The 142,527-nt window shown below is 48.2% G+C and overlaps 6 protein-coding genes and 2 pseudogenes across 6 annotated transcripts; 4 read left to right on the top strand and 4 right to left on the bottom strand.

Annotated features, from left to right (window-relative positions):
• Positions 1-17,500: 17,500 nt before the first annotated feature.
• On the bottom strand, positions 17,501-18,779 carry LOC136996484 (olfactory receptor 4E1-like). Its single transcript, XM_067317406.1, has 2 exons — positions 18,768-18,779; positions 17,501-18,424 (listed from the first exon to the last, which is right to left on the bottom strand). The coding sequence occupies exons 1-2, from the start codon at positions 18,777-18,779 to the stop codon at positions 17,501-17,503; spliced, it is 936 nt and encodes a 311-aa protein (XP_067173507.1).
• A 13,407-nt stretch (positions 18,780-32,186) lies between these two features.
• LOC136996462 (olfactory receptor 12D1-like) lies at positions 32,187-33,152 on the bottom strand. Its single transcript, XM_067317382.1, has one exon. The coding sequence runs from the start codon at positions 33,150-33,152 to the stop codon at positions 32,187-32,189; it is 966 nt and encodes a 321-aa protein (XP_067173483.1).
• Positions 33,153-34,318: 1,166 nt separating this feature from the next.
• Positions 34,319-62,095, top strand: LOC136996461 (guanylate-binding protein 1-like; annotated as a pseudogene).
• Positions 62,096-66,877: 4,782 nt separating this feature from the next.
• LOC136996520 (olfactory receptor 10K2-like) lies at positions 66,878-67,931 on the top strand. Its single transcript, XM_067317442.1, has one exon. It carries the CDS (start codon positions 66,878-66,880, stop codon positions 67,826-67,828), a length of 951 nt encoding a protein of 316 aa, XP_067173543.1. The 3' UTR covers positions 67,829-67,931.
• Positions 67,932-69,972: 2,041 nt separating this feature from the next.
• LOC136996460 (uncharacterized) lies at positions 69,973-75,138 on the bottom strand. The gene is given in 4 exon segments (XM_067317380.1): positions 69,973-70,375; positions 70,377-70,462; positions 74,305-74,711; positions 75,087-75,138. Coding segments are annotated over 4 exon segments (948 nt in total).
• Positions 75,139-76,839: 1,701 nt separating this feature from the next.
• LOC136996519 (uncharacterized) lies at positions 76,840-82,058 on the bottom strand (annotated as a pseudogene).
• Positions 82,059-117,776: 35,718 nt separating this feature from the next.
• LOC136996514 (SUN domain-containing protein 3-like) lies at positions 117,777-119,785 on the top strand. The gene is made up of 5 exons (XM_067317438.1): positions 117,777-117,856; positions 118,434-118,549; positions 118,660-118,827; positions 119,312-119,404; positions 119,534-119,785. Exons 1-5 carry the CDS (start codon positions 117,829-117,831, stop codon positions 119,693-119,695), a joined length of 567 nt encoding a protein of 188 aa, XP_067173539.1. The 5' UTR covers positions 117,777-117,828; the 3' UTR covers positions 119,696-119,785.
• Positions 119,786-128,760: 8,975 nt separating this feature from the next.
• On the top strand, positions 128,761-133,244 carry LOC136996459 (olfactory receptor 12D1-like). The gene is made up of 2 exons (XM_067317379.1): positions 128,761-129,010; positions 132,274-133,244. The coding sequence occupies exons 1-2, from the start codon at positions 128,761-128,763 to the stop codon at positions 133,242-133,244; spliced, it is 1,221 nt and encodes a 406-aa protein (XP_067173480.1).
• Positions 133,245-142,527: the final 9,283 nt, after the last annotated feature.

Genomic DNA, 142,527 nt, shown 5'->3' with positions numbered 1-142,527 from the left:
CTTCACTACTTCTCTCTCCAGAGATGATTTGGTGTTAGGTGAGTGCAGAGTCCAAGCAGCTGGCCAGATGGGATTTTGTTTCGTCTCTTTATCCAACTCAGTCCTCCACCAATGCTCCAGAAGGCATCATAACTCAATTACACTCATGCTGTGACTTACTGAGCCTGAACATTCAACCATTTTTTTTCAGCCTACTTATCCACCCATTTAGATGGTAAGGACCTTCTATGGGTACAAGAATATTGTGGCAGATGGTGTTAAAAGCCTTACTAAAGTCAAGGTAGTTGACATCTACTGTTCTTCTCTCATCCAGAAATCCAGTCATTTCGTCATAGAAGGCAATCACAGAATCACAGAATCACAGAATCACAGAATGGTTGAGGCTGGAAGCAGGGTCACCTAGAACACATTGTACAGGATTGAGTCCAGATGAGTTTGGAATATCTCCACAGAAGGAGACTCCACAACCTCTCTGGGAAACCTGGTCAGGTGCTCGGTTACCCTCACAGTCAGGAAGTTTCTCCTCATATTGAGATGGAACTGTCTGTGTTTCAGTTTGTGCCCGTTGCCTCGCGTCCTGTCTCTGGGCACTACTGAAAACAGTCTGGCTCCATCCTCTCTACACCCTCCCTTTAGATACCTGTATACATTGATAAGATCCCCTCTCAGCCTTCTCTTCTCCAGGCTAAACAGGCCCAGCTCTCTCAGCCTTTCCTCATAAGAGAGATGCTCCAGTCCCCTAATCATCCTTGCAGCCTTTCGCTGGACTCTCTCCAGTAGTGCCATGTCTCTCTTGTATTGGGCAGCCCAGAACTGGACACAGTACTCCAGATGTGAATGAGGTTGGTTGAGCATGATCTACCCCAGGTAAATCCATGCTGTCTGTTCCCAGTCACTTTCTCCTTTGTGTACTCTCAAATGTGATTCAACAGGACATGCTCTATGACAAACTCCTCACCAAAGTGCGGTTAAAGAGGCTTTAGTTCCCTTGATCATTCTTTTGGGCCTTTTTGAAGATGAATGACACATGCTCTTTTGGCCACTTGTCAGGTACTCCCCCCCAATCTCCATGACCTTTCAAAGGTGATACAGAGCATCCTCACTATGATTTCGGCCTATTCTCTCAGCACCCTTGGAAGCAACCTCTTTTTCCCATGGACTCCTCAGGGCTAAGTTCACTCAGTCAGCCTCTGACTTGATCATCATCCACTGCTGGTTATTTTCTTCCTCTCTTCCTTGCTTGCCTCTGCACCCAACCTCTAACAAACACCCCAAATGCGACTAAGTCCCATTAGAACTGAGTAGACCTCATGACCGTTCCAAAGGCGGACCTGTGCACTGTGACTTCCCACAGCCTTCTGGAGTCAGGTAGGCCAGCTTACCATTCAAAATCCTGAAGCTGTGTAGACCAGCAGGCTGCTATGAAGATGGCCTCCTGGCCCTGGGTAGACCTGCTCACCACTCTGAGGAAAGTCTCCCAGAGCTGGGGAGATCTGCTCACTACACTGAAATCCTGGAGCCAGGTGTGACACGCCACTAGAGGGGCATCCGGGTTTCACCTGGATTCCAGGGTTAGTTGTGCTGAACTCGAGAGATCATCATTTGTCAAGTGTGAGAATTTATTAAAGATAAGAGGCTATAACAAAGACAAAAGTATAGTAAAGCTGAAACTATAACAGAACTAAAAATATATATACACATGAGCTTTACAGTTCAATCATGGATGCATGATACAATGATGACTCTCACCATTTCCTCGAGGGCCACCCCTCTGGTATAGTTTTCTCCAGATTCTCTAACAATGGGTGCACAGTACAGTGACTGCTCTCACACCTTATGGGCACCCTTCTGGTCTAATTTTCCACGGTTTCTCTTCACCACGCTGTTGACATCAGGGGTATTCCCATTGATGGGTGGGTCCTCAGGTCCACGGGCCAGCTGACAGTGGGTCCCAGTCCACAACAAACATATGTGGCTTCCTCTCTTTTATAGCCAGTGTCGCGGGCGGGGGAGGTTATTAGTATTCTATTCTTACCGCTCCAACGGTTTCTTGTCAGAGGTTCTCTTAACTCCAGAAGAGTAACCTTGAGAGACGTCCCAACTCAAGAAGAGATTCACCACCGTGCAGCCTGCTGCCGTGCAGGAGAGCTCAACGGGTTTTAGCCTGCAGCGCTATTTATGGGCACAGAGTTTGACTAATGTTCATACAATATTTGGTGTGGAGATGTACTTTTTTTGCTGACCTCATGCCGTGTTGGGGAAAATATACCCTTTTTTGCTGATCTCATGCCCACTTCTGGCCTCACCAGTTGCAACCAGTATCACCTAGTTCCTCCTGGTCAGCCCTGGGTGCTGTCAGTTATTTGCGGTCAGCTGGGGCCTGAGATGGATGGGGTGGGGGGGCAGAATAGTTGTGCTCCACCACACTTTGGGCCCCAGATGGGGTGGGGGGAGGTAGTTGCGCTCCACCACAGCCAGTCAAAACAATGCCAGCCCATAGGTATACAAAAGTAGTATACTAATAACAGTGTGCATCTCAACAGGTAGCCTCCTGCTCAGCCCACAACACTGCTCAGTGGGTAACAATGCGCCCATTAACAGGTCGTTCTGAGGGGAATGGCTCCACAGCACTGAGATGTTTTTGGTGTGGGTCTGCCCTGTCACTTCTCCTTTGCCTGGATTTGTCAATCATGGGGTCACTAGAAGGTGTGCATCCAGGCTGCAGCAACCCCACAGTGTTGTGGCTCCAGTCATGGTGCACCTGGGGTTCATTGACTCTTGGGGAACACCCCAGAGCAAACCCCTCTTCTAGGGGCTGCACCATCCAGAGTCCCATGCTTGCTTGTGTGGCGCCTGTCACCCAGTAGATTTGATGACTATTTCTAATTGCCAGAGCTCTGTAGACTAGCTGACTGCTCCAGAAAACCAAGCTGGGTAGACTTTCTGGCTGCCCTGAAGATGGCCTCCTGAAGCTGGGTAGATCAGCTGACTGTTCCAAAGTCCTGGAGCTGGATAGACCAATTGGCTGCTCTGCAGGCAGCCTCCCAGAGCCGGTTAGACTGCCTGCCTGCTCCAACAAAAGCCTCCTGGACCTGGATAGAGTGTCTGGCTGCTGCAAGGCAAACACAGCAGGCTGGCCACTCCCAGGGAGTTCCCCAACCATTTTTTGTTTCCTTGGAGGATTTTATTTTCTCTCTTCCCCTTTTCTTGCTTTCTTTGTTCTTTTCTTTTCTTTTCTTTTCTTTTCTTTTCTTTTTTCTTTTCTTTTCTTTTCTTTTCTTTTCTTTTCTCTCTTCTCTTCTCTTCTCCTTGGTTTCATTTTGCCTCCCCCCAGCCCTCCCCTTTCTCCTGCCCCAAGCTCACTGGGAGACCCACTTATTGCTTCACAAACAAAACAACACACTGTCCTACAGAAGGGAAAGGTGCTGTTTATTAATCTACGCTCTTTCTCTAATTGGTCAGTGTTTTTATTTTATTTATTTTATGTTATGTTATTCTATTTTATTTTATTTTATTTAAATTAATATTCTCTGTTGCTGTTCCTTCACTTTGGGGCCCAGATGTCACTTGGGGCTGAGGAAGAATCCCTGACCTCAGGCTGCCTGGCACCCCAAGGCAGCAGGGGGCCCAGGCAAGCCCTCACCACCCCACAGCCCTTCTCTCACTGCACAGGAGGAAGGCAGCTGTGGCTGCATGGGGCTGATCAGGTGTGGCTCACCAGGATCTGTGAGCTTTCCAGGGAAGGAGATTCCATGCACGTCATCTGTCTCTGTCTCCCCTATACACCCTCCAGCCATCAAGCACTCTGGGAGACGCGCTTATTACCAAGCCCAGAATGTGTGGGAAGGAAAGAAAAGATAAAAGAGAGTGGTACTTGACCCCAATGCCTCCCCTTTGCTCAGTATTCTCCCAAACCACCACAGGAGTAGGGTAGCACCAGGCCCAGGGGTGGGGCAGGTGGGTTGGCATCAAGACAAGTTCTACCCAGCTCATGAATCTTAAGCATCAGGGGCCAGGCCCACCCGCCTGCTGAAACTGTGTGGAAATGGCTGTCTGGCTGCCACCCATGCTCGCCCATCTGCCATGGCAGAGCCAGTAGAGTGATGCCAGGTCTACCCCACACCCTGCAGAGGGTGAGGGGCATGCTGGAGCTGGACCCAGTGACCTAGGGGAGGCTGAGGGTGGCAGCTGACTTTTCAAGCTCTCAGGTCAACTAGCTCCTGAGCAGGGGAGGTAAAGAATAAAAACAAGATGGGAGCTGGACCCCTCCTGACGCAAGAAGGGGCCTCCTGCTTGCACCCTCCCCCTCCACCACTGCAGCCCTCACCACCAGTGGTGGCAGGGAGGATTGGCACTGCAGGAACTGAAGGGAAGGCCACCCAGCTACCCAGCATGTGCTGGGGGCCAAACCCCCACCCTGCCTCGGATGACCAGCAAAATCTTGTGTCAAGGACCAACTCTGCTATGTACAAAACCCTGACCCAGAATCAGGTCATCTATGAATGATTTAGAAGTGGATTCTCCACTAACATGTGGATCACAATGAGTGAAAGATCATGCCACATCTGTCTGCACTCCGGTCCCAACAATGAGCAGCACATCACACTGAGAAGTGGCTATCCTTCCTTGCTCAGCACTCATTAGACCACACCTAGATACAGCATTCAGTTTTGTGCCTTCAATAAAAGAAAGACATCAATAAACCAGAGTGAGTTCAGCAGAGGGCCATCAAGACAGTAGGGAGCTGGAGCACCTGCCCTCTGAGAAGAGGTTAGGGAGCTGGGCCTGGCTAGGCTCCACCTGGAGAAGGGAAGGCTTCAGGGGCATGTCATAGCATTCCTCCATTACAAGCTTACCATGAATAAAGAGCCAGGCTCCTCACAGTGATACATGGCAGAAGAATGAGAGAGAATGGCCATAAGCTCAACCAAGAACTGAACAAAGCTGTGGAGCAAGGGCCAAGAGAGCATGTGCTATCTCTTACTCTGCTGGTTTTCCAGATCCAACTGGACAAAGGTCTGAGAAACTTGGTGTGGATTCAGTGTTGACTTAGCATTGAGCAGAAGGTTGGACTAAAGCCCTCCCAAGGTCCCTTCTGACCTGAAGGACTCTGTGATTCTCTGATCTCTGGTGGTAGCTATTGCAGTTCCTATACGCATGAATTTCTCCTCTGCATCTGGGAGGAAGAAGTTTAATTCCAAATGACTTTTTTTCTTCAGAATGGGCCCATCAGATTAAGAAGACTTCCTCGCAGCCCTCAACACCATGCCAAATGAGTGTGATGAGAAACCAAATGAGAAAGTCATGGCATGAGTGTAATTGAGTTATGATGCCTTCTGGAGCATTGGTGGAGGACTGAGTTGGATAAAGAGACGAAACAAAATCCCATCTGGCCAGCTGCTTGGACTCTGCACTCACCTAACACCAAATCATCTCTGGAGAGAGAAGTAGTGAAGTGACAAAATCATTCCCAGCACAGTCTAGAACCCTTGCAGTGTGGATGGTCAGGAAAACTGGACTCCGGAGCAAAACAGGGAATGATCCATAGTGACAAATTAAACATATCCGTACATTCTAGCATGCCTAAGATCTTTTGCAGATCCAATAAAATCCAGAAGTATTTAAAGACCATTAAGGGTTAAGTAGGTTAATTACATCACTAGACATGATTTTTTTTTTTCCTTACTGAAATCAATAAAAGAAAGATGAATGGAGATTTACAGGAAGAAGTACTTCTCTTTGGCACCTGAAAAATGCTGTGTGCCTAGAGGTGCTTACATTTTCTGCTGAATGTAGTGCTGAGTCTGGTGTTAGGTGTGTTAAAGCATACTTCAGCAAGGACAAATGCAAAGTCCTGACCTTGGGAAGGAAGAATGCCTCCCACAATACAGGCATGAGACTGCCTGTCTGGGGAGCTGCTCTGCAGAAAAGGGACGGGGGGATCCTGGCCAAGCGTGAGCTGAACATGAGCCTGCAGCGTACTCTGGCAGCAAAGAAGGCCAACAGCATGCGGGCTGTATTAACAGAAGCACAGCCAGGAGACCAAGGGAAGTGATTATCCACCTCTATTCAGTACTTGCTAGTCTGTATCTAGATACTGCATCCAGTTTTGCTCACACACACACCCCTCCATACATGGGAGCTGTGGAGAAACTTGGACGAGTTCAGTGGAGGGCTACCCAGATGGTCCAGGGCTGAAGCACTTATCCTATGAGGAGACGCTGAGGAGTCTGGGATTGTTCAGCCTGGAGAAGGGAAGGCTTCAGGGGGACCTGACAGCAGCCTTTGAATGCTTACCAAGAGGTCACCAAGAAGACAGAGCCACACTCTTTGTCACGGTGCATGGTGGAGGATGAGATACAATGGGTAGAAGCCACTTTTGAGCTCCTTGCTGGTGGGAGGGGCTGCTGTTCTTCAGCTCTCCAGACCCCTTGGACATAGCTGTACGTCCATAGGCCAGAGGGTAATCAACTGCTGCGTTCCAAAGCAGCATCCCCAGGTGCCTCCAGCACAGGTGGCTGGCTCATGAGAAAAGGGTAGGGCAGCTCCCAAGGGCAGGTAGGAGCAGCTCCTAAACTGGTTCTTTTGAAAACCTTTTTTCTTTCCCGTTTGGTGCAGGAGTCTCCCAGTAGCTCTCTGGCAGCTCCACAAGTCTCTGCCAGGTATCAGGAACCATGGAGACCCAGAGCCAGTGGCAGGCTCCAGCAGCTGTTGCCCACTTGCAAGAGGGTTAAGCTGGACACTGCAGCATGGGAAGGCCCAATGCCAGTTCTGGTTTGTGCCATTTGAATGCAGATGGTTGGTAGTGCCCTGTGCACCTCCACCAGCTACCAAAGGCTTCAAGGACCTTGAATGCAGCCAGGGAAGTGCGCATGGGATGTGGCTATGGAGGACCCTCTTTTAGCCCTCCTGGGAAACCTGCATGCTCGATCACCTCCCTGAAATGCCTGTACACCAATGCACGCAGCTTGGGGAACAAACAGGAAGAACTAGAGATATCTGTGCAGTCGCAGGGCCATGATCTCATTGCCATTACAGAGACATGGTGGGATAGCTCGCATGACTGGAGTGCTGTCATGGATGGCTAGTGCTTTTTAGGAAAGACAGGCCAGGAAAGCGAGGTGGTGGAGTTGCTCTTTATGTGAGAGAGCAACTGGAATGTATTGAGCTGTGCCTAGGGGTGGATGAAGAGCGAGTCGAGAGCTTATGGGTAAGGATCAAAGGGCAGGCTAATAGAGGTGACACTGTTGTGGGTGTTTACTACAGGCCACCTGATCAGGATGAGGAAGTTGATGAGGCCTTCTACAGACAGCTGGAAGTAGCCTCACGATCCCAGGCCCTGGTTCTCATGGGGGACTTCAACCACCCCGATATCTGCTGGAAAGACAACACAGCTAGGCACAAACAGTCCTGGAGATTCCTGCAGAGCATTGGTGACAACTTCTTGACCCAGGTGGTGGAGGAGCCAACAAGGAGAGGTGTGCTGCTGGACCTCGTACTAACAAACAAAGAAGGACTGGTGGAAGATGTGAAGGTTGGGGGCTGCCTTGGCTGCAGTGACCATGAGATGGTGGAGTTCAGGATCCTGCGAGGAGGCAGCAGGGCACCAAGTAGGATCGCAACCCTGGACTTGAGGAGAGCAAACTTTGGCCTCTTCAGGGACCTACTTGGAGGAATCCCATGGGTGAGGGCCCTGGAAGGAAGGAGTGTTCAAGAGAGTTGGTTAATATTCAAATATCACTTCCTCCAGGCTCAAGAGCGGTGCATCCCTATGAGTAGGAAGTCAAGCAAAGGAGGTAGGAGACCTGCATGGATGAGCAAGGAGCTCCTGGCAAAACTCAACCAGAAGAAGGAAGTATACAGAAAGTGGAAAGGGGGACAGGACACTTGGGATGAATATAGGAATGTTGTCAGAGTATGCAGGGATGTGACGAGGAAGGCTAAGGCCCGTTTGGAATTAAATCTGGCTAGAGATGTCAAGGACAACAAGAAGGGCTTCTTCAAATACATCGGCAGCAAGAGGAAGACTAGGGAAAATGTGGGCCCTTTGCTGAATGGGGTGGGTGCCCTGGTGACGAAGGATGCAGAGAAGGCAGAGTTACTGAATGCCTTCTTTGCTTCAGTCTTTACTGCTCAGGCCAGCCCTCAGGAACCCCAGACCCTGGAGGCAAGAGAGAAAGTCTGGAGAGAGGAAGACTTTCCCTTGGTGGAGGAGGAGTGGGTTAGAGATCATTTAAGCAAACTTGACACCCACAAATCCATGGGCCCTGATGGGATGCACCCACGAGTGCTGAGGGAGCTGGCGGACATTATTGCTAAGCCACTCTCCATCATCTTTGCAAGGTCATGGAGAACAGGAGAGGTGCCCGAGGACTGGAAGAAAGCCAATGTCACCCCAGTCTTCAAAAAGGGCAAGAAGGAGGACCCAGGCAACTACAGGCCAGTCAGCCTCACCTCCATCCCTGGAAAGGTGATGGAGCAGCTCATCCTGGAAGCCATCTCCATGCATGTGGAGGAAAAGAAGGTGATCAGGAGTAGTCAGCATGGCTTCACCAAGGGGAAATCATGCCTAACCAATCTGATAGCCTTCTATGATGGAATGACTGGCTGGGTAGATGAGGGGAGAGCAGTGGATGTTGTCTACCTAGACTTCAGAAAGGCTTTTGACAATGTTTCCCATAGCATCCTCATAGACAAGCTCAGGAAGTGTGGGTTAGATGAGTGGACAGTGAGGTGGATTGAGAACTGGCTGAATGGCAGAGCTCAGAGAGTTGTGATCAGTGGCACAGAGTCTAGTTGGAGGCCTGTAGCTAGCGGTGTCCCCCAGGGGTCAGTCCTGGGTCCAGTCTTGTTCAACTTCTTCATCAGTGACCTGGATGAAGGAACAGAGTGCACCCTCAGCAAGTTTGCTGACGATACAAAACTGGGAGGAGTGGCCGATACGCCAGAGGGCTGTGCTGCCATTCAAAGAGACTTGGACAGGCTGGAGAGGTGGGCAGAGAGGAACCTCATGAAATTCAACAAAGGGAAGTGCAGGGTCCTGCACCTGGGGAGGAATAACCCCATGCAGCAGTACAGGTTGGGGGTTGACCTGCTGGAAAGCAGCTCTGCTGAGAAGGACCTGGGAGTGCTGGTGGACACCAAGTTGACCATGAGGCAGCAGTGTGCCCTTGTGGCCAAGAAGGCCAATGGTATCCTGGGCTGCATCAGGAAGAGTGTTGCCAGCAGGTCGAGGGAGGTGATTCTCCCCCTCTACTCAGCCCTGGTGAGGCCACATCTGGAGTACTGCGTCCAGTTCTGGGCTCCCCAGTACAAGAGGGATGTGGCACTACTGGAGCAAGTCCAGCGAAGGGCCACAAAGATGATTAGGGGACTGGAGCATCTCTCTTATGAGGAAAGACTGAGAGAGCTTGGCCTGTTTAGCTTGGAGAAGAGAAGGCTGAGAGGAGATCTTATCAATGTGTACAAGTATCTGAAGGGAGGGTGTCGAGAGGATGGGGCCAGACTCTTTTCAGTGGTGCCGAGCGACAGGACATGAGGCAATGGGCACAAACTGAAACACAGACGCTTCCATCTTAACATGAGGAAAAACTTTTTCACTGTGAGGGTGACAGAGCACTGGAACAGGTTGCCCCGAGAGGTGGTGGAGTCTCCTTCTCTGGAGATATTCAAAATGCGCCTGGATGCAATCCTGTGCAATGTGCTCTAGGTGACCCTGCTTGAGCAGGGGGGTTGGACTAGATGATCTCCAGAGGTCCCTTCCAACCTCAGTGATTCTGTGATTCTGTGATTCTGTGTGACTGGTTCCCTGTCACAGGGAACGTGGCAGTGCTGGTGCTGAGGCCAGAGACGTAACCTCTCCTGCATGCCAATCTATACCCACACACACAGTCTGCTGAGGTGTTCTGGGAGCCCTCTGGCAGGTCGGTGCTTCTCTGCTCCCCATCGTGGGAGTGTAGGGGTGCCAATGTTCGCACTGTAGTGGACACTCTCTTGGAGATGCTGACCCACATCCATATGCAGTGCCTGCTGCTGGTCCCTCCTCAGTAGCTATGCTGGCCACCTGAGCTGGCTCATGACTTGAATGTTTGTTTTCCCCAATCGATGAGGCCACTTGGGTTGTGTCAGAGAGGGCTGCCAGCAGGTCAGCTCTTCTTTGCTCACCGTCCTAGAGGGCTTGGGGCTGTGGAGTGTTCAGGTAGGGTGGTGTCCTCTCCAGTTGGATTCCTGTCATATTCGAGGTGCTACCCACTGGAGCAAGGGTGGGCAGGCATGTGCCCTCCCGCTTTCCTCAGGCTTTGTCACTGAATCAAGCTTTCTGATTCTGGAGGGAGATCCACTGAACCTGCACCAGGCAGTAGCCAGGTTTCTAAGCAGGGCTTTCCACTTCCCCCTCAGCAGATGACCACGTCCCTCTATTCAACATATATAAAGCTGAAAATCCCAGGCTAGGAAGCACATTTGAGTGACGCAAAGACCTCCCTTAGGCACCTCTGCACTCTCTGAATCCAAATGTTTCTGTAAGGCTTGGGGTGGAGTTCATCTGGGGCCCACATTTGTATTATAGACACTTGGCTAATGCCATCATCAAGCAGGAAGTGAGAGATTTGGTTCCAGGAAATGTTCTGCTGGAGGGAGTTGCAGCTCACAGATGCAGTGTCTCAAAAGAGTGACACATGGAGGGGGTGTTTGATAAATAGCCACATAAACAGAAATCATTAAATTTGGTTGACCTAATCCCACTCTTAAAATTAGGCAGGATGAATTCCAACCATGGAAAAGATCTAAAATAAGCCAATGGGAAGCCACTCTGAGCTACCTCACCTTCTCTTGGCACGGTTATCCTCAGAAAGTCTGAGCCCTCAGAGCCCTGCCTGTAGAAGCATTGTAGGAATATGCCTGTGACTTGTGCCTCTGTGTGGTGGTGGGGGTAAGGCACTTGGAGTGCCATAGCGTTATGCCAGTGTACATCAAACAAAGATTTGGGGGGGGGGAGGGAAAGTGCTGTTCTGAAAACCTTATGTAAGAAAGAGGTTAAATATTGAGAAGTTGCAGCTAACTTGTGAAATAAGAGACTGACAGGAATAAAATTAAAGAATTTTAGTTTATCATCATCGTCAAGAAGAAGAAGAAAAAAAAAAAAGAATTCTATTAGAACACTGTGCTGTTCATGTAGTGGTAGTAGCACTAATTCCAAGACTTCCTTGAGAGCTTCTGAATCTTCCTTTGACTCCAAACTTCATCCTGCTTAGATCCTGAAAGGACTACCTCAAACCTCTACAACCTCCTCTCCACCAAGCTCCTTTTCCCCAGGACACTTCCTCATCACTTTATCACCCTGTCTACCCTTCATTTTTAAGTTGACTAAAGTTACAGTACTCTCTCAAAAAGTCTTCTCTGCAGAAGTCTTCTCTACGTGCTGATCTGATTTGTATCACCTCATATTATGTGCAGCTCCATCCTCCTTCCATGGAGCTCCATTGGATGTTTCTTTCATGTCCATTTGCCTTCACAGCCTTTTTGTATTGCAAGCATACTGAATGCCTTCTGAAGCAAACCGTGTACCCCACAACTTCACCCCTTTCCAAGTGCAGGGTGTGATTCTTCCATTCTTGGTCGAGAAAATGTGTAAAGCTTCCCAGAATCACAGAATGGTTGAGGTTGGAAGGGACCTCTGGAGATGGTCTAGTCCAACCCCCCTGCTCAAGCAGGGTCACCTACAGCACATTGCACTGGATCGCATCCAGGCGTGTTTTGAATATCTCCAGAGAAGGAGACTCCACAACCTCTCTGGGCAACCTCTTCCAGTGCTCTGTCACCCTAACAATAAAAGATTTTTTCCTCATGTTCAGATGGAACTGTCTGTGTTTCAGGTTGTGCCCGTTGCCTCGCGTCCTGTTGCTGGGCACCACTGAAAAGAGTCTGGCCCCATTCTCTTGACACCCTACCTTCAGATACTAATACACACTGATAAGATTCCCCTCTCAGCCTTCTCTTCTCCAGGCTAAACAGGCCCAGCTCTCTCAGTCTTTCCTCATATGAGAGATGCTCCACTCCCCTAATCATCTTAGTAGCCCTTTGCTGGAGTTCTTCCAGTTGCCCTATGTCTCTCTTGTATAGGGGAGCCCAGAACAGGACACAGTACTCCAGCTGTGGCCTCAGCAGGGCTGAGTAGAGGGGGAGGATCACCTCGCTCCACCTGCTGGCAACGTTACCTGCTGCTATGATGCTCAGGATACCATTGCCACCTTTGCCACCAGGCACATTGCTGGTTCACGGTCCACCAGCACTCCCAGGTCCTTCTCGGCAGAGCTGCTTTCCAGCAGGTCAGCCCCCAACCTGTCCTGGTACATGGGGTTATTCCTCCCTAGTTGCAGGACCCTGCACTTGCCTTTGTTGAACTTCACGAGGTTCCTCTCCGCCCACCTCTCCAGCCTGTCAAGGTCCCTCTGAATGGTAGTGCGGCACCTTGAGTAGGCAATGCCAATGTTATCAGCATGACCAATACGAGGCATGGTTCCCCATCCTGAAGTACATATCTAAAATGGGTCAGAAGAAGGGTGATCTCAGAACTCAAAACCCACCCCTTGAGTCCTCAGATGACATGGACACTGCTGATTTCCCTCTCTAGAGAGTGTCAGAGGCTGGGTCTGCTTCTGTGGAGAGAAGTCTTGCCCTGAAGCCTCAGGCCTGTGGATATCTCAGATAGTTCTTCTTGGCAGCCAACTCAGTGCCTGTTTTAGTATATTTCATGCTTTTCCATGACTATTCCCCCCCACCCCCCAAATCATGAAAATGCAAGCATTTCATAAAAGGTAGTCGTAAAGAACCTTAGTAGAACCAATAGCAAACTGTCCCCTCCTAAGATCTCTGGAGGAAGCCAGAAAGGTTGTAATAAGCACCAGGAAATGCCAGGAAGCCCAAGGCTTCTTCCGAAAGGCCAATGGGTCACAGCTGAGAGGCAGTGTTTGCCACTGTGTAGGGCTGGGATAGGAGTGCAGGAAAAGAGCTGTGTGCATGTAGGAATGTGGCTGGTACAGGCAGGATGGAGAACACAGAGCATGCGGTGGTCATGTTTAAGAAGAAGGATGTGCAGTTCACTGCTGGGATATAGTATGAATTTGAGGACACAAGCAAGTTTGGGACTGGAACATCTTAGGTGACTGAGGAGCATTAGCAGCATTTTGAAAGAAGCCAAATGGCTTGTTGGGGAGCTCAGACATCAGCAAATTGCAGAAGCCCATAGCTTTGTTTTTCAAGCAACACCCAATGGGCATGGAGGCAGTGCTGTAAAGTGAGGGAGACCTGGAGTGAAAAAAGTCAAAGTAAGGTGAGCAACTGGGACAATCGCCTTGGTCATCCATACTGGCTCACCAATCTCATTCTTGTCCTTCCTGTGTTTAGGAATGACTTCCATGAACATTTGCTCCAAAACCTTCCCAGGAACCGAGGTAAGGCTGGCAGGCCTAGAGTTCCCTGGATCTCCCTTGATGCCCTTCTTTCAAATGGGGATGACATGGGCCTTTTAGCAAGCATCAGGAACCTTCCTGATCACTCTTGTCTTTCCAAGATGATTGAGGGTGGGCTTGCAATGACATCAGCCAGCTGTCCAGCACACACAGAGCCATCACGTCTGGTCCCATGGGATTGGCACATATGCCTCCTTTCACAATCCCCTTGGCTCTTTCATTGTCCCAGGATGCTACATCAAGGGGAAAGAAGATAGACAAGCAGAGAGTTATGCAACAGATTCCCAGATCAAGTCACTAACAAGCAGCTAACTTCATCCATCTGCACAGCCCTCCCTTTCATGCTCTCCCAGCTGCCTCCCCTGCCTCCTTCCCTATACCATAAGGAGTTTGGAGCTCCCCAGTGCCCATATCCACCCCCACACAGCCAGCTGTTCCCCAAAGCCTTCCCCTGCAGCGGTCAGTAGAGAAGAAACACCAAGCCAGAAAGGGAAAGGCTTGGGGACTTTCCTCCTTCTGTGGCCTTCCAGACATTGGCACATAGTCCTCATTCAGCATCCTGCTCTCACTGGCTTCCACAGGAAAAAAAAAAAAAAAAAACAAACAACAAAGAGGCAATGGTCACGTTACCATTCTGTGATTGAACATAAGGCTTCATTTGGAAGGCTTTCTTCCCTTCTTGTCATACTCATATTCCATACTCATACTGTCTGGTCTGTGGTCTCAACTGTGAGGACTCCTGATGGAGTCCTGGAGGGATTTTCTTGTGGGAATTCCTTTTCTACCTGAAAGAAAATAAAGGTGTGTGTGTGTGGCAGGACTGCAAAGCAAACTTCTCCCAGGCCACTTGCAGCATCATTACATTCTCTCCCCAAGACCCACTACTCCCTCCTCCACCTCACAGCACCCCACTCTAGCTCCTTCAGCAGCCTTTCAGCAGCCTTTCAGCAGTGAACTGATGTGTCCCTGCTGAATATGACAACAATGACAGCTGTGACATCCCGGTGCACCTGCTGCAGGGCTGCAGCTGGACACAGCCAACCCTGACAGCACTAGCTCAGAGCCACCCCAAAGGCCATCAGTGCCAAAGGAAGCAAGGACCAGAAGATGTTTTGGAGCTATGCCCATAAGGGATCACTGATATCTCTCATCAGAGCCCATGGGATTGTGGGTGTTGAACATCTGGCCCAATGAACTATCGGAAGCCAACACCGCTTCATTGAAACTGTTTCCAGAAAATGAATTGTCCCAAGCTTGAAAACAGGTATGCAGGCTGCCTGACAAGCTCAGAGGACTTTTCATCTTGTTGAGGTTTGGCCCCCTTCTCCATCTGAAGCAAGGTAGGGGCATTTGGCTTTTTGAAGCACAGTTTCCCAAGACCGCTCTTTCTGGTATTTCAGTGGATGTTCTGGATGGCCTGGGAATCTTACATGGACAAAGGAATGAAATATATGGGAAGGAAAGAAAGAGGAAGGAAACTGTGTTCCCAGAAAGCAGGACTTTGTCATAAATATGCACTCCAGATTAGAACACCTCTTTCTTGCAGAGCTCAAGCTTAATGCCGCCTTCTTAGTACATGGGAAATCAAATGTTTCCCGTTCCTATCAAGAGGCTCTAAACACAGCCGCATTTCACAGCTAGAAGGAGCCACTGGAGGTTTCTGCCACAGCTGCCCTTGGAGCAGAAGGAAAGAATCACTGGGGACATGTAGAACTGGCATCTTAGCCACTAACGCTGACACACAGAACCTGTACATAAACAATTGGAAATCAGTGCTGGATCAAATTAACAATGATAATGAGGTGAACCTGGTCCTCTTCTCTGGTTCACAAACCTGAAACCTCTGAATTGCAGAAATGAGAAGGAATTAACCTTAAGTGTGGAAATGTACCTTAACTGCAAGGGCCCTCATCTGCTGTAGTGCTTTGTTTGCCACCACTCAGATGAGCACTTAACACTTTCAGTGTGGTGATCCTGGAGAAAATCAAAACCTGTGCACTGGCAACCAAAGACTGTGCTTTGAAAAAGGCAAAGGACCACCATAGGAACATTCATCCCCATCAGCTGCTCTACACCACCCTACAGTAGGATTTTGTATGTCAAACGTGGACCACTCCAAGCAACCCAAATTGCTTCAAAGGGAGAAATTAACACCCTTCCTAGAGCCCTACCTACAAAGAACTCCAGGAAAGTGCTGGAGGCTGTGATCAGCTTCCCAGACTATGGCATTCCCAGCTTGGCATCTCCGTCAAACCTCACACACAGCAGTGCCCTTGTGGCTGCCTCTGCACCCCTGAAGTGCTGCAGCATTGGGAATCAGAACAGAGAGCTGAGCCAACACTGAAGAGCCCTGCCAGGACTGAATCAGAGATGCCAGAGCAGGGCCCCAGCCTGGAGCACAGCATCCCCCCTCTGCCATGGAATGCCCTCTGGGCTGGCTGGATGTGAGGGCATAAGTACAAGTAGACTGTGAACGTATAAGTAGACTGTGAGCTCTTTGAAAGTATGGGGTCAGCACAGCTGGCTCATGAATTGCTCCAGCTCTCGGGTGAGGTGGTGTAGACTTACAGCAGTACCAGAGCAAGGGAAATCTCTCACTCACATACAAAGTGCTTTAATGTGCTACAAGAAATACAGCTGAGAAGGGCTGGGAGCAGGCAGAAGCTAGTCTGGCCTCCAAAGTACCTTTGCACACTGTAAAAGCATCTGTGCTGGAGCTTTGTTCTTGATCAAGAGACAAAAAACCCCTTTACCTCCTTCAGCATAACCCAAGAGGTTCTCAGGAGCCCTCTAAACGTGCAGCACTGCATAAAGATCTGGCTGCGGGAGGATATAATGCCCCATTCTCTTTCGGTATTTTCTTTAGCCTACCACAATTTAGGAGCATTGGGAGGCTGCTGAACTTTAATCATTTGTCCATCAGACAGGTTCTCTTCCTGCTGATTTCCTGTGGATAGCAAAAGAAGGCCGCTGGTTGTGAGGGCAGTATTCTTTGTTTTCTTATGTCTCTTGATGAAGGAGGCTGTTTTGCAAGAGCTAAGCATTAACATTGGTCAGCTACCTCAGTCTAAAAGCATGCAAGCAAAACCCCACTATGGTCCTTGGCAATTTGTCACAGGAGGAATCTGTGTCATGCTTTTGCCCCAGAGAGGAGTATGCCTGTGGCCCAGAGGACAAGGACTGTGAGCTTCCTCAGCTGATGCTACTGTACCATCATCTATCTACATAGCATGTGTCTATCTGCTCTTTTTCCTGATGGCAGTGGAGACTTGGGAGTGTCTATCTCTCCTCGCTCCTTGTTTCAAATCATAAGCTGCACCCAAAGTCGTGCTAGCACATTTGCGCAGCCATATGGAAAATAGATAAGTAGATGTATCTAAGCGAAAAGTATCATTTGATTCAGACACCCTGCTGAAAATGGGCAAAGAGCTCAAACCTGCCTTCACCTGCTTATTTAGCAACATCCTGCGTAAAGAAAAGATCTGTCCTGCTGCATACAGGGAAAGAGAGGCAGTAGGGTTTGGGCTAAAAATAGCTGTCTGCACAAAACCCGTACATCCATGAAATCCTTATCTGAATGTGGACAAGTTGAAACCCTCAAATTCAGGCTAACCACACGGGCCAGAAGAGGAAACTGAATAAGCAGTCTTGTGTTTGCTAAAGCATTAACTTCTTCTAGTAGCACATAGGGTGAAGGGATAATTTTCCTTTGAATGGAAGAAGTGTTCCTGCAAAATACACTTAGGCTGCTTAGATGAAGAGCCCAAAGGAGCTGGGTCCTTAGAGCATAGCAATCTAGAATATCCTTGGCATTTCTATTTCAAAACTTGTCCTCTGATAAATGAGCTTAAAGCATCCCTCAAAGAACTTGCTGTGGATGAGAGCCAGTGCCATTGTTTGATTTCACCTCAGTGCTAAGGGTGCAGAGAAGTCAAAAGCTGAAGATACATGCCCAGAGAACACCCTGGAGGGAGGGGATAGGGACAGACAGTACACAGGGATTGGCAGCCTTCCGTTCACTCCCAACAGTGTCACTTGTCTTGGGAATCAATCTGCCGCCTGCATAGCTTTCTCAAAGCATTTTTCATGTCCTCATTCCTAAAGGTATAGATAATGGGGTTCATCAGAGGGGTAATGGCCGTGAAGAAAACTGACACGACTTTGTCTGCAGCTAAACTCTTGGCTGGCCTGAGATAGATGAAAATGCAGTGTCCCAGGAAAAGTGTCACCACTGTCAGGTGAGCAGCACAGGTAGATAATGCCTTGTGTTGCCCTTCCGAGAGATGGTTCCTTAGTGAGACCAAAATGACCACATAGGAAGTCACCAGCACCAGGAAGCAGACCACAGAGACGAGGCCTGAGGTGGCGACAAGGAGCATTTCTAAGACATGGGTGTTTGTGCAGGCCAACTTAATGATCAAAGGGGCATCACAAAAGAAGTTGTCAATGGCACTGGGACCACAGTATGGGAGACTGAGGGTCAGGGCAGTGAGGGACACAGAATGCATCAGCCCTCCCATCCGCAGGACTGTGGCCAGCTGGAGGCACATCTTCCAGCTCATGATGGTGCCATAATGCATGGGGTTGCAGATGGCTATGCAGCGATCATAGGCCATGATGGTGAGGAGAAAGATCTCTGTGCAGGCAAAGAGGTGGAGGAAGAACATCTGTGCCTCACACCCCTCAGAGGAGATGCTCTTCTTGTCCACCAGGAAGTCAGCCAACATCTTGGGCATCACCACTGAGGAGGGGCAGATGTCAATGACAGAGAGGTTGCTGAGGAAGAAGTACATGGGACTGTGCAGACGCTGGTCATGTGCAATCGTGAAGATGATGAGAATGTTGCCCAAAATAATCAGCACGTAGATGACCACGAAGAAGGTGAAGAGGGCCAGCTCTACAGCATGGTTGGTGGTGAGGCCCAAGAGGAAGAACTCACTCACTCTAGTGTGATTCTGCCACACCATGTTTACTGCTGCGTTGCACCCAGGAGAAAGAACACGGAGAAAGGAGAATTAAATTTATGGTATGAGAGGACAGAACATGATGACAATCATACAAACTTGAGCTGTATGGAGGAATAAAGACAGAACAGCCTAACAGTTTCACCCAAAAGGTGATGCCTAATATTAGCAGAAGTATTCAAGTTTGAAGGACAAGCGAGTACTGGAACAGGTTTCCAAAGGAGACTGTGGGCTTTCTTCAGTTTCCAGACAATGCAATGCAAGCTGACTTACTTCTCTGACTTACTCAGGAGCTATCATGTTGCAGGAAGATTTGCCTCCTGGCAGAATGTACCTCAGGATCCATCTTTCCTGATTCTAGGTGTCTCGTTTAAGCTACCTGTCTGCAATTGTCAGACATAAAATGGATGAATCTGTGCCTGCAGTTATTCCTCTTCCTTCACTGTAGAGGAAACCAAATGATTAGTGGAAGACTTCTGTGTTGGGCATTGCAGTTTAGTGAGATGACATCTGAATAGACTTCAGGGAAGTCACTGCTAACTTCTTCATAGATCTCATAGACTGGGGATTTAGGCTTTCACTAAAAGATCATTTTTAAGACCCTAGATACTTGTTGCTGCTGTTTGCTGAGTCTTGCCTGGTTTTCTAACCTCCTCCCAAAAGTAAGAATAGCCAGCACAGTCTCCAAATGTGGTATGACACCACCTTTTCCTGCTAGGTAGCTGTCTGCAAATTCATTTGAGTGTGGCATTTACTTCCCCAGCTGCAACCTTGCTTGGGGAGAACAGATTCACCTGCTTTTCAGTCAGAAGCCAGTCAGAAACCTCAGCTGCTTGATAGCTGATGTATTTATGAGGGATCAAGCAATGCAACACCTGCAGTCACAAATTCAGTGACCTTGAATAGCTCTGCCCATTCCATATTCCAGTGTTCCTGTGATTTTATTTTCATTTTGAAATGAAAATCTAAAAATTTTGGCAAAATAATCAAAAGTACACATACACAAACACAAAATCTTGTCTTTGGAACAGGAGTGAGATGAGAGGACATTGAATAGGAACCCTGTCCAACAAAGGAGAAAGCTTGTTTACAGCGCATGGTTCAAGGCGGTCATACAACAGAAATAATGATGTGGGAAACGGCAGGACTTCTCAGAGTTCCCCACTTTGCTAAAATGAAACCATCTCTGAGTATGAACCCAGGGTTCTTGTATTTGGAAATCAATGTCACTGTGGTTTCCTTGCTGCTGATACGCTGAGCTTCTGAGAACAGGGCTAACCAAGCACCTGAACGATAGCTACATTTCTAACAGCGTGTGGACGCTCCAGAAATGGCTGAATACCCCAATAGTGGTCTGCAGCTGTTACAAGTGGAGCCACAAGCCTGTAAAATGTACATTTACATTAGTATTTTCACCTGTTACAGCTCCCACGACTAACATTTTCATAGGGCTCTAAAGTTGCCAAGGACCCGCACAGAGGCTCCTGTCTTCATTTGGAGTCTGCTGAGAGACAGATACTGATGTCTCCAAAGACACCTGGTAGAATCAGATGCCTGATTTCCTCCTGTACTCAAGGTCTTGCATAAAGGACTGAAAAGCAACCAAACAGAAGTGTTGTTCTCCTTCCAGTCAACGTCTCAGCCCCTTCTCCCTGCAACAAACCCAAAAGGAGACAGAGCAGGGAGGAAAAACCGAGCTTACTTATGTAGTTTCCAGTGGTGTCCAGAAAAAGAATGATTGTGAGTTGAATTCCAGTGTTTTTTCTCCATAAAAGAAAAAGCAATTTTTGGTCTAAAAAATGGAGATGGATAAACAAATGTCTTCCTTTTGATTGGCATCCATAAATTCCTCTAGCCAGAGGTATTGATAGTTCCTGCAACTGAACAGGCAGGGTTTGCTTTGGTTTGGATTTTTTTTTTTCTGGGGGGGGGGGGGAGGGTGTTCCTCTAATATATTCAAGTTATCTTGTGCAGATGGTCCCCTCATACTGGAAGATCGTCCTGATATTTAACTAGTTCAAGCCTTTACTTAATAAACAAACAAACAAAGAAGCAAATAAATAAAATAAATCTTGATTGGTTACTTCATGAACAATGCAAAAATCAAAATAGAAACTGAACTTCCTGCCTACTTACAAAGCATTCCTGCCAATACGAAGAAGACCTGCCCCCAAATCAGAAGTTGAAGCTCAACACTGACAGCATAAACAGGGATGCAGAGGTGACTTACACCTTCAACCCTTCCCCGTAACAGCTAGTTCTGGAGAGCAAGAGCATGCGGTACTCAATTACTCTGAACACCAAATACAGAACCTTTTGTGCTGTGATGAAGTCATAGAGAACTGATAAAGCTTGGGCTGTGTGCTTGTCTGAAAGACAGATTTGGGACTCAAGAAATGTTAAATTCACGCCTTACTAGAGAGTCACAAAGGGATTTGTTAAATCATCTTAGGTTGTTGACAGTATAAGCTTTGGCAGAGATTTAATAAGTCCCTTGGGAGTAGAGCTGTGGGTCCAGTTAGTCACCCAGAAAACCTGTGTGGCTATAGTAGCTCACACAACTGTTCAAAGTCCATTTCAATGGCCTCTGGAGACAAAGAACAAATGTTCACCCATGCCACATAACTCGCTTTGCCTTCTTAAAGGTGTTCTTGGTGAACTAACACCAAGTTTACGCACTGGGAGAGCAGAATACAGCCCATGAGCTCTGCCCAAATGACTTGGACTTAGGAAAGGGATCACAAACTCAGTGTGGAAGAAGGCTCTGAATAAGAGCTGCCATGCTGAAAATCTGCACACTGCAACGAGTGCAAACTGAGTGATCAAAAGCGCCGATGGAGAACTGACAAAGGATTGCAGCTTCAGGCGTTCATCTTAAGGGATTTTCCTTAAAAAGAGAGAAATATTAATAAACGATATGCCTAAGGAATGGCATTCAAGCATTATGTTTCTTATCTCCTTGCAACAGTGACAAAAGGTCAAGTATGGGCAGGATTATTTTCTCTGGTTCTTCATTTGCATCTTTAGCTGCTCTGTCAGTAAGAACTATGGATGTTTAAAACAGCTTGAGAACAGTGTGGGGAAAAAAGGGAAAATCAAGCAAAGGAATTAACCAAGCCTCAGCTTCCTAAAATCTTACCTCAAAATGAGAACTTGCACATTGCTCTGAAAACACTTCCAAAAAAAAAAAGGATAGAAAGTGACATCTTTTGTATGGTAACTTAATCTTGGAAGGAACCCCTTTTTTTTACGTTTCCCGGTGAGGCAAGAGTTCAAACACAGGCTGATAAGCATGGCCTAAAAGTTACAAAGTGAGGTACCAGGATTATCCACAGATAGAGGTTAGAGGCTGATTTGTCACAATGAAATTTGCCTACTGCTGATAAAGCTGAAAAAAACAGCAGCTGACCCTGGAAAGTGCAGCTGCTTTTGCTCTAGCTTTTATTTCTCTTCTGTGGCTACTTTTCTCCCAATTAGCTTGGGGAGTGCCCACCTCATGTACTCATTTCCCAGGATGCAGATTATGGGATTTAGCAGGAGGTGAAGGCTGTGTTAGGAAGACTGATATCACAGTGTCCTCAGTGAAGCTGGTGCAAGGGCAGGAGTAAATGAAGATGCAGTATCCCAGGAAGAGCATTACAACCATGAGCCCGATGGCAGAAGCACTGAGGGCCTTGTGCACACCTTTGCACGGATGTTTCTGTAGCAAGACTAGGAGGATGCCATAAGAGGCCAGTGGCACCATGAAGCAAGCCTAGAGGAGCCCAGAGCTGGAGATTTTCAGCATCTCAGTAACGTAGGCATTCGTGCAAGCCGCCTTGATCACTGGCAGCACATCACAGACCAAGCTGTCAAATTCTGTGAAGTAGGGCAGCTTGATCATAATTCCAGTCAGGCCACAGGGGATCCCTGTCCCCACGCACACAGCCCCAGCCAGCTGTAGGCGTACTCTCGCATGAGTGTGAGATGATAGTGCATGGGGTTGCAGATGGCCCTGCAGCAGTCATAGGCTGTTACAGCGAGGAGGCAGGTCTCTGTACAGACAGAGATGAAGGAAGAACATCTGGGCCACACATCTTTCCAAAGAGATGATCTTCTCTGCACAGAAGAGGTCACCCAACATTTCAGGCTCTGTAACAGACGAATGGTGGATCTGGAGGAAAAAAGGGTTGCTGAGGAAGAGGCATGTGGCTATGAGAAAGTATCAGTCGTGATCAGTAGACAGCAATATAAGGAGGTTGCCAGGCAGAGTCACGAGATGGAGGGGCAGAAACACCACAGAGAGGATCATTTGTGCCTCTAAGCTGGAGGGCAGTCCCCGACGGATGAACTCTCTCACTGTGGTCTGCTTCAGTGTCACTTCTGCCATGCTTTTGGTCATGACAGAGGGAAGGAAATTTTTCACAGAAACATCTTTTCTTTTTTCTTTCTTTTTTTTTTCTTTTTTCAGGGGATGGGGTGAGGGTGTTAGTCCTTGAGATCTATTTTGATCCTCTCATATTGCTACCAGAAATTAGAAAATAAAGGGATGGAGAGACCTGCTGAGTGGGATTTATGCCTCCCAATTTATACCTCTCTGTAGACTCACTAACTGTGAAAAGACACTGAGATCGTTAGCTGAAGTAACCAGCACATTTATATTGGCTCTTAAAGCCCAGCCTTTTTACTTTCCTTTACCCTGCACATGCTGAGTCCTTCTTGGAACCCTGCTACATTTTTGGTCATAGAGCTGTCTTGTGTTAGTGAACTCCATAACTCTATAGCAAAGGCTATTAATTCGAGAGCAAGGTTTAGTTGTCAGTGTTGTTTTGTAGCCTACTACATAAGAAACCCTTACTCTTTTCCACATAAAAGCCCGAAGTTATAAAATAAAGAGTTACATTTCTTATAGTAAGCTTTCCTTTTTGATAGGACATACCTGCTAGTAAGACCTAAGGAAATAAATTTAGGTATTTTCATTTATTTATTTATTTATTTATTATCACTGAAAAAAAGTATAGGAATAGGTTGATCAAAGCCTCTAATTGCCTTCAGGGAGACCAGGAGGCTTTTTGATGTAGCAAGGGTATTCACCTGGTCAGTGAGGCAGCAGTGGTTACAGAGAATTTTCAATAGAATAATTGTCAGCTGCAGTAGTTTACAAAAGGCAGTGATGGATAATCCATCACTGAGAAATAACACAAGAAAATAACAACAACAACAACAACAATAACAATAAAGAAACCCAAACCACAGGACTGAATGTTCTTCTTGAAAAACCTGCTTGATTTGCAATACAAGTTGAATTCAGCCCTGTGTTCACTAGAAGATCAAAGCAGGTGACACATTTATAATGAAACCAGCTAAGAGTCAGTATTCTATTAAGAAAGTGGGATATTTGCAATCTTGTTGGTGGTGTTAGGCTGAATTACACTGGGCTGACAGGTGGAATAGTAAAATTGAAAAAATACACTGCATCAGTTTTCCTTTATAAAAATTCCTGTGAAAACAGCACCCAAAGAATATTTGAAATTCTCTCTACAAATGCATCTAGCTACATATGAGTTTTCTCTGGGAAGAGCATGAAAAATAATTCAGTACTCCTACTAATTCCGCCCTGCTTTGGAGTTCTGGAATCTCTTCTCTTTGTTACTTCTTATGCAGTGAGCAATTGTTGACCTGGATTAAGAGACTGTCAATACAGAGCTTTCAGGCCAGACTCTAGCAAATGCAAACTCAAGATGTTGTGTAAATGGTGTTATGAGTAGTGAATTCAGCCAGATATTCTTCTCGCAAGTAATTAAGCCAGACTTCCCGCCATAGAGAAGCATAAGAAAAATCTTGGCTGTCTTTCTTTCTTTTAGAGTTGCAGTCCTGTGTTCCTTTCCAAATGCATAAGTTCTTGTTTCAGCCTAAGTGCAATCACTCAGAACAGTGGGAACTGGGGCTTTTAAACTGAAGCACAGAGACCATTACTGAGATATTCAAGTTCTTACAGACACAGGTACACATCCTGTGACAGTCCCTCCAACACCTGAGTGACTGCTTGGGAGAGTTACTAAAGTCACGGGTTCTTTTCTAAGAAGATGTCAGAAAGCAGCAAGTGGGACTACTTCACAAGCAAAGGGGAACTGGGAGCCAGGGTGGCCATAGCATGGACAGCACCTGCAGCAATAGGGCACAGACCCACAACACCCAAGCAGGTTTCGGTTGGGGATAGCAGTGGGTTCTGTCAGCAGTCCAATAATCATCAGACCAGGCAAGGTGATGAGTCAGGTCCAAGCTCAGCACAGGAAGCTGTGGGAGATGACCTTGAATTTCAATACATGCAAGATCATATTGCCTGTGGTTGGTGATTTGCGCACAAGTGGAAACATTAGCACTCAGCAATGGCCAAAAGAGCCACAGTGAGAATGACAGCCAGCCAGAAACAGAGTAGCTGCAGCTGGAGATGTCCCACCTGTGACAAAGGAACAACTGCTCCAGAATGACTCACTGATAATAAAACCTCCAACTGCAAAATCTGTGTGGGAGAGGACTGAAAGGTACTTGACTGTTGCTCAGCCCTCCTGGCTGACTTCCAAACTGCTGCAAGACATTGCAGTGGAGCTTCCACACCCATGCCAGAAAGCTGCAATGTGTGAATACTCTCTGGTCATATGCTTTTAATACATAGACAGTAGGAACAGGCTGATCAGTACTGTCAAACTGCTATTGCGTGTTGAATGTATAAATGTTTGTAGCTTCGCAGTTACTGCCATATACTGAGTGTATCTTAAAAAGTGCTTATACTGTGGTAGTCATTTAAGTTACATAGTAGCATTTTTTATTTTTTTTTACAATTAAACTGTAGATGTGTAATTTACAAGTTTAGGAGTGTATGTATTGCTTCCCATATCCTGAGATTGAACCACAGCTCAGCTGGTCTGGGCCATTTGCTTCAGCTACATTATCACATTAATTGCCATAGTCAGAATGATACAGACTTAGCAATGGATACACTGATTGAATAGGCTTTACCTATGGAATGATTAGAAAAGGCCACTCACTTTTCCTGACCCTAGATGCCATGAGACCTGAGCAGCTGCTAACTGGCAGAAACTGAACGAAATTCAAAAGCAAGTAGAGACCTCTGAGGATTGTTAATAGGTCTGGGGTGAGGAGCAGGGGGTGCCAGTTCTTCACCATGATATTGTTAAGCCTCTTGTAATCTATACAGGGCCGTAGTCTTCCTCCCCTCCTCCGGCATGAGGAGCCAGTAGGAGAGGTAGATAAACCACTGTGCCAGATTGTCCTTGAGGTATTCTTTGAAGGCTGCTAATTCAGGGTGGCAAGGCACCTCCTTTCTTGGGATCAGGTCCACGTGGCAGTCATATGTGTCATAGGTCATATTGTAGCGTTTCTTCTCCTTTCTTCTCAAAGACATCTGTAAAGTCACTCATAGTGTTTTGGAGGGAGTAGGGCAGAGACTGAGGCAGAGGCAGAGTTACAGTCCTGGGGCCTGGGTGATTCAGGGTGGCAGGCTGTGGGGCTTGGCAGAGCTCTGGTGCTGCAGGGATCTTGGTTCTGAGGCTGTGTGTGGTGAGAACAGAGCCATGGTCTGTAGGTGTCATACTTGGCCCAGTTAGTGTGCAATTATGTTCCTTGTTTTTTGTCTCCCAGGGGGGTGTTGTAGGACTCTTGGCACCAATCAAGTCCACGGCAACCAAGCATTCAGGAAACTGCTCACAGAGTGCAGAGCCAGGGATGTAGGAATCTCTGGACGACTCACATAGGTGCTGTGGTGGGGGACACAGTCATAACAATCCTATATGTCACACTATGAAGGTTCAATAGTAACAACTGAGACAGTAACATAATAAAAAATATGTTTATTTTCTCACACAACCTCTTGGATTAGTAACATCCATTAAAATAATGCGATTACTGATTTAGAAAGAATAACCCCAAACCATCAGTTACTGTGCTATTAATTGGAAACACTGCTTACCCCAACTTGAAAGCTAGCTTGTTCACTCTCCTAGTGAGAGGACTCTCAACCTCCAGGAGTTACCTTAACCCAGTGTCCCAGGAAAAGGGGAGGGGGGGGGACACTCACGGTGCAGCTGGAGAGGATGATCAGGTCACGTTCCCATCCCCTGCTCAAACTCTCTTAGCTTCCAAGTCTCTTTTTACATGGCTGGGGCTCTGGGCAAACACTGCTTTTGCTGACCTTTGTGAGTTCCACAATCACGGGACTGTTTGTTTTTCTGCTTGGAAAGACCCAGCTAGTGAGGCAAGACCACAATACCTCCATATCGCTTCTTCCCTCCCTGGGGGTCCCTGCAGTTTTGATTCCCTGGACTTATCAGGTGGCACACTTCTTTAGTCCTGTCTATTCTTCTATTCCACAGCCTTGCGCATATCACTCCTTGCACATATCAGTTGACAAACTTCTTTAGTCCTGTTAACTCTTTGCTTGCTCGTCATTACAGCAGGAGAAAGCCTCACAGTCAGAGTCCCTGGTATACTCACGGGTGATTCGAACCCCCCTGATGTCTGCTGGAAGGGCAGTGCAGCTGGGCACAAGGAATTGTGCAGATTTCTGGAATTCACAGAAGATAATTTCTTGGTGAAGGTGACTGATGAACTGACTAGGAGAGATGCTTTGTTGGACCTGATACACTGGAGGGCATGGCTGCTATTCAGAGGGACATTGACAGGCTGGAGAAATGGGCTAACAGGAACCTCCTGAAATGAAGGAAAAGCAAATGCTATGGCTTGAATCTGGGTGGAATAACCCCATGCAACAGTGCAGGCTGTGTCCCACTATCTAGCAAGCAGGTCTGCAGAGAAAGATCTGGGGATTCTGAAAAACAAGAGCTTGAAAACGAGCCTTCAGTGTGTCACTGCAACAAATGAAGGCCAACCACACCTTGGGTGTATTAGTAAGAGTGCAGCCAGCAGGCCCGGAGGGAAGTGATCCTTACCCTCTCTTTAGTACTTGTGAGAATACCTCTAAGCATTGTGTCCAGTTTTGGACTCCCCAGTCCATGAAGGACATTGACATACTGGAGCAAGTCCAGTGGAGGCTCTCAAGATGCTCAGGGGACTTGAGCACATGATGTACAAGGAGATGGTGAGGAAACTGGGCTTGGTCAGCCTTAGGAGGAGAAGGCTAATGCGACACCTTTTTGCTCTCTACAACTACCTGATCAGCGGATACAGAGAAGACAAAGCCAGGCTCATCTCAGATCTGCACGGTGATAGCACAAGAGGTAAGGGACACAAGCTGGAACATGGGAAATTCTTATTAGATATATATGTTTTTATTTAATTTGTTATTATTGTTACTATTATTATTTACCATGAGAGTGGTCAAGTACTGGAAGAAGTTCCCCAGAAAGGTCACGGAATCTCCATCCTCGGAGGTGTTCAGGACTTAACCAGACAAATCCCTAACAATTTCATCTGCTTACACCTGCTTTGAGGAGGGGTTTAGACTAGATGACCTCTGGGGGTCTCTTCCAATTCTTCTATGATTCCAAGATTACAAATGCTTTGAATCAAGAACATCCTCTTCTACTATTTTGTGTGTAGAACACCAAAGTGTTAACACTGCTGTAATGTAAGTTACGTGGTAGCTAAATGCTCAAAAAGAAGAAGGTATTTATTTTCTGCAGTCTCAGATGGGAGATTCATCCACCCAAAATCAGATTTCTAGCGTATAGATATCTATACCAAAACTTGTATTGCCTTTGCGCAGGTAATGGATGGAATTGGTCATATCTCAGGTGTGATTCATCTCCTGAGGTAGGGGTGGGCTTAAAAACAGGTTCACCTATCTGCATTTATGTGTCTACAGGATATGTGCACACATGTGAGCTATCCCTCCAAAGCTCCTGTTACAGTACACGGAAATCTATGGCTCAATTTATTTGTCCACACATAGGAAACTTGTACTATCAGGGAGGCCCCAGGTTTTCTGTCTGACCTCCAGTTTCTGCTCCACAAGCCAAGGGTCTGCCTTGTGTTGTACTTACCAGCCCCTGGAGGTATTGTATGGCATCTCAGGTGTCACAAGAAAAGTGTGTCTAGGCAGGCGGCAAGTCCTCTTTCATTTGTAAAATGAACCTGAAACAACAACACCAGCTGTGGATGTCCGTACTGGAGATGTCTGTAGGTAAGGGAGATGGATCCTTCAGGAGTCAGTCTCCTGACTCCTGCTGGAGTGAGGGTCTGCTCTTCTGAACCTAAATCATAAAAACCCTTCCTGCAGTAAGTGCAAAAGGAGAAACACCTTGAGGACAATTCACACTCTTCCATCACCCCCATCAAATACCTCTTTTAAAATGAGTCTTAAAAGAGGGCAGAAATTTTTCCTCTTTAGTTTTGATCTTCACTGAATGAAACACACTACAGTGTGTTTCAAATACAGAATACATGTAGAACTACTCCCATTAATGCTTTTTACCTGACTTTTAATCTGTTTTTCATTTTTCTAGGTGCAATTCGTAACAAAAAATGAATGAGGACATTACAACCAGGTCAGGGAAAATCATCCTACTGGCATTTGGAAACCTTTACAAATGTCAATACCTCTCTTTCTAGTGTTCCTCATGATTTACATTGTGACCATGTCTGGGAACATCCTCATCACTGTGCTGTTTGTGGCTGATTAGCACTTCCATAACCCATGTACTTCTGCTTGGGAAATCTGCCAGTGTTCCACCGTCATGCCCAAGACGCTGGCCAGTTTCCAGAGTGGAGAAGAAATAAATCAATGTTTTTGGCTCAGAATTATATATTTTTTAGTTTTCTAATGGGTGCAAAATCTTATTGCCTGTTGGCAAGGTCTTTGTGATTAGGATTAGCAAATAGGCAAAGGATTTTACTATGAAGCTTGCATGAGTGAACAATGTTGCTTCAACTAGTAACTGTGCCTTGGCCATGTGGTTCTTTAGATATTGACATAATGGTATCTCCAATGCACTAGTCAACTTTCTGTGCCCCACCCCCTTACAAAATTGTAATTTTGTTGCTGGATGTTATAAATTCGCTGCCTCCAGCAGGCCCTGGGACCCAAGGATTCCTGTCTGGGCACTGGAGCCCAGCCTGGTGCACTGAGGGGAGGCCTCTCCAGCCCAAGCACAGCTGCTGCTCTCCTCTTTGCAAATTCAACCAGTAGTGAGGCTGAGTGTTTATCTCAGACACACACACACACACACACACACGCGCGCGCGCATACCAGGTTAGGGGAAAATACAAACACTTTGTCCCCCTCCCCCTGCAGCTATTGCCAAGGTACACGGGCACTATGACCTGTGATCCCTGCTCCAGCTGCTGACACTGAGACCCTCACTCCACTCACCCTGGCCACCCTCAGTAGCTGATATTTGAGTACACTGGCCCAACAACCCATGGTCCTGCTCCGGTGACTGATGCTAGGACCCTCTCTTCCCCAGTTACTGGCACCACAGACACAGGAACCATTATCACCTGAGGTCTGACTCCAGTTTCTGGGCCCTATCCACTCACCCTTGTCTCTTCACCTAGATCTTACAGCACTCACAAATGGGATATGAAGCCTCGAGCTGCAAGAAAGAACATGAGTCCTGGTTAAGGTGGATTGGAAAAGCACCATTAAAACCACTGCAGAAGGTCAATATCTTGAAGTGTTAAACAATCACAAAGTCAATCTATCTCATGCACCATGGTGTACCTCCACAGGCTTGACCTGAGTATTCAGTCAGCAGCTAAAGGCTCGTTACATCTTCCTGCCTGTACCTGTGATTCTACGTTCTACCCAAATACTAAAGACAGTGTCTTGGGGATCACTCAGCTGGCTGGTTTGATCCCAGATGTGCAGGCTGGTAGGCTGCATAGAATTACCTACTCCCAATACAGAATTATTTGATCTGCAGAGCTAAAGGAAGGTATTGATAAAGATTTTGAGAGACTGTTGGTGGCAGCTGAGTGCAGCAAACATGAGAGACCATCAGTTTTGGATAAAACAGTGATCAGAGTGATCCCAGTCACACGTGAAGAGGGCGAGGTGGTCTTAGAATGGGAGATCCCGCTCTAAAAGTTATCTTCCCAAGTCTACAGAACTGGAGGAAGGAGGAATTTGTGAAATGGACCAAGCTACATTGTCAAGGTTGTTGTCACGCTGTCATGCTATGAAGGTTCGATAGCAACGACTGAGACAGTAATATAATAATAATAAAAAAGATGTTTATTTCCTCACCCAAGTTCTTGGATTAGTAACATCCATTAAAATAATGCGATTACTAATTTAGAAAGGAAAACCATCAGTTACTAATTTAGAAAGGATAACCTGAAACCATCAATTACTGTGTTATTAATTGGAAGGACTGCTTATCCCTACTTGAAAGCTTTCTTGTTCACTTTCCTAGTGAGAGGGCTCTCAACCTCGAGGAGTTACCTTAACCCAGCGTCCCAGGAAAAGGGGAGGGGGGGGAATACTCACGGTCCAGCCGGAGAGGATGATCAGGTTACGTTCCCGTCCCTGCTCAAACTCTCCTAGCTGCCAAGTCTCTTTTTACATGGCTGGGGCTCTGGGCAAACACTGCTTTTGCTGACTTTTTGCGAGTTTCACAATCACAGGACTGTTTGTTTGTCTGCTTGGGAGGACCCTGCTAGCGAGGCAAGACCACAATATCTCCGTATTGTTTCTTCCCTCCCTGGGGGTCTGTGCAGATTCCAGGTGGCAGACTTCACATCTCCAGTCTTGTTAATCATTCTGCAGCCTTGCACATATCAGTCCTTGCGCATATCGGTTGGTAGACGACTTTAGTCCTGTTAAGTCCTCTGTTCAGCAGCTTTGTGCAAGGTCAGCTCTTGTGCTATCAGTTCTTCTGCATATCAATTGACAAACTTCAGTCCTGTTAACTCTTCACTCGCCTGTCAGTTGTGGTATTTCAAACTTTGGAAATGACACTATCAGTAATTCTGGGCAGTAAAGTTATAGAGGCATTCCCCATAGGAAGCTTGTAACTGTGTTGCAACTATGAGCCAGTGTAAATGCTACCAGGGAATTCCTGGCTAGAGGGAGAGGGGAGACCCTAAAAAAGATCGGCAGGCATTGTTTGGTGGAGAGCAAAACTTGCTCCCATATTGTTGCCATGCTGTACAGAATGCCCATATTAAGAGACACAACGTATTATGCGAGTTATTGGCAAATGAAGTTGCCTATGCAAAGGTGTCTAGTACCATTTTAGAGGTCCTAGGACATCTGACATCCATACAGGGCTGGTAGATCTGGCATAGCGCCTATGAGAGACCTATGCCTTTCTGGAGCAGCAGAGAGACACCAGCTGAGATACCTAGAGTATTTCAAGCGGCATGACATACATGTCTGTATGTGGCCAACTGAATGAATTCCTCCCTGTCTGTCGGCTCTAGGATAAGATGAATCATGCCCTGACTTCTCTTGACAGCTCTGACTGGGGGTGGGATTCAGCTGCCTAAAAGAAAAAGAAAAAAAAAAGAAAAATCAAGTGACTTTGCAGGTAAATCACTCTAATAAAGGTGTTTTTATTGAAGTATCACTCTCTGGAGCGTCTTCTCTTTTCCAGCTAGATGAATGGGAATGGCTATTCCACCAATATATGTTCATTTTTAGTACTGCTACTGCCCAAAGTAGGAGAGATGAGACCATATCCAGTAGGTAGGGCGTTTCTGAAGGGACCCAAGGTGTTGGGAGTGAAAAGCGGATTTCTGCACAACACATTCTTGAGCCAAAAGCTCCTCTCATTGCATTGTCCATTGCCTACTACCCCACACAAGCTGCAAGGCAGAACATTTTCTGTGCTAGAAACTCTCTGGAGAAAAGTCTTCTCTTTAGAGCACGCTTCACTTCCACATTCCTCAGGGTGTAGATCAAAGGATTGAGGACTGATGTGACAATATTATACATAAGGGTGGCTATCATGTCCCGCCTGGCTGAATTCCCTGTGGAAGGTGGCACATAGTTAAAAATAACAGGGACATAGAGTAAGGCCACTACTGTGAGATGGGAGATGCAAGTGGAGAAGGCTTTCCTCCTTCCCTCCTTGGACTGGACTTTCAGTCGGAGGAAGGAAAAAATGTATAGGTAAGAAAAGAGTGTGAAGACAAAGGGGCCTATTGCAAGACTCCCTGTGATGATGCTAAGGCCCAGGTTGAGCTGGCTGCTATTGCAGGCCAGTCTCACCAGGGGTTTGATGTCACAGAAGAAGTGTTGGATGTGGTTGGGGCCACAGAAATGGAGCCGGGAGGTCATGACTGTGTGCATCAGAGCATGAAGGAAGCCAGTAGTCCAAGTGGCTGCAGCCAGCTGCAGGCAGGCCCGTGGGCTCATGATCAGGGTGTAGCGCAGGGGGTTGCAGATGGCCACATAGCGGTCATAGGCCATGACAGCCAGAAGCAAAGCTTCACTGCTACCCAGGAAGTGGAAGAAGTGGAGCTGGCTTAGGCAGCCAGTGTAAGAAATGTCCTGGTGCCCTGAGAGGAACCCAGCCAGCATCTTGGGCATGGTAACTGTGGAGTAAAAAATATCCAGGCAGGAGAGGTTGAAGAGGAAAAAGTACATGGGGGTGTGTAGCCGGGGTTCACGTACCACTACAATCATGATTGCCATATTCCCCAGTAGGCTAGACAGGTACAGCAGTAAAAATAGTATGAACAGGAATTTCTGTAGCCCTTGGACATTGCTTAGGCAAAGGAGAATGAACTTCCTCACCTCTGTCTGGTTATCCATCCCTGCAGGGAAAGAGAGAATAACTTAGCAGTAAATTCCTATCTTTCTATCCTGAGCTGCCGCATCCATTTCCCAGAATCCTCTTCCATAAGATGCATCATCAGCTGATGCTGCCTCATAAATGGAAGAGATCAGATACTGAGTCTGGAAAGGGACACAAAAGAATTCCTTGATTTTCCACCCCAACTGTTTCAACAAATACTAGAAACTGTTGTAACGTAGATGGCCAATACTGATGCCGGAACTGCCACCTGTGTACCAGCCCACTGAAAGGAATGGCATGTTTGAGAATAGTGAGAAAAGAAAATTATGCGGAAGTAAGTAAGTAAGGAAGGAAGGAAGGAATGGAGGGAGGGAGGGAGGGAGGGAAGTTGGTTACCTGATTTGTAAGTGAGGATCATTCTGAAATCCTGTGTGTTTTCTTATTCAGAAAAGGGTTTTCTAATAAGTTTTGTTCATTCCAAATCCTAGCTGAATATACTGTATCTTTAGCAAAGCTGAAGTGTTATAGTAGTCTAGTGGCTCACATATAATACAGTGGTTTCAAAGAGGATTAATTCTGGCTGTTCAGCGGTGTCAGGAAACCTTTATATAGTCCTCCCTGTCACTGAAACAACCACATTTGTTTCCAGCAAAGGAAAATTTCCATCTCTTTGATAACTCCTCTTGGGATCAAGCCTCTGAACCTTATGGGACTTCAGTTCAGAAAACATCAAGGCATAGCACCTCAGGCACGCAGAAAGCTAATGATGTTGTGGGGAGGTGAACTGATTGCTGATTATTTGCACAGCAAGCGCTCATAAGCACGAGGAAGCTGTAGAACCAAAAGCCATTTATTGAAATATGCAAGGTTATAGCACATAATTCTCAGGAAGACTAACAGTTTTCATGGGGAATTTGCCCAGAAGTTTTTTACATGTTGTTGTAATTCCCAAGCACAATGCATTGAATAAGTATCATGGCTTCATTGGACCTGCTACAATTACACAGCTGAACTCTGCCTCTGACTTGACATCTTTTGCTCCCTTTGTAGTCCATGAAGATCTTAAAATGCTTTTTGTTTTCTTTTAACTTCTAAAGATGGAGAAAACAAACTATGATGAATGTTTTAAGGCCTCAAATACCTGTCTCCCTGTCCCCTCCTCAAGCTGTGTTTGTCATGAGCAATGGCATCTGAAATCTGCATAGAAGTGCCCATCTGCCTGATTGAGACCACACAGAGGCAGGTGCTGGTGGTGCAGCAGAAGACCCTGCAGGTGCTGTCATAGTTCATGTAGCCTGTGGTGGTGGTGGCCATCACAGGGCTGCACTGCGCTGGCAAGTCCCACCTCATGAACAGGCTGGCTCATGAGCAAACAGGTGAGAGAGGTGGTGAGCTGCACAGGTCCCAGCCCCTGGCAGACAAGATACCTTGGTTTTTCCTGCTCTCTATCTAACACTGCTGAGCCCCTTGCATCCTCTCCACAGGTTTCTCCCTGGGCTTCACCATGCAGGCCCATACCAAAGGTATCTGGATGTGGTGTGTGCCTCAGCCCTGCTGGCCTGGACACACTCTGGTGCTACCGAACACTGAAGGGTGGGGGGATGTGGAGAAGGTGTGGGAGAAGTAGAGACTTCCTTTTGTGGCAACAGAGCACTTTGTGGAAGCTCTCAAGGGCCCAGCCATGTGGCAGGACTCAAGGTGTTCTCATTGCCTGCACTGGTGTGCCAGGAAGAGACAGAGGCTGTGGGGAAGGAGGCTAGTGCAGAGCTAACTGGGTAAAGTCTTCTGGCTGATGAAGTCCTGCCTGGCATCCTTCACCTCTGCCTTTGACTGTCAGAGGCCTCGTTCTGCCTGGCATCCTGGCTGTCTGCAGGCTACTGGAACCAGTCTGTGGCTGGGTCCATGCTGGTTGGTGGAACACCGCCTCTTCCCTCATTCTGGATCATTCATTTCTCTTCCTCTCCTTCTGGATCTTTGATTATTCAGCAGCCATTAGGCTGGTGGGCCCTTTGAACTCTAGTGCCTTGCAGGGATCCCCAGTCTTTTGAACTGGAGCTGTCTCTGTGGTGCTGACAGCCATAGGAGCTAGGAGAAGGTTCATGGGGTTGGCAAGTTGCCAAATTCCTCAGCACTTCCTGGTAGACTTCAGCAGACCAGGAATGGGGAGCTCAGGGAGAACTTTAATAATCAGAAGCTGTGCAACTCGGAGAGTTAAGAGTTGAAGATAAGAGAGCTATAGGAAGACATGGTGATGTCATGTGTGTGGGTGTCTCCACAAAGCTGACCCTGCCATGGCCATGGTTAGGCATTCAGGGCGTGGGCATTTGGGGCTTTGCTCACTCTTAGGGAGCCTTGCACAGAGTTTCTTGGTACGAGCCAAGATTGATCCAGGGCAACACCAAGAATGACGCATGGATCTTTGTGCTAGCTGTACTGCTGTCCAGCACTCTGGTCTATAACAGCAAGGGCACCATTGACCAGCAAGACAAGGACCAGCTGCAGTGTCCTCAGTGGGGCAGCAGCAACAGGGAGGCCCCATCTCCCTGAGCAGTAGCTTAGGGGTTCACACGTCCCAGGTCCTCAAATGGCTGCTTTTTATGGGGAGATCAGAACCTCCTGGTGGTGCCCAGTGACCAGGCTCTGGCTCCTCAGGGATCCTGTGCTCCAGACCTCAGGGCTGAGGCTTTGAGCTCTACTCCTGCTGGTGACTCCAGGCTGTTCTCTGTCCCTGCAGAATCTCCCCTTCTCCTCATTAAATGCTGATGGCTGGGGAGGGTGGCGTTAGGGTTAGGGTTAACCCCTCCCTGCATGAGGATCCAGGGTCTCTGTTTCCTTAGCCAGCACCCCAGCTATGTGACGAAGCTGACGGAGAATGTAAAGGTGAAAGCAACACCTGGGGAGAGTGGAGATGAACTGGAGGATTCCGACAAAGTTTTCTAGTTCTTCCTGACCTTTGTCTGGGCCGTGTGGGACTTCACATTGCAACTGAAGGTGGATGGGAAGGAAATCTCTGAGGATGAGTACCTGGAGAATGCGCTGAAGTTAAAGCCTGGTAGGAGAATGGTGCTGCGCTCAGTGCTGTGCTTCAGGAAGGACAGGATGCATCCAGCTCTGGACACCTGCATTTCAGCGTAAGGCAACAAAAACCCAAACCCTGTGAGCTCGCTCTCTGTCCTATCTCTGCAGGTAGCAGCCAGGAAGCCCATCTCTATAAGCATCCCAGGAATGCATCTGCCACTTCTTCCCAGACGAGAAGTGCTTTGTTTTTGAGCAGACAGCCAGCAAGAGGGACCTGCCACCCTTGGAGGAGTTTCATGACAGTGAGATTCAGCCTGAATTCCAAGAGCAGGTGGTGACATTCTGCAGCCACATCTGGGAGACTTCCACATCCAAAACCATCCCTGGTGGCCACACAGTAGTAATGGGGAACTGTGAGCGTCAGGGTCCAGAGGGTCAGAGCTGGCCGGTGGCTCTTGGGCCTGTGTCTGCAGAAGGTTCAAATGCACGGCCAAATGATGCAGGTGGGAAATGGAAGAGCTTTTCCACTGGCTGCTCTACATGCCTCTTGATGTAGAGCCACATGTCTCCCATTTCCTCTCCCTAGTCTTGCTGCTGTGCCCCTTGGCTGCTGTTGCACACTGAGCATTGTGGCTTCACCCCTCCCAGGTGATCAGAGCTGAGGATGGTCTTTGGGGCACCTTCACTCCTCAGGAAAGGCACTGCGTGAGGGTGGTATGGGGACCAGCATGTGACTGAGTCGCACCTCACAGAGACTAGAGAGTGACAGAGAGCTCCTCATCTACTAGTGACAAACTGCTAGAAAGGCCTCAGCACCACAGGAGTCTGCTACCATGTCCTGGGACCTCTTACCCCTCCCAGAGGATCTGGGTCAGGAGGGACATCTGGAGACTGATACTCACACTTGCTCTGAGCATGGCTAACTTCCCAGTTAGATCATGTTGGTCAGCACTTTGTCCAGACAAGTTCTGAAAGTTTCTGGGCCCCTGCACCACTGCTGCTCCACTCTCATGCTGACAGTTTTTTCCCTAATGCCCAGCTGAAATTTCCCTTGCTGCTACTTGTGCCCTTGTGCCTATTGCACCTTCTCCTTCTGTTCCCCTGGCCTGCTCTGAGCACCTACTTTAGAGTGAGCAGAGATAGGCACTGCTCGTTCCTACCGGGGGTCAGAGGAGGGCACATGGAGACTCAGCTTTACCCAGTGCGGAGGGACTGTGGCAGTGCCCATGGGCTGACAAAAGAGCAGAGCAGGACTGAGGGGAAGTGAGAAGATCTCTGACAGCTCCTCCCCAAACCCCACGTAGGGAATACCTCACTGGAAATCAGTCCTGAAAGAAGACTATGAAGTAGAAGGGAAGGCACTGGTGAGCTGCCCGCTCTTGCACACCTGGACTCTGCCTTTGATCTAGGAGCACTCTAAATAGCGATGCCTGTGGTTTCAGCTCTAGGCACATCCTAGACACCTGCAAGGTTGCCATGAGCTCTCTCCGTCCCAGGAGCCTGGCCCAGCTCAGGAGCAGAGGCACAACCAAAGGTGTGACTTCTTTACCCCACAGGCTTCCTCGAGATGTCCCTGGGGTCTCCAGGGCTGACAGCTCCTGAAAGGCAGTAGAGTTCCTCCTGGGGAATGCACTTTGAAGTAGGCTAAAGTAATCACCTATCTTCCCTCTCTAAACTGTGGAGAGAGCAGTGGAGTCCAGCAGTGTGATTTCTCCTATCAGAGCATTGTTGTCTAAGAGAGAGGAAACTGTCCTCCTCTGGAAATCCCTATTCCTCCCCAGTTATCAGGCAGGACATGCAGAAAGTGATAGGGAGGGGGTTGTTTTCCCATGTAGGGCAGTGATTCAGATGAGTCAACGCAGGTGTCTCTTTTTTGGTTAGAGGCTTTGGGGCAATTCATCTCCCTCCTGTGCATGCCACAGACCCAGAGGAGGTGGGATTCCTCTTCCCTCAGTTAAGGTGCACACAGAATTTGTGTCTGTGTGGGAGCTCCTTGATTAAGCTCCCATTCTAATCCATGGAGATGGAGGGGAGGAATCAGTTGCTCACACACAAAGAGCTGGTGACATCTGAGGTGCCAGAGGTGATCCAAGACATGTTCAAATGTCTTCAAGCTCCTATGGAGCAATTCTAAAAGACCCACATCCTTCTGGAGCATCAGCTATGGCCTAGGAGGGCTGGAGAAGAACTATCCTTGGTGACCTGAAATGACACCAGAGGTGTACATTCAGGACATCTGAGCCTGCTTTAATCAACCAGTCCCTGGCAGCCTGCAGACCTACTCAGCTGACCAAACAGAGGAGCTCACCATAAGGAGAGCGAGGTCTCTCTCTAGGCTCCAACCAACTTGAGCCCAGGTTACTACAAAGCTAAGATGAGTGCCCATCTTTGCATTGCAGAGTCCTAAGCTAACTCAGGGCTCTCATTCGAATGAATAAAAAAGGTCTCTAGTGCTGTGTCAGGGGACTGGGGTGCCCAGCACAACCACAGGAAAATACAGCACAGGAGCTACAGGAAAGCCATGCTCTTTTGGATGGGTGCTGGACAGATTCCCCAGGACATCTCAGAGGGGTGAGATGCCTGTATGCCAGCAACTGAACGCCAACACCATGGTACTGAGGCAAGAATCATCCCATCTGCGTCTGAGGGTGCTGCAGGAATGGGAGAAGCTTCACACCAGCATCTCCACTCGTGCGCCCATGTTCTCAAATCCTGATGGTTCTCCTCTCCCTGAACCTCACTCACCTACCTGATGATGGAAACAGGGAACATGCTAACAGTGATCACAGTGTAGTTGGATTGCTGCCTGTCCACTCTCAGGGATGTTCTCAGCAGGACCTACTCCTTCCTGGAGATTGGCTTCACTTCCATCACAGGCCTCACAGTGCCACTGAGACAGCTCAGGCAGAAAACTCCTCTCCTGGCATGGTTGCACAGCCAAGCCCTGTTTCTGCCTGGCTTTGGGGACTGCAGGGTTTGCTCTCTTAGTGGGAACCTCATTTCATCATGGCATGGTGATCTGCCATTAAGGTCAGCATGTCTCTGCTCTGAAATGGGGCCTTAGCATACACGGGGTCCTTGGCTGTGAGCAACAGTTTTCACCGTGGTAATTCTGTGTTCGGCCCTGGTGCCACAACTAAGGTTCTGCAGCCCACATGTACCCAACTGCACTCAGCCTGGAGCACAGGCAGGAGGAGCTGCAGCTGTGTGTGTGGTCACAGAAGTGCTGGCATTGTGGGAATGACTGATTTGTGATAAGACCACTCACACAGCTTGGGCTGCTTCAGTGGAGGATAGAAGCTCTTCAGGAAAGACAGACAGGAAAGAGGAGGAGGGGAATTGCCCTCTGTGTGAAGGAGCAGCTCAGATGTGTGGAGCTCCTCTATGGGAGAGATGGCAGGCTGGGTGAACACTTGTGGGTGAGGATCAGAGGAGAGGCCAGTAAGGGTGACATTGTGGTAGCAGTTATAAACCACTCCAACAGGGTGAAGAAGTGGACAAAGTGTTCTTTAAGCCACTTCAGTAAGTCTCTGGAACAGTGACCCTGGTTCTTATGGGGGACTTTAATCTCCTTGGCATTCCCTGGAAGGGCAACACAGCAGGGCGCAGACAGTCCAGGAGGTCCCTGGAGGATAGCAGGACAATTTCTTAGCCCAGCTACCATTATGAGTCACCTGGATCTGTACTTGCAAACTCAGAAGAACTGCCTGGAGATGTGACACTCAGTGGCAGCCTTGGCTGCAGTCACCATGAAAACAGTACAGTCTCGGATCCTGAGGGGAATTTAGGATGGAGAGTAGCAGGGTACAGACCATGGACATCAGACAGGCAGACTTCGACTTATTCAGGGCACAGGAATCCTGTGGGAATCCTGTGGGAAGCAGCTCTGACCAGAAAAGGAGCTCAGGCAAGCTGGCAGGTCTTTGAGGAGAGCATCCTTCAAGCACTGTAATGGTCCACTCTGATACTCGGGAAAACAAGCATTCATCTCAGGAGATGGCTTGGCAACACAGGCAGCTCAAGACTGAGCTCCAATGCAAACAAGCAGTACACAGGAGGTGGAAGCAGGGACAGGTTACAGTGGAAGAAATTTAGGGATGCTGTCTGGACATGGCTTTAGGAAAGCCAAACCTCCCCTAGAGCTGACAGTTGCAAGGGACATCACAGGCACCAAGATGAGCTGGTACTGCTTCATTAACAGTAGAAGAATAAACAAGGAAAAAGTGGTCCCGCTTCTGAATGGAGCAGAGAATTTAGTAAGAGTAGATGCAGACAGGTCTGAGCTACTGAATGTCTTCTTTGCCTCACTCTTTGCTGGCAGAGCTTCCCAGGCCTTTGTGCCTAGAGAAAGGACTCAAGGAAGAAAACAACATCCGTTAGTGGATGAGGATCAAGTCAGGGGTTACCTGAGTGAACTCAGCCCTGAAGAGTCCATGGGACCTGAGGGGCTGCATCCAAGGATGCTGAGAGAACAGGCCAAAGTCACAGTGAGGCCACTCTGTATCATCTTTGAAAGGTTGTGGGGATCCTGAGACTGAGGAAAAGCAAAAGTTGTATGCATCTTCAAAAAGGCCGAAAGGAGGAGCCAGGGCTTAGTTCTCCTGTTTAACCTCACTTTCATGAGGACATCCTGTGTGGGCAGTGTCAATGTACTCAACATGATCAATACAAGGCATGGTTCCCCATCCTGAAGTACACATCTAGAATGGGCCAGGTGAAAGGTGGTCTCACCAGAACTCACCCCTTTAGTCCTCAGATGGCATGGACACTGCTGATTTCCCTCTCTAGAGAGTGGATGAGGCTGGATCCACTTCTATGGTGAGAAGCCTTGCCCTGCAGCCACAGGCCTGGGGATATCTCAGATGGTTCTTCTTGGCAGTCCACTGGGTGCCTGCTTTGGTATATTTGGTGCTTTTCCATGACTATTGCTCCCCCCCTCCACACACAGGAGTCATAAAAATGCAAGCATTTCCTAAAAGCTGGTCATAAAGGCCCCTATTAGAGCCAATAGCACATTGTCCCATCCTAAGATCTCTGGAGGGAGTCAGAAAGGTTGTAACAAGCACCAGGAAAATCCAGGAAGCCCTTCTGAAAGGCCAATGGGTCACAGCTGAGAGGCAGCACTAGCCAATGGGACAGAGGGTTGAGGAGAAGGCAGTGAGAAAGGCACTCAGTACAGCTTCAGTAAATCTTCACACACATGTTTGAGCCCAGACAATTAAAGGAGGTGATGTGTGTGGGCAGAGGGGGAGGAGCTGAGTGCTGGGTGCATGGCAGGGCTGAAGGCTCTCACCATATCAGGGATGATAGAGACATTTCCATTTTGTGTGTATGCCTTAGCCTGGGAGATGGGGAATGCATGCTGCTGGGGCACGGGTGGACAGAGCTCAATCATGACCACAGAGCTGACCCTTCTCTGGAGGATGTGTGAATCTCCTGGAGTGAGGTCCCTCTATGGCAGGCAGAGCAGGAACATTACTGGACACATAGGAGTGCAGGGAAAGAGCTGTGTGCGTGTAGGAGTGTGGCTGATGCAGGCAGGATGGAGAACACAGAGAGCATGCCATGGTCATGTTTAACGGAAACGCAGCTGGGATTTTAGGCCAGCACAAGAACAAGGATGTGCAATTCACTGCACAGGACGCAAGCACGTTTGGGAGTGGGATATCTTAGGTGAGTGAGGAGCTCTAGCAGGTCTTTGAAAGAAGCCAGGTGGCTTGCTGGGCACCTCAGGCATCAGCAAAATCACAGGAGCCCATAGCTTTGCTTTTCAAGCAACACCCAGTGAGTATGGAGAGACATGAGTGGAACTAGGGAGAGTGAAGCAGGTCAAAGCAAGGTGGGGAAACAGAGAGTGTAGGGAGGGAGAAGGTGGCTAAGGTCTGCAGGCAAAGAGGAGCAGGCATGGGACAGTGGAGGATGTCTGACGGGGACGGTCAGGACTGGTGGCAAGGCTGAAAGTCCCTGACAGAGCTGAGGTCTTTGTCACCTTGCCTATGGCTGCTGTCTCTGCCAGCGAGGCCTACGAGAAGACACCGTTTCCTTACAGCACCAGGGCCTTGTTGCCTGCTCACCCCTCAGGGAGCCCGGGAGGTGTTGTACCGTTGTCCTACACTTGGCATCACCCCTCCTACCCACCCCAGGAAGAGCCCTGAGCAACGTGTGAGGGAAAGGATCACCCTTCTGCAGGGCTGGACTTTTGTGCTTGACCGTTTTTGCTTGATAAAACACATCAAGAGCTTATTTGGAATTGAGGCCTCCTGTACATTCCTTTGACTAACTGTAACTGGTGCCTCTGATTTTCTACGCTAACCAGCCCCCAGGGAAGGGCACCTCAACTTGTGGTTCCCATTAACAGCTTTGTTGGTAATGGCCCTCTGTGGGACCCATTAACGCGCTAAGAAACCTTTGAGTTTGCTTCTGGCTTTAACTTCTTGAGACATTGGTTCAATCTCCTTTCAGTGTCTGCACGAATGCACCAGAGGGCTCATTAAACACAAAAAGTACCCTAAGGAGCAGTGTTTCTTCCCATAACTCTCTTCAAGTTTTCAAGCATCATGTGGCTAACTGGAGAGATTTCAGGAATGTAGCTGAAAAAGGACGGTTTCAATGAGCACCTAATAAAAAAGAATCCTTGTTTATTTTTTTCTTTTTTAAATTGTCTTCATTTTTCAGCTTAGCAAAAAAGTTTTATCAACATTCTATACCTGATGTTGATTCAGATTGTCTCCTAATGAAGTTCAGGCATGTAGGAAAAGGAGGATACTTGTGGTCAGACGCTGCACAGACAATCTTCTCCCCCACACCCCCAGCCCCACCATTTCTCTTCTCAGCCACCTGGGACTCACATAACTCTTTTTCATATCTAACCTTTTTCCACTGAAGCCTGTAGCTGAATGTTACAGCTCATATTCATCAATTCCCACCTGCTTTATTTAGAGAACTACCTACAAACAGACATGGAAAGATTTGTCTTGACTGTGAAAAAGAGAAAACATGACACAGTTTAATTAAAAAAAAATACATTCCTCAACTGTACATTAAGACCAAGTTGTCTCCACTGGAGGCCACTTTCCACAGGGAATAACCTTGCTGGAAGTATTTCAGATAAAGAGATAGAAAAGGATAGCTATAGACACAGGTAAGGAGTTGGCTAATGAGACAATTAAACAAACTACTGAAAGAGGAGGCAAGCTTTAAAATCCTTGTAGTTCAAAGCAGCAGCTGGGTAGCTGATAGGTGTCTGAATGAACAAGGAATAACGGGAGGAGGAAAACTGAATGGACAATACGTAATGGGTATGTCCAGGTAGTCTTCTGAAGAGATGACTTCAGAAATGGTTGATTTAATAAGGATGTGCAGAAATACAGGAAAGATTCTTGAGATTAAATACACAATAGAATAGACAGAGCAGTAGTAACGCAAGTCCTGGGGAAGATGAATATCTCTTCTCCTGAGGTTAACATGCTTCTTCCTGGAAATTCCCAGTTTGGCACTATAGGAAAACATTAACATTTTATTAAAATTATTCAAGGATTTCAGGTACTAAAATGTGTCTTTTTTTTTTTTTAATGTTGAAGCATATTCTTCAACTTTCCAGGCAGAGCTCAGTTTCCTAAACATTAAGCATCTAGTGTCAATTTTAGAGGCGCCTGTGTTTCTGAGGTGTTTCCCTGGGACTGGCAGCTATCACGCAGGACCTAGGGGAGACCAGAGCCCCTCTGGAGCTGAAGCTGGAGGCTGGCAGAGGGTACCAGGGTGTCTATAGTGGCACCAAGATGTCTCTGTTTCTGTAACTGAATCCCACCCCAATTTTGAAAATCGTTTTCCTTTACAAACAAAAACATTACAATGCCCCAAAGTCCAACATATTAAAACAGAACAAAAGGAGGATGATAAGAACACATGCAAAAAATATTTAAAAGGGAAAGTATAATAAAACGTCTTGTTTGCATCATATTTTTTTTCTTAATTTCTTTGCTGTTTCATTTTTTATTGCCATTTTCTATACATCTGGCCTACACCATTGCAAACCTGTTTTTGCATCATGCATAGAGCCCGGCTGCTGTCTGGGAAGATCCAGGTGGGGATCAAAGAATGCAGAACGATATTAATACCAAAGTCCGCAGATCCAGTGAAACATCTGTATATTAATAATTGGTGACCCATTGCCATCAGGCTGATTATCTTGAGGCTCTTTTCAAGACTCCTAACAGCCCAACTGAGGAGTGTATGTATGATTAATAGCCGCCAGAGGGGCTTTATATCAGCGTCAGGTTGTTCGGAAGATCTGGAAGTGCTCCAGATCCTGATAAAGTATGCAAAAAGAGAACATAAAGCCCTGGGGGTGGTCTTTGTGGATCTGACAAAGGCCATCGATTCAGTTAGACATATTTTCATGCTCTGAAACAAAGAGGCATTGATGGTCATGTAACAGGCATCATCGCTGATATGCGTGATAACACCACAACTCAGCTGGAGGAGAGGGGAAAGCAGTCAGAGATGATAGAGGTCCTCACTGCAGTGGAGCAAGGAGATCCAGTGTCCTCAGCGTTCTTCAATTTATCAGTAGCCCCGCTGTTATGTAGGTTGGAGAAGATCAGGAATGGATTTAAGCATGGCAGAAAAAGTGTTACATTGTTGGTGTTTGCAGATGATCTAGTCGTATTGAGTGACTCTTGTGATGGGATGCAGGGAAATATGGTGGGATTCTGCCAACTGACAGGGCTGAGGTTGCAGGCTGAGAAATGTCACGGGTTCTTTATAAGGCCCACAGAAGATTCTGTTACCATCAATGGCTGTGACCCATGGAAGGTGAATGGCTCTAATCTAAATATGATGGAGCCGGGCAGCTCTCAGAGATATTTGGGCCTGGGGCTGGACCCATGGATTGGTCCTTCCAAGCCAGAGCTGCAAGAGGAGCTTGATAAGCTTTGAAACCACTGCAGAGTGATGAAGTCCTGAAGAGGCATGCCATCCTGAGGCTGTTATATGCAGCAGATCATCCTGGTGCAAATGCCTCATACCCCCAATCCTTTGACTGGGACATAAGAACGGTGGTGAAGAGCTGGCTTCATCTACCTTCCAGCATGCGTGCCTCTATTCTTTAATCCAGCATGAGAGAGAGCGGCTTGGGGATGGCACCCTGGCGAGCCAGATTCTGAATATACAGGCTCATTGGTTGCATTGTATCACCCACTCCCAAGATGACATTATCAGAATAATTGTTCCAGAAGAAGGTATTCAGAGAGAATTTTGTGTCTGTGGATTGCCGCGGGAGGTCGAGTAGATAAATATGATCAACAACAAATAGATTAGCTGTTAGAGTAATCCTGGCCACATTGGAAGAGGGGGAGGTAGCATGCAAATGGGAGACGTCTGTTCCAAAGGTCATCTTCCCTAACCTGAATAGGTGGAGAAAACACAGATTTGAAAATTGGATAAATCTGCACAGTCAAGGCCATGGTGTCAAGAATTCTGTCAACGACAACATCAGTAATGATTGGTTGGTGCATTATAGGTGAATTCCTCACAGGAAAATTTTGATGGTGTTACTAGTCCAGGCCAATGTCTACCCAGCTAGGGAGTGCTTGGCCAGAGCTTTAGGGGAAGGGTCCAGGAGAAGATGCAGGCATTGTCCTGTTGAATGGGAAACGTGCTCCCATAGTATTGGTTACTGTCCTGCAGTCCAAGATGCCCAGATCAAGAGGCAGAACATCTTGTACAGGATGATGTCTAATGAGGCTAAGAGGACAGGTTGGGTGGTGTTTCTGGAACCTAACGTGAGGGATAAAAATGATGAGCTCTTTAAGGCAAGTTTGGTAATGGTAAAAGGGTCTTGGACATGGGCAGTGGATGTATCAGTCCATTTTGAAAGTATTTTGTCATCTTTAGGGGATGCAGCGATGGAAAAAGTGTGGAAATATCAGCACTTGAAGGAGCAGGTGATGGAACTCACCAGTGCCATTGATGTTGGATTCCTGGGATTCCCGGTTAGTGCTCGAGGAAAGTGGTATAAATGTAGTTTGGGTTCTCCAATGGCCAACAAAAGAGGATTGCAAGGTTCTTCAGCAGAAGGGCTTTCCTTTCCTCAGTAGATGTTATCCACAGTTTTGCCAGCCTAGGTAAGGCTGACAACATAGAATTGGGCAAATATCATAAAAGTGACGTTCTTTAGAAGTTCTTCTCTCCGAAGGCAACAGTAAAATGCTTCACACAGATGACGTGTCTGCTCAGCCTTCTGGAATCCCAGGTTCTGTTTTGCCTTGACTCTGGTGGTGGATCAAGGAGCTAGTGGGGCATAAAATCTTGTCCCAGATGACGAGTTTGCCAGAGTTGCCTTTGGTGGACGAGTTGCCTTTAAGTTCAATTTGAAAAAGGTACCACTTTGGTTGCTGTTCAGTAAATAGCCAAATGCCTTGTCGTCTACTTAGTGACATGCATGAATGGATGAATGAGATTCCCACTGTCCCTACCTACTCTCTAGTGAAACCACAGCCAAGGGAAAGAGCTTGATGGAATCAGTGGGGAAAGAAGACCTGGTTGAGCTTGACTCTAGTCTGGCGCTGCGAAGAAACATGAGAGATACAGAATAAGTGGAAGGCCCTGTACATGCACGCGACCCATGACACGACCCAGCTGCTGGTGAAATACCTCTACTCTGATAGTTTTTTTCACTTCCCTAGTGAGTTGGGGAGTGGGGGGAGTGAGCCCTGTCAGGTTCTCACTTCTGGCACCAAGTGCCCAGTGCATGCTGGGCATGACCTGCTCCAGGGACCGGAAAAAAGCTCGTGGGTCTGGGTGGGCCAACTGGCCCCATGGGGGTGCCTTGGGCTGCCGATCAGCCTGGGGTCAGGGATTCTTCCTCAGTCCCAAGTGACACACAGATCCCAAAGTGAAGGAAGAACTGGTTGACCAGCTTCAAGCTGGACTTGGAAGACAGCTCGAAGGCTCTGGGGTTTGAAGGAGGCAGGTGGGTCTTAGGGTTGTAGGGATTCCTCTTATTGCTTAGTCTTCAGGTATCAGGTGAGGCTTTCTGATTTGCAGTTAGCGCTCAGGTTAGCCTCTCCCCTCTCCCCTCATCTGCACAGGCTTGACCTCCAAAGGGGTGTAGGTTTCTGAGGTCTTCTTGGGTGTAATCATTAGAACATTCCCTTACTGCTTCTTGAGCTTCCTTCAAAAGATGAAGTTGTGCTGTGTTTCAATGTAGTCTTCACTTCTGCTGTCTCATGAAACGCATCCAAAGCCCTTCCTTGGCCTTGTTCATCACAGAAATGTGACTGCTAGGCTCTGCTGAGAGAGGAAATGATTCCTTCTAGCTTGCTGACCACTGAGCTCCTTGGCCATAGTCAGCTCTGGAGGCTGTGTTTTGGGGAACAGCCTCATGTCTCTGCTGTATTGCTCTGCAAAGGTCTCTCTTCCTTTGCTGAAAGCCAACCCTCTGAAGCGTGGGACTCCCATTTCTTCAGATGGCATCAGGAGAAAGGAGTGTGGCCAGTGTCCACAGCAGCAATGTGCAGAAGAGGCAGAGGCTGGAGTTGCCATCTGAAGAGTGAGCACACAGGTAAGAGGAAACTTGTCCTGAGCTGATGGTTGTGGATCCAAATGGGAACCTGGGTGTACAGGGGCTGGAGAGGGGCGAGGCTGTGGGGTCAAAGACATAGAGTGTGAGAGATTTGTCACTGCTGTTGACACACCCTTCTGCATTCACACAGACGTATGCACACCCACACATACAAACACAGACAAGGAAATGTGTGAGTGTGCTCACAACTGCACGCACACAGACACTCCTGTAAAGACATGCTATCACATACACATGCACACACTTGCACAAACACTGATGCCCCCACAAGAAATGGGTACACACATGCAGACATGTATGCAGGTTTGAGTGCATGAATGTGCACAGACTCATGCACATGGAGGTGCATGCATTTGCTCAAACACATGCAAGCCCTCCACACTGTGTGTACAGGCATACACATTCCCCTACCCGCCCCCCCCCATGCATGTACAGAGCTGTGTCTATGAGTGCAAGCATGTGTACTGGTGTGCACACACTCAGATATACCTGCCAGCCAGATACACACGCCTGCACTCAGCATATGCACAAACTCCCCAACTCATTTGTGGGCACCAATACGCACATGAAGCCAGATGTGATCTCACATGAAGGCAAGCGTATACACGCATGCACACCTGTGCCTGCAGGCATGCACAAATAAACATCATAGCCAAAACACAGCAACATGCATGGATTCTTCACCACCTGTCCATGTCCTAAAGCCCCTTGGCCAGGAGGATCATAAAACAGAGTGATTAGTAAAAGAGGGGTTGAGAAGCAGACTTTGCAGGACTCCATCAGACTATCTCGGTCTGGGGGGCTTCTTCCTCTTTTTTTTTGTTTAATTAATTAATTTATAAATTTATTTATTTGTTTGTTTTCATGCAGGAAATTTTGCCCATTTGGTGTCTTTGAAATCCATTTCAGAGCACTTCCTGAGCTTCTGTACACACCACAGTTCCTCCAAGCCCTGCTCTTGGGCAGACTTTTATCAGGTTGCTTGTGGTCTCACCAGGTGCCCTTCCAAATGTTCTGTTTGCTCTGAAAATTGCATTTCCAAGCAGCTTGGAGAGAGGATGTCACTGGATGTCTCTCAGCATCCTGGCTGTTGTCTTTGCTCGGTGCCTCTTGCATCGCCTGAGACCTGTGACCCTTTAAACCGCATGAAGGATGTTTCCAAAACGACTCCCTAAGTTTTAGCTGGTTTGCTTTTCAGTGCCTTGAAGGAAGGTGAAAGACCAGTCCTACCACTTGTCTTTGCTATAATGCTTCTCATAGCCCCGGATGAACAGTTCCTAAATACCGGCTCTGTTGGTGCCACCACTTTAGATGCTCTTGCCTAAGTCCTTCTATCCCTCTCAAACTGTCAGTGCATGAAATAGGATAACGCTTGCTCACCCTCATGCACGGAAGATTAGTTAAGTTCATTCCATGTTTGGGAAGGGATTAAACTTCTGGCTGTTGGAAGGATTCCCACTCTGACCCAGACCCGAAGGTCTTGCTTTGTAGTCTTCAGTTTCATAATCATTCCTGCCATGAAATCATCCTCTTAGAAAGTGTTACCAGTAATTATTTCCAGGCCTTTCTCCAATTCCTAAGTTTCATAGGGTTGTTCTAGGTAATACGTAGACAAAAGAGAATCCTCTTTTGGGGTACTAAATTGTACCTAATGGATGTTTTGTTGTGCTATGACCATTGTGAGGTCACAACATCAGTCAGCAAAGCTGTTCGGCAGCTAGACCAGCTTTGGGGTAGAAGGAGATGCAAGCAGTAACAGCCGTCTGGCCGGGCTGTTCATAATGAGGCCTCTGCTGTCTCAGCAACTGTTGTGCCAAGAGCAATCTTATGGGGTGCTGACTGGGAGCTCGCTTTTGTCTCAGGGCTGCTGTGCCAGCAGTCTGCAAGCAGGTGTGCAGGCTTCGTGGGCTTAGTCAGAGGTGCCACCCAATAGAGAAGACAACTTCACCTTAGGCGAGAGGACGATACAGGTTGCCATATGGCAGATGTGTGGATCCTGAGTCTGCAGACTGAGGCGTTGTGAGGTCACCACTGCTGATGAAACCTATGCCAGAAAATCAACATTACCACGTCAATTCTTTGTCAGCAGCTGACTGGCCCTCACCTGACACATTGCTGTGAAGGTCCCTGTGAGGTCACTTGTGCCTGAACAGCAGATGGGCCAGCAAAAGGCGTGTGATTTGGGAGCTTCTGGTGAGGTCACTTCTGCCTCAGAGCTGATATGCCAGCAGCAGGTGCATGGATGGGTAATTGATTGTGAGGTCTTTCCTATCTGAGCAGCTGATAGGCTAGCAGAAGGCCCATGGCTTGAGAGCTCATTGTGAGGTCACTTCTCTTTCAGCACCTTATAGGCCAGAAGGTGACCATGCCTAGGAAGTTTACTTTGAGCTCACTTCTGTCCCATCATCTGATAGGCCGGCAGTGGCAAATGGCTGTGGCATCTATTGTGAGGTCACCTCTTTCTAAGCAGGTGCTAGGCCAGCAGCAGGCACGTGGCTGGGGGGCTCCTTCTGAGGTCAGTTCTGTCTCTGCAGCTGGAAGCCAGAAGCAGACAGACAGCTGGGAAGGTGGTTGGGAAGGTGCTTGTATCTGAACAGCTGATAGGCCAACAGCAGGCACATGGCTTGGAAAGTGAGCATGACATCATTCATTTCTCAGCAGCTGATAGGCCAGAGGCATGCCTATGTGGTTGGAAACCTGAAGGCAAGGTCACTATGTTAACATCCTGTATTAGACCAGCGGATACAAGGTGGCTTGGGAGCATATGTTCAGGTTCTGCCTCAGCAGCTGATGGGCAAGCTGCAGGCACATGGCTGAGAAGGTGATTGTGAAGTCACTTCTCTCTGAGCAGCTGGTGGGCCAGTCAGCAGGCAGATGGCTGGGGAGCTTATTGTGATGTCACTTCTGTCTCACCAAGTGATAGGTGGCAGAAGTCAGATGGGGGGGGGGACTTATTTTGAGGTCACTCCTGTCTCAGCAGCTGATGGGTCAGCAGCAGGTACGTAGTTTGGAAGTGGATTGTGAGGTCGCTTCTGGCTGGGCAGCTGGAAGGTCACCTTTGTCTCAGCAGTTGACAGGGTAGCAGGAGGCAAGTGGCTGAGGAGACGGTTTTGAGGTCACTTCTGCCTCAGCAGTTGACAGGTGAGCAGCAGGCACATAGCTGGGATGCTGCAAGGGGCGAGTGGAGGAGATCGTAGAGAGAGATGAGAAAGGAGGGAGGGGGATATAAGGAGAATAAGGAAGGAAAGGGAGGAGAGACTGCATGAGAGAAGGATGCAGTGGAAGGGACAAGAGAAGGAGATATAAGACAAGGAAGAAAAGCAAGGAGGAGAAAAAAGGAGTAGGAGAGGAGAAAAACTGACCTTTTTCCTGAAGGAAGCATAAAGGGGACCAGAGAGGCAACACTTTCCCCCTGCAACCTCCTTCCTGCCAGCCTGGGCTGGGTGAGAGCAGTGGGGTGGAGCTGCCCCCAGAGCCAGGGCATTAGGGAGCAAGATCTCGGGACACCCTGACAGTGCTATTAATCATTCTGAATTATTTGCTATGCAGTTTCTACACTTAGTAAGAAGGGCCTAGTGTGAAGGGAATTTTGGAGAAGAGTTCAGAGAGGCACCTTCATCTTTTAGCAGTAGAAAGCTTTGCTGACTTTGTGAGCAATGAGATAATTTCTTTGGAATCATCTCACACGTCTCTCTCACTGCCACAGAGCCCAGAGACAAGCAATTCAGTCATATCAAATGGAAAAAAAAAAAACAAAAAAAAACCACACTTTTTTTTTTCAGATCCGTTCTTGCAATGGCGTCATGTTTCCAATGTGAGTATGTTTTCCTCTGTAGCACTCAGCTGACTAAGATACCAGCTTCTCAGCTTGTGTTTGTTAGCACTGTCTTGCCAGGCGTTGTCTACCTGCGGAGTTCTTTTTGAAAATAAGTATTCAAGCAAATGGTTCCCCCTTAATTCCGCATTTGCTCTTCCTTATTTTGGACTCTGTGTGTCTTTCCATGGTGTAATGTGGAAGAATCGCTGTGTTTTACATTCCCAGCCTACCCTCCCTCGAATTAGACAGAGCTGATTTAAGTATAAAGGACTGAAGCTCTCATCCTCTGTAAAGTTCCACTTGCTTCTCTTTCTTTTGGGTGAGATAGCAAAAAATAAAAATCAGAATGTGAGAATTGCTGATGTTTCCTTTGTGCTGTAACGTACAAGGAAAGCCTCTCTCAGAAGGTAGACCAAAGGTCACGTCCTACAAGTCATCAGGTTTTGACATTTCCGTGTCTTTTGTGAGGCTCCAATAAATAAAATGCCTCCTAAAGGCCTCCTTCCTCTGTCAAAGTTGCACAGAAGGAGACAAAATGGATTTCTGTGTTGAGTAGATTCTGCAGAGCTCGGTCTGGAGTCCGGTAATGCTGAATAATTCCATTAATGGCCTAAGGGATGGAGCTGATGTTTCACATATGTACTGACACTAATGTGGAAGAGTCTGAAAATGAGCTGGAGGGCAAGACCAGAATTCAGAATGATCTCGACAAGCTGGCAAAAAGTGATTTTGGCAAAGAAAAAAGACTGGTCCATTCTCCATGGACACTATGAGTGAGAGATGAGAGATGGCCTTAAACGGCAGCGAGGAGGATTTGTGTTGCAAAAAAACTTCCTCACAGGAAGGATGGCAGAGAACTGGGACAGGCTGATGAAAACTCTTCTGCCTCTGCAGGTGCTGACGTTGTTTAATGTGTAACTTGGTTTCCTGATGTAATGCTTGAGGATGCTGCATGTTCTGCTTGTGAAAACAGTGGAAACTTCCAAATAAACTTTTTCAAGCCTTTTTTTATGGAAACTTTCATAAACGATAGAATTTCCAGAAGCTGTAAAATGTCACTGTGTCCAATTATTCCTGCAAACTGCAGAGGGAAGATGGTGCCCTTTATTCAGACTCTGTCTTCTTGTTCTCAGGTTAGAGCCTGAGACACCACCTAGAAACCCAGTCAAAAAAATCTGTGACTTTCTTTATAAAGCCTCAACAAGAAAAGAAATTTGGACAAAAGATCGATGAGTTCCTGAACAGAAAAGGTAATGTAACTGCTGACTCCTGACAGAGGTTTCTATGCATTTTTTTTGTCCTTACTGCTAAGTGATGAGAGCCAAGTTTAAAATGTGATGTCTGGGATAGTAGGCTGCACCTCTTATGTCTCTATTTCCCCTTTGTGGCATCTCGAGTGACTGGTTATGGAGCAAGATCTCGGGCACCCTGACACTCCAAATTGCAGTTGAGACCTCTGGGCTGTAGCTTGCCGCTGGACTCCGCTACCTGGTGTCCGTTGCAGACTGCTCTTTCATTTTATGAATTTGTGCAACGGGGTATAGCAGCACTCTGAATATCAAATTCTGCCTGGAGTTGTATGCACTGGATGGGTTTGCATAGCTCTGTTTCAATTTGAATAGAAAAATTCCTAGAGATGATGGTGAGAAGACCTCGGACATTTGCCAAATGTCATTTCTTTTAGAAAGTTGGGAATTCTGACCCTTCTTTCTTAAGTACTCATAACCATCTCAAAAATAACGCCATTGAGTGGAAGGTGCCAAAATAGCAAATGTGTGTGTATGAGACCACTGGAGAGATCCAAGAATCTCTTCCCTTCCTGTGAAATTATTCCCCAAACAGAAACTCTTCCAGGGCACTGACATCTCCCTACCAGCCCCTCTTTTCAGCACACAGACTAGATAAAGCAGCAAGGGAAAAAGTACTGTAGGGGATAACATTGCAGAAATTCAGAGTTGGACAAGATCCAGTATGAGAAAGGGCCTAGGACCTGGAAAACAGGATGCAAAGTGAATGCAGTTTCCTGCCTCAGATGTGGTTATCATGTAACCGAGCACAGGTGCAGGTCATTCTTGCTGAATCTGTCACAAAGATGCTGGTGTGAAGAATCCTCTTGCTTCATCCCTGCAGGAAATCCTCCTGCCAAGCATCTCCTTGGGCATGAGAGATATTTTTCCAAGCAGATTTGCTGGGGCCAAGCTGGAGGAAGTGATGGGGCAGAAATGCAAGGAAAAGGAGCCTCCTGCCAGGTGAGGCTTGCAGAGAAATGGGTGAGGGTGACACTGTGCTCTAGTAAATGCTGAGTGAGATGTTTCCTTTGGAGCCAGTGTCTGTATTAGCTCTGAAAGGTTATTTCCGCATGTCCCAGTGACCGATGTGTCCGTTGTGCTTTTCTCCTGACATGACTTCCTCCTTCTCTGACATTGTCCCTCAGTACTAACCCACTTCCCTTCCCGAGTGCAGCAAACAGATGCAGCAGTTTGTGCAGAAGGGCATGCAGAAATGGGCCAGAGACCTTCCTGAAGAAAGCAAGGGGCTGCTCAGCAGTGGTGAGCACTGACTGGAGCAATTACTCCATATATCAGAGGTTTGGGGCTTCAGGAGTGCTGGCGCCTGTCCCCAGTGCCAGGGCAGGTGGAAGCAGTGTCCTTGCCTGCAGGAAGTGTGTGCTGGTTGAGGAGCTATGTCGCCAAGCTGTGTTATGGAAGGAGATGAGCAGCCTGCACAGCTTCTGGGAAGATGCAAAAGTGACTGAAAGGTCTTCTCCAAGACCTTTCCGAGACAAGAGCCTGAACTCTCAGCTGTGGAGCAGGAGGGGAAGCCAGAGGCTGTGCTCAGCAGGGTGGCAAATGGAGATTCCCAAGATGGGGAAGGCTGAAAGCTTGTGACTTCTGGCACCAGGAGGACGGCTCCTTCTCCACCTGCAAGTCTGCAACTGCAGAATAAGTTTGGTGCTCTGGAAGCAGAATAGGGGCTGGGAGCTCTTTCTGAGGAAGCATCAGAGCCAGCTGAGCCTGAAGCACACATCCACACCAAGAAGAAGCAGCAAGTGGAAAACTCCCTCCTACTGGAGACAGAGACCCCATCTGCAAGCTGACCTGCTAACTAGGGAAGTTTGCTGCTTGCCATGGGCTTGGATATGTGGTGTTGCAGAGAGGCTGCTGAGGATCAAGGCTACAGTGAAGGACTTTGGTGTAGTGACCATGAAACAGTGGTGTCCAAGATCCTGAGGGGAGTGAGGAAAGGGAGTAGCAGATTGCAAGTGAGCAGATGGTACCTTATTCAGGAAACTGATAGGTGGGATCCCATGGGAGGCAGCTCTGAAGGGCAAAGGGGTTCAGGGAAGCTGCCAAGTCCTCCAGGACAACCTCCTCCAAGCACAAGAACAGTCCATCCCAGTACTCAGGAAGACAAGCAGAAGCATCAGGAGACCAGGTGGGCAAAACAGGGAACCCATGACTGAACTCCAATGGCAAAAAACAAAACAAAACAAAACAAAACAAACAAAAAAACAGTATATAGGTGGAAGCAGGGTCAGGCTACAAAGGAGGAATTTAGAAACGTTGCCCAGGCATGTAGGAATGGAGCCGCTCAGCTGGTGTTGAGGCTTGCAAGGGATGTCGAGGGCAACAAGAAGCGTTTCTACCTCTACGTTAGTGGTAAAAGGCTGAACAAGGAAAATGTGGGACCGGCGCTGAAAGGGATGGGTGAGCTAGTGAAAATGGACAAGGCTAAGACTGAGGAACTCAATGCCTTCTTTGTCTCAGTCTTCCCTGACCGACCTGGTTGCCATCTGTGATAATATTCGGGGATAAAGAGAGAGCAGTGAATATCATTGACCTCAACTTAGCACGGTGTGATGGTGTGCTCCTCCGCCCCCCGCCACCACTGATGTGCTCTCTCCCCCTCAACCTGACCTCCCTGTAAACAGCACATATGTAGGGGCAAGTAGAGCATGCGCCAACTAAGGCCCATCTAGTATGCAAATGTGACTATGAGTCAATCATCTCCCTCCCATAAATAGGGGGTAGCCCAGAGCCCACTGAGCTTTCCTGCACAGCAGTGGGCTGCACTGCAGAACCTCCTCTTGAGCAGGAATGCCTCTCAAGGTTACTCCTCAAGGTTGAGAGAGATTCCTTACCTGTGACAGATCCTTGGTAAGTGATTAATAGCATGCTGAACTTTTGCAAACTTCGCAAAACTTTCCTGAGTTATAGCTCTGACTAATTGTGCACGTAATTCCTTAGACATAAACAGTTGACCAAGTCTGAGACTAAGACTGGATTCAGCCGCACCTAGGCTCCTCTCTGAAGGAGTTTAGAAAGCAAGGGGATCCAGTCTGAACCTCATGACTCAACGGGAGGGTTCCCTTCACGCTCACCCCTTTAGACATAAACCGTTGACCAAGTCTGGGACTAGGACTGGATCCAGCCGCACCTAGGCTCCTCTGCGAAGGAGTTTAGAAAGCAAGGGGGTCCAGTCTGAACCTCGTGACTCAATGGGAGGGTATTCCATCGTTCATGCATCTGACCCTGTCCTTCATGCAGTAAATAACTGAGTGAGCCTTGCCAGTCAAACCTTGTTAAATCGTTCTTATTCACAACTGAACTTTCTTAAGTTGCTTACTGCAATAAACATAGTGCTGCTTCCCTCTTACAAGCGAAGTGCATCACCCCTTTCGCAACAGGAGCATCACCTCCCTTGACCTGCTGGCAGCACTCTTCCTCATTCACCCCAGGATACCGTTGGCCGCCTTGGCCACAAGGGCATGTTACTGGCTCATGGTTAACTTGTTGTCCATGAGCACTCCCAGGTCCTCCTCTGCAGAGCTGCTTTCCAGCAGGTCAACCCCCAACCTGTACTGGTGCAAGGGGTTATTCTTCCCCAGGTGCATTTGCCTTTGTTGAACTTCATGAGGTTCCTCTCTGCCAAACTCTCCAGCTTGTCCAGGTCTCTCTGAATGGCAGCACAGCCTTCTGGTGTATCAGGAACTGCTCCCAGTTTTGGATCATCAGCCAACTTGCTGAGGGTTCACTCTGTCCCTTCATCCAGGTCATTGATGAAGAAGTTGAACAAGACTGGATCCAGTCCTGACCCCTGGGGGACACTGCTAGCTACAGGCCTCCAACTAGACTCTGCGCCGCTGATCACAACCCTCTGAGCTCTGCCTTTCAGCCAGTTCTCAATCCACCTCACTGTCCACTCATCTAACCCACACTTCCTGAGCTTCCCTATGAGGATGTTATGGGAAACAGTGTCAAAAGCCTTGCTGAAGTCAAGGAAGACAACATCCACTGCTCTCCCCTCATCTACCCAGCCAGTCATTCCATCATAGAAGGCTATCAGATTGGTTAAGCATGATTTCCCCTTTTGGTGAAGCCATGCTGACTACTCCTGATCACCTTCTTTTCCTCCACATGCTTGGAGATGACATCCAGGATGAGCTGCTCCATCACCTTTCCAGGGATGCAGGTGAGGCTGACTGGCCTGTAGTTGCCTGGGTCCTCCTTCTTGCCCTTTTTGAAGACTGGGGTGACATTGGCTTTCTTCCAGTCCTCAGGCACCTCTCCTGTTCTCCATGACCTTTCAAAGATGGTGGAGAGCAGCCTAGCAATGACATCCGCCAGCTCCCTCAGCACTCGTGGGTGCATCCCATCAGGGCCCATGGATTTGTGGGTGTCAAGTTTGCTTAAATGATCTCTAACCCACTCCTCCTCCACCAAGGGAAAGTCTTCCTCTCTCCAGACTTTCTCTCTTGCCTCCAGGGTCTGGGGTTCCTGAGGGCTGGCCCGACCAGTAAAGACTGAAGCAAAGAAGGCATTCAGTAACTCTGCCTTCTCTGCATCCTTTGTCACCAGGGCACCCACCCCATTCAGCAAAGGGCCCACATTTTCCCTAGTCTTCCTCTTGCTACTGATGTATTTGAAGAAGCCCTTCTTGTTCTCCTTGACATCTCTACCAGATTTAATTCCAAATGGGCCTTAGCCTTCCTCGTTGCATCCCTGCATACTCAGACAATGTTCCTATATTCCTCCCAAGTGGCCTGTCCCCCTTTCCACTTTCTGTATACTTCCTCCTTCTGTTTCAGTTTTGCCAGGAGCTCCTTGCTCATCCATGCAGGTCTCCTGCCTCCTTTGCTTGACTTCCTACTCCTAGGGATGCACCGCTCTTGATCTTAGAGGAAGTGATGCTTGACTATTAACCAGCTCTCTTGAACACCCCTTCCTTCTAGGGCCCTAACCCATGGCATTCCTCCAAGTAGGTCCCTGAAGAGGCCAAAGTTTGCTCTCCTGAAGTCCAGGGTTGCGATCCTACCTAGTGCCCTGCTTTCTCCTCGCAGGATCCTGAACTCCACCATCTCATGGTCACTGCAGCCAAGGCTGCCCCCCAACCTTCACATCTTCCACCAGTCCTTCTTTGTTTGTTAGGATAAAGTCCAGCAGCACACACCTCTCCTTGTTGGCTCCTCCACCACCTGTGTCAAGAACTTATCCTCACTGCTCTGCAGGAACCTCCAGGACTGTTTGAGCCTAACTATGTTGTCTCTCCAGCAGATATCAGGGTGGTTGAAGTCCCCCATGAGGACCAGGGCCTGGGATTGTGAAGCTACTTCCGGTTGTGTGTAGAAGGCCACATCAACTTCTTCTTCCTGATCAGGTGGCCTGTAACAAACACCCACGACAGGGTCACCCATGCTAGCCTGCCCTTTAATCCTTACCCATAAGCTCTCAACTCGCTCTTCATCCGCCTCTAGGCACAGCTCAATACATTGCAGTTGCTCTCTCACATAAAGAGCAACTCCACCACCTCACCTTCCTGGCCTGTCTTTCCTAAAAAGCACGTAGCCATCCATGACAGCATTCCAGTCATGCAAGCTATCCCACCATGTCTCTGTAATTGCAATGAGATCATGGCCCTGAAACCACACACAGATCTCTAGTTCTTCCTATTCCCCATGTCACGAGGACCCCACACGTCATGTGGAAACTTCCACCTCTCCTGTTTTCTCTGGCAAGGGAATTCATTCTTTGAATTTCAGAATGCAGTCACATGCTTTAGGACCTTTTTATCACCATTCAAGGACAAGGCAACTTGTTTAGCCAGATGTCCCTCTGGAGTCCCACAGCAATTATGCTGAATTTCAAATTTCAAAATTGGCACGAAGCTTTCTTTGATGGGGAGGGGAATTGGCAATGAGCTGCCCGGGAGCTTTGGCGAGGCAGGGAAAGGACAGCCCCGGAGACAGGGGGTGCATCTTAGTCCCTGATCCCAAGGCAGCTCTCTCCCACAGCTGTGCCATAGCTGTCTGGCTGCAGCTGTGGGCATTGCATCCCAAAGGCGGAGGGGATGTGTGTCTGTGTGAGAGCTCCCACTGTCCCCCCTTTAGAGCACTGCAGGCCTTAGGAAGGGAGGAGGTGCCTTTCCTCATGCTAAAATCCACCTACAAATGGAAAACAAAGATGGTCGGTGACTGGTCAGAGCTGGAGTGGCCAGCCTCTGCCTTGCAATGGGTTTCTCTGCAGGCAGAATGAAGGAAGATGTGTTAAAACTGCCGTGTGCTATCCCACAGTTATTTGCATGGACATAATGGATGAATCTTTCTGTCCAAAACACCATTCATCTCTGTTAGGAAGCTCTGGTGTGAGCAGTGTTGGGATGCTCATGCAGAACTGCCTCATGACAGGCCTTGTGCATTGGGGACCTCTGCAAGGGAAGTCTCTGCTTGAGGTTTCCAAGCCAATTCTTAGTGGAAAGTGGCCAAGCTCTGGAGTGCAACCACCTGGGCACAGAGACAGATAAGCCAATGCGGCCAGAGCTCCTCTCACACCACCCCATGTGTCAACCTCTGTGAGACGCCGTCAACCTCTGTGCAATGCCATCAACCCCTGTGAGATGCCCCCATTGGAAAGGCCAAGGGAAGCCCTGTCCTGCAGGCCTGAGCTCAATGGGGGTCTTGTACCCTCTTGCTGGAGCATCTGGGACTTTTTTAAACTGAATCCAGCAGGATTTGCACAAAACCTGCTGAGCTTTCCGGGGCAGTGCTGGGACTGTCACTCCGGTAGTGCATCCTTGCCCAAAGCTCCTTGTAGCCTGGCTATGCTCACAGCCTGCATCTAGCAGGCTAGTTGGGTAGATCTTCTCTCACCCTCATTCTTCTTTCCTCTTTTCTGAACACCTTTTATTACTGGCCCACCAACCTCTCTTCTTCCAGTGCCTCCAGTCAATACAATAAACTTCCTTTACTGACAATTTTTTGTTGCCCCCAATACCTATAGTCTTTTTTTTTTTAACTTTTTAGGACTATCTATGGCTGTCATGGGAAGTACTCCATTATCCTACTTAAAACACCGTGTAAGTAGTGACAGTTAGTAAGCCAAGCCTCTCCATACCTCTCTAGCACAAGGGGAAACCTACTCTGGTCTCTTTGCTGGGAGCAGCTGCTCCCTGCCAGGGCTCAGCAGCGGCAGAGGAGAGCCAGAGCCCACCACGCGGAGCTGCAGCTGGGCTGGAAATGGTGATGATGCCAGACAGCATGTCGATGGAGCATCACACTTCACCGCCTGGAAGTCCATCAGCTCAGAAGCATCTCAAGTTATAGCTCTTGTGCCACATGCAGCACATGGTGCATGAGTCTTGCAGTAGCAGCTTGGGCAATAGAATTAATGTGATTTTGTTATATGCAAAAGGGGACAGAGTGTGTTTTGCCATGGCTCCAGCTGCCGTGGATCTAGCAAGCCACATTGAGTCAGTGCAATTCCCTCCTCTAAGAAGTGGTGAAGGAGGAACCGAAAGAGGAAGGCAGAGCCGCATCTTCAAATGAAACTTTATTGTCTTATGTATCCATTATTCTGTGTCTCTACAAATGGACATGGGCAGGGCAGGTGCTTTAGTCTGCGAGGGACCCTAGTGGCCACAAGGACTAGATCACTGAGCGTGAAGGGAGACTAAGGCCCTTCACTTGGATGTAGGCTCTGACACTGCAGATTCCCACACCTGGAAAAGTCAGATGCATCTCATCTAGCTGTGCAGGAGACAAAGTCACCTTTCTGTTGTTGATTACATCGAAGTTCTGTCGAGATCTGTAGCAACACCATAAATTGGCACTAGACTTGCTCTAGACTGCCTCTTTTTAGCCTTTTCCAGCAGTTTTTGCATCCTGAGGCAGACTTCAGTGTGATCACACACTGTGAGAAAAACAGCCCCCTTTTGAGGTCTGCGAGGTTGAGGGTTCCCGTGCACTTACAGGATAAAATGGGTAGACAAGAGCTGCCACACAACTTTCCTGAGATCCTTTTGTGTGTGGGTGTGTGGTTTTTTGTTTGTTTGTTTTCCTTTTTGGTATATCATCATCATCATGGTCTCTGTGAAATCAGTGTAGTTGTCTCACATCCTGGATATTAAACCCTAGAAATTTTACCGTTCTGCAAGCTATAGGTGGAATAATAGAAGATCAATGACCTTCACCCAAGATCTGTTTCTTTGTCAGCTGAAAGCACATCTGAATGGCCTCTTCCCTATTGCACTAAAAGCTGTGCGTAAGCATGCCACGTGAGAAGACTAGCCAGTGTGCCTACAGCAGGGCAAGTGTTTTGCACCAGTTCTCAGCCTGATTCACCCGCTGTTCCTCAAGCAGCTGCCCATGCCTCCTCCTTCAGGGCACAGGAGCCCCTGAGACAGCTGAGAGCTGCAGTTGCTCTTGCCTCTGCATGATGCTGAATTTACAGCACGAGAAGTTAAACCAAAACACATCACTGCCAGCACAAGCCAGCTGGAGAATGGGGGACAGGTGGCAGAAGAAATGGTCGATGCAGTGGGACCAGCAGAAGGGTAACTGGAACACAGCGCCGGCCACCAGCAGCGCCAGGAAACCTCCTCCCCCCCCACGAGGCAGCCACTAGCCGAGTACATACTCAGGAGGTCATGACAGTGCTGTAACGCAAGCGGTGACAGATAGCCCATTGCCGTCAGGAGGAAAGAATGCATGAAGCCAAACATAAAGGAGAAATGCATAGCAGCATAAAAAGAGCATAACAGCAACAACATTTTAACAGCACCATCAGATCAGCTTTCAGCAGAGAAAACAGCATCTACATCAGACATAAATTCCTGCCTTTTATCTCCCGCAGGAAATATTGTGAAAACTGATGCTCATTTCTCTAACATTTTTTTATTGGCACAACAATATCACATTTCAGCACCTTGCTGTTGCCTAGGATCTGCAGCCACTGTAGCTGCTCATGAGGCTTTCTGGAGAGGACATGGGTGGGGACACTATTTATTCTGGGAGAGGGGGGGAAATCCACCTCACCTAATTCTGGATGTCCACCATTTATGTGTCTCTACCTGAGCTGTGTCTCTTCTTCTCCTTCTAGAGGGGAACAAGCATTTCGCATGGTGATTCCTCTGATCCCGTCAGTCATTTACCTTCAGAGGAGGTGACTTACATTCCAGGAGTTCCTCTCCCCTTCACTGTCAAAGAGGAGCCCTACATCACCAGATGTGGGGGGATGTCTATGGACAGCGGGGGTGCTGGAAATTAGAGGAGATGCAGTTTGAGGTCATCGTCCCAGCACTGCAGGAATTGCTTCCCTGCACTGTGTTGCCTCATGCCACTCTCCTACATGGACCACACATAAGGGGTGATCTGGATCTCACTGCAAGCAATGAGACTCTAACCCTGGCTGCTCTCGGAGAAAACTCCGGCCCAGGCATCCTCACCTTAAAAAAAAAAAAAAAAAAAAAAAAATCAGGCCTTTACGCAGGGCCTCACCTGACATACAGCATTATCAACTTATGGCTCTGCACCATGAGCTGGAAAGAGTTTGTACTGCTTGACTTTTAATGGCAATCATCACCACAAGCCCGTACAATCCCTGATCAGATAAGAGGGAGCCAAAGGGTGAGAAAAATACCTTTAAAACTCTGCCTGTTTCTTCTGCTACTGCTTCTGCCCTCCAGGCTTCAGAAGGGGAAGGCAGCGATGATGAAGTGGCGAGCACTTGCTCTTCCAGGAAGACCCACCACCCCCAGCCACGTCAGCCCCATGACAATCCCATGCTCCTTTCCTCTCCATCTCCAGCATGCCCACAGGCATGGCTTGTACAGAAGGATTTAAATAGCTTTCATCCCTCCCCGGGGTGGGGGGAGGCACTGCACTGAGCCCTGTTATCCGAGGCCAGATGCTGCCTGGCTTTTACATCAGTAGTTCCAAAGATTGGAGCGCAGGTGCCCAGCCCACAGTGGGGACTACCTATCTGATGCTCCCTTCCCCTTGCAAGCAGCCTGGCACAGAAGTACAGGGAGGCACTGGAGTCCTGCCCACAGCCCGGCCCCTCCATGAGCCTGACACCAGGGCTTGAAGGAAGTGTCCATGGGGAGCTGCGATACGAGGCTCCCTCCTCGAGGTCTCCGGAGGCCAGGCATCCCGTGTGGGACCGTTTGCAAAACAAGCAGCTCGTTGCATATCCAAATGGGAGGTCCCTGCACGGTCCCTGGCTTCAGCAGCTCTCCCCCAGGTTTCCCTGGCACAGCGTCACCTTCCTTGTGCGCCACGCTGGCAAGTCAGCTCTCCTCGCAGAGTGGAGCTCAGGACCGTGCTCCAATAGCCCAGGCAGGAGGGGCCATCCCCCAGCAAGCTCCTGGCCATCATCCCAGTGCCCCATCACACACAACAAAGGGCTTTTTGGGGTACCATAGGGCCTCTCTTTGGGCCTGAGGTAGTGCAATACTGTATTTTAAGCCTTTTTCTGAAAAATACAATAATGAACCCAAAATAACAAGGCGGGGGGTGGGAGGGCTTTCTCATAGCCTTTCGAGGGTCATGCTCTGGGCAGCCCAGGACTCCAGTGGAAACCCATGGGTGGGCAGGTAGATCTCGCTCCTTTGGCTTCCTATTCTACATGTCAGGCTAGGATTCAGTTCACCTAACTCCAAAGTCCCAAGTGGAAGTATCTCTACCTGAGCTGGTTCACTGGACTCCTCAGGTGGCCAGGGAAGAGCTTGGCCATGCAGTCCGGGCACAATTCACCTCCCAGGCACAGGTGCCCACTTTCAGGATGTGGTGGGTCTTCTGCTACAGTCCATCCTGCACTGACAACCCAGACAGCCCAGGGGATCAGCTCCAAAGCAGATCTTTAATGCCCTCAATAAGACTCTAGTCAGAGGGTCTCCCCACGGATTTCTCAGTGTGACTATCTGATCAAGCTCTCTGGGATTGTACCTAGCTAGCTGGTGCTCTGCCAGGTATATGACATCCTGAGTGCTTGGCAAAGATTGTCTTAGCATGTGCACGAGTAGGAGGAGAGAACAACTTACTTCAGCACCTTCTCACCAAGATCCAGATTCCCCAGTTTCCCCGTCAATGCATGGCTCATACGGAGCTGCCTGAATGCAGAGAGAAATGCGAAGCCTCCTCTGAGACAACTTCATGCCAATGCACACCCTCAGTCTCCATCTCCTTCAAAGGCAAGTCAGGACAGCCAAGAGCATCCCAGCAACTAGCCCACTCCAGGGTCTGGCATTACTGCGTCCTGGCATTAGCCAGTCTGGAGAGGTCTGGGGACATGGGACAAGAGTCCTTGGGAGAACTGGTTCCCCTCCCAAGGGAACCAGAACTGCTGGGTGCCCAGAACTGCTCCAGGTGCATGTTGAACCCCTTCCCTCAGGTGGCTGGAAAAGCAGGCGGCCAGACATGGAAGTCAAAAGCAGCAGCACGTGCCAGCCATACCCTTGCCAAACCTTGCACAGACTCTCTGAGTATGCATGACGGCAGTGTGTGTGTCCAGTTCAGCTTCAGCTCCAGCACGGGAGACAGTTCTGGGCAGCCCAGCTCCAAACTGATCCACCTCTCCTGCCCACCTCAACTCAGAGGAGGACAACAAAGATGCCTGCAGGCCTAGGAGAGGTCCTTGAAGGAAGACGCTCTCAGGAAACTGAGAGCACTCTGGAAGCCAAGACCATGCAGGCCAAGTTGGCCTGGAGGGTCCCAGGACACCCTGGCACAGATGAGGCATCCCAAGCAGCAGCAGCAGCAGCAAGGGAGCATGCTGGGTCTGCCCACAGTCAGGCCAGGTTGTATCACATTGCCAGTGGAGCTGAGAGCATCAAGCCCCCGACCAAGGGTGGGTGTCCTCTTTCCACCAGCTGCACTGACCTCCTTTCATATCTGGTGAAATCTCTGCTGCAGGCTCCACTCAAGACAGGCCAGGGTGACCCACTCAGTGTAGGGGCCTATGCTGTGGACATCCACATCTCAGCAGATGGTCCTCCCCCACCCCTCCATGACCAAGGGCTTGAGAGCTTGGGGGGGCTAGCGGTGAGTTGGTGCAACACCCCCTTGTCTGCACCTAGGTGACATTCTCAAGTGTGGAGAACAGAGACCCAAGAGCCAATGATCTGCTCAGCCAGTGGTTGCTCCACCTCCAACGGGCACATGGAGGCATCCTTCCTGTGGAATGCAAGCTCTTGCTTCACCTTCCTCCTCCTCTCCAGCAGTGTCTCGTAGCCCCAAGCAAGCACCTGGCATGGGCTGCTGTGTGCTCAGCCATGGTTTCTTGGTAACACGCATGGTTTCATCTCCCCTCACCGCAGCACGGACATTTATACTTGACCCAGCAGAGAGAAATGGGCTCTTGCAAGAAGTGAGCCCCTGGCCTGCGTTTGGCACCTCTCTCAGGAGAAGAGCTGTGCCCCAGAGCTGTGCATTTCATACGAGTCAAGATGAGGACAGACGGCTCTCACCGAGGGTTGGGCAGTGCTACTTCTTGAACACACTCCTGCTGCTCTCCCATCACACCTTGGTCCTCACTGAATCCCAGTATACACCCCAGGCAACTGTGCCAGTGCAGTGGAGAGGTGGTGGGCTGCGACGGGGTGGAAAGGAGCAATGAAGGGCAAGGCCACTATTGCCAAAGAAACTTTTATTTTTGCCCAATTTCATCAAGAAAGAAAGGACTAAAAGTGCCTGCTTGATCCTAGCTATTACTTAGGAAAAGGCCTTGTGTCTTGAGACCAGCACACATTCGTTGCTGAGAGCTGCTGAGGGTATTGCCAGGATGCCTCACAGAGGTCGATCCTTAATTATGCCCATTGCAACCAACTAATGACATCTGTCCCCAGGTGAGGACATAGCAGTCCTTAATGAGCACGTACCTCGGTCTCCTGGAAGAGCTCAAAGCTACTGCCACCCTACCCACAAGGACAGGACAGGGTCTCTCAGAGAGGCTGGGGCTGCCTCCAGCTACAAGTGCGCAGAGGGCTGCAAGCCTGCTCCATGCCTGAACTTCCTTCTGGACAGTGCAGGTAGGGCTCTGGGCTCATCTTTCCCCTGGCTCCACAGTTTTCCTTTCTGCAGCCTTACTCTTCACAAGGGAGGGGAGGGAGAGGACCTGTAGCAGAGCCTTGATTAGACCCCACCACCTGGGTGTGAATCAACCCCATGCTGAAGGAAGAGAGGCTCTGAGCCTCCTTCACACAAGATCCCCCTTTGTGCTGTTGCCCTTCGGGTGTGAAAGGGAACATCCCAACGTGCCACCGCTAGCCCAAGGCAACCAGGAGCCTGCATGTGCATGCAGACAATGCACACAGCCCATGGCTTGAGCCAGTCTGGGCAGATCAGCAGCGGGAGCCGGCTGCACTGCTCAAACCCCCTGCCTTTCCCTGCTCTGCTCCTCCAGCTGCTCAGGGCAGCATCGCTCAGGGCAGCTTGGACGCTTCAGCGTTCACAGCTCTGCACGTGTCCCCGAGAGCTCGCACAGCCCTTTTGTGCGTGAGAGGCTCTGAACTGGCATTTTCTGTCTTGCAACTCCACAGCTGACAAGAAAGCCTTTCGCAAACCCTCCTCCTCTCCCCACTGTTCAGGCTGCAGCTTTCATGCCCTTGCTGAGAGTGATTGCCTGCAGCACATGTGCACATTGGTAGGCAATCCCGCTTTCTGCACTGCAAAGATGAGAAATGGCTCTTCCCCTTTGGGCTTTCTTGGAGAGCTTCAGTCAGCACACTGCCGCAGCTCACAGCTGCCCCCCAGCACACGAGAGAAGGCACCAGGCATCCCCGCACCAACCTGGCTTGCTGCACCCACCAGCTTGCTCTCAGGAGGGCAAGGTGCTGCCCACCGCACCCTCCTTCTGCTGTGCATCCCCAACCAAAGCACAGTAGCCCATATGCACCAGGAGGGCAACCAGCATGGGGAGGGAGAGGCCAGGAAAGGGCTTTTGAGGAGGGACACTAGCAGATTCTCTTTGTCACTACAGCTCCTTGCACCTTTGGTGAGACGGGTGCTGCTTTTCTTCCTGCCCAGCATTCAGAGAAAGCCTTTCGCTTCCATGGAAAATGACAGCCAAACCCTGGCCACAGACTTCATCTTCCTGGGGTTCTCCAACCTGGCAGAGCTGCAGAAGCTGCTCTTTGTGGTCTTTTTGCTGCTCTACCTGGTCACTCTGAGCACAAACGCCACTATCATGACCATCATAAGGCTTGATCTGAGCCTGCACACGCCCATGTACTTCTTCCTCTCTGTCTTGTCGTTTTCGGAGACTTGCTACACCTTTGTCATTGTCCCCAAGATGCTGGTAGACTTGCTGGCAGAGAGGAAAGCCATTTCCTTCCTGGGCTGTGCTGTGCAGATGTACTTCTTCCTCTTCTTGGGGTGTTCCCACTCCTTCCTCCTGGCCACCATGGGCTACGATCGCTTCGTGGCCATCTGCCACCCCCTGCACTACAACAACATCATGACTCGGCAAGTGTGTGTTCAGCTGGTGGTTGCTTCTGCTCTCAGTGGCTTGCTGGTTGCCCAGACTGTTACCACCTTGGTATTTTGCTTGCCCTTCCAGGCCTCCAGGAAACTCAACCATTTCTTCTGTGACATCGCCCCGGTCCTCGGAGTGGCCTTCGCTCACACCAATCTCAGCAAAGTTGTTGTCTTCACACTGGCCATCTTTGTCCTTCTGATCCCACTGACACTGCTCCTTATTTCATACCTCTTCATCCTCTTTGCCATCCTGCAGATCCCCTCAGCTGCAGGCAAGCGCAAAGCCTTCTCCACCTGCAGCGCTCACCTGACGGTGGTGGTCGTGCACTATGGCTGTGCCTGCTCCATCTGCCTGAGACCCAATGCCAGCTACTCATCGGATCAGGATGCGGTGATCTCAGTTGCCTACACCATTCTCACCCTGCTGCTCAACCCCATGATTTACAGCCTCCGGAACAAAGATGTCAAAACAGCACTTCGAAAAGCCCTCAGAAAAAACAGACTTTCTCAGAAAGATTTCCAGTGAAGAGGTTATTCCCCTTGTGTATATTCAGCCAACATCTTCCACTTCCAAGAAAACATCACCCCTTTTCCATGCATCCTCTCTTACTCACAAAGAAGCTTCTCGGAATGACACAGCAGCTCACTGGGGCTGGCAAGGCCCTGACATAAAAACCTCATAAATTCAAGTCATGGTGAAGGTGCAAAAACGGACCTTGAAGAAAGGTACCCCCTTCTGGAAGGGCTCAACAGCTTTGGGAACCCACATGCACACATTTCTATTTCGGGGATAGGAAAGGCTCTTTGGTGACATTTTTTCACCTGACCCAGGTAGTAAAGAAGAAAGGTAGGTGTTGAAATCATTTCAGGGTGAAATGCTTATTTTTTAAGGAGATTGCAAACTCAGAACTGTGCTCCTTTTGCGCATCAAGATGCCCCTGAGCTCCGGCATTCATCTGTCTGCATGTTATTTTAGCACCCATTAGCAGAACCTGCAAAGCAAGTGAGCTGCATCAGGTTGCATCAGCTTGCCTTTGCCATGGGCTAAGTGTGAACCTGGACACAGACCCGAGTCCTGAGACAGCTGGAAAGTTCAGGTCCACTGACCGGTGAGACCAAGAACGTGAGTCCAGATGGACCTACAGAAGAGCTCCTTGGGAAGACCTGCTCTAGAAAAACAAATTAATAAGATCTCTCCCTGTGAGCACACTTCTCCTCCCGCATCATGCTGCTTTCACAAAAAGCAGTGGAGCCAGCTGTGAAGCTGGAATTAGCAAAACCAGGAAGGGCAACTCCTTCAAGGGGGGAAAAGACTCTTCCTGCGGCACCATTCTGCAGAAGTGAACATTTGTAAAATGAATTTCTGCCCACTGCAGCCAAGCACATCCTTTGTTTGAACAGCGGGACCTCTTGAGATGTGTATGAGCAAAGGGCTGGCTGAGCTCTCTTTTTCCAAACCGGGGCACCAAGCAGAACACAAGCAATGCCCAGCCCTCAGCCAACAAGGATCTCTCCAGCAGAGTCCTCAAGCACTAAATAAAGAAATAGGCTTTGCTTTCTGGAAAAAGTGAAAAGGTAGAAGGAGACAGAGAAGAAAAAAACAAAAGACACTTATTTTTTCCCTCAATTTCTAGGGTTTCTCACAATGTCAGAGGTACAGCCATGTGTCCTCCACAGCTTTGTATATCGCCTTGCAATTGCCAAGGCAGAGGATGGGCGAGAGGATGTTGTAAAAGCAAAAGACATTGCTGGACTTTTGAAAGGATTGTGGAGGTGCTTTATGCGTTGCATAGTGCATATTCAGGTTTTATCAAGAGTGACTTGAGACTGAACCAGGACAGAAAAGGGACAACAAAAAAGAAGTGTCTGAAAAAATGGTCCAAGTGAGATGTGAAGAAGACATATTTCACCAGGGTCGCTACAACCCAGTGGGAGCAAAACCTTCTCCCTTTGGTTAATCTGAATTAAAGCAGAGGATTTCCCTCGTGCATTATCTCATTTATGGCATTCTCCTTTGATTACCTGTATTATGCTGCTAATTATTTCATCTATATATCATATATTATATTGGTCACATATTATTTTGCTGCCAGTGCCCTGAAAGGACCCCAGGTGCTGCACCCGCTGTTGCCTGCCCTGTGGCATAGTTGGCAGGATGGCAAGTAGTATCACCAATCATTTACAGAGGCATGGAGTGAACTCGAGTCCCAACTTCTCAGGAGAATGGGCTCGTGACAATTAGCATAATTGGGAAATTGTTGAAAAATACCTAAAAAAAAAAAAAGAAAAGAAAGAAATAAAAGGTAGAAGTATCACTGAAATCAGGAGAAAAACTCCTTAACACCAATGTAGCATTAAGAAGCAGGCATTCTCTTTATTACGGCACCGGGTACACGGGGGATAGCTCCACCCAACGTGCACACCGTGTGCCGCATCATCTAAAGTTTATATTGCTCTATCATATACATATGCATTAAATGTCCAGAAATGATTATACATATTCATTCTATTTCTTAGAACTAATTATTACATTTACATAATCATTACACATGTGGTCTGAGTCTCTGGGGGTCTCTGGTGGTCCCTAGTGGTTAAGATCACAGAATCACTGAGGTTGGAAGGGACCTCTGGAGATCATCTAGTCCAACCCCCCTGCTCAAGCAGGGTCACCTAGAGCACATTGCACAGGATTGCATCCAGGCGCATTTTGAATATCTCCAGAGAAGGAGACTCCACCACCTCTTGGGGCAACCTGTTCCAGTGCTCTGTCACCCTCACAGTGAAAAAGTTTTTCCTCATGTTAAGATGGAAGTGTCTGTGTTTCAGTTTGTGCCCATTGCCTCGCGTCCTGTCGCTTGGCACCACTGAAAAGAGTCTGGCCCCATCCTCTCGACACCCTCCCTTCAGATACTTGTACACATTGATAAGATCTCCTCTCAGCCTTCTCTTCTCCAAACTAAACAGGCCAAGCTCTCTCAGCCTTTCCTCATAAGAGAGATGCTCCAGTCCCCTAATCATCTTTGTGGCCCTTCGCTGGACTTGCTCCAGTAGTGCCACATCCCTCTTGTACTGGGGAGCCCAGAACTGGACGCAGTACTCCAGATGTGGCCTCACCAGGGCTGAGTAGAGGGGGAGAATCACCTCCCTCGACCTGCTGGCAACACTCTTTCTGATGCAGCCCAGGATATCATTGGCCTTCTTGGCCACAAGGGCACATTGCTGCCTCATACTTAACTTGGTGTCCACCAGCACTCCCAGGTCCTTCTCAGCACAGCTGCTTTCCAGCAGGTCAACCCCCAACCTGTACTGCTGCATGGGGTTATTCCTCCCCAGGTGCAGGACCCTGCACTTCCCTTTGTTGAATTTCATGAGGTTCCTCTCCGCCCACCTCTCCAGCCTGTCCAAGTCTCTTTGAATGGCAGCACAGCCCTCTGGCGTATCGGCCACTCCTCCCAGTTTTGTATCGTCAGCAAACTTGCTGAGGGTTCACTCTGTCCCTTCATCCAGGTCACTGATGAAGAAGTTGAACAAGACTGGACCCAGGACTGACCCCTGGGGGACACCGCTAGCTACAGGCCTCCAACTAGACTCTGTGCCACTGAGCACAACTCTCTGAGCTCTGCCATTCAGCCAGTTCTCAATCCACCTCACTGTCCACTCATCTAACCCACACTTCTTGAGCTTGTCTATGAGGATGTTATGGGAGACAGTGTCAAAAGCCTTTCTGAAGTCTAGGTAGACAACATCCACTGCTCTCCCCTCATCTACCCAGCCAGTCATTCCATCATAGAAGGCTATCAGATTGGTTAGGCATGATTTCCCCTTGGTGAAGCCATGCTGACTACTCCTGATCACCTTCTTTTCCTCCACATGCGTGGAGATGGCTTCCAGGATGAGCTGCTCCATCACCTTTCCAGGGATGGAGGTGAGGCTGACTGGTCTGTAGTTCCCTGGGTCCTCCTTCTTGCCCTTTTTGAAGACTGGGGTGACATTGGCTTTCTTCCAGTCCTCGGGCACCTCTCCTGTTCTCCATGACCTTGCAAAGATGATGGAGAGTGGCTTAGCAATAATGTCCGCCAGCTCCCTCAGCACTCGTGGGTGCATCCCATCAGGGCCCATGGATTTGTGGGTGTCAAGTTTGCTTAAATGATCTCTAACCCACTCCTCCTCCACCAAGGGAAAGTCTTCCTCTCTCCAGACTTTCTCTCTTGCCTCCAGGGTCTGGGGTTCCTGAGGGCTGGCCTGACCAGTAAAGACTGAAGCAAAGAAGGCATTCAGTAACTCTGCCTTCTCTGCATCCTTCGTCACCAGGGCACCCACCCCATTCAGCAAAGGGCCCACATTTTCCCTAGTCTTCCTCTTGCTGCTGATGTATTTGAAGAAGCCCTTCTTGTTGTCCTTGACATCTCTAGCCAGATTTAATTCCAAACGGGCCTTAGCCTTCCTCAGCACATCCCTGCATACTCTGACAACATTCCTATATTCCTCCCAAGTGGCCTGTCCCCCTTTCCACTTTCTGTAGACTTCCTTCTTCTGGTTGAGTTTTGCCAGGAGCTCCTTGCTAGTGGTGTCAGAAGAGGTGTCACTCAACATCTTGCCATGAACTTTGCTCTACTTTTCCATACATGGTCTCAACTTGGCCTGCTTCCTTGTCTGAGAAAAGCTGTCTTGGTCCTAATCTTGGCTCCAACTGGCTTCTGCTGGTTTATCTGTACTTTCTCAGGATGTATCAGTCCCAGCTGCACCTGTGTCCTTGGCTATGTTTGTCTGAAGCTCCTGTTGAGAATCCTTCCTGTCCAAGCTGGTAACAGGTCCCCCATTCCCCCCTCCTTTGAGACTCTTTCTTGTCTGGGGCCTTTTGGTAACAGTCCCCCCCTTTGAGACTTCCAAAGTAAGATCTCAACATCTCTTTGGGAGTCTCACCTAGACTGCATAATTCTGATAATACTTTCGACCTTCAGGTACACACAATTGGGTACAACATAACATAATTAAAGGTAAATATTGGATCATAATACAGCACAAAATGCATACCACAACTATGGCTATAATTATTACAAACAATTCTTTTAACCAGGTTGGGTTTGGTAGCCATGAAGTGAACCAATTCCACCCTGAGGAAGAGGACTCCTTTTGTTTTTCCCACTCCTCTACTGCTTTTTCGATTGAGGTTAGTACAATAGTCTGACTATCCTAGAGGGGTGCTTTTAAAAGGAAATCCTGTTCCCCTCCCAACATTACCTGTGAACATATCCAGCAGTCTGACACATGCAACTTCTTTGCCATTCGTATTTTTGCCTCCTCGTAAAGATTTTCATGGTTTGTTCCCTGATTGACTGAACAGTCAGTTAACGTCATGGCTATCCCAATTAAAATACTAATAATCTGTTGATTAGTTCTCATGTTTGATTAATCAATTAACTCTTAACTTTCTAATGTAAAAGCAAGCAAAAACTACAAACAATTCAGCAATACTTCCAGGTCCCGAAACAAGCAAAACTACAAATAATTCAATAACATTCCCAGGTCCTGGGCTTCAAATTATTTTCTGCATTCTTATTTGAAGAGGATTCTTATCTGATGGAATGACCTTCCATTGAGGTTCTTTCAGCAAAGATGCTGGCTTAACTCGAGTGTAATGAACCCAAGGTTTGATCCCTTCTACCTTGAGTGCAGTGTAAGTAGTTAGGAGTACCTGGAAAGGTCCTTCCTACCTCTCTTATAAAGGTTCGGAGTTCCACGTTTTTACGTATACGAAATCTCCGGGTTCATACTGATGGACACGAGTGTCCAACATGAGCAGTCCTGTCAAAACAATATGCCGTCAGAGAGCCGCAAGGACTTTCCCTAAAGAAATCAGATATAACACTAAATCTGTTGTTCCCTTTACATGTATCTCCCCTGGAATCAACGGCGCTTGGTATGGTTTTCCATATAATACCCCATAAGGACTAATCTTACTTTTTGATCTTGGCTGTATTCTGATTCTTAAAAGAGCCAGTGGAAGGGCCTGCGGCCATCTTAAAGAAGTTTCCTGACATATCTTACTGAGTTGTTGCTTTAAAGTTTGAGTCATTCTTTCTACCCTCCCGCTCGATTGTGGTCTCCATGGGCTATGCAAATCCCACTTGATACCAAGAATTTTGCTTAGCCGTTGGACTATATCTGCCACAAAATGCGGCCCCGATCAGAGGACATTCCTATCGGTACCCTGAATCATGGTATTATTTCTTTGAGCAATATTTTAGTTACTTCCCTAGCTTTATTGGTGCGACAGGAAAAAGCTTCTGGCCATCCTGAGAAGGTGTCAACTAATACCTTAAGATATCTATAACCGTCTTGCCTTGGTAATTCAGAGAAATCAATTTGCCAATAATCTCCAGGGGAACTTCCTTGCTTAGTGGTCCCCGGGGCTGGTCTTTTCCTGTTCATAGGATTAATTTTTAAACAAACAGGGCACTTTGCCATTACAGATTTCACTATTCCAGTCATTCCCACACATATAATCGAATTTTGAAGACTAGAAATCATAGCTTCACTACCCCAGTGTGTTTCTTCGTGTCTCTTTTTTACAATTTCAGTCATTATCTCCTGTGGAACAATGACTTGTTTTGTAGGAGTTACTAACCAACCCTCTCCCTTTGGGGTTGCTTTTAACAGTGATGCTAATTGTTGATCTGCCTCACTGTAATTAGGTTTCAGATTTGGGAGCTTCACCTGTTTTACTGGTACCAATGCAAGGATGCCTTGTCCAGCCACCTCTTTGGCTGTTTTATCAGCTAATTGATTACCCACATTTACTGTGGTTTGTCCAAATTGATGTGCTTTACAATGCATTATTGCCACTTCCTTAGGTTTTTGAATATTCTGTAGAAGCTGGAGAATTTCTTCCTTGTATTTAATAGGTGATCCTTGAGCCGTCAGCAATCCTCTTTCCTTCCAGATAGCCCCATGTGCATGGACTACCCCAAATGCATACTTTGAGTCAGTCCATATATTTACCTTTTTCCCTTCAGCTATTTTCAGGGCTTGCTTCAATGCTATCAATTCCGCCTTCTGGGCTGACGTGTTAATGGGTAGGGCCCCAGCCTCTATTACCTGTGTCGTGGTGACCGCTGCATATCTGGCCATCCGTTTCCCATCTCGCACAAAGCTGCTACCATCTGTAAACAGCTCCAAATCAGGATTAGTTGACGGTTCATCTCTTAGATCTTGTCTGCTTGAACACACGTGCTCAATGGTTTGCAGACAATCATGGTGCAAGGGTTCAGGGTCCCTTACTTCTGAGTTCAAAAACATCGCCGGGTTGATTGCTGTGGTAGTTTTCAGTTCCACATCATCCTGTTCCAGCAAGATAACTTGATAATTGAGCATACAGCTGGGAGACAGCCAATGTTGCCCCTTTTGTTCTAAGACAGAAATTATCATATACGGAACATATACTACGATTCTTTGTCCTACCATTAATTTTCTAGCGTCTTGGATTAAAAGAACAGTTGCAGCTACAGCACGTAAACACCCTGGTCATCCTTTACTCACGCTGTCCAATTGTTTGGAGAAATATCCCATAGCTCTTCTCCACGTTCCCAATTTCTGAGCACATCCAAGGTGAGATGTTGTCGTTCATGTACAAATAGCTCAAAAGGTTTAAACAAATCAGGCAGTCCCAATGCAGGTGCTGACATCAGGGCCTTCTTTAGATCCCTGAAAGCCACTTGGCATTTGGGGGGCCATAATATGTAATTCTCATTTGACCCTTTCAGAATTTCATACTACATACATACCTTTCAGAATTTTACTAATAGCCCATAGCTGGGAATCCACAGTCGGCACCATCCCGCCATACTCAAGAATGCCCTCAGCTCTCATGCATTTCTTGGTTCTGGAGTTTGGCAGATTGCTTCCTTTCTGTCGGTTCCCAGTCTTCGTTGTCCCTGTGAAATCTCAAGACCTAGATAAATCACAGTCTCTTTCCCTACTTGAGCCTTACTTTTTGTCACACGATATCCTCTTTGTCTTAGGAAATTCAACAGGCTTGTGGTCATCTGTAGGCACTCTCCCTTAGTCTCCGCAGCCAACAAAATGTCATCCACATACTGCAGTATTGTTCCTGCCAGATTTTCCTTTTTCCATGATTCCAGTTCCTTGCCCAATTGATTGCCAAATATTGTTGGACTGTTTTTGAACCCCTGAGGTAACACCGTCCAAGTAAGTTGGGTTTTAAGTCCGGTGGTGGGGCTTTCCCATTCAAAGGCTAATATTGCCTGACTGTCTAGAGGTATGCAGAAAAAGGCATCCTTGAGATCAAGTACAGTAAACCATTTATGGTTCTCCTTCAGGGATGTCAGCAAGGTATATGGGTTAGCCACCACTGGGTGAATATCTGGAACAATCTGATTCATGGCTCTTAAATCCTGAACCAACCTATATTCCTTGCCATTCTGTTTTTTTATTGGTAATACTGGGGTGTTATATTCTGATTTGCAGTCTATCAATAATCCATAATTCAAAAATTTAGTTATTAATTCTTCCAACCCTTTTCTAGCCTCCCACTTAACAGGGTACTGTTTTTGTCTTACCGGTTTAGCTCCAAATTTTAGAACAACTTTCACCAGTTTCGCCAATTTAGACTGACCTGGAATTCAGCTAGCCCATACAACTGGTATTACTGCATCCTCGACTTCAGCAGGAATCTCTTCCTCCAGTTTCTGCGTGCTCTGCAACATAAAAATTCTCGCTTCCACAGCTTTTGCTTCAGGTATCAGTAATTGCACCTCTCCATTTTTAAAGATTATCTGTGCGTTTAACTTAGCCAATAAATCCCTACCCATCAAGGGCATCGGACATTCAGGCATATATAAAAATTGATGAGTCACCCATTGTTTTCCCAATTTAAATTTCAAAGGCTGCAAAAAGGGCCGATTTTCTTGTTTCTCTGTAGCACCAACAACACTTACAGTTTCATGGCTAAAGTTTCCTTTACAAGTATTAAGTACAGAGTAAGTGGCTCCTGTATCAACTAAAAATTCTACTTCATCATTTCCCAGCCTCAGTGTAAGCAGGGGTTCGGCTGGGGATGATTCCCCCGGTCCCCTTCAGGATTCATCGTTTAATGTCATGAGGTTGATGGCTCGCAGGGCTGGGTCTGACTTCCCAGCCTGAGGATATTCCCTCTGCCAATGCCCCCTTTCTCTGCAGATTGCACACTGATCTTCCGCAAGTTGGGGGTGCACAAAAGGAGGTAAATTTCCCCTTCCCCTAACTCTTCTCACACCTCGGTAACTCCCCCGCTGTTATGGAAAATCAGGCTCGCTGGCCTCCATAACAGGGTCCGAGCCTAGGTTCCTGCTGAGGCAGAAGTTCGAAGTCAGATTGAAGAAAAATAAAATTTAATGAGATACGTGTGGTAATTACAGCTTGAGCTGGGTGCCTCCGAAGAGGGACCCCAAACAAAGAAATCCCTGGGCAATTATACCCTTACAATCTAAATTCCCCACCCCTTAAGCGATAGTTTGGACCAATAGTAATAGTTAGGTCTTGGTTCTTCCCCTTCTTCACTGGGCCCCTTCATTGTCTCTAGGCAGGCTGCTGCTTATCTTCAAGGTTGGCTACTCCTGCTGTCAGTGTAACTTCTTTATCCCTCCAGCTTGAACCGGCTCTGGGGCCCCCTTTTACTTATCTAAGTAAAAGTTCACAGCAAGTTCACAGCCTGAGGCCTAAGGCTTCAGCAAATTTAGCTACTAATGCTAAGCAAGTTATGCTAAGCAATTAATTCTAGACAGCTTCAGTTCAATATTCTCTAACAGTCCTCCCTTTGTTTTTATTAAGCATCCCTGCTAATATGTTAAGCAGAGTTCTCGAAGCCTTTCGAGGCGTACTATCACTCTCCATAATCTTATATACAATATGGTTGTAAGCAATAGGCATAACATGGTCAAACTTAACATAACTATTACTGGGTGCAACATGTGATTATAGATCCCTGTTGCAGTTGGTGACCATCCCAGAAGAGTCTCCCACCAATGATATTCTCCATTCTTCTTCACTCTTTCCAAGATATGGAGTATCTCTTCTGCATCATGATGAACAGTGATTAGAGTTTTTTGTCCATTATTTCGGATGCGTTTTAACAGTTGACACAGGTCATCATGTTGTAGTAGTTTCTGTACCAATGTAAGGTTCATTCCGATGGGGGTAGGTAATAAATCTTGACTTAAGGTATAATTAGATTGTATTAATTGATGAGACACAACAGGAGCTGAATAATTAAAGTCACAGCCCATAACTTCAGAAAAATTACAAACACAAATATTTGAATGATTACTTGTGTCTACAGTAATGTTATCTATGAATATAAGATTACAGAGAGTTCTCATACAGACACACCCTTTTCCAATATATACAAGTACAGTTTCAGGGGTTTCATCAGGATGTATTTCAAAATGACAAACATTTTGTTCCGTATCAAGACAAATGTCTTGAGCTTTGATGGTATTACTCTCACAAATAAACCCTTGTTGTTCCCGTACAACACATGCGTTAACATCAACAGTTTGCCATTTGTTTCTGTTTCGTTGAGCCCATACTCTATGTTCTATCGGATAGAGTATAGTCCCATTGTGGCTTAATCCCAGCGCAATGATCGGGTATATGGTGTATACCGAAGCATTGTGTATTGTTAAGACAAAAGCTGTGGCCTTATTATCGATGGGGTTATAAGTAAAATTGACTAAGTACCACCAGGACTGGAATTCTTTTTCAAATTTAGTTGCATTATCCCAAATTACCTTTCAAATTTCAGTGGGTAAGGTGCCCTCTTCACCTTCCCTTATGATTGCTGCTACCATAGATTGCATCCACAGTTGCGCTTGGATACAACTGAGAGCTAGAGAAACATTAATTTGGACTGCACCAAGTGCATCCACAATCAATTGGTGGTCCCTTTCGTTAATTCCTTCCCACTGAGGCAATACATCAGACAACAGCCATTGGTTAGTTCCCAGTGCTAATAGGGAGGACCGTAATGGGTGTTCTAATTTGTTTAAGTCACTTGTTGTTGTGCTCAATTTATTTACGAGTACCTCGGCATCTATACTATTTAAGACTCCCAATCCTGTTCCTATGATACCGGTTACATCTCTCCTTGTTCGTCTTGGAGAGGTGAGGGTTCGTCCACGTAGCCATGCTAACCATCCTGTATAGGACGTACTTAGGAGTGGTGAACAGGCCGGTTTGATTGTAGAGATATTAATTTGCATCAACAGTTCTACTCATTTAAGAGACCATGATGGATTAAATAACACTCGTTGTTGACCCGTATTTTTAACTACATATGGTCCTGCCTTTACTATTATGGGAGACACTTTACTCGAGGGAGTCATTCTGGATTGATCCGAGGGAGTCAATTTTGATTGATCTGAGCTAACACAGGAGACCCAGGCTTCTATTTCTCCTTTGGCAGATACTGATATACAACACTTTTGGTCAGTTTTACACTGTTTTTTACAGCATTTGCTTTTAGTTTCTGTCAATACTGTTTCATGTAAGTTTGCTGACATACAACAAAAGGTTAAATTGAATTCATTCATTCCTATCCCTGAATAATTAAACCAAATTTGGTTTCCTTTGGTATTGTTTTCAGTATAACTTTGTATATCATAATTATCTCGTCTTATTAATTGTATACTTATCCATCCGGAACTTGTGTATAGAAACAATATTAGGCACATCCACGGAGCATGCGTGGTTGTCTTCATTGCTCTGTAGTGACACCTGCTGTACTCACTTCTTGGTCTGCCATTCGTTTCACGTGTGAGTGGTAAAATCCAATTCTCTTTCCCTAGGATTTTAACAGCGTAATAAGAACTTAACAATACAGTGTAGGGTCCTTCCCATTTTGGTTCCAATTTACTTTTTCGTGAGAATACTTTTACCAATACTTTATCTCCAGGTTGTATATTTTGCACTTGTATTTCGGGTGGTGTAGATTGATACCATTGAGCATATTTTTTAAGATTTTCAAACCTTTTTTGCATACCTATAACATACTGGGTTAGCTGTTCATCTCCGTCCAACAGGCTGGTCTTAGCCGGGATATAAGTTCCTGGTATAGCCAATTGATGCCCAAATAAGACTTCTGTTGGGCATAATCCTACTGGTTGTCTAGGGGTTGTTCTAATTTCCCACAGCACTAAGTTTAAGGCGTTAGGCCATTTGAGTCTTGCCTGTGTACATACCCGTGCTAACTTGTTTTTAATAGTTCTGTTCTTTCTCTCAATTTGTCCTCAAGACTAGGGATGATAAGGTGTGTACAATTCTCTATGAATTCCTAGCATTTGATATAATTTCCCTAAAAGTCCTGCTGAAAAGTGAGAACCCCTATCTGAATCTATAGTTTCTGGGACTCCATACCTAGGGACAATTTCTTTTAACAAGGCTTTAATCACTGCAGCCGTATCTGCTTTGCAGGTAGGAAAGGCTTCCACCCAGCTGCTTAGTTGATCAACTATCACAAGGAGATGTTTAAATCCTTCTGCTGCTGGCATGTCAGCATAGTCAATTTGTAGACGCTGGAATGGAAAATAAGCCCTTGGGTGGCCTCCTCTGTTAATCTTTGGATAAGTATCGTTAAATTTTTGGCAAGTTTGGCAGGTTGTTGTTATGCATTTCGCAACCACATGCACTCGGGAGCTGCCCAGGTTTGTAGAATACATGAGGCGACAGTTGATGCTCCTCCATGTCCACGATCATGATATCACCTATCTGTAGAAAGTAAATACCTTAAGGAAAGGATGGGCTTACCCCTGATAGTCCAAATTCCTTTTTCATCTTGAACTGCTTCCCACTTTTTCCAATTCTCTTTCTTCTTCTGCACCATATACACAGTCATTGGGTGACCCAAAACTACAGGTCGTGTTTTTCTAACAAGGGCTGCTGTAGCTGCTATCGCTCTGATGCATCCTGGAGTGCCTTTGATTACCGCATCTAGTTGGGTGAAGTAAGAGGCCGCTGGCCTACAGTGAGGACCTAGTTTTTGACTGAATACTCCACTTGCTACTCCGTTGTTCATGAACAAATAATTCAAATGGCTTACTATAATCTGGTAGTCCTAGAGCCGGGGCTGAGACCAACACCCTTTTTACAGATGTAAAAGCTTTCTCTTTTTCTGGAGTCCAGGTCAAAGGCTCTGTCTCCTCCGTTTTTGTTGCCTGGACCAATGGTTTGGTAAGCTCTCCCAACCCAGGAATCCATGGCTGACAAAATCCTACAGCTCCTAAAAATCCCCTAAATTGCTTTTTTGTTATAGGACGGGGTATATTGAGAATTGTCTTTACCCGTTCTGGATCAATTAATCTGTGTCTTTCCTTCAAGATAAGCCCCAAATATTTTACCTCTTGTTGACACAGCTGGAGTTTGGACGGAGATGCTCGATGCCCTTTCTCTGCAAGAGCGTTACATAGAGAAAGAGTGTCTTTCAAACATATCTCGTAATCTTTACTTGCTAATAACAAATCATCCACATATTGTATTAACACTGAATGTCCTGGAAGTTTGATATCTGCAAGATCATTTTTAAGTATGTGTGAAAAAAAAGAAAAAAAAAAATAGTCAGAGACCCAGTAAATCCCTGTAGTAGCCTAGTCCAAGTCAATTGTTGTCCCTTCCAGGTGAAGGCAAAAAGATCTTGGCTGTCCTCAGCTACTGGTATACTAAAAAAGGCTGCCGTTAAATCAATCACGGTAAAATAAGTTGCCCAGTGGGGCATCTGTGGTAATATAGTTGATGGGTCAGGAACTACTGGATGCGGAGCGATTACATTTTGGTTTACAACTCTTAGGTCTTGTAAAAACCGATACTCTGGACTGCCATTTAGAATCCTGCCTATTCTTTTTAACTGGCAGAATCGGGGTGTTGTATGGGGATTCACAAACTCTAAAGATACCCAATTTTAGATAGTGATCATTTTGTTTTTGGATACTCTTCTCTGCTTCCTTTGGGATAGGGTATTGTTTAACCGTGGGAGGTAATCCTCCCCTTGTTTTGATTGAGACTGGACTAGCTGATTTCAATAGTCCAACATCAATTCCTGAACAGCTCCATAACTTTCCAGGAACTGATTCTAAACCTGTTGGAATTTGCAGATTAGTTAACTCTGGTTCTGATGTCTCAGCCACAACACCCCCCTTTCCTGCCCAAGGATGGTTTACATCCAGAATTGAGTGTTTTTTCATCTGGAGTGAACAAGGCTTCAAGGAGCATTTGCACCTCCCCCCCCCCCCCCCCGGCAGGATCATACGCCCACAGTATTCCTCTTACAATTTATAACACTTTCTCTGGATCTTCCCTAAGCCTGGGAGTTTGTTGACTCCATGCAATCAAATCTTGGGGCCCCCAGGGTCGGTAAATTCGCATTGTAGCCACCTGAGGTGCCCCGTCCGGACCTGGCAGGGGCACTCCTGGCACAGGAACGACATGCAAAGGGGCTTGAAAGGCAGAGGGGGAAGGCAAGGGGGGGTATAGAGAAGTTGAAACAGAGGATAGCGCATAGGGTGGAGCAATTTCCACAAGCATTTTAGCAGCTGCACTACTTTCAATACTCTGAGAAAACTTTTCTTTGCCCAACTGTCCCATACATACCAATAATCCATTTGTCCGGGGAACCTATCCTGCAAATGGTGACGCAGGAAAGTTAACTCCTGATGATCAAAGGTTCCCTGTGGCGGCCATCGTTCTGCCGGGTTACCATCCTTTGTCAGGAACAGCCAATCCTCCTGACATAGTTGGATCAATCCCCCCCCCCCTTTTTTTTTTTCCTCTTAGGTTCTTGGTACCATCAATCTTACTCTAGTTTTGCAGAATTTCGGCTAAGGGCGTCCCCTTTTCTATGCCGAACTTATTTCCCATATTGAGTTCCTGAAAAGTGCGTCTTATGCTGATCAGGCAGCACACTTCCTTATAATATACCCTTTTTTTTTTTTTCTCAGCAACACCAGAATTTAAATTTTCATTACCCCCTGCAGCCGGCATGATTACACTCTTTCTCTCTCTCACTCTCTCTCTCTGGGAACCGCACTCACACCACCCGAGTCTTTAACTGCTAGGACTGCTGTCCCTTCGCAGTGGGCGGCTCTGTCAGCCGACGGGTGCCCCTTTCGGTTCCCAGGTCATACTCACTCACACCAGTCACAGTACCGGTATCCACACTCACACTAGTCACAGTAACTCTAAGTTAGTCTTGCAGTGCGCCTTACGCTGATCAGGCTGCGCACTCCCCCCTTCCGGCCGGAGTGAGACGGGACTCGAACCCTCTCAAAACCTGGGCGTGGGACTCGAACCCACCCCAATCCTGGGCGTGGGACTCGAACCCACCCCAAAACCTGGGAGTGGGACTCGAACCCACTCCAAACCTGGGCGTGGGACTCGAACCCACCCCAAAACCTGGGCGTGGGACTCGAACCCACCCCAAAACCTGGGAGTGGGACTCGAACCCACTCCAAACCTGGGCGTGGGACTCGAACCCACCCCAAACCCTGGGCGTGGGACTCGAACCCACCCCAAAACCTGGGAGTGGGACTCGAACCCACTCCAAACCTGGGCGTGGGACTCGAACCCACCCCAAAACCTGGGAGTGGGACTCGAACCCACTCCAAACCTGGGCGTGGGACTCGAACCCACCCCAAAACCTGGGAGTGGGACTCGAACCCACTCCAAAACCTGGGCGTGGGACTCGAACCCACCCCAAAACCTGGTACGCCTTACGGTGATCAGCCCGCGTACCCCTTACAGTGCACTTTGTTACCAAACCAGAATTTAGAATTTAGGCAGGAATTTAAGACTCACCCTCTTGGTGCCTCCCGTTGCCAAAGATCCCAGGTGAACTCACCCGATGGCGCCAGATGATCGTTTGGAGACGAGAGGCCCCAACAGTGGCCGCCTAGGGTCCCATCTGGGTCGCCAAACTGTTATGGAAAATCAGGCTTGCTGGCCTCCATAACAGGGTCCGAGCCTAGGTTCCTGCTGAGGCAGAAGTTCGAAGTCAGATTGAAGAAAAATAAAATTTAATGAGATACGTGTGGTAATTACAGCTTGAGCTGGGTGCCTCCGAAGAGGGACCCCAAACAAAGAAATCCCTGGGCAATTATACCCTTACAATCTAAATTCCCCACCCCTTAAGCGATAGTTTGGACCAATAGTAATAGTTAGGTCTTGGTTCTTCCCCTTCTTCACTGGGCCCCTTCATTGTCTCTAGGCAGGCTGCTGCTTATCTTCAAGGTTGGCTACTCCTGCTGTCAGTGTAACTTCTTTATCCCTCCAGCTTGAACCGGCTCTGGGGCCCCCTTTTACTTATCTAAGTAAAAGTTCACAGCAAGTTCACAGCCTGAGGCCTAAGGCTTCAGCAAATTTAGCTACTAATGCTAAGCAAGTTATGCTAAGCAATTAATTCTAGACAGCTTCAGTTCAATATTCTCTAACACCGCCTTGTGCCTTCCCTTTCTTTATAGGCTCTTTCAGGAGCCCTGGTTAAAATAGCAACCACTCTCCCTTCTCTCAGTACTCCCTCTGAACATGTCGCATTTCTCTTTCCTTTTCCCTATTATTAAAAGCTCTCCAGGCCACTTCTAACATTTTTCCCAGATCTCTCGAATCTGCCCCTTCTAATTTTTAAAGTTTCCTTCTTATCACAGAATCACAGAATGGTTGAGGTTGGAAGGGACCTCTGGAGATCATCTAGTCCAACCCCCCGGCTCAAGCAGGGTCACCTACAGCACCTTGCACAGGATCGCGTCCAGGTGGCTTTTGAATATCTCCAGAGAAGGAGACTCCACAACCTCTCTGGGAAACCTCTTCCAGTGCTCTGTCACCCTCACTGTCAAGAAGTTTTTCCTCATGTTCAGATGGAACTGCCTGTGTTTCAGGTTGTGCTCGTTGCCTCGCGTCCTGTCTCTGGGCACCACTGACAAGAGTCTGGTCCCATCCTCTTGACACCCTCCCTTCAGATATTTGTACACATTGATAAGATCTCCTCTCAGCCTTCTCTTCTCCAGGCTAAACAGGCCCAGCTCTCTCAGCCTTTCCTCATAAGAGAGATGTTCCAGTCCCCTAATCATTTTTGCAGCCCTTCACTGGACTTGCTCCAGTAGTGCCACATCCCTCTTGCACTGGGGAGCCCAGAACTGGATGCAGTACTCCAGATGTGGCCTCACCAGGGCTGAGTAGAGGGGCAGGATCCCCTCCCTCGACCTGCTGGCAACACTCTTTCTGATGCACCCCAGGATACCATTGGCCTTCTTGGCCACAAGGGCACATTGCTGCCTCAGGCTTAACTTGGTGTCCACCAGCACTCCCAGGTCCTTCTCCGCAGAGCTGATTTCCAGCAGGTCAGCCCCCAGCCTGTCCTGGTGGGGGTTTATTCTTCCCTAGGTGCAGGATCCTGCACTTGCCTTTGTTGAACTTCATGAGGTTCCCCTCCACCCAGCTCTCCAGCCTGTCCAGGTCTCTCTGAATGGCAGCACAGCCCTATGGTGTATCGGCCACTCCTCCCAGTTTTGTATCGTCGGCATATATAATGTCTGGAGCCGATTGTCCCATAAAAATTGAAGCTAGCTGCTGTGCTTCCTCTGTTTTCTCAGGATCCAGTTTGGTATATTTTCTGGCAATAACCTTTAATCGTTCCATAAAAGCAGATGGGGATTCAGCTGGTTCTTGTTTGACCCCATATAGCTTAGATCAATTAACTGCTTTTGGCATACCATGTTTTACACCATACAATATCCATTTCTGATATCTTGTTAAAAGTCCCCGAGGTCCTGGCTGGTTAGGAACCCACCCCTGGTCTGTAGCAGGAAAATTCTGATCTAGCGTTCTCTGCAAATCCCCACCAGCATGTGTTCCTTCCGCCTGTTTCCGAGCAACATTTAATACCATCTTCTTTTCAGTACTATCCAGCAGGGTGCTTAATATTACCTGCAAATCATTCCAGTCTGGATCCTGAGTCCTAATTATAGTTTCAAACACTTATGCCACTTTCTCCGGATCCTCTCTATAGTTCCCTGCTATTTTCTTCCAGGACCTTGAATCCGTTATAGAGAAAGGCACTTTAACTGTCACAGGTCTGGTATTTCCAACCATCTGCTGAAGGGGAGCCTGTAAAACCTCCCCCACTTCCCCTTGTCATCCTTTTGTTCTCCCTGTAATCGGGCTAAATCCTTCTGCCTCTTCAGCCTCCCCAACAACATCCTCGACATCCCCCCCAACATCTGTCAGGGGGACGACTGACAACTCCACATCCTCTTCCTCCTCCCATTCACACCTTAAACACCTCTTTCCGATACTACAAGCAGAACAACATCTTTTCAACTTGTGACCCTTTCTCTCCTTCTCTAGTGCTAGTATCATTGGATCCTTTGGAATCATTCCACAATCTTTCTGCCATTCAGGGTGGTTTCTTAATGCAAAAAACAAATCTACATACTTTACTTCATCCCATTTCCCCTCTCTTCGGCAAAACAACATTAATTATAATACGGTATTGTAGTTCACAGTTCCATTTTTAGGTCGTTTTTCCTGATCTTCTAAAGTATACGTTGGCCAGCAATGATTACCGTATTCAATTAATTGTCCTTTGGTAAGGGTATCTCCTGGCGGACCTGCCGCCTCTTTCCAATGCTTTAAAATACATCCCAGGGGTGAATCTTCAAAACCCCCCCCTCTTTCGACACTTGGTTACCCATAATCACAAAATCCACAAAACAAAGTCCAATGATGTTCCAAATGTCAAATTACCACACAAATCGAGCAATTCGGGACTCCAACCCACCCTGGTGGGACTTCAACCCACAATTGTAATTCGATCCACAATTCAGCACTCTAACCCACCTTGGTGGGACTTCAACCCACAACTGTGCACAAATACCAACCCGGGTGTTCCACAGACTTTCATCTAGCAGAACTATAACCTGACGTTCCCCTTGAGCTATCTCTATAGCCCAACCCTGTGGGGCTTTCGCCACGTCTGACGGGTAGGCAACCCAACCTTTTAAAGAAAGGAATGCCTCTACCTTCCCAGGGGTCTTGCTCAGAGCTCTTCGGTCCGGGGATCGGAGGTTCTCCCCGAGAATTCCTTGGTGCTGGCTGGAGGTCCTGCGATCCCACGGATCCGTCGAGGTTCAGAATCAGGGTCCCATCTGGGTCGCCAAAACTGTCGCTGAAATCAGGAGAAAAACTCCTTAACACCAAGGTAGCATTAAGAAGCAGGCATTCTCTTTATTACGGCACTGGGTACATGGGGGATAGCTCCACCCAACGTGCACACCGTGTGTCGCATCATCTAAAGTTTATATTGCTCTATCATATACATATGTATTAAATGTCCAGAAATGATTATACATACTCATTCTATTTCTTAGAACTAATTACTACATTTACATAATCATTACACATGAGGTCTGAGTCTCTGGGGGGCTTCTGTGGGGGGGTCTCTGGTGGTCTCTAGTTGTTGGGGGTTTTTTAGCATTAAGAAGTTTTTCTCCTGATTTGGGTGACAGAAGGGCAACTGAGTTGTTCCTGTCTTTGAAAATTGAACAACTGCAGAAACAGTTACAGGAGGAAAAGGAGAAAAGACAAAAGTTGGGAGAAAAGGTCGAGATGACGCTTATGCAGGCTCCATGCCTGCCACCCAACATGGTACAGATTAGGAAACTAATAGTATCCCCTGAAGACTGGGACGGAAACATCTGGGCTGATCCGATGACAGCGAGCCAGGAGAAGATGACCCTTTGTTCCCCTCAAATCCCCCGACTCTGAAGCTAGACCCATTGTTAAAACCCAAGGAAACAAGGGACCTCGAGGTGGTGCTCCATGACATACTATGCAAACCACTCCCTGGGATTCCTTACAATTGACAATTTTGCAAGAGAGAGAGAGCAGAAAAACAGCTGAAACTGAAACTGAATACTTGTGCCAAGTTTGCCTAAGTGGCGGTGACCGAATAACACTGAGTGAGGATGAGTAGCAAACAGCTATTGAGGTCCAGGAGTTTCCTTACATTTAGGACCTGACTCTGCAGATATACCCCATTCTATCACCAGTCGAGTAGCTTACTGGGCTGGAGGAACAGGCACAATGGAGCGAGGTGAACCTTCCATAATCCCCATTACAATTATAAGTGAGCTCTCCACAGCTGTCACAAAAGCTGCTTACATACAAGCCATGCACCAAGAGGACGCGGTGATATCCCATATCTTCTATAGTAGATTCAGCAGTGTTAAAACCACTCATTAGAGGAGCCCCAGCAATTCTTAAACCCTATTTAATTATAAATTAGGATGAGATAAGAAGAGACACAGAATGCAGTGAAAGACTAGGTGATAACAACACCCCGCCACATACCCCCCTGCAGGCAACTCCCTACATGGGCAGTATTAATACACGGCATTGTTAACCACAGCCGTGAAATGGGCTGGGAAGATCCAACAGATGAGAACAGGAACCTGAAGTCCCGTGGAGGAGATCGTAGGGTGAGACCAGTGATACCCCCATGGGGAACAGAAACTAGATCGAAGGGAAGTAAGCCTAAAGACCCACAAACAGAATCTCGAGAATGGAGAAATGGATTGTGGAGGAAAGCCTTAGCCCTAGGCATTCCCAGAGTCGCGATTCAAGGTCAGTCTACTGGCATTATCTTGAGTCTGACTGAAGCATTCCAGAAACGAGATAATGGCGAAAGGAAGGAACGTACTTTGACTCCTTGGGCGCCAGCTCCCAGAGAGAGAGAGAGACAATCCCTTCCTCCCCCTTAGGGAAGAATTGCAGGGCATGAAGCAAAAAGGCAAGTAATGCCCGGAAGGCAATTGGGTCTGCCTGTCCAGCAAGTGCAGGTTTATCAGTGGATAAGTGATAATGGCCCATATATCTTGATTCCAGTCGGTCCTCAATGAACAATTGGTGAAGTTTTTAATAGATAGGGGAGCACAAATTTCAATACTAACACAACAAAATGCCAAGAAGATGGGTGTGCGATCCGGATGGCAAAGAGTTAAAATTGCCAGTGTGAACAGAGCAAGTGTTGTGTGCCAAACTGCCAAGGTTAATTTATGGCTCCCAGGTGAGAGGCGCGTGTTGACTACTGGCTTTGCAGTTAAAGATCACAATGAAAAAAATTTTTAGGTTTTGCTGCTTTAAATGGATGAACCTGGAGCCTGCCAGACGACAGTGCGTGGTCCTTCAGCTCAGACTTCGACTCCAACCCCAGTAGAAATAGGGAGGCTGCAGTGAGTGTACTTCACACAGCCCCTGCACTCCCTGATTCAAAAATTACTAGCATACTGCAATATCCAATTTCTGCTGTGGCACAAAATGGAATTTCTGAAGCCACAGCTGACTTGGAGAAATGACAGATTATCTCCAGAACCCACGCCCCATGTCTGGCCCTGTCTGGCCAGTTCAGAAACCAGATGGGAAGTGGCATTTGACAATTGATTATCGGCACCTGAGTGCTGATACAGCCCCACTAACAGCTGCTGTACCAAACATTGCAAACTTAACAGCTACTTTACAAGCAGCTGCATACCCATGGATGGCGGTGCTAGATGTGAAAGCTATGTTCTTTATGGTCCCCTTGCAGGAGGAGGATAAAGAGAAGTTTGCTTTCACTTGGGAGGGAATACAATATACCTTTAACAGACTCCCACAGGGGTATGAACATTCACACAGAATTGCTCATGCTGCACTTGCTAAGTTTTTACAGACAATCTCACTCTCTCAAGATGTGAAACTGTACCAATATATAGATAGGAAGCTACTGGTAACAGTAGTGCAAAACATAGAATTAGTGCACGATGGATTTTTCCTTCTTTTTCATGGGGTAACCTGTTCAGAAAACCCCACCGAGATGAGTCTATTCTACCTTTTTGTTTTGCAGCATCCAACAAGATGACAAGAAGAACCTTTCCCCCCAGCATAAATACCTCTGCTGTTAAAAAGGATGAGAAAAAGCTATCCCCACAGATTTCAGAAATCAGACCCTATGCCATCAAATATGTAAGCCAACAATGGGTCCTAGTCAACCCTTCCCAGTCACTCAAGCGAGTAGAATTATGAATGCAAATTAATATCTCTGCTGTAAAGCCCACATGCTCACAATTCCTAAGCACATCCTATGCAGGATGGTCAGCTTGGCTACATGGATAAATCCTCACCTCCCCAAAAAGAACACAGAGAGATGCAACCAGAATTTTAGGGACTGGACTGGGAGTCTTGAATAGCATAGATGCGGAAGTGCTCATAAATAAACTAAGCACCGCAACGGGTGATTGAAATAAATTGGAACACCCACTCCGATCTTCCCTGTTAGCATTGAGTACTAATCAATGGCTCCTGTCCGACGTATTGCCTCAGTGGGAAAGGATTAATGAAAAGGACCACCAATTGATTGTGGATGCACTTGGTGTAGCCCAAGATAATGCTTCTCTAGCTCTTAGTTGTATCCAAGCTCAACTCTGGATGCAATCTATGGCAGCAGCAATTATAAGAGAAGGTGAAGAGGGCACCTTACCCACTGAAATTCGAAAGGTAATTTGTGATAATGCAACTAAATTTGAAAAAGACTCCCAACCTTGGTGGCATTTAGTCCATTTTACTTATGACCCCATCAACAATAAGGCCACAGCCTTTGTCTCAACAATACGCAATGCTTCAGTATACACCATATACCCAATCATTGTGCTGGGATTGAATCATAATGGCACTATACACTATGCGTTAGAACTTCGAGTATGGGCCTAACAAAACGGAAACAAATGGCAAACCGTTGATGTTAACGCATGTGTTGTACGGGAACGAGGATTTATTTGTGAGAGGAATACCACCAAAGCCCAAGACATTTGTCTTGACACAAAATGACCTTGTCATTTTGAAAGAGATCCAGATGAAACCCCTGAAATTGTACTTGCGTATCTTGGAAAAGGACGTGTTTGTATGAGAACCCTTTGTGATTTTATACTTGGAGATAACATTACTGTAGATACAAGCAAGCACTCAAACATTTGTTTGTAACTTTACTGAAATTATGGGATGCAATTTTACTTATTCAGCTCCTGTTACGGCTCATCAGTTGTTACAATCTAATTATATATTAAATGGAGATTTATTGCCTACCCCCATCGGAATGAAACTTACACTGGTGAAAAAACTACTACAACACAATGACCTGTGTCAACTGCTGAAAGGCATCCAAAACAATGGACAAAGAACCCTAATCACTGTGATATGTGCTAATTTGTTATATCAGAGTGAGAAACAGCCTTGGGAACATCTGTGGGAACATCCTACAGCCTGTGGGGGGGGGGCATGTACCTTGCCTGAGAAAATTGAGTTGAGCTAGCGAAGCGGCAATGTTAGTTTCGATAGCCTAATATGGCACACAATGCAGAGGAAGACTCCAGCCTTCATCCCCACGACCACCAGAGGCCTGAAGAAGACCCCCTAGCAACAGCCGGCGCAACCGCAGAAGTTACAGAAAGTGCCATGTATACCCGGAACTGGAATCGCATATAAGGAGACTGTGAGGGGGGGGGTTGCGCGCGCCGTTGATGGAGCAGGAGACTCCCCGGCCGCCCAGCGCTGTTTTGCTTACTTGTGACTTGCTCAATTATTCTATTAAATTGGGATTTATGCAACCCGGCCCGAGTGGTTGTCAATTTGTCACGTTTACTTATAACAATTTTGGTGCCGTGACTCGGATGCAGGTCTCCCTGGTTTCGGGACTCTGACTCAGGGGAGGCGCCCCATCCCGTCTTCGGATGGCCCCTGAGTGGGTAGTCCCCTACCAGAACCTGTATTTCCAAACTCTAAATCAGGACAAGTAAGCAAAAGAACTGCAGTACCCCGTAAACTTTGTGCACGAAGATCCGAACGAAGACTCAGGACTGAGTGAGTATATGTATGCGGTTCCGTTCGGTTGGGGTGGGATACCCGGAGCACGTGAGACGTCCCCAGCGGAGTGCGGACCCTCCAGGAGAGGGGGTCCTTGTGTAACAGGGGACGGTGCGAGTGCGGACCCTCCAGGAGAGGGGGTCCTTGGTGCAGACCCTCCAGGAGAGGGGGTCCTTGTGTAGCAGGGGACCGAAAAGGGGCACCCGACGGCCGATTGGGCCGCCCTCTACGAAGGAACAACCATCCTAGCAGCAAAGACTCGGGTGGTGTGAGTGCGGTCCCCCGAGGAGAGAAAGAGAGTTGTAAAAGAAAGAGAGTGACTGAGGTGGGTGCTCCGGAAGATGGGACAGAAAAAGAGCAAGTCTTCTGATCCCATAGAGGGCTTTACGGTACGGTTACCGGATATACCGCCCGATAGCCCTTTAGGATTAATGATTAAGTATTGGAACGATTGGCCCTCCAGAAAAGGCAAAAGCCGAGAAAAAATGGTATATTACTGTATGCAAGTATGGGGTGGGAAGCAGATTAGAAGAGACCACCTTTATTGGCCAGTATACGGGTCTTTTGAAAATTGGATATGTCAGGCCCTAAATATATATGTGAATTCAAAGGAGCCCTTTAGTTTAGAAGAAAGTGAGTATGCTAGTTTATGGATAAGACCAGATACCCGGACCATGATATTTACCCTGAAAGAGAAAGGTCCGAGGAAGAAAAGCAAAATACTGGAGGAACTTCTCATTTCTCCTCCCCCCTGTATTCCCTCAGCTCTGGCTCAAAACCCAACACCGGCCCCTCCTCGTAGCCCCTCTCCAACGACCCCAGACTGGGATCTAGACCCTCCTAGTTCCCCAGAAGAAACCCGAAGGGTCACGAGGAGTCAAACGAGGGGAGGTGGGCGATCTGATCAGCTGTACCCCTTGCGAGAACTCCCCATGGGAGGACCACAACCGGGGATGGGATTTGTGTCTATGCCCCTGAGTTCAGGGGACGTACGGGATTTTAAGAAAGAAATGGGGAATTTATTAGAAGACCCTTTAGGGGTGGCTGAGAAATTAGATCAGTTTTTAGGTCCTAGCCTTTATACATGGGAGGAATTACAATCCATCTTAAGCATATTATTTACAGTGGAAGAAAGGGAAATGATCCGTAGGGCTGGGATGCGGATTTGGGATCAACAACACCAACAAGGTCCCGCAGCAGATATTAAATGGCCCACCCAACGGCCGGACTGGGACAATCAGAATGCTGAGCATCGGACACATATGTCCGATCTGAGAACCATAATAGTTCAGGGAATCAGGGAATCTGTTCCCAGGGGGCAAAATATTAATAAGGCCTTCATGGAACAACAAAAGAAGGATGAGACACCAACAGAATGGCTCGAGAGACTTAGGAAAAATCTGCAACTTTATTCCGGGGTAGACCCCAGTACCCCTGGGGGACAGGCTCTATTGAAAACACAGTTTGTAGTTATTGCCAGAAGAAAGGGCACCTGAAGAGGAATTGTAGGAAGCGAATGCAGGATGAGCAAATGTTCCAAGAAGATTAGGGGGGTCAGGGGCTCTATCTGCTGGGGACTCATAAAGGAACGGAGCCCTTGATAAAATTGAAATTGGGTCCCCAGCAACAAGAAGTAGAATTCCTTGTGGATTCTGGGGCAGAAAGATCTACTGTCCAAACGGTACCCTGGGGGTGTAAACCGTCCCCAGAGAAATTACAAGTGATAGGAGCTAAGGGAGAGCCCTTTAAGGTCCCAGTAATTAAAAATGTGGAAATAGAATCAGACTCTCGATTAAGTGTTGGATCCTTTATATTAGTTCCCGAAGCTGAATATAATTTACTGGGCCGAGATATGATGGTTGAATTAGGAGTCAATTTAGAAGTAGAGAATCAAGAATTAGTTATAAAATTATGCACCCTTACTATTGAAGATGAGGCCAAAATCAACCCTGAAATCCGGTATACCCCAGAATCAGTAGGGAAACTAGATATTGCTCCCTTTGAAGTGAGTATACGGAATCCAGAAATCCCTGTTAGAGACAAGCAATATCCAATGTCACAGGAAGGGAGGCAAGGACTCTGACCAGTAATCCAGAGGCTAATAAATCAAAGGTTACTGGAGCCTTGTATGTCTCCCCATAATACCCCCATACTACCCGTAAAGAAATCAGACGGTACTTATAGACTGGTACAAGATTTAAGAGAAATAAACAAAAGAACAATTACCAGGTTCCCAGTTGTAGCTAACCCCTATACCATACTTAGTCAGCTGTCACCTGAGGCTAAATGGTATACGGTTATAGACCTGAAAGATGCATTTTGGGCATGCCCCCTTAAAGAAGAATGTAGAGACTTTTTTGCCTTCGAGTGGGAAGACCCAGATACCCATAGGAAACAACAACTCCGATGGACCGTTTTGCCACAAGGGTTTACAGAATCCCCTAATTTGTTTGGGCAAGCCCTGGAGCAGGTTCTAAGTACTTACGAGACTAATCCTCAAATTACTTTAACACAATATGTGGATGATTTGCTTCTAGCAGGAAAAACCCAGGAGGAAGTTAGATGTGAGAGTATTAAGTTGTTAAATTTCCTAAGTTTAAAGGGATTGAAAGTATCGAAATCAAAGTTGCAATTTACGGAAGAAGAGGTGAAGTATTTGGGACATTGGCTTAGCAAGGGCACAAAAAAATTGGACCCTGAAAGGGTAAATGGTATATTGTCAATAAGACCCCCGAAGAGCAAAAGACAGGTCCGACAATTGCTGGGGTTATTAGGGTATTGCAGGCAATGGACTGAAAATTATAGCAATAAAGTAAAATTTTTATATCAAAAACTAATAGTAGATGGGCTGATAAAATGGACTCAAACCGATGATCAAAGCCTCGAAGATTTGAAGGCCGACTTGGTGAATGCGCCTCTTTTGAGTTTACCAGATATTAAGAGACCGTTCTACATGTTTATCAATACACAGGAAGGGACAGCCTTTGGAGTCCTAACACAGGAATGGGCAGGGAAAAAGAAACCTATAGGGTATTTTTCAAAATTGCTAGACCCCGTTAGTCGGGGATGGCCCACTTGCCTACAAGCCATTGTAGCTACAGCCTTATTAGTAGAAGAGGCTAAAAAGATAACCTTTGGAGGAGAATTAAAAATATATACCCCTCATAATATACGAGGAGTACTACAACAAAAAGCTGAAAAATGGATAACCGATGCTAGACTATTAAAATACGAGGGCATTTTAATCCATTCTCCAAAGTTGGAAATTGAGACTACAAGCTTGCAGAATCCAGCCCAGTTCCTGTATGGGGAAGCCAGTGGTCAATTAAGACATGATTGTATACGTCTAATAGAATACCAAACTAAAATAAGAGAAGATTTAGAAGAAGAGGAGTTACCAGAGGGGACTAAATTCTTTGTGGATGGATCCTCTCGCGTAGTTGAAGGGAAACGCAGATCAGGGTATGCTATTGTAGATGGGAAGTCTCTAGAGTTAATAGAATCAGGGCCCCTAGACAAAACTTGGTCGGCCCAGGCTTGTGAATTGTATGCAGTTTTTAGAGCCTTAGAAATTTTAAAAGGCAAAATAGGGACTATATACACCGACTCTAAATATGCTTATGGAGTAGTACATACATTTGGGAAAATATGGGAAGAAAGAGGACTGATTAATTCACAAGGGAAGAATTTAGTGCACGAAAAATTAATTAGAAAAACTTTAGAAGCTCTGAGGGGACCTCGGAGAATCGCAGTAATACATGTTAGGGGCCATCAAAAAGGCACATCTTACCACATAAGGGGAAATAATCTGGCAGATGAAGAGGCAAGAAAGGCAGCTTTACACCTATTGTCTGAAGGAAAAGAGGGCCAAGATAAGCTAGATACCAGGATGAGTTTTACTAAACAGGAAATAGATAAATTACGACAGATAGGAGCCCTAGAAAAAGAAGGTAAATGGGTGCTGCCCGATGATAGAGAAATTGTATCCAAAGGCGTAGCTTGCAGAATCATGAAAGAATTCCACCGACAGACTCATTGGGGAGTGCAAGCATTAGTAGACCAGTTTGGAACTAAATATATGTGCATTGGAATATATGACATAGCAAAAAGACTAGTGGGAGAATGTTTGACCTGTCAGAAGGTTAACAAGCAGCACCTCAGGGAAAAAGTCCCAGGGGGAACGATCAATAGCCAGGAGACCGTTTGAGAAAATACAGGTTGACTTTACAGAACTCCCGAAAGTGGGCAGGTATAAATACCTATTAGTTATAGTAGATCGTTTAACTTACTTTGTAGAAGCCTTTCCCGTAGCCCGAGCAACTGCGAAATCGGTAGCTAAGATATTGTTAGAAAATATCATACCCTGGTATGGGAATGTATCGGTCATAGACTCAGACAGGGGGCCACATTTTACATCCAAGGTCATTAAAGAAACATTAGATCCTTTAGGAATCAAGTGGGAGTATCACACTCCCTGGCATCCTCAAAGTTCAGGAAAGGTAGAGAGGATGAATGGGGAAATAAAAAAACAGTTAACGAAGCTAATGATGGAAACCCAGATGAACTGGATCAAGTGTTTACCCTTAGCTTTGTTGAATATACGAACTCAGCCCAGAACTGACACAGGAGTCTCCCCTTTTGAAATGTTATATGGGATGCCATATGATTTAGAAATACCAAAAGAACATCCTAAAGTAGAAGAGAGATTATTACAGAAATATATTACAGAGCTTATGAAGAGAAGACAGGAATTGATAAAGAAAGGACTAATAGTACAGAGACCTCCACTAGATGCAGCCATTCACCGAGTTAACCCTGGAGACAAGGTCTTAATTAAAACCTGGAAAGACTCATCCTTGACTCCCCGCTGGGAGGGACCTTTCCTTGTTTTGCTTACCACAGACACTGCTATTCGTACCGCAGAGCGAGGATGGACACATGCTAGCAGAATTAAAGGACCGATTTCAGAATCATCGTGGGAAGCCTTTGGAAACCCAGACAATTTAAAAGTAACCTTTAAGAAGAAACCTGGAAACCTCAATAAGTGAGACCACATTTTGTAAAACCTAACATAGTATTTGTTATAACCCCACATTGTATTTGTTATCCCTTTGTGTGTTATGCATGTAGGGTTTGTAAAGGGAAGTAGTGGACTCATTGTTAGTACGGGTATATCCCTAGCGGCATTTGCCGCCCTTGTTACGACAAAATTGACTTATTGGACATTAAAAGATCTTAAGAAAAGATCGGTAGAATGGTGGGAAGCCTTTGTTAAAGGAGTACAACCTGAGAAAGGTTGTACCCACGCCAACCACCCCGATCACATAAGGCTAAAATTAAAAACACCAATTGTAGGTGGACTGTGCCGTATGTTGGGTGTCTCTCTCGAAAAACTGGGAAGCCTTTCAAATCAGAAAGGCACATAAAGGAGGTTCCCCTGAAGAATACGGCTGCTGTCGAGAAGACGGTACACCCTGCTGCTCTGAGCAAAAGAGTAGGCAGAGGAGACAGAGACGTATAGAAACTGTGGGGATCGAGGCCGACAAGCCACCTCCTAAGCAGGAATACCCAAAATTGTAAGACCCAGACTCCTTAAAGTCCCAGAGACACTTGGCATCACGGATTGCCCCTCCAAGGCATTAAGGGTTCGTAAAGTATCCGTTAACCAAGCCATGGGTCCACTACTCCTCTGGAAGATGATTGTGCTGGGCTTATTAGGAAGACGAATCAAAGGGGAACATAACGTACACCAACCCTTTAAATGGTCATTAATAAGGTGGGAAGATCAAAAAGTGATCTAAGTGCGAAGTGTACCCAGGAACCCTACATTCACACCTACCTTGTGTGAATTGGTACCCACTGAGCCATGTTCGAGTCGAAGAGAGTTCGGGAAACCGTTTTACTTTTGTCCTAGTTCTAATCCTGGGCGAGGATACTGTAACTACCCAAACTCTTATTATTGTGCTTATTGGGGATGTGAAACTGTAGCCTCTGATTGGACTCCAGGAGCAGGGTCAGATAAGTTTTTATCAGTAAAATGGGGGCCTTCTGGGTGTACCCCCCCTAAGGAGGATTTCCAGCTGGGGTATCGGGGAAATCCCCACTATACCCCCCCGGGAACTTGTAAACATTTAGTGATAAATATCACCCGTCCGGAGGATCCGGGATGGTTTTTGGGAAAGACCTGGGGAGTCCGGTTCTGGGAGTCCGGGACCGACAGAGGTGGATTAATTTTCATAAAGAAAGAAAGTGTGCGACCTACTCCTCAAGCAATAGGGCCGAATCTAGTTGTTAAAGGGGTGGAATCAAGAATCAAACCCACGAGTGTGATCATGAATTCGACAAGTATTCCTATGAACCACCCCACCCCAAAAGATACTGTTGTAATCTCAGAAAGTAAAGCCACAGAGAGCGTAGACAATCCTCTGTGGAAGGTTGTGCAAGCAACCTACAAAGTATTAAATGCTACAACCCCTAGTATAACTACCCATTGCTGGTTCTGCTACGACATAAGACCCCCTTTTTATGAAGCAATAGGAGTAAATATGACATATATCTTAAGCAGTGATTCCGACTCACATTGTCAATGGGAAGATAAGAAGAAGGGGTTAACCATGGAACAAGTTACGGGAATGGGAATGTGTATTGGCAAAGTACCAAAATCAAAAAGAAAGCTGTGTGGGTCTATAACATTGCAAACCTACACCTCCGAAAATGGATGGATTATTCCCACCAAAGCAACTAGATGGATATGCTCAAAAACGGGCCTAACTCCCTGTGTCTCCCTAAAGGTACTCAGTGGGTCCCCAGAATATTGTATACAAGTGGAAGTAGTTCCAAGGATCTTGTACCATCCAGAAAATGTGATGTACGATCATTGGGACACTCCTCACCCAGTCCGAGTAAAGAGGGAACCAATCACCCCAATTACTATAGCCACCTTACTGGGCCTCGGGGCAGTGGGAGCGGGAACCGGAATCTCCTCCTTAGTGATGCAACAGCAGAGCCTTGGCACCCTACGGGCGGCAGTGGATGAGGACTTGGAACGAATAGAAAAATCCATTACAGCCTTAGAAAAGTCGTTGACATCGCTATCAGAAGTAGTGTTACAGAACAGGAGAGGGATGGACCTCTTATTTTTGCAACAGGGAGGATTGTGTGCAGCACTAGGAGAAGAATGCTGTTTTTACGCGGATCATACAGGAGTTGTCAGGGATACTATGGCGAAACTGAGAGAAGGCCTTGAAAGGCGTAAAAAGGAAAGAGAAGCCCAGCAAGGGTGGTATGAATCATGGTTCAGTCGTTCTCCCTGGCTAACAACCTTATTGTCTACAATCGCGGGTCCATTAGCTTTACTAGTACTTGTGTTGACCTTTGGGCCGTGTGTAGTAAATAAAATAATTAACTTAGCAAAAAGCAGACTCGAAGCTGCCCACCTACTGTTGATAAAAAGTCAATATGAACAACTAAATGAAGATGAGAGTAAGCATAACCCTATGCTCTCCCTGGCACAGGAGGCTGTTGCTCGATTTGATGAACAAATTAAAAGGGACCAAAACAAAAAGGGGGATTGGGATTTATGCAACCCGGCCCGAGTGGTCGTCAATTTGTCACGTTTACCTATAACATAAGGCATATCAGGTGAACTTGGGGGCTGGTTCATCTGGTGATATCCCGAACCCCTGCAGTCATGCTGGACAACCTGATAAAATTTTCGGTTGTGAACTATGTCTCAGTGGCCACCCAGACAGGGGAAATCCTCCAGGAAATGGCAAGGGCATGCCCTGCGAGAATAACACCAGAGGAGGTGGTCCACCTAACCCAGAATTTGACCTTTTATAACTTGGACGTGACCGGTTGGGAAGGGACTTGTCCCGACCCGACCTTGAATTGCACTAAAGAACTGCCAGAGGTTTAGGAGGCCTTGGAACCTGTTGAATCATCACCAATGATCGGGGCTGAAAAAGCGCCAGAGGAAGATGTGATAGACATGGAACCAAGAACTCCCTCCGGCCCTGCAATTCTACCAATAAATACTATAAATCCCATCCTTGATGCAATGGGGGGAATGACTGATCTGGGAACACCAGTCGTGAAGATCCCAGATCAACATCCAGCATGTCCTTGCTGTGGTATCAGGATGGGGAAAGTTGCGGCTCTAATCAATCATCTCAAGAGAGCCCACGGTCGGCAACGAATCCTCTTTCAGTGTTCCCATTGTGGGAGGACAAATATCAAACACCACAGTATTGCCTGACACTTCCCGAAATGCCAGGGAGCTCCAGATACGCAGAATCAGGAAGAAGCCCCGGAGGAACCTGGAATATGGCACTGTGGGGAATGTAATCGAAAATTTAAAACCAAGAGCGGCATATCTCAGCATAAAAGACTTATGCACCCACTAACTAGAAATCTGGAGTGGATTGAAGCAACTCGACCGAAGGAAAAAAGCCTGCGAGGAATGCACAAGAGCTGCTGGACAGAGGAAGAGACGGCTCTACTGCTAAAATTGGAAGAGTAGTTTAAGACCGAGTGCTTGGTCAACAAACTGATCGGGGAGCATTTGCCCACAAAAACAGCGAAGCAGATCAGTGACAAAAGACGGCAGCTTGCGGCTAGTGCCAAGACTGCGGCACTGCCTAGAAGAGCAGCAACAGAGTGCGGTGGGGAGCCCCCGGCAGAGAAGGAAAGGAATGCGAGGATAAGAATGGAATATAGAAAGATTATAACAGAGAGGATACGGGCAGGTTCCTTACCAACAAGCCAAATGGTTGCATACAAGAGGATCGTAGAGGATGGAGAGGAGGCACGGAGAATCATCGAAGCATCGGCAGAAGAGTGGCTGTCACAGCTGGCAGGGCACATCGCCGTAGCAAAATTGAAACAACGGAGGAAACACCAAGTAAAACCCGCACCTGTGAAGAAGGAAAGGAGATGGATGAAGAACAGGGCGGTGAGAAGGGGGCTGTACCTCTGATACCAGCAGCTCTTTGAGATAGATCGCAAGAAGCTCGCTGGTATCATTCTGGATAACATCGAGGCACTGAAGTGCCCCCTTCCAGTGAGCGAGCTATATGGCTCGTTTCAGAGGAAGTGGGAAGAGGGATCCCCATTTGCTGGCTTGGGTGCTTTCCGGAGTGCTGGAATAGCGGAAAACTCTGCATTCAAAGAAATGATCTCCTCAAAGGAGGTCCTGAAGAACATCGCGGAAATGAATAAGAACTCCGCTCCCAGACCACACGGCCTGTCCCTGAGGGACGTTATTAAAAAGGACCCTCAGGGGAGCCAATTGGCTGAATTGTTCAACCTGTGGCTGCTGGCTGGAAGGATCCCTGATGGGATCAAAGAATGCAGAACAATCCTAATACCAAAATCCGCGGATCCGAGTAAAATTGATGACATAAACAATTGGCAGCCTATTACCATCGCGTCGGTAATCTTAAGATTATTCTCACGGATCCTAACAGCACGACTGCAGCGAGCCTGTCCAATTAACAACCGACAAAGAGGGTTTATTTCAGCCCCAGGCTGTGCAGAAAATCTAAAGCTCCTGCAAGTGCTCATCAGGCATGCCAAGAAAGATCACAAGACGCTGGCGGTCGTCTTTGTGGACCTAGCGAAAGCCTTCGATTCAGTCAATCACCACCATATCCTGGAGGTCCTCCGACAGAAGGGCGTTGACGATCATATAATTGACATCATCACCAACTCATATAACAACTGTGCAACTAGGCTTGAGATAGGGGAAAACTGTTCTGAAAAGATTAAGATCCTCACCGGGGTAAAGCAAGGTGATCCGATGTCCCCATTAATAGTCAATTTAGCAGTAGACCCATTATTATGTAAACTAGAAGAGATCAAAGAAGGATTTAAATACGGTAGCAGCTCGATATCATCATTAGCATTCACAGATGATCTGGTCCTACTCAGCGACTCATGGGAGGGCATGCAGAAGAATATCCAAGTGGTGGAAGAATTCTGTCATGCTACAGGGCTGAAGGTGCAAGCTAAGAAATGCCATGGGTTCATGGTAAGGCCCACAAAAGATTCTTATACAGTTAATAACTGTGACCCGTGGGAAATTGAAGGGGCTCAACTCCATATAATTGAGCCTGGCAGCTCCGAGAAATATTTGGGCCTGGGAGTAGACCCGTGGGTCGGACTCTCGAAGCCAGAGTTGAAAGAAAAGCTTGACACCTGGGTGAAAAACATCGGGACAGCCCCGTTAAAACCACTGCAGAAAGCAGAAATCTTGAACAGGTATGCAGTCCCACAGGTGCTGTATGCAGCAGATCATTCTGGTGTGAATGCCTCATACCTCCAGACCGTGGACCTTGCCATTAGATCGGCAGTGAAGAGCTGGCTTCACTTACCTCCCAGCACATGTGACACCATCTTATATGCCAGCACAAGTGATGGCGGCTTAGGAATTGCGCGGCTGGCGAGCCAAATTCCAAATATACAGGCTCACTGGTTGCACCGAGTTGCCCAGTCTGATATCATCACGAGAACTATTGTTCTCGAAGAGGGGATCCAGAGGGAATACAACAAGGTATGGATCGCTGCTGGAGGAAGGGCTGATAAGATTCCATCAATCGGAGAGGAACTCCCGATGACAATTCCGGTTGCACTGGGAGGCGGCGAGGCTTCATCCGAATGGGAGATGTCATCACCCAGAGTCATCTATCCGGTTCCTAGCAAGTGGAGGAAAAGAGAGTTAGAAAATTGGGCCAATCTAAGATCACAAGGCCGCGGTATAAAGAACTTTGAAAATGACAACATCAGTAATGATTGGCTCGTTCATTATCGGAGTATTCCCCACAGGAAGCTATTAACAGCAATACAGCTGCGGGCCAATGTCTATCCCACTAGTGAGTATTTGGCACGGGGGCTGGGAGAAGGGGTTCCAAAGGGGTGCAGGCATTGTCCTGTGGAATGGGAAACTTGTTCCCATATTATCGGATACTGCCCGGCGGTTCAGGAGGCCTGGATTCGCAGACATAACATCTTGTGTGGAATGCTGGCTGAAGAGGCCAAGAGACTGGGGTGGTTGGTGTATATCGAACTGAACCTCAGGGATAACAACAATGAACTCTTTCAGCCGGATTTGGTTGTAGTTAAGGAGGACCGGGCGAAAGTAGTGGATGTAACTGTTCGCTACGAAAGTGGATTGTCATCTCTAGGTGACGCCACGGCAGAGAAAGTCCGGAAATATCAACATCTGGAAGAACAAGTGAAGGAAATGACGAATGCGGGAGAGGTGGAGTTCTTGGGATTCCCAATTGGCGTTAGAGGGAAGTGGTATAAAGGCAACGAGAGTCTCTTCACCGACCTTGGACTCTCTACCAGCCTCCTGAGGAGGACAGCGAGACTCTTTTCACAAAGGGCGCTCCTGTCCTCGGTGGACATACTCCACATCTTTACAAGTAAAGGTAAGGATGTGTAATTTTTGATTGGCTTATATACTGTGACTTTCTATATACAAAGTCCTTCTTCAGAAGGCAACAGTAAAATTCTTCACACAGACGACGTGGGGCTTGCTCTGTCTTCCGTACCGCTGAATTTGGCTATTGCCCGGCTCTCTTGTGGTTGAGCCTGGATAATTGTGACATGGGATCTAGTCCCCAGATGATGCGCACCAAATGTGACTCGGGCGGACAAGCCGCCTACCAAGCCCAACTCGGAAAAGGTGGCATGGAATGTTCCATGGTTCAATAATAGCCAAATGCCTCATCATCTAATTAGTGACGCACAGGAATGGATGAACGAGATTCCCACTGTCCCTACCTACTATCCAGCGAAACCACAGCCAAGGGAACGGGCTTGGCGGAATCAGCGGGGAAAGACGACCCTGTTGAGCTTGACTCTAGTCTGGCGCTGTGAAGAGACACGAGAGGTGTAGAATAAGTGGGAGGCCCCACGCACGCGCGACCCATACCGCGGCCCGGCTGCCAGTGAAATACCACTACTCTGATCGTTTTTTCCACTTACCCGGTGAGGCAGGGGGGCGAGCCCCGAGGGGCTCTCGCTTCTGGCGCCAAGCGCCTGGCGCATGCCGGGTGCAACCCGCTCCAGGGACAGCGTCAGGTGGGAAGTTTGACTGGAGTGGTACACCTGTCAAACCGTAATGCAGGTGTCTTAAGGCGAGCTCAGGGAGGACAGAAACCTCCCATGGAGCAGAAGGGCAAAAGCTCGCTTGATCTTGATTTTCAGTCAATCGCTCCTGTCTTTTTTTTTTTTTTTTCCTTCTCCTTTCCCTCCGCTGCTTGGGAGCAGGTTGATCTGCTGACCCACGAGCGGCTGCTGATAGGTGGGCGGCAGCAGCGGGTCGACCTCCGGCGCATAACTCTGCCCTGCTCGCCCGCTCCGGTCACGGTGACTGATCCGCCGGGCCAAGGGCCAGCCCGAATGCGTGGGTCCGGGGGTAGACCTGGTGTCTCCCTGCCCACTTCTTTTTTTTTTCCTTCCCCCCGCCCTCCCCCGGAATTGGCAGGTAGTCCTGTCGCCGCTATACCGGGGCGGGTGGCCTGGCGGCCTTTTTCCCGGGGAGGGCGCCCGCCCGAATGCGCGGGTCCCGGGGTAGACCTGGTGTCGCGGGAACTTCCCCCCCCCCGGGGGGGGTGGTAGACCTGGTGCCCCTCTCCCGGGGCGGCGCAGAGTGCTCGTCAAGGCCCGGCCGGCGGGGACGGGACGGGGACGGCCGTTTTTAACGGTTCCGGCGTGCGGGCTCGGGGGTCGACCTCGTCATGCCGCACCCTCTGCCCTGCGCCCCCCCCCCCACCTCGGAGCTGCAGGTCGCCAGCCTGGTACGCCCTTCCCCGTGCGGCGGGCCGTGCGGGGAGGGGGGGGGGGGGATGTCGGCGGAAAAGGGTGGCGCGCGCGGGCGCGGAAGCTACTTCCCTGAGCGCCCGGAGAAAAAGCCCGCGAGTCCCTGGGCGGCGGCCGGGGGGAGGGGGGGGCGGTGCGGGGTTCCAAGAGTCTTCCTCAGCCCCCAGCAACGCGCCATCCCCGAAGCTTCGGAATGCAACGGTCGGGGCCGGCCAGCGAAGGGAGCGAGCAGGCGACAACGAATGGGAGGGGAGGCAGAGGGGCCCCGGGGGGGGGTGGTAGTGCCGGGGGACAGAGAAAGACAGACACACAGTGCCCGCAACGGTGCAGATTCGCACACGAGCACCCTCCCCTTACCGCGGGGCCGCGGGACTCCTACCTTGCGAAGGAGCGAGTGCAGCAGGACTCCCAGCGAGGTCCGGTCGCCGTGGGGAGGGGGGGGGGAGGGGGTTGGGCGCTGTCGCGGGTTGTCGGCGGGCGACGGGCACGTGCGGCACCCGCTTCCCCGAGCGCCCGGCCAAGATGGCGGGTCCCGGCGGGCCGGCACTGCCCCGCCCCGCCCCGCCCCGCCGCGGGTGCCGTGCGCCTGCGCGGATGGCGGGGGGGGGAGGGGCGCTGCCGGGGAGAGAGGCGAAGGGAGGGGCCTTGGGGACCCCCCCTGCTGCCGCCGCCGCCGCCGCCGCCGCCGCCGCCGCCGCCGCCGCCGCCGCCTCGGGACGCCGGTCAGCTTGGGGTTAGGGATTCTTCCTCAGACCCTGGCGACGTGCTGGCCACGAGGTTTAGGAACGGCCGGGGCCGGGGCCGGGCATTGAAGGGAACGCGAGGGAGCAAGCAGGAGACGAGGAAAGGGGAGAGGGTGTTTGGGGGGGGGAGGGCACGGGGCCGGCCGGCCGACCGATAATAAAAGAACAATAGAAAGAAACGGCGGGGGGTGGGGGAAGTAAAAGAAAGAAGAGAAAACACCACCGCCACCACCAGCGAAAAGAACCGCGCGTGGGAAAAGCAAGCCCAAACGGCCACTGCAGCAGCCTGCATTCGTAAACGAGCCCCTTCCCCTGCCCTAGCAGGTCAGGTCGGGGGGTGGGGGAAGCACACGGTCACATTCCAGCCTGTGACTATAGTCAATTCATCTTATCCTTCACAGAGTGGTGGTAGGGTCACCTATTGCCTCTGTGCCATAACTAGTGGATTGATAATTTATGTGCTTACAGGTCCACAGCAAGCAAAGGGTCTTTAGCATAAAGTATTGCTATTAATTATGTACTAATTTGTATGTCTTGGGTGGTTGAACTCAGGTTGTTTTATCGCGTAGCAAACCTTTGCATACAATATGATTATAAGCAATAGACATCATAACGTTAGAGTTAGTAAAATCACGACTGGATGGAGCATGAGATTAAAACTTCCCATTGCTGTGGGTGACCATCCGAGAAGAGTTTCCCACCAATGATGTTCTCCATCTTTTTTTCACTCTTTCCAGAACATGGCGCCTCTCTTCTGCATCATGACAAACAGTGATTAGGGTTCTTTGTCCATTGTTTTGGATGCCTTTCAGCAGTTGACACAGGTCATCGTGTTGTAGTAGTTTTTTCACCAATGTAAGTTTCATTCCGATGAGGGTAGGCAATAAATCTCAATTTAATATATAATTAGATTGTAACAACTGATGAGACGTAACAGGAGCTGAATAAGTAAAATTGCATCCCATAATTTCAGTAAAGTTACAAACAAATGTTTGAGTGATTGCTTGCATCTACAGTGATGGTATCTACAAATATAAAATCACAAAGGGTTCTCATACAAACACGTCCTTTTCCAAGATATGCAAGTACAATTTCAGGGGTTTCATCGGGATGTATTTCAAAATGACAAGGTCATTTTGTGTCAAGACAAATGTCTTGGGCTTTGGTGGTATTCCTCTCACAAATAAATCCTTGTTCCCGTACAACACATGCGTTAACATCAACGGTTTGCCATTTGTTTCCGTTTTGTTAGGCCCATACTCGAAGTTCTAACGCGTAGAGTATAGTGCCATTGTGACTTAATCCCAGCACAATGATTGGGTATATGGTGTATACCAAAGCATTGTGTATTGTTAAGACAAAGGCTGTGGCCTTATTGTTGATGGGGTCATAAGTAAAATGGACTAAATGCCACCAAGGTTGGAACTCTTTTTTTAAATTTAGTTGCATTATCCCAAATTACCTTTTGAATTTCAGTGGGTAAGGTGCCTCTTCGCCTTCTCTTATAATTGCTGCTGCCATAGATTACATCCAGAGTTGAGCTTGGATACAACTAAGAGCTAGAGAAACATTATCTTGGGCTACACCAAGTGCATCCACAATCAATTGGTGGTCCTTTTCATTAATCCTTTCCCACTGAGGCAATATGTCGGACAGGAGCCATTGATTAGTACTCAATGCTAACAGGGAAGATCGGAGTGGGTGTTCCAATTTATTTCAATCACCCATTGCAGTGCTTAGTTTATTTATGAGCACTTCCGCATCTATGCTATTCAAGACTCCCAGTCCAGTCCCTAAAATTCTGGTTGCATCTCTCTGTGTTCGTTTTGGGGAGGTGAGGATTTATCCATGTAGCCAAGATGACCATCCTGCATAGGATGTGCTTAGGAATTGTGAGCATGTGGGCTTTACAGCAGAGATATTAATTTGCATTCATAATTCTACTCGCTTGAGTGACTGGGAAGGGTTGACTAGGACCCGTTGTTGGCTTACATATTTGATGGCATAGGGTCTGATTTCTGAAATCTGTGGGGATAGCTTTTTCTCATCCTTTTTAACAGCAGAGGTATTTATGCTGGGGGGAAAGGTTCTTCTTCTCATCTTGTTGGATGCTGCAAAACAAAAAGGTAGAATAGACTCATCTCGGTGGGGTTTTCTGGACAGGTTACCCCATCAAAAAGAAGGAAAAATCCATCATGCACTAATTCTATGTTTTGCACTACTGTTACCAGTAGCTTCCTATCTATATATTGGTACAGTTTCACATCTGGAGAGAGTGAGATTGTCTGTAAAAGCTTAGCAAGTGCAGCATGAGCAATTCTGTGTGAATGTTCATACCCCTGTGGGAGTCTGTTAAAGGTATATTGTATTCCCTCCCAAGTGAAAGCAAACTTCTCTTTATCCTCCTCCTGCAAGGGGACCATAAAGAACATAGCTTTCACATCTAGCACCGCCATCCATGGGTATGCAGCTGCTTGTAAAGTAGCTGTTAAGTTTGCAATATTTGGTACAGCAGCTGTTAGTGGGGCTGTGTCAGCACTCAGGCGCCGATAATCAGTTGTCAAATGCCACTTCCCATCTGGTTTCTGAACTGGCCAGACAGGGCCAGACATGGGGCGTGGGTTCTGGAGATAATCTGTCATTTCTCCAAGTCAGCTGTGGCTTCAGAAATTCCATTTTGTGCCACAGCAGAAATTGGATATTGCAGTATGCTAGTAATTTTTGAATCAGGGAGTGCAGGGGCTGCGTGAAGTACACTCACTGCAGCCTCCCTATTTCTACTGGGGTTGGAGTCGAAGTCTGAGCTGAAGGACCACGCACTGTCGTCTGGCAGGCTCCAGGTTCATCCATTTAAAGCAGCAAAACCTACAAATTTTTTTCATTGTGATCTTTAACTGCAAAGCCAGTAGTCAACATGCGCCTCTCACCTGGGAGCCATAAATTAACCTTGGCAGTTTGGCACACAACACTTGCTCTGTTCACACCAGTAATTTTAACTCTTTGCCATCCGGATCGCACACCCATCCCCATCTTCTTGGCATTTTGTTGTGTTAGTATTGAAATTTGTGCTCCCCTATCTATTAAAAACTTCACCAATTGTCACTGAGGACCGACTGGAATCAAGATATATGGGCCATTATCACTTATCCACTGATAAGCCTCCACTTGCTGGACAGGCAGACCCAATTGCCTTCCGGGCATTACTTGCCTTTTTGCTTCATGCCCTGCAATTCTTCCCTAAGGGGGAGGAAGGGATTGTCTCTCTCTCTCTCTCTGGGAGCTGGCACCAGAGGAGTCAAAGTACGTTCCTTCCTTTCGCCATTATCTCATTTCTGGAATGCTTCAGTCAGACTCAAGATAATGCCAGTAGACTGACCTTGAATCGCGACTCTGGGAATGCCTAGGGCTAAGGCTTTCCTCCACAATCCATTTCTCCATTCTCGAGATTCTGTTTGTGGGTCTTTAGGCTTACTTCCCTTCGATCTAGTTTCTGTTCCCCATGGGGGTATCACTGGTCTCACCCTACGATCTCCTCCACGGGACTTCAGGTTCCTGTTCTCATCTGATGGATCTTCCCAGCCCATTTCACGGCTGTGGTTAACAATGCCGTGTATTAATACTGCCCATGTAGGGAGTTGCCTGCGGGGGGGTATGTGGCGGGGTGTTGTTATCACCTAGTCTTTCACTGCATTCTGTGTCTCTTCTTATCTCATCCTAATTTATAATTAAATAGGGTTTAAGAATTGCTGGGGCTCCTCTAATGAGTGGTTTTAACACTGCTGAATCTACTATAGCAGATATTGGGATATCACCGCGTCCTCTTGGTGCATGGCTTGTATGTAAGCAGCTTTTGTGACAGCTGTGGAGAGCTCACTTATAATTGTAATGGGGATTATGGAAGGTTCACCTCGCTCCATTGTGCCTATTCCTCCAGCCCAGTAAGCTACTCGACTGGTGATAGAATGGGGTATATCTGCAGAGTCAGGTCCTAAATGTAAGGAAACTCCTGGACCCCAATAGCTGTTTGCTATTCATCCTCACTCAGCATTATTCGGTCACCGCCACTTAGGCAGACTTGGCACAAGTATTCAGTTTCAGTTTCAGCTGTTTTTCTGCTCTCTCTCTCTTGCAAATTTGTCAATTGTAAGGAATCCCAGGGAGTGGTTTGCATAGTATGTCATGGAGCACCACCCCGAGGTCCCTTGTTTCCTTGGGTTTTAACAATGGGTCTAGCTTCATAGTCGGGGGATTTGAGGGGAACAAAGGGTCATCTTCTCCTGGCTCGCTGTCATCGGGATCAGCCCAGATGTTTCCGTCCCAGTCTTCAGGGGATACTATTAGTTTCCTAATCTGTACCATGTTGGGGGGCAGGCGTGGAGCCTGCATAAGCGTCATCTCGACCTTTTCTCCCAAATTTTGTCTTTTCTCCTTTTCCTTCTGTAACTGTTTCTGCAGTTGTTCAATTTTCAAAGACAGGAACAACTCAGTTGTGGAAGAATGGTTAAGTGAACAGGGGCATGATTTCTTAGCAGTGAGCAATCCTGCCTTCATGATGAAGGGAGGATCCCACGGCTATGTGAACTGTCCTTGAACATTCCTAGACCATTACAAAAGGGGAAGGCAAGTAGTGGTAAACAAGTCAAGGAGGGGGCCGACAAGCCCCTCCACGTGAACAGCAACTTTGCACCAATCATATATCTGCTTTAGGCGCGTGGACAGAAGCTGTAAACCAATCATACAGCTATTGCTAGCACATGCTCTATCGCCTGTCTATATATACTCTGTGTAAGCTCTAATAAAGGGAGAATGACCATACTCATATTGAGACTCATCGTTACTCCGGGCCCGTCCCCCCACTCCGACATCTGGTAGCAGAGGATGGTTTACTTCCGTGACTACCGACATCTGGTAGCAGAGGATGGTTTACTTCCGTGACTACCGATAAGAGTTCCGACATTGAGTAACCTTGGTGTTTTGTTTGACAAAGTTGTCTAGCTGATGGAAGGTTTCTGCAAGTGTTACTGAAGTACTAAACGCTGCAAAGTAAGACATCGTCTGTTCAGTCAAATGAGAAGCTAACCCGTAAGTCTGCTTGGTGATTTGGTCAGAAACATATGTCACCTTACAACGGCAAACGTTGCCAGGTCCAAAATTTACATCGTCTTCGAAGTGACTAGCTTTGAGGGTGCGTACACACGCACATGCCAAACCGTTGTCATAGCCTCGTGTCTCCTTACCATGGCTCCGTTGCTAGATGCAGGTACCAGATGACTGTTTCATACTGCGTAACTCTGAAGCTCTAGGCATGCTAGGGCAGGTCCGTCCTCGACTGGATAGCCAGTAGGTGTGAAGTTTACGAATCTCAAAAGTGTCATTAGTATTACAATGCAAACGATCTCCTGCCACTGTAGGAACCCGTTTCAGTCTACTGTCAAATCCACGTGCAGCTTCCCATCCTGTGTTGCTACAAATAGTTCCATTTAGATTAACTTTAGATCTGAGGGTCGGTGCAACACTCTTGCCTCCTACCAGGAGCTTCAGACAAGAAGGCACCCAAAGACACAATTCTCGCAACTGTATCTGCTACATCCTAAAGGAGTACAGCTAAACCAGCAGAAACCAGCTGAAAGCAAGGTTAGGAACAAGACACCTTTCTCAAGCAAAGGAATGAGCCAAGCCGAGAGCATATCTGGAAAAGGAGCTCAGAGTTCATGGAAAAGGCACCTCTTCAGCAAGCACTAGGGACCACCAGAGACCCCCATAGAAGCCCCCTGGAGACTCAGCCCACATGTGTAATGACTATGTAAATATGATAATTAGTTCCAGGAAAGAGAATGAATATGTCTAATCATTCCGGGAAATGTAAGGCATATGTATGTGTCACCGAAATCGCCTTTTGGTAACATATGTAACAAAGCACTATAAACTTTGGCTAATGCAACACGGGGCGTGCACGTTGGGCGGAGCGATCCCCCGTGCACCCGGCGCGTAATGAAGAGAATGCCTGCTTCTTAATACTCCATTGGTGTTAAGGAGTTTTACTGCCGATTTCGGTGACAGTAGGGTAGGGCGATAGGACAATATTGTACTGTCCTGTATCATCTACTTGCCAAGTTTCACAGAGTACTTTGCCTTCCCTGACCCTGGCAAACTGTTGTCCTTTTGACATGTACCGTGTCATTCTTTGACATGTACCGTGTCAATCTAATATTGCTTCGTGCACTGCAAACGCTGGAAAGTGCCATCAGAAAATGCCCACGAATACCTTCGGTATACAAGCTAGGGAAAACAACAACAACAAGCATCCAACAGCCTTCTCACTTATGGCCCAGGCAAGCGGCAGGGCGAGCAACGTGGGATACACCTCAGACCGCGGTGCATTGCGGCCGCAGCCCTCCCGCTCGGGCACAAAAGCGAGCGCGGCCGGGGCTGGGGCCGGGGCCGGCAGAGGCACGGTGCTTGCTGCGAGCAGTGTAGCGGCGGCTGTGGGGTGCGGGCGGCTCCTTGACGGCGCTCCTCATCCCGGGGACCTGCCTCGGGGAGAGACGAGAGCGAAGCCGGCCCGGGCTGCGCCCGCCCCACCGCCGCGCGGCTCCGCGCCAGGCAGCGACGCCCAAGGGCTGCGCGCTCCTCGCCGCTGCGGCCGCCCAGCTCCCTCGCGACCCCTCCGCGCGCCGGCGGAACCGACCGGCCCCGCGCGAAGCCGCCCCAACCGCCCGCCGTCCCCATGGCGACGGCGGTGGCGGCTCGGGGCCTGTCGCTGCCCTACCCCGCCCGCAGGGGGCGTGGCCTGCGGCCAGCACGCCCTGGAGCCGCGGCGGGGAGGCGCGCAAGCCCCGCCCCCCGCCATGTTGCCTGGTGGTGGCTGGCGCGGGGGGGTGTCGTGGCCCCGGCCCCGGCCCCGGCCCCGACCCTGGCCCTGGCCCCGGCGGCGGCGAGGGGCGAGGCGCAGGGCAGCCCGTCCGCTGCCCTCCTCAGGCAGTCCGCAGCTGGGCGTGGGCCCGGGACGTGTGCTCAGCGGGGGCTGCTCTCGGAGGTGCAGGCTGCCTGCCGCCGCGGCGTGCTGGCCGGGCTGGGGTCGGCTGTGCAGGCCCACCGAAGCGCAGCAAGAATACTCCCGGCCACGGAGGGATTTATGCTCCCCGTCGAGCCGTGTGAGGTTTGGTGCCTCTGCCCTTCGCAGGGCGTAGCAGAAGGCGTCGCGAAGGGCGTTTTTGCTCTGTGTGGTGCGCTCTTGCTAGGCAAGCAGGTGAGGAGCGAGGAGCTGAGCAGCCAAGTTCACCTTGGCTGGCCTTGTTGGGGGGGCTGGGATGCGCCTGGCTGCCCGTTCGTTTTCCCGCTAAGAGCCGCTCTCCTATGCGTTCCTTCCCAGGACGTGCACAAGGTAACCAACGAAGCGCTGGAGAAGCTGGAAGGTAAGCAAGTGCAGATGCCCGATTATGCCCACAAATGGTCAGGTGCGGCTAGAGCACCCGAGCAGCGAAGGCAGGGCGCCTTGCAGAGCGCCTGCTGTCTAGCTGGACGAGATGTGCATTTGAAGGTCCCCAGTGGCAGGAGAGACAGGGTCAAAAGTCGAGGGGTGCCGCATGCTCGAAAGGCGCAGTGACTGACAGAGTGTGTAATGTAGGGGGTGGCTGTGCTAGCTTTCCTTTTCCACAGCCTTCTGGGATAGTTGAATGAGTCCCTGCTGTGTGTTGCAGGGGGCTCATGCAAGGAAGACAGAGGTGACTATCACTGCTGGAGATGTAGGAACACGTAGTAGCACTTCTCAGGTTGACAGACCCACGACAGGCATCTTTTTCTTGAGAGAGGGGGAAGAACTGTGCTGGCACAAGTACTGACTGGATGGTGGTCAGGAGAAACAGGTGTGAATGGTGTCCCTTCCGTCTCCAGAGAATTGCCTCTACTGCCATAGGCAGGAAGCACGGCCCTAGCTTTCGTTGGCACTACTTAGTGAGCACGGGTGGGCACTGGCAGCCAGCACTGTTTTCTTGCCTCCAACTTAATTTGCCAGACTGTCCTGGCGTGGCACCAAAACTCTTTGCTGACTCCGTGAATCGTTACTTTGGGGGGAGAAAGGGAAAAAAATATAGCCTTCGTTTTCCATAGGGAAATTGGGGGCTGATTGCAGTCCCTGGAGATGCCATGAGGTAGCAAACAAAGCTAGAGTCAGATATGCTCCCTTGCCCTCCTCTAAGCATGTCTCCTGTCCTCTGCAGTCAAGAGCCCGGTGCCCAGAGCAGCAAGCAGAGGCCAAGCTGCAGGCCCAGCCCTTCTCTTATGGCACCGTGCCTTCCTCAGGCTACAAGCAAAGAGCCGCCACCGTGAAGCTGAGCCCCTGGCAGAGAACTGCTGAGTGTACGTGGTTGCTCACTCCAGTTAGCTCTGAAGGCCCTGGGGCTCAAAAAGTGTCAAAGCAGGCACTAGACAAGGCTGCTGGTGGCTGCCAAATCGCTCCCTCCTGGCTGGGACTTCAAAGAGATGAATACTTGGTAGGAGACATTGTGATTTCTGAGGATTGCCTCTCTGCTGAAGAGGAGAGCAACTCCTGTTTGCTGTCAGGTTGAGCTTGGCCTGGAAACGTGGCGCTGCCTTTTCTGCTGTGACGTCACCGACCGCCATTGACATCACAAGCCATCACTGCTGTGTGAGGTAGCAAGAGCAGGGCGGCAGCTGCGGGCTGCCCCTGCCGCTTGCTCACTCTCTGTCGTGACGGCAAGGAGATCAGAGCGCTTTTGGGCCACAGCTGAGCGAACAGGGTGTTTGGCAGCTGCGTCTCTGCACCTATGTTCAGAAACCAAGGCCAAGACGTACGCTGGTACGGATGTGCTGCTTTGGAGAGTTTTCGGAAGCCTGCTCTCTTTTCCTCAAGTGCCTTTTGCACCTGATCAGCCTGGGGTGGGGGTGTGTGTGGGGGATGGACGGGGGAAGAGCACAAGGACAGCCTCCGAGCTCAGTGTAAAGCTGGCTGAAGGCAACAGCAGATAGCGCGTGCCCTGTGTGCCTCAGACCCTTTTCTTTCTCGTAGGCAACCTGCGAGCCAAGGGCCTGTTCTCCAGAGCCCTGGAGCCTACGGGCAGGACCAACGCCAGCTTCAGCGTCCAGGTAAAAGGAAGCTGACACAATTCTTAAGTGCAGCTCCCTCTGCTTATTTACATTCGCAATGCGGATCGTTTCATGGAAGGTGAACGAGGTGGTCAGAGGCAGAGCAGGAGCTGCCAGAAGCCCTGGCCTTAGGCTGTGCCACAAGGTCCTAGGGAGCATGAAAGGCAGCTCTGCTCATGAACTAAGAGGCCGACCCTCTGTAGCCCTAACAGGGAAAAATGACCTCATGAATTAGTGATTTTTGGACTGAAGGGAATTCATCTCCCTTGCCCTGTGCTGCTTGCAGCTGCAGAGCAACTGACAGAAGCAGGAGCAAGTGCCCGAAAGAGGAGAATGCCTCCTGCCCTCTGCCGACACCAAGAGGACGAGTAGAACCTTAACGTAGAATTCTGCATGAGCTCACTGCACTTTTTGCATCTTGACTGTTTTTCAGGAGCTTTCGGGCTCATCTTGCATTTCCTGCTGCTGAGCGTGATGTTTCCTCAGCGCTTTGTGCTCCAAGTTGTGGGCACTACTGCAAGGTAAAGCTGAGGGAGAATCTTTTGTTGCGAGTGGGGGGAGAAGTGTATGGGCGCAAGCACCGATTGGATGGTGGGCAGGAGAAAGAGGTGTGAATGATGTGCCTTCCGTCTCCAAAGAATCGCCTCTACTGCCATAGGCAGGAAGCACGGCCCTAGCTTTCCTTGGCACTGCTTCTCCTGTTCTGGAGTTAATCCTCCATCCCTAGCTCCTCAGTTCCAATGCTCGACCTCCCGAATGCCCCATTGCCACCGCGGGTGAAAACTCGACCACTGGCTGGAGCTCGTGCGGGAGCAGGCCACTTCCCAAGTCAGGAATGGCAGCTGCAAGAGCTGCAGTCGCTACTGCTGCTCTGGAGTGTGCTTAGGAGCTGCAGAGCTGCAGCCAGCTTCAGCCTTCTTTTCCTCCGTGCTCCTCCATAGGCAAATGAAGGCTCGGAAGACGGTTCTGCTGGTGCTGCTTGCTCTGTTTTCCTGCCTTTTTGGTGAGTGTCTGTAGAGGCTGCAAGTAACGGTGGCTCTTTACGAGAGACGCAGTGCTTCCTTCTGCCTGGGTCCACGTAGACGGCTGTGGCCAGAGGAGCGCAAGTAGGAGCAGGAGGTCCCTGAGAGAGGGGTGCCCCGCTTCCACGTGCCTGCGAGCAAGGGGGGTGGGGATGGGAAGAGGGTGCCTTGCTTTTGCCCAGAGCTGAAGCCAGTTCTCCTAAGCCTGGGGAGAGGCAGTGGCTAGCCTGCCCTGTTCGCCCCAGGAAGTGGAGAAGCTTCCTTCAGGAGAAAGGAGCATGTGCCGGGGAAGGACTCTTCATCTGTTCGGAGGCCCCTCTTCCATCGTTCTCTCTTGCCAAGAAGAAGAGTGGAGAGACAATGATGGCATGTGTGCCCGACCCTCGGAGTGGAGCAGGCAGCCCTGTGGAGGGAGGCAGCTGGTTAAGGTCTCATGAAGCGCTAAAAAAGCCTGGGAGATCCCCAGGGTTGGCTTGCCACCCTTCCCAAGTAGTCTGCAGCCTCAGAAGCGCTTGCATGCCTGAAGCACTGGAGCCCTGCTTGCACACAACTCTTCCGGCATGAGCAAGTTCCAAGTGTAAATAGAGCTTTGGTTTGTGACTGACAGGTGTTTACCACGTGGGGCTGCTTGATGACGAAAGCATCTGGACGAGCAGAGCAGCATCGAAGGCCTGCATCTTCTCCTCTTTTAAAGCTGTCTGCCAGCAGGTGACCTTCTGAGTGCCTCAAATGAATGGCAGCCTTAGCTCAAGGGCATCAAGTGCGGCTTTGTTAAAAGTGCCTTTCTTTCGGGGGCTAGGGCAAGGTCCACGAGCCACATTGCCAGGTCTGTCAGGTGAAGGTGAATTGGTCTGGGCACCAGACATAGCAGAGAGCTGAACATGCTCCGCTGTTCTGCAGGTGTGGCTCTGTAAGTTTCTGCAAAGCACTGTGTTGCTTTTGAGATCTTGAGTCTTTTGCTTTGGCTCATTCTTTGCCCAGCCGTTCAACGTAGCAACCCCGAAAAAATATGTGTGTGTGTGTGCCTGATTAAGCAAGCAACTTGATAGTAGAAGGGCTTTTTAAGAATCGATCTGTTGAATTCCAGGAAATTTCAAAGGCTAGATGCTTCTCGAATACCACACTAGGCAGTGTGAATTGTGTTCTCTTGCCTGGCAGTCTGTCGTGATCATTTCCCAGTGCATGATAGGGGAGTAGCGGAGTCCCCGGAGGCATGGTGTCTGTGCCTGTTTGCTTCCCGTTGCTGTAAAGGCCGTAGAGCTTCATTTCTGCAGCAGGCCTGTTAGTGTTTGGACTGAATGTTGCCTTTCTTGTCCCTCTAGGAGGAGTTTCCTCTCTCTGGCGTGCACGTGAAGACGCAGAGGTAAAAATGATTTCCTCTTGACTAGATGATGCTCTAGAGGAGCTCCAGTCCCGTCTCACACCATCTTCACGCGACACAATTCCCACAGCTCTTCCCCCACTGCCCTGTCTGCCTTTGCGCCTTGCCTTTCTCGCCGGTGGTCAGCTCTATGTCGAGGTCCCTTCGAGGCCTGGAGCAAGCCCTGCGTGAGCCCCTTAGCTAGGGCTGGGCTGTTGGAAGCTCCACCTTTCTGCTGCTTGACAAGGGCCATAGGGGTAGTCGCCATGCTGCAGCTGCTTCTGCAGCTCTCAGCCACTGATGGGAGTCCAGCTACCTGATGCTGCCAGTCACCTCAGGGAGCTTTGTTGCCTCTCTCCCATTCCCGTGGCATAGCAGCAGCCCGCCAAAACGGTGGTCTCTGTCTCTGTGGCGCACTTCTTCCAGGCAAGCGGATGAGGTGTTAGGAGCAGTACTCGGTGAAATCGAGACCCTCCAAGGACAGCTGCGTGAGCTCCAGGAAGTCCTTCACGCTCTGCGATGGAGCACAAAAGACATTGCCCGGCGCGCTCTCGGCGAAGCCCTGAAGCAGACTGAGCTGCCGGGCATGACAGGACGGGTAAGGGGCCATTGCAGGAGGCTCTCGTCAGAGATTTTTTTCCTCAGCCCGGCACGTATGCTAGTAGGGTTCCCTGCCAGAGGCAGCAGAAAGGCTTGTGCTGCTGCAACAAGTAGGATGGGTCTCTGCAGTTGCTTCTTCTGTGGCTGCACGCTCCTTGCAGGGCAGCAGAGGGCCGCAAAGGGACTTTCACTTGTCTTCAGCTCCTCTTCCTCTCGGTCTAGGTATCATCTCTGGTAACAAACTGGAAGGACAGTCCCTGCAGCCCCTATTTCCACCTGCTGCTGATGTGGCAGCCAGTTCTCCGGGAGACCTTGTAACGCAGCTGCCTGAGTGGCGCCTGGCAGCCTTGGGTTCACGTTGGCTTTGCCGACGCAGGGGCAAGCCGGTGTTCCAGCCAGGGTTCCTGCTCTCCTGCTCTGGGGAATGCAGTTGGAAAAGGGGCTGGGTCATAAGCGCTGTGGGCCATGAAGGCTCTCTCCTCGGCCGTTTGCTCGGCCTCCTACGACCCCTGTGCAGGCACTGTCAGCACAAGTGTTCTGCCCTAGAAAAGGTGTCCTTCAGCTCCAGGAGGAGCTCCTGCAAAGCAAGGAGGGAGCTGGTGGCGAGCCAGAGAGAGGCCGCTGCCAATGGCCTGCCCCTGTGCATTGTAAGAGGAAGAAAGACGTTGCCGCAACTTCAGCTTTCGGAGCGCTGGAGTGAGCAGCCCCGCTCTTCTGATACTGGCCAATGAGAGCCGAGCAAAGCTGGGAGCTTTTCAGGGAATTGCCAAGCTCCTTAGGGCAGAGTGCAAGAGCCAAGTTCACCTTAGCTGGCCCAGTAGGGGAGCTGGCATGTGCCTCCTTGCCGCTAATACCTGCTCTCTTTTGTGTTCCTTGCCAGGATGCTCAGAAGTTAATCGATGAAGCACTGGAGAAGCTGGAATATAACCAAGTCCAGATGCCGGATTTTGCCCGCAAAGCATCAGGTGCGGCTCTAAAGGCAGAGGAAGAAGCAAGCCAGGGCACCTCCTGTCTATGCTTAGGCCTATGTTAGCTTTCCTTTTCCACGGCCCATTAGCACAGCTGAACGAGTCCCTGCTGTGTGTTGCAGGGGGCTCCCGCAAGGAAGACAGAGGTGACTATCACTGCTGGAGATCTAGGAACACGTAGTAGCATTTTTCAAGTTGACAGTGCAGTGCAAAGAGGCGTCACGGTGGCAGTGTTCATTAGGACACAGCTATGTGGGCATCCCTTGGTTGCTCCTTGGGGAGCCCTCCATGGAGTCCATGGAAGTAAGAGTGGAGGGAAAGGAGGCAGGTAGCAGGGCTGCGACTGTTCACATACAAGACAGTTGTTCAAGAAGTCCTTTTCTCTCCGAGTGTGCCTGGCGTTCATGCATGTCAGGAACTGAAATAAGTGTCGTAGGGGAGCGTCTCTGTTGCTTGTGTGAGGACAGGTGCGCAGCCTGCGTGGTTCCTGAGATGCTCCGGATAGATCACAGCCCTAGAAACAGATGCAGTCCTCGAGGGAAGGCAGGACTTGATGGGTGCATTCGTGTTTCAGGGGCTACCATTGTGCATTCCAAGACTTCTGCCTCCTTCCGCAATACCAGAGGAATACTCTACTGGGCTGGGCTGCCATTGCTGCACTCCATGAAGTCTCCTGAGGTTCTCCTTGAGGTAGGCCCAGCAAGAAACAGAGAGCAAGCAAGCTGGCGGGGGGGGGGACCAAATGCACTGTTGAGAGTTTCCCTTTGCCACACGAACAGTGTGCATTGTTCTTCTTTCAGCCTGCAAATGAGCCGGGAAACTGCTGGTCTTTCGCCGGGAGTCAGGGTCATGTCTTCATCAAGCTGCCTAAAGCAATCTTTCCACGAGCTGTGACTCTGGAACATATTTCAGTGAGAGTGTCCCCTGGAGAAAACATCTCCAGTGCTCCAAAGGACTTTGCTGTCTATGTAAGCAGTTTCTAGAGTCGGGGGGTTGTGAGGAGCATTTCTAAGCCTTGCAGCAAGGGCAGTGGCAGGCGGGCGAATACAGGTCCCGCAATGCCGGGAGGGTTCTCCCAGGCCCGTGACTTCCTCCGAGCCTGGAGAAGAAACAAATTGCTTTGAGTTCCTCCATTTCCTTTACACTCCTTTCCTTTGTGGTGTGCACTTGAAGCAAAGCTTCCCATTTCGGGGGCCACGCGGTACTAAACGAGCCCTGAGTTACGGGAGCTGGCACACTGGCTCTGCCACGACTCCTCCCAAATAATGAAGCTTGCCCCTACTTGCTCTTTCCTCCTTGGTGCCAATTCTCTTTCCTGCACACCCAAAGTTGCTCTTCCCAACACTGCCACCTAGGCCTCATTCTGGCCGCTTCGTTAGTTCCCCTAGGGAAGCTGCGTCTTCCCGCTGTGCACCTCACTCTCTTGTTTTCTCCCCCCCTGTCTTTGTGTAGGGGATGAAGGCAGAAAACGAGGAGCAGGGGCTGTTCCTAGGAGAGTTCACGTACATGGCTGCAGAACATGCCTTTGAGACTTTCCAGCTGAAGGTACGGTGAGGAAGAGGCAGGAGAAGCGTAGGAGAGGAGGAAGAGGAGGAGAAGTGTAGCTGGCAGGGGAGAAGCTCTAAGTAGTCAAAAGATAGAGAGGAAAAGACAGCTGCTTTCTTCTCATTTCAGAACGAGCGCTCTGACTCCATACAATACGTGAAGCTGGAGGTGCTGAGCAACTGGGGCCACCCAGAATACACATGTGTGTATCGACTGAGGGTCCACGGTGATGCGGTACCCACCGAAGAGGACTCTGCGTGGCACTCTGCTGGAAACAACAGAGTTCACTGAATAAAGCCTGCAAGATTTGAGCAGCGGTGGTGATGGGCTACTTAGTGTGCCTTTCCTGCCTCCTTTTGAGGCAGACTGCTCTGTCCTTGACGGCACCTCTTGAAATCCTTCTTGGCACTCTGATCGACTCGTTCCCGTAATTAAGATGTCACCCGCAGAACTGGCTAGGCCTTCGCCAGTCCTTCCAGCATTTTTCGCGCACAGCGAAGGGCTATTGCTGGAGAATGAGGAAAGCGGGGAGGAAACCGGGGAAAGCAAGAGAGCTTTCCTTAAAGTGTAAATGCAGAAATGCTCCTAGACTTGGAGGACAGTGGGAGAGCAAAGCAGCAGTTTGCCAGGCCATTTTAGCGAGCCACTGCTGTCCCTGGTTCCTTATGCCGTGCGTGACGTGACACGTATGGGCTGCAGGAGGTGGTTTCAGAGGTCAGAGGGACTCCCTGACCAAGGTCTTTTAAATGTTCCACGCATGGACTATGGAGGGTGTAATGCTTCCTACCAAAATTTACTTCTTTGAAGATAGTTGATGTTACACTAGATTCTTGATTTGGCAGAGTGATACAGCAATGTAATCACAATACAGGTAATACAGTTCCTTCTTCTGTGGCTCCACCCTCCTTGCAGGGCAGCAGAGGGCCGCAAAGGGAGTTTCACTTGTCTTCAGCTCATCTTCCTCTCGGTCTAGGTATCATCTCTGGTAACAAACTGGAAGGACAGTCCCTGCAGCCCCTATTTCCACCTGCTGCTGATGTGGCAGCCAGTTCTCCGGGAGACCTTGTAACCCAGCTCTCTGAGTGGCGCCTGGCAGCCTTGGGTTCATGTTGGCACACAATACAGTGTGCAATCACAATACAGGTAATAGGGGTCTCAGTTCCACTGAGCCTAATGCAGCAATTGCAATGGACAGTTCAGTCACAATACCGATGTGATTCCCGTTCCTGCTCTCTAGAATATGCTCACTATCGCGACATAGCTGTTTATCTAAAACAAAGGCCAGCATAGGATGTAACATTAGTCACAGTACTGGTTTCTACTTTTGCTAATCGAACCAGTTCATTATTCTCATACATCACTTCCACTTCTCTCTCTTCGAAGCGTTTTCCAGTTTCAGACAGATGTTGAGTTGTGGAAGAATGGTTAAGTGAAAAGGGGCATGATCTCTTAGAAGTGAGTAATCCTGTCTTCACGATGGAGGGAGGATCCCACGGCTATGTGAACTGTCCTTGAACATTCCTAGACCATTACAAAAGGGGAAGGCAAGTAGTGGTAAACAAGTCAAGGAGGGGGCCGACAAGCCCCTCCATGTGAACAGCAACTTTGCACCAATCATATATCTGCTTTAGGCGCGTGGACAGAAGCTGTAAACCAATCATACAGCTATTGCTAGTGCATGCTTATTGCTTGTCTATATATACTCTGTGTAAGCTCTAATAAAGGGAGAACGACCATACTCATATTGAGACTCATCGTTACTCCGGGCCCGTCCCCCCACTCCGACATCTGGTAGCAGAGGATGGTTTACTTCCATGACTACCGACATCTGGTAGCAGAGGATGGTTTATTTCCGTGACTACTGATAAGAGTTCCGACATCTGGTAGCAGAGGATGGTTGATTTCCGATGAGAGCTCCGAGACTGTGGTAAGCAGTGAGAGGACGGGAGTGGGGATTGCACGGCTGAGAGGAGTGCTGACTGTATGCCACTAGCCAGCCAGACACTGAGGTCTCGGGGTCGCACCCCGCCTCTCAGGGAAGCAGCATGGAAGCTGATGCTGCCACCACCTTGCTCGCTGGGATACTCTCTAAGAGAGGGATTGACGCCCCGGAAAAGCAGTTGCACCGATTGATTAAGCTAGGGCAAAAATGGGGACATTTCCCTGATACTCATATGCTATTTTCCGTATCGGAATGGCGAGATTTCGGAGAGACAATGTGGCATAAGACCATCGAGGGTGGAGACAAGGACAAGAAGGAGGTTAAGGCGGCGCGAGCTCTGTGGAGCACGGTCTTAGAGACCCTAGCAGCCATGAAGGCTGAGGGAGAGGTCGCGGCTGCTGCCACAACAATGCTGAGCCCTGCGCCACCTAGCGCCTCTTCCTGTCGTCACGACGGGTCTCAGTTTGCCATCAGGGGACCTGTCTCCACGGGTAAACCGTACCGCACCGTGGCAGAGATGCTGCAAAAACTACGGGGGGGTCCAGCCGGATCTACGGGAAAAGGGGAAGTTACCTCCGAGCCAGTCGGCTCGAGTACTGATGAGAACGCGGAAGTACAGCAGGATGTCAGCCAGGGGCCGGGGGAGGGCGGGGAAGTTCCTAGTGCCCCGCCTCCGCCGCCCACAGAGGGGCCACCTCGACCGTCGGTCCCTCCGCCACCGCCCCCCCCCCGCAGCCCTTGCCTCCGTCCGCTCCTGAGGGAGCCAGCAGTGCGTCATGCCCAGGGCCCTCGTCGCCGCCCGTACCGGGGGAGGGCAGCACAGCCCCGCCGAGGCCATGGAGGGAGCCCCTGACATTGTTATCTCTGGAGTCGTCAGGCACAGCCTCGCCTACCACCCCCAAGGGGACAAAGCCGTCCACGGCTCAACTATTAAAAATGTTTGAACAGCTGTCAGAAAAACTGGAAAAACTGGAACTGAGGGACAGGAGGAGGGATCTTCCCCCATGTATGCGGACCTCCGGTGGGTTTGTCCCGCGGGAGCCCCGGTGGAGTGGAATCATCAAGGACGCCATTGTAGAGGGACAGTGGCAGCCAGCCCCCAGAGGAGGCGAGCCGTCGGCCTTGGCCTTCCCGATCGTCTACAGAGGGGAAGATAAAAACTGGGCACCACATGATTGGAAGATCCTTCAGCAAGCCCGGAATACAGTGTCTACTTACGGCATTAAGTCCGAGGCGACTCGGCAGATTGTCAACTGGATCTTCACAGCAGATCTGATGTGCCCCTATGACTGTAAAAACCTGATGCGGCTTCTACTTACGCCAACCCAGTACCTACTGTGGGTGGCCTCATGGCAACAACATAGCACAGAGGAGGCCATGCGCCACCTGGGCCAGGATGACCCATTGCGCGGGGTCACAGCTGAAATGCTATGTGGGGAGGGAGCCTGGTCCAACTTCGTGGAACAAGCCAGCTACCCCCCATCCATGCTCCAGCTGTCAGCCCGTCTTGCCTTTGATGCCTTCCTCTCCTTACCGGGGGGGGGCACTCCATCATTCGGGAACCTGGTGCAAGGTGTGACTGAGAAGTACAGCAACTTCGTCGACCGCCTCTGGGAGGCAATCATGCAACACCCTGACCTTACGGAGGATGGTAAAGGCCAAATGTTCAAAGTGCTTGCTTTTGACAACGCCAACAAGGTCACAAAGCAGATTCTGGCCAGCCTGCCGAAAGAGGCTGGGGTGGAGGAGATGTTACTGCGGGTGGAGCGGGCGGAGGCACAAAAGCAGGGTGCCTCCGTCGCTATGGCTGTCCAGGGTGCCGTTGCTGCTATGGTACAGAAGGACCGACGACCCAACCCGAAGCGCCGTGTGTTGGGCACCCCCTTTAAGGGGCAATGCTATCGATGTGGGGAGGTGGGCCACACTCGCACCAATTGTCATAGTGCAGTGTGGTGTGACAACTGCCAGAGTGACACGCATGCCACCAAAGTGTGCTCAGGAAATGGCCGGGCGAGCGCGGGAAAGGGCCGCGCGCGGACACAAATGAACCCATCTGCGAGACCTGGGGTTTTCTGCAGCAGCACCAGCCTGCAGCCCGAGGGAGCCTGGGAATCGACGTGGAGACCACAGTAGACGTCACACTCGTTGACTCCGCTGTCCAGAAGATCCCCAGCAATGCGATAGGGCCTCTCTTCCATCAAGATAGTTCCGTCGGAGGGTTGCTGCTAGGGCGGTCCTCAGCTGGTATTCAAGGACTTATTGTGTTGCCAGGGGTAATCGATGCTGATTACAAAGGTCGCATTTATATCATGGTCTATACTGTTTGCCCACCTGTTTTCATTCCTAAAGGCAGCAAGATCGCGCAAATCGTCGCTCTTGGCACCTTATTGGACCATCCGCCGCAACTCCAACCCTATCGAGGTGACCGTGGCTTCGGGTCTACCGGACCTGCTGTTTGTTTTACCACCAAAATGGATCGGCGTCCCACCATGAGTGTTGTCATCTCACACCATGGCACATCCAAGCAAATCGAAGCCATGCTGGATACCGGAGCTGACGTTACCATCATCAATCGAACTGTATGGCCTATGCAATGGCCAGTAGAAAGGCCGACGACATCCATTGCAGGCGTTGGGGGACACTCTACCCCTCATGTTAGCAAACAGCCAATCCACTTGCAGTTTCCAGAAGGTCAGCAAGCCAGTCTTAAAGTGTATGTGTTACCTCTACCTGGGACTTTGGAGGCCTTAATTGGCCGGGATGTTTTGAATCAGATTGGAGCTGTGCTAACAACGAAACCTTTTTAATCCTGGGCACTGGGGAGCAGTCGCCCAACCCACCGTTAACCTGGAACACCGATGAACCCGTGTGGGTTGACCAGTGGCCCATGAATGAGGAGCGACTGCAAATCACCAAGCAACTGGTCGCCGAACAGCTTGCTTCCGGACACATCAAGCCCTCTGTTAGTCCATGGAACACACCTATTTTTTTCATCCCAAAGAAGAACGGAAAGTGGCGACTCTTGCATGACCTCCGCAAAGTCAATGAACAGATGCAATCTATGGGAACGTTGCAACCCGGCATGCCATCACCTAATATGCTACCAGACGGATGGCACATACTGATAGTCGACTTGAAGGACTGCTTTTTTACCATTCCGTTACATCCTCAAGATACACAACGCTTTGCCTTTACTGTGCCAGCGAAAAACAAGGCCAAGCCCGCAGAGCGTTATGAGTGGGTTGTTTTGCCACAGGGAATGAAAAACTCACCGACATTGTGCCAACTTTATGTCGCATGGGCATTGCAGCCACTTCGAAACCAATGGCCAGACACCATAATCTATCACTATATGGATGACATTCTCTGCTGCCAGGAAAAGTCTTTTACAGATGAGTCATTAACACAATTAAGTGACATTCTATCGACAAAGGGACTTGTCATCGCACCAGAAAAGATCCAGCGCACGGCTCCGTGGAAATATCTTGGATGGTCCATTGCAGAGTCAAAAATTCGACCCCAAAAAACGGAGCTTGCAACTCAATTGTGCACCCTGCATGACGTTCAAACCTTACTTGGAGACATTCAATGGGTGCGGCATTGTGTTGGTATCTCTAACACTGATATTGCACCCCTAACGGCTTTGCTGCGAGGCAGAAATCCTGCTAACAAGATTACCCTGACACCTGAACTACAGGCGGTATTGCAGCGCATTACGGACAAACTACATCTATCGTGGTCCTCGCGACGCCTTCTAAGCCTGCCCATATCCTTACTCATATGTAATGGAAAAGACTCACCATATGCAGTCATTTGTCAGTGGCAACATAGCAGCGAGGAGCTTCCTTCCCCAGTTCTGCCAGATGCCACTGACAAAAGCAAAAGTCACAGAGATGTATTTTACATCTTGGAATGGGTATTCCTGAGTGTACAACCAAAAACGAGTATCCAGACCCGAACCGAAGCAGTAGGTGAATTGATACGCAAAGGGCGATCAAGAATCTTAGAGATCAGTGGTCAAGAGCCGAACGATATCAGTATACCTGTTAACATGGCTGACCTAGAGTGGTGGCTTCAAAATGCTGTGGCCATACAAGATGCTTTGTTAGGTTTCTGTGGTAAGGTACATTCGTGTCAGCCTCAGGGAAAGTTATGGCAAGTGCTACAGCGAAATCAATGGATAGAAAAGTCCAAAGTAAGTAGGGAACCCCTTTCAGATGGCGTTACTGCCTACACGGATGCGGGTAAGCGTTTGCAATGTGCCGCATGCGTGTGGAAAGAAGGTGAACAATGGAAGCAGCACATTATGGAGGGACAGCCTCGGGATTCCCTTCAGACTTTGGAGTTAACTGCGGTAGTTTGGGCTCTAACTAATTGGTTAAATACCCCTCTAAATGTAGTGACCGACTCAATGTATGTAGCAGGGATAGTACCACGATTGGAGGACGCCTTAATAAGGGAAACATCTAACCTGAGGTTGGGAAGTCTGTTCATTACCTTGCGCTCTGTGCTGGGTCAACGAACAGCAGCTTGTTGTGTTATCCACATTCGTAGTCACCAGCTGGATGTGGGGCTAGGCCAAGGCAATCAGCTCGCTGACAGCCTGGTTAGCTCAGTGTGTCATCTACCCCCTATGGACAAGTTTCAACAGGCTAGGCAAAGTCACGACATGTTTCATCACAATGCCAAGGGCTTAAAAAGGCAATTTGGCCTGACAGAGAGTGAGGCCCGAGGTATTGTGCAGGCTTCCCAAGGTGTGGAAACCACAGCCCAGGTATTGGGCTTGGAGTAAATCCAAGAGGGTTAAAAGCTCTAGAATTATGGCAGATGGATGTCACACATATTCCAGAGTTCGGCCGATTAAAGTATGTGCATGTAACCATTGATACCTTTTCAAAAATGATATGGGCAACTGCATTACCCGGAGAAAAGGCACATCATATGTGCAAGCACCTGTTGGCCTGCTTTGCCATATTGGGCGTGCCTGAGCGCATAAAAATGGATAATGGACCTGCCTATGTCAGTCAAAAGCTTAGGATGTTTCTATCTCGATGGGGGGTTGATCATGTTACAGGGATTCCGCACTCACCGACCGGGCAAGGGCTCATAGAACGTACCCATCTAGTATTAAAAGACTATCTCAGAAAGCAAAAAGGTGAGGAGACGGACGCACAGAAGAGGCTGCACCGTGCGCTCTTCACCCTGAATTATCTTTGTCTCATGGGCGACCGTGAGGAACCCCCGGTAATCATTCACCACCAAAATCTTAAGTTTAATAATACAACAACGTTACCACAGTTTAAAGTAATGTATCGGGACCCAGTCTCCGGAATATGGATTGGGCCTGCCCCTGTTATTTTTAATGGTCGAGGTTATATGTGTGTCTCCACAGATCGTGGTCCAGTGTGGGTACCCAGCAAGAACGTGAAGCCTGTCTTGACTCACCATGACTCATCTAGCGAACAAGCAGACAGAGATCCTGCTTCTGGGAATGCTGTTCCCAGTGGTAATGACTCTCCACAGGATTGAACACAGACAATATCTGTGCGTTACCTGGGTGAACAGGGCAACACGCCTTTCGTCTGTCACTTGCTTCTGCTACGCAGCCCTTTAGAACCTGCCTAGTAGGAATTCCCAGCAGTATGATAAAAGCGAATTTTCTGAGTATAGCAGGGGGAGGTGCAACAGCAGTATGCCTGCTAATAATTGTAGTGCTGCGCTTATTAATGCATTAAGTGCTACGCTACCTTAGGATCCTCAAGAGCTAATTCTGCAGCCTTAACTTACTAGTGGACCAAAATAACCTGCGACATGCTCTTCTGCAAAATAGGGCTGCAATTGATTTTTGTTAGCAGCTCAAGGGCATGGTAGTGAGGATTTTGAAGGTATGAACTAACCTGTTTGGAAATCTACCACAGTGGATAATAGGGTTGCTTACTGAAGGCATACATGTCTTACTAATCCTTGTAGTGGTACGCTTGTGCTTTTGTGTAGTGCTACGCTACCTGAAGAACGCTTTGCTAAAAGTAGTGCACCACGCTTGGATTGCTCATAAACAAGAAGGGGGAATTGTGGAGGAATGGTTAAGCGAGAGAGGGCATGATCTGATTGGGATGAGCAACCTCGTTCTCAGGGTAAGGGAAGGAATGTAGGCCAAGGCGAGCGAGCCTTGCAGCGGCCGAGCAAGCCTTGCAGCGACCTTGAGCACTACAAAAGAAGGTATTCACAAAACTGGTAAACAAGTCTGGACGGAACTAGGTTCCATAAATGTCGATGGAGCGCGGACAGCAACCTTGCACCAATCATGTATCCGCTTTATACGTATGGACAGAAACTGTAACCAATCATGTAGCTATTGCTAGCGCATGCATATTGCTTGTCGATATATATACTTTGTGTAAGCTCTAATAAAGGGAGAACGACCATACTCATATTGAGACTCATCGTTACTCCGGGCCCGTTCCCCCCACTCCGACAATACACAAGGACAACATTTGTCTCCCCATTTCCCTCACACCCACACACACCTCATCCTCCTTTTCACCTCCAGCAAATGGGGATGCCCTGCCCTGCCCTCATACAAGTTTGTGACAAAAAATATTCAAACTTCAGTCCCTGGGAAAATCATGGAATGAGGCCTCTTGGAACACATTTCTAGGCACATTAAGAAAAGCAAGTTAGTTTGGAACAATCTGCATGGATTTACCAAGGATAAATCATGCCTGACCAACCTGACAGCCTTCTATGATGACATGCTTAGATTTATGGATGCAGGAAGAGCAATAGGTGTCATCTACCTTGACTTTAGCAAGGCTTTCAACACTGTCTCCCACAACACGGTCTCTTCTTGTATTCAAGTTAGGACGTTACAGTCTGGATAGGTGGGCAACTTAACTGGTAAAAAAAACTGGTTGGATGATGGCACTCAGAGGGTCATGGTTAGTGGGTTGTACTCTACTTGGAAGTCAGTAATGAGCGGAGTACTGCAGGGGGTTATCTGGGGACCTGTCCTCCTTTACATCTTTATCAGTGATCTGGAGGAGGTCATGGAATGCACTCTTCTCAAGGACAGCCAGTCAATATGCTTAAGGGCAGAGCTGCCATTCTGAAGGACCAGGAGAGGCTAGAGGAATGGGCCAACAGGAACCTTATGAAATGCAGCAAAGACAAACACAGAGTCCTGTGCCTGGAAAGGCAGCACCCCTTGCAACGGCACAGGCTGGGGACTTACTGACTGAGCAGCAGCTCTTTGAGGAAGGACCTGGAGATCCTAGTGGACAGCAAGCTTAACGAGAGCCAGCAGTGTGACAGGAAGTGAAGAAGGCCAACAGCACGCTGGGCTGTGTGAAGAGGGGCATAGCCAGTTGATCAAGGAAAGTGATTATTTCCCTTTATTCAACACCTGTTAGACCACATGAAGGATACTGTGCCCAGTTTTGACCCCCGATACAAGAAAGGCATTGATCAGCTGGAGCAAATTCAGCAGAGGGGCACTGAGATGGCCAGGGACCTGCAATACCTGTCCCATGGGCAGAGGCTGAGGCAACTAGGCTTGTTCATCCTGGAGAACAGGCAGCTTGAGTGGGGGGACCTGATAACAGTCATCCAGCGCTTTCAGGAAAGTCTTGAGAAGAACAGAGCCAGGCTTTCCACAGTGATGCATGGTGGGAGGATGATAGACAGTGGTCATAAGTTGAAACCAGAGGGGATCCAAATGGATACAAGGAGAAACTTTTTCAACGTGAGAACAGTCAGGTATTGGAACAAGTTTCTCAGAGAGGTTATGAAGTGTCCATCCTCAGAGGTTTCCAAGACCATCACTGATGTTCTTCATCTTCCCGTGTGAGTGCTTCAGCAAAGTGCTCTAAGTTCCTGGAAAGGCTGGCTTGGCTGAGGCCAGTGGTAAATGCAGCCATGCTCTGGAAGGAGACGATGGTTGGGATGCTAAGCACAGTGTGGATTTGCAACTTGAGGACAGCAGTAGTGGATCCTTTTGCTGCAAGACCCTAGAGTCCCAGGAGGCATCCACAGGGAGGCAGTACCTGATGGCATAGAGGTCATCACTGACGTCCCTGTAGCTGGACCTGGGTCTTTATATACACAAGCCTAGAAGGACGACTAGCCACTGCTCTGTGTGGAGAAGGAGGTGTAGGGCTTTTTCTTGGGCTGAAGCAAACATGTCAGCATGTGTCCTGCTTTGTGTGGGTCCTTTCTGCTAACCTTCCTCCCTCATTCCTCTCACACCACCTCCCTGCTTCCTAGGTCTGGGCCAGCCCTGTCTGTTCTTAGAAACCAGACTGCTTCAGTTTTCCTTACCAATGTTTGCTCTCTTTCATAATTTTCCTTCTTACTTTGGCTTCCTTCCCAACCTCTTGCTACACAACACAACAACGGCTTCTTCATTGACATGGTTCATCTGTAAATCCTACTAGTGACTTTTCTGCCTGACGCTACTCCTTTAATCACTCACTCTGTCTCTCTCTTTTCTCTTCTCTCTCTCCCCTCTAAGGACAAGAAAGGGCACAGAAGTCATGGGGAGGATTCTTGTGTGTAGTGAGAATACCTGCAGAAGATCTGGCGAGGAGTCAGTGACTGGCAGAGTGTGTGGCAGCAGGCCCAGCGTGTGGAACTACACACTGACCAAATTCCCATCAGGGCCAGGCATGCATATTCCATTTTGTCAACAACGTCTAGCTGCTTCCCGGGCAGGAGCTACTCAAGGTTAGCACGGCTGAGCTAAGGAAATAGTTCCAGTAGATTTAAGGGGCCTTTATGAACAATGAGTCAAGTTCCGCCTGGACGTCTGACTCCTGCGTCCGACCCATGCCTCCAGCAGCCTCCCATTGGCAACCCCTCCTCGCAGTTCCCAGGGCTCCCCATGCAGCTTGTAGTGTAAGTCCTTTATTAAACCTATCCTGTTTAACCCCTTATGAACCTTGAGTGTCTCTTTCCACCAGTATCCGACCCTCTCTTGCCTGCCTTGCGGTCACATTGTGATATCCAGGAAGCCTTAATGCAATCTCAGTGCATATGGATGCCCATATTAATGTAACAGCACAGATGACTCAGAAAATCAAGATGTCCATGGGAGCATTCACAGGTGACTGGCAGGATGGTATTCCAGGCACTGAGGTTTTGTTGCACTGTGCCATTGTGAGAATGGAAAAACTTCACCACGTGAAGATGCTCGCTTACAGACACTTATGTGCAGCAGGAGTCAGGGGCTGTAAACACCTTTGGCATCCTGAGGGTATTGATGGTTGTCAAGCTGAATTATACTCAGGTGCTAGGACCTCTGAAACAACACTGCATTCCTGCTTCTAGAGCTGATATGAGTTTCTGAATGATTCTAATAAATTCCTGTTTGTCTTCAAGCGTATCATATCCATTCGTACCACAGACTAGCAACAAGCGCCTGTATATAACTAAAATATTCACACATAAATGGTCTCATGTATGTTATCAGAGGTTGTATGCTAAAGTTTTGAAAGAGAAACTACAGAGAAATGCTTAGATATCACCAGAGTAATCCTAAAGCCTTTTTGTAGCCTTAATCATCTTAGCAACCCTGTGCACAGAACAGCACTGAGAACAAAGGCTCCAGTACAAGTGTTCAGGTAATGGACTGAGTCATGGGTATGAGATCTTATATCAGCTTCATCTCTGAAGCATACATATTCTGAAAACGCTCCCTGAATGTGTGTGTCTACCATTGCATTATCTGGTGCTATTTTAGGTATTTGAGGTCTTAAAAAAAAAAATCATCATAGTTTGTTATCTCCATCTTTAGAAGTTAAAAATACATAAATAAATAAATAAATAAAATAAGGTCTATAAAGGGGGCAAAAGATGTTAAGTCAGAGACAGAGGTCAACTGTGTAGTTGTATCAGGTCCAATGAAGCCATGATATCTCTTCAACCTATTATACCTGGGAATTTCAAAAAGATGTAACAAACTTGTTGGAAATTTTCCCTTTAAAACTGCTAGTCTTTCTGAGAAGTAGGTGTTGTAATCTTGCATATTTCAAAAAAATTTTTTTTGATTCTACACCTTCCTCATGCTTATGAGAGCTTGCTGTACAAATAATCATTACCAATATTAACAGGATGTGGCTAGAAGAAGAGGAAAACTAACTGTTATTTTATCAGTGATCAGTTCAACTCCCCACAGCATCATTAGATTTCTGTGTCCCTGAGGTGCTATGCCTTGATGTTTTCTGAACTGAAGTCCCATAAGATTCAGAGGCTTGATCCCAAGAGGAGTTATCAGAGAGACAGAATTTTTCCTTTGCTGGAAATAAATGTGATTGTTTCAGTGGCAGAGAGTACTCTATAAAGGTTTTCTGACTCCACTGAACAGCTCTTCAGAATTAATCCTCTTTGAAAGCAGTGTATTATATGTGAGCCACTATACTACTATAGTTCTTTCAGCTTTGGGAGAGATACAGTTAATTCAGCTAGAAATTGGAATGAAGAAACCATATTAGAGGACCCTTCTTTGATTTAAAAAAGGAAAACCTGCAGGATTTCAGAGCAATCTTCATGTAAACATTAGGTAACCAACCTTCCTTCCTCCCTTCCTCCCTTCCTTCCTTCCTGCCTGCCTGTCTTTCTTCCTCATAATTTTCTTTTCTCGCTATTCTCAAACACGCCGTTCCTTTCAGTGAGCTGGTACACAGGTGGCAGTTCCAGCATCAGTATTGACCACATAGGTTACAACAGTTCCAGTATTTGTTGAAACAGCTGGTGTGGGAAATCAAGGAATTCTTTCATGTCCCTTTCCAGACTCAGTATCTGATCTCTTCCATTCATGAGGCAGCATCAGCTGATAATGCATCTTATGGAAGAGGACTCTGGGAAATGGATGCAGCAGCTCAGGACAGAAAGATAGGAAGTTGCTGCTAAGTTATTCTCTCTTTCCCTGCAGGGATGGATAACCAGACAGAGGTGAGGAAGTTCATCCTCCTTGGCCTGACCAGCCTTCCAGGGCTACAGAAATTCCTGTTCATGCTGTTCTTGCTGCTGTACCTGTCTACCCTGCTGGGGAATATGGCAATCATGATTGTAGTGGCATGTGAACCCCGGCTACACACCCCCATGTACTTTTTCCTCTGTAACCTCTCCTGCCTGGATATTTTCTTCTCCACAGTTACCGTGCCCAAGGTGCTGGATGGGTTCCTCTCGGGGCACCACGGCATTTCTTACACTGGCTGCCTAAGCCAGCTCCACTTCTCCTACTTGGTGGGAAGCAGCGAAGCTTTGCTTCTGGCTGTCATGGCCTATGACCGCTTTGTGGCCATCTGCAACCCCCTGCGCTACACCCTGATCATGAGCCCACGGGCCTGCCTGCAGCTGGCTATAGCCACTTGGACTACTGGCTTCCTTCATGCTCTGATGCACACAGTCATGACCTCCCGGCTCCATTTCTGTGGCCCCAACCACATCCAACACTACTTCTGTGACATCAAGCCCGTGGTGAGATTGGCCTGCAGTAGCAGCCAGCTCAACCTGACCCTTCTCAACATCGTCACAGGGACTAATGCGACAGGCCCCTTTGTCTTCATACTCTTTTCTTACCTATACATTTTTTCCTTCCTCCGACTAAAAGTCCAGTCCAAGGAGGGAAGGAGGAAAGCCTTCTCCACTTGCATCTCCCATCTCACAGTAGTGGCCTTATTCTATGTCCCTGTTATTTTTAATTATGTGCCACCTTCCTTAGGGAATTCACCCCGCTGGACAATGATATCCACCATTATGTATAATGTTGTCACGCCAGTCCTCAACCCTTTGATCTACACCCTGAGGAACGTGGAGGTGAAGCGTGTTCTAAAGAGAAGACTTTTCTCCAGAGAATTTCTAGCACAGAAAATGTTCTGCCTTGCAGCTTGTGTGGGGTAGTAGGCAATGGACAATGCAATGAGAGGAGCTTTTGGCTCAAGAATGTGTTGTGCAGAAATCTGCTTTTCCCTGTCAATGGCCTGAGTCCCTTCAGAAATACCCTACATACTGGATATGGTCTCATCTCTCCTATCTTGGGCATTAGCAGTGCTGAAAGATGAACATATGTTGGTGGAATAGCCATTCCCATTCATCTAGCTGGAAAAGAGAAGAAGCTCCAGAGAGTGATACTTCAATAAAAACACCTTTATTCGAGTGATTTACCTGCAAAGTCACTTGATTTTTCTTTTTCTTTTCTTTTTCTTTTCGGCAGCTGAATCCAACCCCCAGTCAGAGCTGTCAGGACAAGCTGACGCATGATTCATCTTATCCTAAAGCCGATAGACAGGGAGGGATTCATTTCTTTCCATGGGATTCAGTTGGCCACATACAGACATGCATGTCATGCCACTTGAAATACTCTAGGTATCTCAGCTGGTGTTTCTCTGCTGCTCCAGAAAGGCATAGGTCTCCCATAGGCGCTATACCAGATCTACCAGCCCTGTATGGATGTCAGATATCCTAGGGCCTCTGAGATGGTACTAGACACCTTTGCGTAGGCAACTTCATTTGCCAATAACTCACATAATACATTGTGTCTCTTAATATGGACGTTCTGTACAGCACGGCAACAATATGGGAGCAGGTTTTGCTCTCCACCAAACAATGCCTGCTGATCTCTTTTAGGGTCTCCCCTCTTCCTCTAGCCAGGAATTCCCTGGTAGCATTAACACTGGCTCAGAGTTGCAACACAGTTACAAGCTTCCTATGGGGAATGCCTCTATAACTTTACTGCCCAGCATTACTGAGAGTGTCATTTCCAAAGCTTGAAATACCACAACCTTGACAATGTAGCTTGGTCCATTTCACAAATTCCTCCTTCCTCCAATTCTGTAGACTTGGAAAGATAACTTTTGGAGAGGGATCTCACATTCTAAGACCATCTTGCCCTCTTCACATGTGACTGGAATCACTTTGATCACTGTTTTATCCAAAACTGATGGTCTCCCATGTTTGCTACACTCAGCTGCCCCCCACAGTCTCTTAGAATCTTTATCAATACCTTCCTTTAGCTCTACAGCTCAAATAATGCTATATTGGGAGTGGGTAATTCTATGCAGCCTACCAGCCTGCACATCTGGGATCAAACCAGCCGAGTGATCCCCAAGCCACTGTCTTTAGTATTTGGGTAGAACGTGGAATGACAGGTACAGGCAAGAAGATGTAACAAGCCTTTAGCTGCTGACTGAATACGCAGGTCAAGCCTGTGGAGGTACACCATGGTCCATGAGATAGATTGACTTTGTGATTGTTTAACCCTTCAAGATATTGACTTTCTGCAGTAGTTTTAATGGTGCCTTTCCAATCCACCTTAACCAGGACTCAAGTTTTTTCTTGCAGCTCGAGTCTTCATATCCCATTTGTGAGTGCTGTAAGATCTAGGTGGAGAGACAAGAGTGAGTGGATTGGGCCCAGAAACTGGAGTCAGACCTCAGGTGATAGTGGCTCTTGTGTCTGTGGTGCCAGTAACTGTGGCAAGAGAGGGTCCTAGCATCAGTCACCGGAGCAGGACCATGGGTTGTTGGGCCAGTGTATTCAAATATCAGCTACTGAGGGTGGCCAGGGTGAGTGGAGTGAGGGTCTCAGTGTCAGCAGCTGGAGTGGGGATCACAGGTCGTAGTGCCCGTGTACCTTGGCAATAGCTGCGGGGGGAGGGGGACAGAGTGCTTGTATTTTCCCTTAATCTGCTCTGTGTGTGTGTGTGTGTCTGTGTGTGTGTCTGTGTCTGTGTCTGTGTGTCTGGGATACACAGTCAGCGTCACTACTGGTTGAATTTGCAAAGAGGAGAGCAGCAGCTGTGCTTGGGCTGGAGAGGCCTCCCCTCGGTGCACCAGGTTGGGCTCCAGTGCCCAGACAGGAATCCTTGGGTCCCGGAGCCCGCTGGAGGCAGCATCTTTATAACATCCCGCAACAAAATTACAATTTTGTAAGGGGGTGGGGCACAGAAAGTTGACTTGTGCATTGGAGATACCATTATGTCAATCAGATACCATTATGTCAATATCTAAAGAAACACATGGCCAAGACACAGTTACTAGTTGAAGCAGCGTTGTTCACTCATGCAAGCTTCATAATAAAATCCTTTGCCTATTTGCTAATCCGAATCACAAAGACCTTGGCAAGAGGCAATAAGATTTTGCACCCGGTAGAAAACTAAAAAATATAATTCTGAGTCAAAAACATTGATTTTTTTCTTCTCCGCTCAGGAAACTGGCCAGCGTCTTGGGCATGACAGTGGAACATTGGCAGATTTCCCAAGTGGAAGTACATGGGTTATGAAAGTGCAAATCAGCCACAAACAGCACAATGATGAGGATGTTCTCAGACATGGTCACAATGTAAATCATGAGGAAGACTAGAAAGAGCAGTATTGACATTTGTAAAGGTTTCCAAATGCCAGTAGGATGATTTTCCTGACCTGGTTTTAATGTCCTCATTCATTTTTTTGTCACGAATTGCACCTAGAAAAATGAATAACAGATTAAAAGTCAGGTAAAAAGCATTAATGGGAGTAATTCTACATGTATTCTGTGTTTGAAACACACTGTAGTGTGTTTCATTCAGTGAAGAACAAAACTAAAGAGGACTCATTTTAAAAGAGGTATTTGATGGGGGTGATGGAAGAGTGTGAATTGTCCTCAAGGTGTTTCTCCTTTTGCACTTACTGCAGGAAGGGTTTTTATGATTTAGGTTCAGAAGAGCAGACCCTCACTCCAGCAGGAGTCAGGAGACTGACTCCTAAAGGATCCATCTCCCTTACCTTCAGACATCTCCAGTACGGACATCCACAGCTGGTGTTGTTGTTTCAGGTTCATTTTACAAATGAAAGAGGACTTGCCGCCTGCCTAGACACACTTTTCTTGTGACACCTGAGATGCCATACACTATCTCCAGGTGCTGGTAAGTACAACACAAGGCAGACCCTTGGCTTGTGGAGCAGAAAGTGGAGGTCAGACAGAAAACCTGGGGGCCTCCCTGATGGTAAAAGATTCCTATGTGTGGACAAATAAATTGTACTGCATGTACTGTAACAGGAGCTTTGGAGGGATAGCTCACATGTGCACACATATCCTGTAGACACATAAATGCAGATAGGTGAACCTGGTTGTAAAGCCCACCGCTACCTCAGGAGATGAATCACACCTGAGATATGACCAATTCTATCCATTACCTGCACAAAGGCAATGCAAGTTTTGGTATAGATATCTATACGTTAGAAATCTGATTTTGGGTGGATGAATCTCCCATCTACTACTGGAGAAAATAAATACCTTCTTCTTTTTGAGCATTTAGCTACCATGTAATTTACATTACAGCAGTGTTAACACTTTGGTGTTCTACACACAAAATAGTAGAAGAGGATGTTATTGATTCAAAGCATTTGCAATCTTGGAATCATAGAATAATTGGAAGAGACCCCCAGAAGTCATCTAGTCTAAACCCCTCCTCAAAGCAGGTCTAAGAAGATGAAATTGTTAGGGATTTGTCTGGTTAAGTCTTGAACACCTCCGAGGATGGAGGTTCCATGACCTTTCTGGGGAACTTCTTCCAGTACTTGACCACCCTCATTGTAAATAATAATAACAATTATAACAAATTAAATAAAAACATATATCTAATAAGAATTTCCCATGTTCCAACTTGTGTCCCTTACCTCTTGTACTATCACTGTGCACATCTGAGAGGAGCCTGGCTTTGTCTTCTCTGTATCTGCTGATCAGGTAGTTGTAGAGAGGAAAAAAGGTGTCGCATTAGCCTTCTCCTCCTAAGGCTGACCAAGCCCAGTTTCCTCACCATCTCCTTGTACATCATGTGCTCAAGTCCCCTGAGCATCTTGAGAGCCTCCACTGGACTTGCTCCAGTATGTCAATGTCCTTCATGTACTGGGGAGTCCAAAACTGGACACAATGCTCTAGAGGTATCCTCACAAGTACTAAAGAGAGGGTAAGGATCACTTCCCTCTGGGCCTGCTGGCTGCACTCTTACTAATACACCCAAGGTGTGGTTGGCCTTCTTTTGCTGCAGTGACACACTGCAGACTTGTTTTCAAGCTCTTGTTTTTCAGAATCCCCAGATCTTTCTCTGCAGACCTGCTTGCTAGATAGTTGGACACAGCCTGCACTGTTGCATGGTGTTATTCCACCCAGCTTTGAGCCATAGTATTTGCTTTTCCTTCATTTCAGGAGGTTCCTGTTAGCCCATTTCTCCAGCCTGTCAAGGCCCTCTGAATAGCAGCCATGCCCTCCAGTGTATCAGGTCCAACAAAGCATCTCTCCTAGTCAGGTCATCACTCACCTTCACCAAGAAATTATCTTCTGTGAATTCCAGAAATCTGCTCAGTTCCTTGTGCCCAGCTGTGCTGCCCTTCCAGCAGATATCAGGGAGGGGGGTTTGAATCACCCGTGAGTATACCAGGGGCTGTGACTGTGAGGCTTTCTCCTGCTGTAGTGATGAGCAAGCAAAGAGTTAACAGGACTGAATAAGTTTGTCAACTGATATGTGCAAGGAGTGATATGTGCAAGGCTGCGGAATAGAATAATAGACAGGACTAAAGAAGTGTGCCACCTGATAAGTCTGGGGAATCAAAACTGCAGGGACCCCCAGGGAGGGAAGAAACGATATGGAGGTATTGTGGTCTTGCCTCGCTAGCTGGGTCTTTCCAAGCAGAAAAACAAACAGTCCAGTGATTGTGGAACTTGCTAAAAGTCAGCAAAAGCAGTGTTTGCCCAGAGCCCCAGCCATGTAAAAAGAGACTTGGAAGCTAAGAGAGTTTGAGCAGGGGATGGGAACGTGACCTGATCATCCTCTCCAGCTGCACCGTGAGTGTCCCCCCCCCTCCCCTTTTCTTGGGACACTGGGTTAAGGTAACTCCTGGAGGTTGAGAGTCCTCTCACTAGGAGACTGAATAAGCTAGCTTTCAAGTTGGGATAAGCAGTGTTTCCAATTAATGGCACAGTAACTGATGGTTTGGCGTTATCCTTTCTAAATTAGTAATCGCATTATTTTAATGGATGTAACTAATCCAAGAGGTTGTGTGAGGAAGTAAACATATTTTTTATTATGCTACTGTCTCAGTTGTTACTGTTGAACCTTCATAGTGTGACATATAGGATTATGTTATGACCGTGTCTCCCACCACAGCACCTATGTGAGTTGGTCCAGAGTTTCCCACATCCCTGGCTCTGCATTCTATGAGCAGTTTCCTGGCTGCCTGGCTGCCATGGACTTGACTGATGCCAAGAGCCCTGCAACACTCCCCTGGAAGACAAAAAACAAGGAGCATAATTGCACGCTAACTGGGCCAAGTATGACACCTACAGACCATGGCTCTGTTCTCACCACACACAGCCTCAGAACCAAGATCTCTGCACCACCAGAGCTCTGCCAAGCCCCACAGCCTGCCGCCCTGAATCACCCAGGCCACAGGACTGTAACTCTGCCTCTGCCTCAGTCTCTGCCCTCCACCCTCCAAAACACTATGAGTGACTTTACAGATGTCTTTGAGAAGAAAGGAGAAGAAATGCTACCATATGACCTATGACACATATGACTACCACGTTGACCTGATCCCAAGAAAGGAGATGCCTTGCCACCCTGAATTAGCAGCCCTCAAAGAATTCCTCAAGGATAATCTGGCACAGTGGTTTATCTACCACTCATCCTGGCTCCTCATGCAGGAGGAGGGGAGGAAGACCACAGCCCTGTATAGATTACAAGAGGCTTAACAATATCATGGCGAAGAACTGGCACCCCCTGCTCCTCACCCCGGAGCTATTAACAATCCTCAGAGGTCTCTGCTTGCTTTTGAATTTCGTTCAGTTTCTGCCAGTTAGCAGCTGCTCAGGTCTCATGCCATCTAGGGTCAGGAAAAGTGAGTGGCCTTTTCTAATCATTCCATAGGTAAAGCCTATTCAATCAGTGTATCTGCTGCTAAGTCTTCATCGTTCTGACTACAGCAATTAATGTGATAATGCAGCTTGAGCAAATGGCCCAGACCAGCTGAGCTGTGGTTCAGTCTCAGGATATGGGAAGCAATACACACACTCCTAAACTTGTAAATTACACATCTACAGTTTAATTATTAAAAAATTGCTGCTATGTAACTTGAATGACTACCACAATATAAGCTCTTTATAAGATACACTCAATATATGGCAGTAACTGCGAAGCTACAAACATTTATACATTCAACACGCAACAGTAGTTTGACGGTACTGATCAGCCTGTTCCTACTGTCTATGTACTAAAAGCATATGACCTGAGAGTATTCCCACATTGCAGCTTTCTGGCATGAGTGTGGAAGCTCCACCACAATGTCTTGCTGCAGTTTGGAAGTCAACCAGGAGTGCTGAGCAACAGTCAACTACCTTCCAATCCTCTCCCACACAGATTTTGCAGCTGGAGGTTTTATTATCAGTGAGTCATTCTGGAGCATTTGTTCCTTTGTCACAGGTGGGACGTCTCCAGCTGCAGCTACTCTGTTTCTGGCTGGCTGTCATTCTCACTGTGGCTCTTTTGGCCATTGCTGAGTGATAATGTTTCCACTTGTGCGCAAATCTCCAACCACAGGCAATATGCTCTTGCATGTACTGAAATTCAAGGTCCTCTCCCACAGCTTCCTGTGCTGAGCTTGGACCTGACTCATCACCTTGCCTGGTCTGATGATTCTTGGACTGCTGACAGAACCCAGTGCTATCCCCAGCCGAGACCTGCTTGGGTGCTGTGGGTCTGTGCCCTCTTGGTGCAGGTGCTGCCCATGCTATGGCCACCCTGCGCTCCCAGTTCACCTTTGCTTGTGGAGCAGCCCCACTTGCTGCTTTCTGACATCTTCTTAGAAAAGAGCCCGTGACTTTAGTAACTCTCCCAAGCAGTCACTCAGGTGTTGGAGGGACTGTCACAGGATGTGTGCCTGTGTCTGTAAGAACTTGAATATCTCAGTAATGGTCTCTGTGCTTCAGTTTAACAGCCCCAGTTTGCGAGAGTCGAGAGGAATTGTTCTGAGTGATTGCACTTAGGCTGAAACAAGAACTTATGCATTTGGAAAGGAACACAGGACTGCAACTCTAAAAGAAAGAGAGCCAAGATTTTTCTTATGCTTCTCTATGGGGGGAAGTCTGGCTTTATTACTTGGGAGAAGAATATCTGGCTGAATTCACTACTCGTAACACCATTTACACAACATCTGGAGTTTGCATTGCTACAGTCTGGCCTGAAGGCTCTGTATTGACAGTCTCTTAATCCAGGTCAACAATTGCTCACTGCATAAAAAGTAACAAACAGAAGAGACTCCAGAACTCCAAAGCAGGGCGGAATTAGTAGGAGTACTGAATTATTTTTCATGCTCTTCCCAGAGAAGTCTCATATGTAGCTAGATGCATTTGTAGAGAGAATTTCAAATATTCTTTGGGTGCTGTTTTCACAGGTATTTTTATAAAGGAAAACTGATGCAGTGTATTTTTTCAATTTTACTATTCCTCCTGTCAGCCCAAAGTAATTCAGCCTAACACCACCAACAAGATTGCAAATATCCCACTTTATTAATAGAATACTGATTCTTAGCTGGTTTCATAATAAATGTATCACCGACTTTGATCTTCTAGTGAACACAGGGCTGAATTCAACTTGTATTGCAAATCAAGCAGGTTTTTCAAGAAGAATATTCAGTCCTGTCATTTGGGTTTCTTTATTATTATTAATAACAATAATAATAATAATTTTCTTGTGCCATTTCTCAGTGATGGATTATCCATCGCTGCCTTTTGTAAACTACTGCAGCTGACAATTATTCTATTGAAAATACTCTGTAACCACTGCTGCCTCACTGACCAGGTAAATACCTTTGCTACATCAAAAAGGCTCCTGGTCTCCCTGAAGGCAATTAGAGGCTTTGATCAACCTATTCCTATACTTTTTTCTTGGTAAATAAATAAATAAAGAAATGAATGAATAAATAAATGAAAATAACTAGATTGATTTCCTTAACTCTTACTAGCAGGTATGTCCTATCAAAAAGGAAAGCTTACTATAAGAAATGTAACTCTTTATTTTATAACTTCGGGCTTTTATGTGGAAAAGAGTAAGGTTTCTTATGTAGTAGGCTACAAAACAACACTGACAACTAAACCTTGCTCCCGAATTAATAGCCTTTGCTATAGAGTTATGGAGTTCACTAACACAAGACAGCTCTAGGACCAAAAATGTAGCAGGGTTCCAAGAAGGACTCAGCATGTGCAGGGTAAAGGAAAGTAAAAAGGCTGGGCTTTAAGAGCCAATATAAATGTGCTGGTTACTTCAGCTAATGATCTTAGTGTCTTTTCACAGTTAGTGAGTCTATAGTGAGGTATAAATTGTGAGGCATAAATCCCACTCAGTAGGTCTCTCCATCCCTTTATTTTCTAATTTCTGTAGCAATATGGGAGGATCAAAACAGATCTCAAGTACTAACACCCTCACCCCATCCCCTGAAAAAAGAAAAAAAAAAAAAGAAAGAAAAAAGAAAAGATGTTTCTGTGAAAAATTTCCTTCCCTCTGTCATGACCAAAAGCATGGCAGAAATGACACTGAAGCAGACCACAGTGAGAGAGTTCATCCTTTGGGGACTGCCCTCCAGCTTAGAGGCACAAATGACCCTCTCTGTGGTGTTTCTGCCCCTCCACCTCATGACTCTGCCTGGCAACCTCCTTATATTGCTGTCCGTTGATCACGACTGATACTTTCTCATAGCCACATGCCTCTTCCTCAGCAACCCTTTTTTCCTCCAGATCCACCATTCATCTGTTACAGAGCCTGAAATGTTGGGTGACCTCTTCTGTGCAGAGAAGATCATCTCTTTGGAAGGATGTGTGTCCCAGATGTTCTTCCTTCATCTCTGTCTGTACAGAGATCTGCCTCCTCATTGCAACAGCCTATGACTGCTGCAGGGCCATCTGCAACCCCATGCACTAGCATCTCACACTCATGCGAGAGTACGCCTACAGCTGGCTGGGGCTGTGTGCGTGGGGACAGGGATCCCCTGTGGCCTGACTGGAATTATGATCAAACTGCCCTACTTCACAGAATTTGACAGCTTGGTCTGTGATGTGCTGCCAGTGATCAAGGCGGCTTGCACGAATGCCTACATTATTGAGATGCTGAAAATCTCCAGCTCTGGGCTCATCTAGGCTTGCTTCATGGTCCCACTGGC

The sequence above is a fragment of the Apteryx mantelli genome, unplaced genomic scaffold (genome assembly GCF_036417845.1).
Source record: "Apteryx mantelli isolate bAptMan1 unplaced genomic scaffold, bAptMan1.hap1 HAP1_SCAFFOLD_40, whole genome shotgun sequence".
In the NCBI taxonomy this organism is placed as follows: Eukaryota; Metazoa; Chordata; class Aves; order Apterygiformes; family Apterygidae; genus Apteryx; species Apteryx mantelli.
The sequence above is the reverse complement of the archived record's forward strand: the minus strand, read 5'-3'. Positions and strand labels throughout refer to the sequence as shown.

What these genes read in the sequence shown, in the direction of transcription:
- LOC136996462 (XM_067317382.1), bottom strand. Translation starts at nt 33,152, where the DNA reads ATGGATAACCAGACAGAGGTGAGGAAGTTCATTCTCCTTTGCCTAAGC.
- LOC136996520 (XM_067317442.1), top strand. Translation starts at nt 66,878, where the DNA reads ATGGAAAATGACAGCCAAACCCTGGCCACAGACTTCATCTTCCTGGGG.
- LOC136996514 (XM_067317438.1), top strand. Translation starts at nt 117,829, where the DNA reads ATGCCGGATTTTGCCCGCAAAGCATCAG. An exon ending in CTCCTGAGGTTCTCCTTGAG is followed by an intron (nt 118,550 to 118,659) that starts GTAGGCCCAGCA and finishes TTCTTCTTTCAG; the next exon opens with CCTGCAAATGAGCCGGGAAA. An exon ending in TTGAGACTTTCCAGCTGAAG is followed by an intron (nt 119,405 to 119,533) that starts GTACGGTGAGGA and finishes TTCTCATTTCAG; the next exon opens with AACGAGCGCTCTGACTCCAT.
- LOC136996459 (XM_067317379.1), top strand. Translation starts at nt 128,761, where the DNA reads ATGAAGGATACTGTGCCCAGTTTTGACCCCCGATACAAGAAAGGCATT. An exon ending in GCTTTCCACAGTGATGCATG is followed by an intron (nt 129,011 to 132,273) that starts GTGGGAGGATGA and finishes CTTTCCCTGCAG; the next exon opens with GGATGGATAACCAGACAGAG.